Source organism: Lutra lutra, chromosome 8 (genome assembly GCF_902655055.1).
Source record: "Lutra lutra chromosome 8, mLutLut1.2, whole genome shotgun sequence".
In the NCBI taxonomy this organism is placed as follows: Eukaryota; Metazoa; Chordata; class Mammalia; order Carnivora; family Mustelidae; genus Lutra; species Lutra lutra.
In genome coordinates, this window is record NC_062285.1 from 105426245 (window position 1) to 105548140 (window position 121896).

General features: G+C 36.4%; 2 protein-coding genes and 1 pseudogene across 2 annotated transcripts; 2 read left to right on the forward strand and 1 right to left on the reverse strand.

Moving 5' to 3' along the window:
• Positions 1-1415: 1415 nt before the first annotated feature.
• Positions 1416-120372, reverse strand: PAWR (pro-apoptotic WT1 regulator). Its single transcript, XM_047741097.1, has 6 exons — positions 119538-120372; positions 44501-44632; positions 31151-31185; positions 9026-9170; positions 6904-7008; positions 1416-4365 (listed from the first exon to the last, which is right to left on the reverse strand). The coding sequence occupies exons 1-6, from the start codon at positions 120063-120065 to the stop codon at positions 4279-4281; spliced, it is 1032 nt and encodes a 343-aa protein (XP_047597053.1). The 5' UTR covers positions 120066-120372; the 3' UTR covers positions 1416-4278.
• LOC125106285 (60S ribosomal protein L15-like) lies at positions 37505-42202 on the forward strand (annotated as a pseudogene).
• LOC125106678 (60S ribosomal protein L23a-like) lies at positions 44890-45427 on the forward strand. The gene has a single exon (XM_047741098.1). The coding sequence runs from the start codon at positions 44924-44926 to the stop codon at positions 45392-45394; it is 471 nt and encodes a 156-aa protein (XP_047597054.1). The 5' UTR covers positions 44890-44923; the 3' UTR covers positions 45395-45427.
• Positions 120373-121896: the final 1524 nt, after the last annotated feature.

The window sequence follows — 121896 nt, forward strand, 5'->3', positions numbered from 1 at the left end:
TGTGAACTGCTTATTAAATGTAAATACTTAAAAACAAACTAATAATCAATAATGTACAGAGAGAATACCATTAATAGTTTGTTGTATCTGAAATATTATGAGTTCTTTTTATTTCATTACTGCTATATTCCTTAACAACATTCTCTTCATAAAGAATAATTACCTAAATGAAATATAATAAGATATTTCCCAACATGCATCAGGTCTTCCACTCCACCATTCAGTAAATGCTGCAGCAAATTAAATGGTACCTATTAACTAGACCTGAAAGACAATGGCTAGATAATACCAAAAACAAAAACCAAAAAACAAATTTTTGAATGAACTATTCAGATTAGACCAGCTAATGCTAATTAAGGTTATACTTTGTGCTACTGACACACACTACATAGACTACACACTGCTAAATGAAAGGGCTGATCCATGTCCATTTTTTAAAAACGTCTATAAAAACCATAATTAGATACCTATCAGATTAGTAAATACTTGTGAAAAGATATGAAAATTTAATATATTTATAGTCCTCATCCATATTCCTCTCATATACTGACACGTAATTACTTTTAGAATGGGGAGAGCATTTTAACATGCTGTGAGAGTCTAGCTAAGTAAAATAAAAAAACAATATGGGTTTAGGTTTTCTAGGATAATTTTTTAAGTCTTAATACTGAGAATGAAACAACCAACTTCTATACTTTAATGAGAAACTTAACAACATGGGGGAAGCACCTGAAGAGCAAAACATTTGTTGTCTATTAGTACTATGCTTTCAGCCTAATGGAACAACAAAAGTGGCACTAGTTCTCAGATAAGTAACATATAAATTATAATCCTAGTTGATGAAATGTCCTTTACTTATGAGAGTGAACATAGTTCCAAAGCAAAGGAAGTAAAGCTTACTGTTACATATTAGGAATGGTTCAGATACGGTAAGAGAATGTTTAGCACTGACTTTAACATGTTATTTTAAAGTTCTAACTCCTTGAATGCTAGATCTTTCTCAATTACTATTTTACCAATGAAAAACTGGTGTGTTTGGTTTCTTACATTACAAGACGAAAATCTTGTAACAGGCTATTAACTAAACCATGAACAGTTACTAAATAAGCGCCAATACTGCATGGAAATTACTAGGCACGGACTCAAGATTATAAAACTACAAAAAAGACAAAAGATGACTATCACTATACATATGAATATTGTCTAGGACATCAGATCAATGATAAATCAAAGGTCTTTCCTGTTTTATATTACAGTGTTGAACTTACAAAGTCATTATACTGACTTGTATTTTCAACAAAGTGTTAGTGGACTCAAAATGTTACATTTTAATTTGCAATTATAAAAATCCAGATTAATCCAGAAAACATAAACCCACATATAATTGAGGTAGGGTTTCCACCTTAAGAATACATTGCTTTAAACCACAATTAAAAAGTTAACTTAAACAAAAAAATCATTGCTACATGTGTCTGCCCTGATACTAATTTTTTGTTTTAAACTACTTGAGCCAGTGTGACTGTGCTAATCTTAATCTCTGTATTTAGTAAATTCCCTCAGAAATACATAACCACCAACCTCTTTCTTAAGGTAACTGTAGTACAATAAAATTAATAACAATTCTAGAAAAATGAAAAATGGAGGTTACTTTGTAATTCCAAGTTAATGCATGTCAGAAATCAGGGGAGACAAGTCATGTTCATGCTTCAAAATTAATAAACTTATTGTTTTGAAAGTAATATCATAAACACATTAAAACTTATATGAATATGCTTTATTATGCCATAAATTCCCAGGAAATAGAAGAAATATCATTTCTGAGTGGTACTAAAAATTTCACAAATACTAGCATTTTATCGACAACAGCCAAGTTTTCTAAGGTAGTGCACATGTCTTTACCTTTTTAAAATCTGAATGTTTTTTTTCCAACCTCAATGCTTTTTATACATTTTAAAGGGAAATTATAAAAGATCCTACTTAATTTTTCAATATTCAGTGTCAAAATCTGTAAGTGATATAAATATACATTTTAAGGCCAAGAGGAAGGAAGGACTGCTTGTGAACTGCTTTGCTTAAGTTGTCAGGCTCCTGTATTTGCACTAGGTATTATGTAAAAAATCATTGCTGGAAACTTTTCTAACAAATTGAAGAAAAGGAAAATTTAAAAACAGTCCCGTCTTTAAAAGCACTAATAACTGGCATAATTTTAAAAAGGGAAATGAAATATTCCTTTATTTACATATGGATTAAATAGAAGTTTCAAAAACTACTGAAAAACCAGCACACTAATATATTTTAAGGCTGGATACTGACAGCATCTTCACAACATGCAAACTAGGAAATACCGCTATTTCTGCCACATACTTAAGGGTAATTGAAGGGAAGATGAGTGCCTCAGAGCCAAGGCAGTAACTGAACCTGGCATACAACTCTGATATGTGGAGAGCAGGTCATTGTTCCCATGTTTGCTAACATTCTTCAAAAAGGATGCCCTTATGCAATAATTCTGTAACTATATCAAGTTTGGTAATCTAACATTGAACTTTTGGGTAAATATATTTAAACATATGAAAACTTCCCCAGAGACCAGATAAATTATTAAATAAACTAGAAGGGGGACAAAATGCTCATAGCTAACATATGTTAACTCTAGGGTCTGCAGTGGAAGATACAGAAAGGAAAGAGGCGACAGGAGCTATTTCCAAACCTAGGTTATGATCAGAATCCTCAGATGGTGAGATTTAAAAATTCTGTCCAGGGTCTCAACCTAAATCTATCTAGAAATTACAGCCAGGGAATTCTTTGTAGGCAAAAGTGATTCTGATGATCAACCAAGGCTGAAACTTCTGAATGAGAAGCCAATCTAGAATTATAAAATTATAGAATTCAACATGGGTGATATTTATCATTTACTCTACATTTTGTCCAACTGTCTCACTTCCCTATTTTTCTAATAGTAAATAATGAAGGGACTTGGCAAGCAAAGAAAAAGTTAGTAGTCTACCCAAAATGAATTTTACTATGTTTAACTGGACAAAACAGCATTAGTATACTGTTTGGGATTCAATTATCAGACAGACATTTCTTAATGTTTATATATTTTAAAAGAGGGTGTTTTCCTTACTCAACATGAAAATTTAATATACAACTCTAAACACTAAATGATATTTAATAGAAAATTTATATACTTCAAAAATTTTAAAAATTGTTTTTAAAAATCCAATGTTAGGAAGAAAATCCCTTAAATTTGAGGTAGGGGAATAATTCTCTCAAATGAGAATAACTGTATCACAGTATTATTCTCCAAGTTAGAAATAAGCAAAGTATTTTGATACTATTTCTGTTTATGTATTGTTTTTGTAAATGTAAGTATAAATGTTTAAAGTGTGGATAAATATTTTGGATTTGTTTTTAATGCAAATGATAATTAAAAATATAAATTTTTTTCTTTTACATTGAAATTGTACACACTCTCCTGGAATGATGAGTTAACAACTTTTTAAATATTCCATGTTCATTTATAAACCTTGGAATAATAAAAAACATAGTACCTACATAAGAAATTTTACAATGAAATTACAAGTTTATGTTTTTCAGAAGCTAAAGTGATTTTAAATTTTTTTTCAATATTCAAACATAAAAATTGTATATTTTAATTTACTGTAGCACAATTCAAGTATTCTCTAAAATTTTTTATATTTAGCCAACTGGTACATGATATTAAATGACTTTTCATAATAGCTTTCCTTTTTAAAGGTGACTGTTAGTACAAAATGGTATGACACTCTATTACTCTAAGCTGCTTAGAATAAGTTGAAAGAACAAATGACAATAGACAAAGCCTATATGAGTAAATCAACATCACATAAGTTTGCACACATCAGTAATAAGGCAATTGCAGGTAATTCCCCAAAAGTATTTGAATCCATGTAAACAAAGACTATGTATATTCCTTTAGGGAGAAAACACACTACCATAGATAAAATATATTCAAATGGTCGTGACTTTAAACCATATATTATTTGAATACCACACAAAACCAAAAGAGGCATAACCGATCATTTTAATAACTGAAAGATGTTACTTATTGGGGAAACAGAAGGTTGATACTGTTTTGAAATAATGAAAAAGAAGTATTTTGAAAATAAACACCCACTGTTTTCTCGAAATAAATACACATACTTAATGTATTGCAGCATAGGAATATTATCCTAGCATTAACCATAACATTCAATCAGTAGTTTTAAAATGTTTTTTCCACACTGGGTCTTGAATCTTCTACCTTGTTAGCTGACCAACAACTTTCAAAAGAGTTTTATTTTCCTGCTTTAGTTGTTCATTTTCATCTTCTATGTCATCTAGGTCCTTAAGCAAACAAAAAAGAAAATAACATAGGAGTTTTTTAAGTACTTAAAAATATTCTAAAGGTGATTAAAAAAAACATTTTAAAATAAATACATTCAAAGATAATTCATACATGCACTTAATTTGGAAACAAGGACAAGTTCCAAAAACAACTTTAGATGGAGTATGCCCCACACCTGAAGGGAGCACCCACTACTCAACTCCTTCTCATTATTATCATGGTTAAGATAGATCACGTCTTGCCAGATTTTTCATTTTTAAGAGAAATAAAAAATCAGAATTCTTTAATTGTGAATCTTCTAATTTTTAATCATTATAAACAGCTTAATTTTTTAGTTAAGAACAAACCCCCCCCACCCCAAATTGAGGGCTAAACAAAATAAATATATGGGCAGTATGAGGTTCAGGTCTCAGATAACAGCCTGTGTCAAATGTGACATCAGAAAGATCGAGGTACAAGTTCTGGATATACTCCTACCACCTTGTATGATCTTTAACAAGAGTGTATGTTGTGAGGTGAAAATCTGAGGAAGTGATAAAATGGAGGCATACAGTAAAGGAGATCTGGGGCACAGAGAGTTGATCTGGTTCAATTCATGTTAGGTTCCTCCATAACATTTTGTTTGAGGAAAAGGTTTTTAAAGCTCAAAAAAAAGAAAGCCACTAAACTAAGTAATCATCCTCCAGCTTTAAAGGTATATGATTCCAGGTCTATGTTCCCTATGTTAATCCCAGCACCATATATACAACAATTTGGTAAAGATGAAGATAATCCACTCTAAGTTAGAAGAAATTATTTCAAGGCAGAATGCTTACTGATAGTTGTAAAAGCACATGTTTTAGAATTATCCTTGTAATTCAAAATACTAAAACTTGGAGTAATCAATTTAAATTATAAGCATATTACCAGATGGCAGCATTCTGATAAATTCAGCATACTGCCTTTGGACAATTATGTAAATGTTTTTAAAATGTGCAAAAATAGAATCTGCATTTACTCACAAACCAAATGAATGATGCTAGGGAACTTACCTGTTGAAAACAAGAATAATATACAAGATTCTGAAAATTACTACAACTGAGACCTTTCCAAGATGTAGAATTAAGTAAGATATATTTCTGTATCATTACTAGATTATAAACTCTGTAAGAGCAGATGTTTTATTATTCTTTTTAATGCACAGTGCACAAGACAGTACTAATACTACTTCAAAACTATTTTCATATTTTATTAAATCATATTCCAAAACCAGTAGAGGAACACCTGTGTTCTAAACCAAGATGGAAGACTGTCTACAAAAATGAAGAGCTCAGAATTAGGATTTTGGAATACCTGCTGTCAAATACTGGCTCAGATAGTTACTCTGTGATTACCACCTATGACCTTGAGCAAGTTAAACTACGGTTTGCTGTCCTCATCTATTACCTATAGTTAATGCTTCAGAGCTTTATTTAGAATGGGTCTATATAATGAAGACTCTTTATTGCCTCTTCTTTCATTGTTAGGGTCAAGACTCGATTAGGAATCTGTTTCCCTCCCCTCACCCTCAAGCAAACTTTTTTTTTTTTAAAGATTTTATTTATTTATTTGACAGACAGAGATTACAAGTAGGCAGAGAGGCAGGCAGAGAGAGAGGAAAGGCAGTAGGCTCCCTGCCGAACAGACAGCCCGCCGCAGGGCTCAATCCCAGGACCCTGGGATCATGACCTGAGCCAAAGGCAGAGGCTTTAACCCATTGAGCCACCCTGGCACCCCAAACTTTTTCTTTTATCTAAATCATTCCAGTATGCAAAACTATGGGATCTCTTCTCATCAGCATTGCTTAAGAATGGCCCAGCACTAACACTTGCTTTTTTTTATTTATTTGACAGAGAGAGAGATCACAAGCAGAGAGAGAGAGAAAGAGAGAGGAGGAAGCAGGCTCCCTGCCCAACAGAGAGCCCGATGTGGGACTCGATCCCAGAACCCTGAGATCAGGACCTGAGCTGAAGGCAGAGGCTTAACCCACTGAGCCACCCAGGCAGCCCTAACACTTGCTTCTTAAGCAAAAAGTAAATTCTAGGGCTGAAAGCAAGAAAAAGAATTACAAAATAGTATAATAGAGACCTGGTATAATGCTAAACTTAAGGAGGACGGGCATTAAGTACAACTGGGGGGAAAAAGGTGGTAAAACACAAAGACATTTCAAATTTCTTATGGCAAGAAAGCAGCAAGTTTTGCTCTTCAATGAGGGAACTCTGTACCAATGTCCTTTTATGTGTGGTGGTGACCAAGCTGCCTCTCACCTCGACTCTAACAAAACACTAAACAAATCAATTCATCAGTCCATCCCCAAAAGAACAATAATAATTGAATACAACTGATAACTGGCCAGAGGAAATCAGTTTATAGAAAGAAATGATGATTCTTATTACTACAAATTACCATCCCTTTAACAAAATAATGAAATTGCATAACCTCTTCATATATACGTATTTTCATCCAACTGCCAGGAAAAAAAAAAAACAACTGTGAAACTGAAATGTGTGAATACTTACTCGATTTAACAAATCAATTTCTTCTTTGAGTTTTCCGATCATTTCCTCTTTATCTTGCATTAGTCTCACAAGTCTTAAGTTTTCTTGCCTTTCTCTTACTACTTCCTGGTAGATATAATTAATATCAAGTATTAATTGTGAAGTAACTGGTTGTTTTTAACCTTAAATGACATGTATCTGCCAAGTTTGGTGAAACACCTTAGATATATAAAGATTTCAATGGATTTCTTAAGTCACCTGGTGAGGGAAGGAAAAACCCAGCCTAGGAAAGACCCAAAGAATGAGAGGAATACAGGAGATGTAAGATATATTCCTTCTTCTTCTTCTTTTTTTTTTTTTTAAAGGATTTATATATTTTATTTGAGAGAGAGAGAGAGAGTGTGTGCCCCGGTAAAGGTGAGCATGGGCAAAAGGGGAGAGGGAAAGAATCCAAGCAAAATCACAAGGCGGGGCTTGATCTCACAATCTATTAGATCATGATACAAGGAGGACCCAAGAGTCAGATGCTTAACCAAATGAGCCATCCAGGTGCCCCATATTTTGATTAAACTGATGTTTACACAATTCTTTAACAAACAGTAATACCCAATGACTTACCCTCTTTAGTTCATTACCACCATTAGTAATGATATATCTTATTTTTTAAATGAATAATATCCTGTTTGAAGAAATTCAAATATGTTATTCAAAATACAAAGTTTAAAGTGCACCTAGGTGGTGCAGTTGGTTAAGCCTCCTACTCAGGTAGTGATCTCGGAGCCCCTTGTCAGCTCCAAGCTCAGCGGAGGGTGCTTGGGATTCTCTCTCCCTCACTGCCTGTCCCTCCCCAACTAAATAAGTAAATAAGTATATCTTAAAAACAAAACAAAACAAAACAAACCCACAAAGTCTAAGAAAAGGAGATGGCTCTGGAAAACTAAACAGAAAAACAATGGTTCTCAATGTTACCTGTGGCCCTACCAGTTAATGGATAAAATAAAGGAACTGAAATAGATTACTGGTTTTTAAACTTTTCTTTTTTTAAACAATGCAACACCTTTTTCAAAGAAATGATTTAGAATCCAGGGCCTTGGGCGGGGTTGACTACCATGGGGGCAAAAGGAAAGCAGAACTGAAAAATTTTGCTCAGAATTTGACCTCTTTTCTGCTAGCCCTCAGAAAAAGCAGCCAGCGGGCCTCATTAAACAGCTGCTGCCAAACTACTCAGGACTGGATCCAAACTCATGTGGAACTGTAAAAGCCTTTCTAAAGAAAGCTTTTAAACTGGTTAGACTATGTATTCCTTTAAGTTTTTAACTTAAACTCACAGAAACTGGTATCAAAGCTGAAATATGAACTAATAAACAATCATAATGCTATACAAATTTTTTAAAATTAAATTTCTACTTAAAGCAATCTTTGTATCACAGGGAATAATTTCAAGTCAGCAATACAAAACATTTTCAACAATCAGAAAGTAATCAGCACCATTACCAACTTTACGTATTAAATGTCGACAGAAAAAAAACCCAGAGACTGTATGGTTAATATATTTATGACAATATTCATTTGACTTGTTCTCAACTACACTCCTGAATAGGTCTATTCTGACAATTGTTTCAAACACCAAAGATGACTCTAAGCTCTAAATAAAACCCAGAAGAAAGTCTACAAATGATACACTATACAGATAATATAATAAACACACAGTAGGGCACACTGCCAGCATAGATTTAGAATCATTTAAAAACAACGACTGTCTTTTAAAATGTTAGTGGTAACATGCAGCAGAATGGGAGTATACATTAAATATTAAGGAATACAAGAACTGGCTCCATTCCTAAAAGTTTTAACAACAGAACTGGATAGGAAGGTGTTAATGGAGTCAGAAAATGTCTAGCCACAATGTATCTGGAAAATATATACTTAAGACAGTGATTTAAAGATGCAACTTGACTATATATGGAAATACCAATTAACCCTAATGGTATCTTCCACTAGCACCTCTCATTCTTTTCCTTTTGTTGGCACTATCTCTCCCATACAAATTTCAATTTATTTTCTCAGCTGCTCTGAAGGTAAAAAAAGGAATCCCTACGGTATACAAAATTTATCAATCTTAAAAATAGTTTGTAATTCATACCTTTTCAAGATCTTCAATTTTCTTTTCCAACATGCTACTTGAGACCAAATTACCTGAAGCATTTGCATCCCTGTTATATCTGCTGAACCCACTTCTATCTGTTCGGGGATATCTACTTGAAACATCTTCTTCAGAGGCAGTTGTGCTATGGAAATAAAAAGATGTATTTTATAAAAGTATCTAATACTCAGCAAGAAGAATGCCAAGAATATTTTCTATTCACCATAAATAATTACTATTCCCTGAGGACACATGGTTATAGTAGCCAACTCATTTATAACTAAAAAAGTTAATCATTATTCCAACACAACAAAAAAAAATTAGAAAACAAAAAGTTAATTCTTCTGACCAATAACTACTGAGTAGCCACTAAGTACCAGACACTGTTCTGTGCATGAAGATATAGCAGCAAAGAAAGACATGGACTCTGCCTTTCAAAGAGCTTTCGGTCTAACAGGGAATATAACCGATCATAATAAAGCAAGATGACCACCACAATAAGGTTAAATGTAGGGTACTATGACAACTGACAGGGAACTTAATGTAGATTACCTGTGGTGGAAAACCATTTTGTTTTCTTTTCCTATTTTTTTTTTTTTTAATTCTAATCCATCATGGACCAATAGATCAAATGAAAACAAACTAGTGGAAAAATAGGCCATATAAAATACAAGTTCACTGTTTTATTAGCTATGTCCATAAAATTGTATTTCAATAATTAGAATGAACAGAAAAAAGAACTACATAAAATTGTGTACTTTCATTGAACTGTGCATATAGGCAATCACAGAAAACAGCCATCACACTAATAACTTTTGCCATTTCATAATTATAAGTGAAAATGATGACTGAAATGGCAATTCTTCATATTAAACACCAATTCACATTCCCTGAACTAATAGCATATATGCTCATATTTAAAGTTTTTAACATAATAAGTGAGTTTGCTTCTTGTTTTTCATATTCAATGTATTACTACATTAAAAGTTACACCAAAACTTAGTGGCTTAAAACACCACACACTTATCTCACAATGTCTGTTGGTTAGGAATCTGGAAGCAGTTTAGCTGGGTGGTTATGTTTCAAGGTCTTTTATGAGGTTTTGGTCAGGACTACAGTCATCTGAAGGCCTGACTGGTCTAGAAAAATTTGTCTTTGAGCTCACTCATATGGCTGATGGCAGAAGGCTTCAGTTTCTAACTGGCTGTTGACCAAAAGCCTTAGTTCCTCAGTAGATAGGCCTCATGTAGGGTTGTTCACCACATGACAGCTGATTTCCGGAGACAGACAAGACAGACACTGCAGTATCTATGCCCTAATCTTATAAGTGACATACTATCACATCAACCCTATATATACTGCCATGTGGAAAGAGATTATGAAGATGTAAATACCAGGAGGTAGGGCATCCTGGGAGCTCTGTCAGAGGCTGGCTGCCATTTTTGTAAAGTGACCTATACTAGGTTAGACTGATGACAATGCCAGACACGAGGGATAAGGTATATCTAAACTACTTCTAGGTTTTCTTTCAATAGCACTCATAACAGAAAAACTAGTTTCATAGCTGTATGTTAACAGGAATAGAAGATATTTTAAAGCAATTTCAGCTCAGGATACTAATTTTTAACTTTTACCCAAAATCCAGAAAATGGTGCTTTTTAAAATTTGTCTTCAATCCTTTATTAGTAGCCAATATCAGTAATTTATCCATCAAAATTATAGTTCAATCCACAATAGTTTTTGATGAAAAAAGTGGATTCTTGAGCTATTGACTTTATATGCACTTTCTTTTAATAAAAAATAAAATTCAAAGTGTGTCTTACCAAATTTGTAAATCTGACAAACTTCTTACCAAGTTTGCCTTACCAATTTGATATTAACATTTTATAAATGTGCACTACAAAAATCACCATTTTACTGACAATTGTTACTGTGAAACCTATCAAAACAATCTGGAAATTTTTTCCCCAAATTTCTAAGTTTCATTTTTGTCCTTTGATATTATATTACATTAAAAACATCTGACTTTCTTTCCTTGCATGGAAAGCTAAAATCATTTTTAAAAAAGAATAAGGCTATCAGACAAATAAATCTAATTCACATATTTAAAAAGTTTGGGGACCAAACTGGTTCCCTGCAAAAACACTAAGCATTCATCCCGAAGTTCAAACACTTTTGTCTGAATATTTCCCTTTGAAAATTATTGTATTCCTTAGCATATGGTAACAGTTGACTGGCTCAGCTTCCAAACTATAGTTTATTTTTTTTAATCTCAAATTTAATGCATTAGTGTTTGAGCAATTCACACTTTTAGTGAACTACTGTTAATTTAGCTGATAAAGGAAGGATACCGTTTAGTTCAGCTGACAATAGCAAGGCTTTCTCAATGAAAGAAGCAGGACATTGATTCACATTATGGCACAGGTTCCAGAGTGTTTTTCTTGTCACCATCTCTCCATAATCAGAACATACTCCTACAAAAGCAAAAAAAACCCTCCAAACCATATCTGGTGATTTGTTAACCTTTTAAAGTTTTACATAAGTCCTAGTAAGTTGTGTTTGTCAACAAGGAAGCTGAAAAATAAATTCTGCCTTCCTATCACTGTCATATTAACAAAATCAAAGTGATCATCAAATTGTAACAAAAAATTCCTTTGCCATCCCTATCTGTCCAAGATTCAGTCTTCTCTATCACTAAACTATTCCTAAATACATCAAGCTATGGTGTTGTCAGAAAGTATTACATAAACTACCTTCTCTGCTACAGATTCATCCAACATTTCCAAAGAAACACTTTTGTCTTTTCATTTTTGTGTAGTTTTTAATGTTGGCAACATGAAAATGAGACTTTGAAAGAAGCTAAAAAAGCTCTAATGATTACTTAAGAAATTCTGCAGATCTGCTTCTGTCAGCTTAACTGTAATATTCCTTCTTTCAAATAATTCATTTGTGGTTGTGAATGTACTTATGTAATACATATAAATGCCACTTAAATTTTGATGTTGTTATTGTTGTAGCAGCCAGCACATCACTGCAAATAAACCACTGTGGTTTTAGCACTTCCCCATCAATTACGGGTAAAAACTGAACTCAACACAGGCATCCCTCAGTGATACTTTGGGTTTGGTTCCAAACCACTACAATGAAGCACGTATCGCATAGAGCCAAATGAATTTTTTGACTTCCCAGTGCATATAAAAGTTACATTTACACCATACTGTAGACTATTTTTAAAAATTTTATATAACTACAAAATATTTGTAATTTTTTTTTTTAAGGACTTCATTTATTTATTTAACAGAGAAAGAGAGAGAGATCACAAGTAAGCACAGAGGCAGGGGGAAGCACGCTCCCTGCTGAGCAAAGAGCCTGATGTGGGGCTCGATCCCAAGACCCTGAGATCATGACCTGAGCTGAAGGCAGAGGCTTAACCCACTGAGCCACCCAGGCACCTATGTAAGTTGTTTTTTGTTTGTTTATTATTTAAATTCTAGTTAGTTAAAATACAGTACAATATTGGTTTCAGGAGTAGAATTCAATGATTCATCATTTACATACAACATCCAGTCCTAATCATAACAAATGCCCTCCTTTATCCCCATCACCCACCTAGCCCACCTCTCCCTCTCTCAACTCTCCCTCTCTCTCTCTCCCTCTCAGTTTGTCCTCTATCATTGAGTCTCTTATGGCTTGGCTCCCTCTCCTTTTTTCTTTTTTCCCCTCCCATATGTTCATCTGTTTTGTTTCTTAAATTCCACATATGAATGAAATTATATGGTAAGTCTTTCTCTGACTTATTTTGCTTAACATAATACTCTCCAGCTCCATCCACATCATTGCAAAAGGCAAGATTTCATTCTTTTTGATGGCTAAGTAATAGTCCATTGTATATACTACTACATCTTCTTTATCCATTCATCAGTTGATGGACATTTGAGCTCTTTTCATAGTTTGGCTACTGTTGATAATGCTGCTTATAAACATCAGGGTAAATGTACCCCTTTGAATCAGTACTTTTGTATTCTTTGGGTAATTACCTAGTAGTGAAATTGCCAGCTGATATGGTAGTTCTATTTTTAACGTTTTGAGGACCTCCGTACTGTTTTCCAGAGTGGCTGTACCAGTTTGCATTCCCACCAATAGTGCAAAAGGGGTTTCCCTTCCTCCCCATCTTTGCCAACACCTGTACTATAGCCTATTAAGTATGCAATAACATTATGTTAAAAAAACAATGTACATGCTTAAATTTACAAATATTTTTTAAAATGCTAACCATCATCTGAACTTTCAATGAGTCATAAGCTTTTTGCTGGTATTGGGGGGCAGGGGTCCATACTACCCAAAGCAATGTCTATACTACCCCAGAGCAATCTACATCTACTTCTGTGTTAATGGCTGCTGCCTGATCAGGATGATGGTTTCTAAAAGCTGGGGTGGTTGTGGCGATTTCTCAAAATAAGACAACAATGAAGTCTGATGGATTGACTGAATCTTTCTTTCACAAACAATTTTTCTGTAGCATGCAATGCTGTTACATAGCATTTTACCCACAGCAGAGTTTCTTTCAAAACTGGGAGTCATTCTCTCAAATCCTGCCAATGCTTCATCAACTACATTTATGTATTATCTAAATCCTCTGTTGTCCTTTCAACAGCATCTTCACAGCATCTTCACCAGGAGTGAAGATGAAAACACCCATCTCAACAAACCACTTTTTCTGCCCATTCATAAGAGACAACTCCTCATCCATTAAGGTTCTATCACAAGACTTCAACAACTCAGTCACATCTTCAGGCTTCACTTCTAATTCTTCTTGTTTTTTTTTCTACCCCATGTGCAGTTACTTCCTCTACTGGTCTTGAACTTCAAACTGTAAAAAACACAGTAACTACAAAACAAAAAAGCAGAGTGCAATAAAAGACGGTATGCCTATATAGGAAAACCAATGCTTCCCAACAAAACTAGCACAAACTCTTTTGGTCTGTAACTCTTTGAAATTACTTCCATCATCATCATCATCATCATCATCATCATTTGGCTTTGCTAGTGTCCCATTCAGTAAAGGTATTCTCTTTTCCTATCAAAAGAAGTCTAGTAAAGCTTGTTTTATTATAATATAAATAGGATTAAAAATAAGGATTAAAGTTTTACTTCCTAGATTTAGATAACACTAACAAAAGCAGAAATGGAAAAGAATGAAAAAGATTTTCTATTTGTTTATTTTTATTATATACTCATCACTTTTTAATTATCTTCTTTATGAAATAAGAATAAATAATGCCAGATTTTTAAAGTAAATAAATCCTTGTTGTTTCCTTCAGCTCTTACACATTTTGGATTACAACTGACTAACATAAAAATATTCTAGACCATAAAACACACCTTCACAAATTTACAAGAACAGAAATCATACAAGGTCTGCTTTTAGACCAAAACAGAATTAAACTGGAAATTAATAACAGAAAGATAACTGGAAACTTGTAAAATGTGTAGAAATTAGTTATCGGAGTTCTAAATAATACATAAGTCAAAGAAGAAATCCCAAAGAATTTTTAAAATGTTTGAACTAAACAAAAATGAACCCACAACTTAAAATTTGTGCAATGAAAGCAGTATTTGCAGGGAACTTTATAGCACTGAATGCCTATGTTAGAAAAGAAAGAAATTCTGCCGTAGGAAACTGGAAAAGGCAAATTAATCCAAAACAAGCAGAAGAAATAAGAATCAGACCAGAAATCAATTATACTGAAAACAGGAAATCAATAAAGAAAATCAATGAAACCAAAAACTATCTCTTTGAAAAGATCAATAAATTCAATAGGCTAGGCTAACTAAGCAAATATGGGGACACAGATTATTAGTATCAGAAATGAAAGAAGGGACAGCACTAGAGAGTCCATGGCCATTAAAAGGAATACTGTGAACAACTCTTCTCACAAATTTAATAACCTAGGTGAAATGGAAAAATTCCTTAAAAGATACAGTCTGCCAAAACTCACACAAGAAGAAATAGAAAATCTGAATAGGCCTATATCTGTTAAAGAAATTGAATCGATAATTGATAACCTTCCAAAACAGAAACCACCAGGCCCAGACAGGTTCACTGGTGAATCCTATGAAACATTTAAGGAAGAACTATACCAATTCTCTACAATATCTTTCAGAAAGACAGAAGCAGAAGGAATGCTTCCTAACTTATTGTGTAAGGCCAGCATTACTCTAACACCAAAATCAGTTGAAGATATCATAAGAACACTACAGACTGTTATCGCTCATGAACATATAGATGCAAAAATCCTCAATAAAATATTTGCAAATAAAATTTAACACTGTATAAAAAAAACTACAGGGGAACCTGGGTGGCTCAGTTGGTTAAGTGTCTGCCTATGACTCAGGCATGATCCCAGGGTCCTGGGACCTGGCCCCATGTTGGGCTTCCTGCTCAGTGGGGAGTCTGCTCCTCCTTCTCCCTCTGCCTGCCGCTCTCCCTACCTTGTTCTCTCTAATACACACATAAAATCTTTTTTAAAAATTATATTAAGCAGAATTTCCCAGGTATTCAAGGTTGGTTCAACATTCCAAAATCAATTAATGTACCTGACAGCTTTCCCCTAAGGTCAGGAACAAGACAGGATGTTTACTCTCACCACCTTAATTCAACACAGTACCAGTGGTCTTAGCCAAAGCAATCAGACAGCATAAAGAAATAAAAGTCATCCAAATTGATATAGAAAAAGTAAAACTCTCACTATTTGCAGATGATAGGATACTATATACAGAAAACCCTAAAGAATCCACAAAAAGACTACTAGAACTAATAACTGAATTCAGTAAAGTAGCAGAATATTAAATCAATGTACAGAAATTTGTTGCATTCTTATACAATAATAAAACAGCAGAAAGCAAAATTAAGAAAATAATCCTATTTACAAAAACTGCAACAAAATCAGTAAAATACCAAGGAACAAATTTAACCAAAGAGGCGAAAGACCTATACTCTGAAAATTATAAAATACTGATGAAAGAAATTCAAGATGACACAAACAAATGGAAAGACATCCCAAGCTCATGCGTTGGAAAAACAAATATTGTTAAAATATCTATACTACCAAAAGCAATCTACACATTTAATGCAATCCCAATAAAAATACCAACAGCATCTTTCATAGATCCAGAACAAACAATTCTAAAATCTTTTTTTTTTAAATATTTTTAAAATTTATTTATTTGACAGAGATCACATGCAGGCAGAGAGGCAGGCAGAGAGAGGAGGGGAAGCAGGCTCCCTGCCAAGCAGAGAGCCTGATGTGGGACTTGATCCCAGGACCCTGGGACCATGACCTGAGCCTAAGGCAGAGGCTTTAGCCCACTGAGCCATCAGGCACCCCTAGAACAAACAATTCTAAAATTTTATGGAACTACAAAAGACCTTGAACAGCTAAAGCAATCTTGAAAAAGAAAAACTAAATTGCAAGTATCACAATGTCAGATCTCAAGTTATATTACAAAGCAGTGGTAATTAAACAGTATGGTACTGACATAAAAATAAATGCACAGATCAATGGAACAGAACACAAAAAACCTGGAAATAAACTCACAATTACATAGTGAATTAATCTTTGACAAAGGAGGAAAGAATATACAATGGAAAAAAGACAGTCTCTTCAACAAATGGTGTTGGGACAACTGGACAGCAACAGGCAAAAGAATGAAACTGGACTACTTTCACCATACACAAAAATAAACTCCAAATGGATTAAACATCTAAATGTGAGACCTGAAACCATAAAAATCCTTGAAGACAGCACCGGCAGTAATCTCTCAAGGTCATAACATCTTCTAGCTATGTCTTCTAAGGCAAAGGAAATAAAATGAAAAATAAACTACTGGGACTACATCAAAACAAAAAGTTCTGCACAGCAAAGGAAACAACAGAAATGAATGGGAGGTGATATTTGATATGGGAGGACATAGCTGACAAATGATTAGTATCCAAAACATATAAAGTACTGATACAATCCAATACTTCAAAACAAATAATCCAATTAAAAATGGGCAAAAGACATAAACAGACATTTCTCCACTGAAGACATACAGATGGCCACCAGACACACAAAAAATTCTCAACATCACTTATCATCGAGAAAATGCAAATCAAAACTACAATGAAATACCACCTTACACCTGGCAGACTGGCTAAAATAAAAAACACAAGAAACAGCAAGTGTTGACAAGGATATGGATAAAAAGGAATCATCTTGCAGTATGGATGGAAATGCAAATTGAAATGTAAATTGATACAGCCACTGTGGAAAACAGCATGGAGGTTCCTCAAAGAATTAAAAACAGAACTTATGACCCAAGAGTCACACTACTAAGTAACCAAGAAATATGAAGACTAATTCAAAGGGATACATGTACCCTTATGTTTACTGTAGCATTATTTACAATAGCCAAGATATGGAAGCAGCCCAAGTGTCCATCAATAGATGAATGGATAAAGAAGAGGTGATATATATATCATGTACATATACACATATATACAGGATATATATGTATATATTTATTTTATAGCTGAATAATATATACATTATTCAGCTATAAAAAAATTTTTCCATTTCCAACAACATGGACAGAGTTAGAGGGTATAATGTTAATCTAAGTCAGTCAGAAAAAGACAAACAGCACATGATTTCACTCATATGTGGAATTTAAGAAAAAAACAAATGAGCAAAGGAAAAAAGAGAGAGACAAACCAAGAAGCAGTCTCTTAATTATGGAGAACAAACAACGGTTACCAGAAGGGAGGTGGGTGGAGAGATGGGTGAAAAAGAGGATGGGATTTGGAGTATACTTACCATGATGAAAAAAAATAAAACAATTAAAAAAAATCAATATAGTCCATTATGTCAACAAGCTAAAGAAAAAAATCAAATGATCATACCAATAGATGTAGAAAAAAAATCACATGACAAAATCCAACAATTATTCATGAAGAAAATCTGAGACAAATTAAGCACAGAAGGGAATTTTCCTCAACTTGATAAAGAATATCTACAAAAACTCTACATCATACTAAATGGTGAGACACTTGAAGCTACCCTATTATAAGACCAGGAACAAGGCCAAAATGTCTCCTCTCAGCCCTCCTTTTCAACATCTTAGAGGAGTGAGTCCTAGCTAATGCAACAAAACAAGAAAAGGAGATAAAAGGTATACAGATTGGGAAGACAAAAATAAAACTGTATTTGTTCACTGATGACATCATTGTCTATGTAGAAAAACTGAAAGAATCAACAAAAAAATTCCTGGAACTAACAAACAATTATAGCAAGGTTGAAAGATACAAGTTAAATACACAAGTCAATCAATCACTGTACTAGCAAGTGGAATATGTAATTAAAAAACAATATATTTATATTAGCTCCCCCAAATGAAATACTTGGGTATAAATCTAATAAGAAAGTACTGTATCTATAGGAGGAAAACTACAAAACTCTTGATGAAAGATATCAAAGAAGAACTAAGTAACTGTAGAGATATTCTCAGCTAATGAATAGGAAGATTCAACATTGGTAAAATGTCAATTTTTCCCAACTTGGTCTGTAGTCAATACAAGTCCAATCACAATCCCAGCCATGTTATTTTATATTGACAAACTAATTCTGAAGTTCACACAGGCAATCAATCAATCAATCAATCAATCAATAAAATCCAGAATAGCTAACACAAGATTGAAAAACAAAGCTGGGGCGCCTGGGTGGCTCAGTGGGTTAAGCCGCTGCCTTCGGCTCAGGTCATGATCTCGGAGTCCTGGGATCGAGTCCCGCATCGGGCTCTCTGCTCAGCAGGGAGCCTGCTTCTTCCTGTCTCTCTGCCTGCCTCTCTGCCTACTTGTGTTCTCTCTCTCTCTCTCTCTCTCTGTCAAATAAATAAATAAATAATCTTTAAAAAAAAAAAAAAGAAAAACAAAGCTGGAAGACTGATTATACTCAACTCAATACTTACTATAAAGCTACTGTAACCAAGACAGTGTGGTACTATTGAATGAATAAACAAATAGAGCAATAGAACAGATAGGGAGCCCAGAAATAAACTAACATAAATAACCCACAACTGATGTTTGACAAAGGAGCAAAGGCAATACAATGGAGAAAAGACAGTCTCTTCAACAACTGGTGCTAGAACAGCTGAACATTCACATGAATTTTTCAAATTAAAAATTAAGACAAAGATCTTATACCCTTCACAAAAAAAAAACAACTCAAAATGGATAACAGACCTAAATGTAAAATGCAAAACTACGAACTCCTAGAACGTAACCAACATAGGACAAAACCTAGAAAACCCTGGTCATGGCAATGACTTTTTAGATTCAACACCAAAGGCATAATCTACAAAAGAAATAATCAACAGCAGGACTTCATTAAAATTAAAAATTTCTGCTCTATAAAGGACAATGTTAAGAAAAAGGGAAAGGGGACCTTGGGTGGCTCAGTTGGTTAAGCATATGCCTCCCATTCAGGTTATGATCTCAGGGTTCTGGGATCAAGCCCCATGTCTGACTTTCTGCTTAGCAGGGAGTCTGCTTTTCCCTCTCCTTCTGCCTGCCACTCCCCTTGCTTGTGCTCTCCCTGGAGCTACTCCCTCCATCAAATAAATAAATAAAATCTTAAAAAAAAAAAAATGGGAAGAGAAATCACACTGAGAAAAAATGCTTATAAAAGACACACGCGAAAAAGAACTACTACCCAAAATGTACAAAGAACTTTTAAAATTCAATAGTAAACAAACAACCCTATTAAAAAAAAGGCCAAAGACCTTAACAGACACCTTATCAAAGAAGATATACAGATAGCAAATTAGCATATGAAAAGATGTTCCATATTATGTCATCAGGGAAATGCAAATTAAAACAATAATGCACACCCATAAGGATGGCTAAAATCAGAAACAATGACAATCCCAAATGCTATTGAGGATTTAGAACTGCTAGTAGAAATGTAAAATGGCACAACTACAATGGAAGACAGTTTGGTAGCTTCTTATAAACTAAATATACTCTCAACCACATGATCCATCAGTCATGCTTCTTGGCATTTACCTGTAGAAACTTTTGTCTACACGAAAATCTGCACAGGGATGTTTACAGCAGCTTTATTCCCAATTGCCAAAATTTAGAAGCAATTATAATATCCTTTCATAGATCAATGGACAAATAAACTGCGGTATATGCAGACAATGGGATATTATTCGGTGCTAAAAAGAAGCTTAAATGCCTATTACTAAGGGACAGAAGCCAGTATGAGAAAACTATATACTGTATGATTTCAATTATATGACATCGTGGAAAAGGCAAAACTATGCTCAAAGTAAAGATAGGTAGTTTCCAAGGGGTACGGGGAGAGATAATACAGGGAAGGATAAACAGATGCAGTACAGAGGATTTTCAGAGCAGGGAAAATACTCTGTATGCCATAATGATGAATACATGTCATTCATTTGTCCAAACTCTTAGAATGTACAATACTAAGACTGACCCATAATGTAAACTATGAACTTTGGGTGATTATGATGTGATATGGAATATATCAGTTTTAACAACTGTGCCTCTCTGTTGGGGAATACTGATAATACAGGAGGCTATGAGTGAGGGGAGGCAGGGAATATACTGGAAACCTCTTTCCCTCAATTTTGCTGTTAATTTTAAACAGCTCTAAAAAAACCTTGAGTTAAGAAAGGAAATCACACAAGCATCATGGTACTTGAACTAGTTAATATCCTATTGAGTAAGGAGACCACTGATCATGCACTTAGATGTGATGATGACAGTATCAAAATGCAATTCAAGCTTTGAAATGTTTACTCTCAAGTTCTGTTCTGTTCTTGTCATGGGCTGGTAAGAGTTGAAGGACCATACTTTGAGTAGCACTATGCATGCTAGTGAATATTTAAGCTAAGACTTAAAAGGGGAATAAGAATGTACAAATATCTACAAACAAAGAGTATATGGCTCATTTAAGAAACAGAAAAGTCCAACATAGCTAAGGTATGAAATATAAATATAGGCATGGTAAGATATGATTCTTGAAAAGCAGACAGGAAGCCTGAAAGGTATTTTATAGAAAAATTTGAACTAATGATCTCCAAACTTTATTTACTACATAACCATGTTGGTATGTATCTTTGTCTACTATTCTTATAATGACTTATAAACATATTATATAAACAATACATTTACATATAGTACATTATTACACAAATATATGAAATATAATATATAATACATGTACATAATATATATATAATATTATTTACAATATAATCATACCATGAAAATGTTATCTGCATCACAAAAAATAGCACACAAAAGGATGAAAAGAATTTATGTTTTAATTATTTATGATACAAAATTTTTTTGTTTTCTTAAAAACAGACTATAGTATTTTTAGTGAAAGTATTGTTGAGTATGTTTCATTACTTCTTAGGGTCTTACTTTAACACATAGAGATTCAAAGAGCTAGTTCTAAGATCAGCTAGCAAATTTGATCTTAAGTGGCCATCATAACAAAAAGAGGTAACTGAAAATAAGAACTTAAATTTTTAAAACCTTTCACTTACAACTCCAAAATAAGGATATAAGAACAGATCTGATTTTGTATATTTTGCCTGCTGACTAACCATGAGATCATCTTTGTACTTTTTTTTTTTTTTTAAGATTTATTTACTTGAGAGAGAAAAAGTGTATTAGCACATGAGTGGAGAGGGAGAGGGGAAGCAGACTCCCCATTGAGTTGCAGAGGCCCACATGGGGCTCAATCCCACACCCTGAGGTCATGACCTAAAATTAAAAAAGATTTTCTTCTTGCATACTAGCATTATCTTGTGTATCACCCTACCTTGGAGACTAGTTTAGACTTAATTCAAAGGTCACAGGAAGCCATTAAAGCCAGGAAAGTGAAAAACTCATTTAACAAAAAGCATGAAAGACAAAACTGGAAGCCGGGAAGCCAGTTTGGAACCTATCCTAATAATCTATGTAAGAGATGATAATGTCCTAGACTGGTGTGTTGGCACTGAAGATATGCAGGAGATACAAACTCAGTCTTGATAAATGCCTGAATGTAGATGCGGTAGTGGGGCGGGGGGGAGAAGGTCATAAACAATGTCCAGATTTCTAGCTTGAGCAAAAGTAGATTATGATGTCAACTACTGAAATTTAGCAGGTTTAACAAGTTTACTTTTGAACATGCTGAGTTTTGAAATACTTCTGAGACACCTGTAAGTAGATATTTAACAGCTGTTGGTTAATACAGAAACAGAGTCAAGGACTTAGAAGCCACTGGTTTAAGTATAGGTAGTACTGTAAGTCTGAGAAGTAAAGAAAATTTCTGGCACAAAAACACAGAACAAAAAGAAAATAAAGTTGAAGACAGATAGCTGAGTAATACCAACACATAAAGAACAAGTACAGGAAAGGATGAACTACAAATAAGACTGGGAAATAGCAGCAAAATGGTAGAGAGGAAATCAAGAGAGTAAGGTACCACTGAAGCCATATCATATTATAGAAGGGCACTGGAATAACTCTTAAAAAGCTTTTCACTTAAAAAATCTAGTTATATGTATCAGCCACAACACCATTTATGTAGAAATTACAATGCTGGCAACCACAAACATAAAAACCTAGAAATATGGATATCCCTTAAGAGTTGGTATTTGCGGGGCACCTGGGTGGCTCAGTGGGTTAAAGCCTCTGCCTTCGGCTCAGGTCATGATCCCAGGGTCCTGGGATAGAGCGCCACATTGGGCTCCCTGCTCAGTGGGGAGCCTGCTTCCCTTCCTCTCTCTCTGCCTGTCTCTCTGCCTACTTGTGATCTCTGTCAAATAAATAAATTTTTAAAAAAAAGTTTGTATTTGCTTGATGCAGAAGCTTAGGACAGTATTTCAGAAAATTTAACCCATTAATTTCTGAAATCCTTCATATTAGGCTAGTAACTATATAAATGATACTATTATATAATTTTAAAACAAGGAATAATTATTACTAAAAAATCAGTGCTTTATGTGTTATGTATTAGGTTTATAAGGAATACTGTTAAAATTATGAATAGTAGTTACTTTATCTTTTGCCAAATTTAACTCTGTTTATTTTAAAAACAGAAATGTTTTCAATGTATTTTGAGGGACAGATATGTACAGTACAAAATATACAGAATAAAAGGTTGTTTCGTCAACTCCAAAGAGTTTGTAATATTCTGCTTGGGAATGTTAACATAAAGCTCTAATACAATTCCAAAAAGAATCCCCTCTGCCCTTAGCTATTAAAGATATTAACTATAAAGTTCAGAAGAGGGAAAAGAATAAAGTATCATAAAAGATAAATACTTCCATTCACTGGAAGTTTTTCCCCTCTGGGAATTTTCACATCTTCTGTGGAAAGACTAGGAGGTGTTACATTGGGGAATAAAAAACTGTTATTCTAAAACTATCATGAGAACAAGATTGGCACAGCATTATAAGATTACAGCTAGAGGAATTTTCCACTAAAAAAGGTATTTTAAGGCTTAGCAATTAGAAGAAATACAAGACTCATGAGTAAAATCCCACTTTTAGAATGGTATCAAATATTTAGCAGTATTGGATCAACTATGAAATCCCTAAATAACCAACCAGTACAGTATTGCCCTTCATATTTTTAACATGTTTTGCTATCTTACTCTCTCCCACCATTACTCACACTCCTCCCTCAAAACAGCCCCTTACTCTGTAAGTCTACACTTTCTTCCTTTACACACACACATACACATAGAGTAACACTAAAGATCAAAATCAAAAACTCCCAGACTCACAAATTTATATATATTAACTGCAGGAAACAAAACATATAAATCACTCATCTCAGTAATCCCACCAATGCAGAGATAACTACTGATATATTGTACAACATAGTAGTTCTTAATTTTTTTAGATCACAGCCCCCTTTTAAAATCTGATTAAACGATAATTATTTATTAATAAACATTACATTCTATTACATACAATTTTAGTAGATTTCAAGTTATGAAGACTTAATATATATTATGATACTTTGTTTTGTATCATTCTCTTTGTAACATGCCCACCCTCTCCCCATTTAACATATAGGAAATAATTATTCTACATAATTGTTTTCTACAGCATCAGATTAATGTCTGCATTATAACTATTTATAATATATTAATATATTATAGCTAATAACCTCCTCATTGTTAGAAATTTAAGTTTTTCCAGTTAGGGGCTATCATACATGCTCATTTCTGGTATATTACATATATTGAATTATCCTAATGAGATCAAATATGACAGTTATCTCATCATTTTACTCAAATACCTGGTTGCTAAATTTCACTACCTGAGGGATAGACAAACCCAGAAAACATTCTTCCAGAGGTAAGTCACTGCATTTGCTAAGAACAGCTAAGATTATACACTTTTCATTATTCTCTTAGCACGTGTCTCCCAAACACCAAGCATAGTACCTTGTACCTCAGAATTATTCAAAACATATTGACATAAAACATCTAATTTTTCAGAAAAATTTTCAACTAAGCAATATGGAAAATTTCTGTGTATTAGGAATAAATAAGAACCACAAAAATTTACACATGAATGTTCATAGCATACTATATACTACATATCCTAATAAAACTCCTATGAGCCAAAAGGTGGAAACACCCTAAATATCCATCAAATGATGAATGGTTAAACAAAATGTGGTTTTATCCAGGTAGGTTACAACACAGACAAATCTTGGCAGGCATTATGCTATATGAAAGAAGCCAGACCAAAAAGCCACATATTATATGATTTCACTTATATGCATTACCCAGCATATGAAAATCTATTAAAAAAAACAAAACAGAGTACTGGCTGCTAAAGCTAAGGGGAAGGGAATATGGGGACTGGCTGGTCATTTAACAGGCATGGGGTTTCCCCCTTTTTTTTGGTGTGGGGGTAGTTCTGGAACTAGATCGTGGTAATGGGTATACAACCCTGTGTAAGTACTGTCAACCACTGAATTGTATACTTTCAAAGGATGAACTTTACGATATCTGAAGTACATTTCAAAGCTCTTAAAAACAGAGATTAAATATGGAAGAGCAAATTCAGATTAGTGATTAATTCCTAAGGAAATATAGTACATAAAATGCACTTTAAAATAATGTACCAAATGTTATCACACAATTTATCTTTCATGATTATAAAGATAACTTTAGATCTTGTTGGATTTGAAGATTTTAAGAAAAAAACTTATTTTCCCATGCTGTAGCCAGAACAAAAGTAAAGATAGCTGAGTGAACTCTGTGAAATCCAAAGCCACATGAGTAGTAAACTATGTTAAACAAACAAAAAAAAATCTAGTTATGGGTACCTTCAGTTACTGGGGAGTCAAAATAAGCGAAAATCAAACTCTGAATCAAATACTCTACATTCTACCAACACTAAGCAAATTACTATTACCATGAGGTAAAGCAAACATATGTTGATAAGATCAACCAATTAATATGTCTGATCTCAAAAAGACATTAAATTTCACTGTGCCTCAGTTTGCTCATTTGTAAAATGGGAATAATAAAACATCTTCCTCATAAGGTTACCAGGAGATTTAACTGAATTAATGTATAAGGAAAGTACTCTGAATACTGTATATTACATAATAAATACTATCTAAATCCTAGCTACTAATATTTATAGCATAGATAAAAATTCACAGATCCACAAGGGAACCATGAGGTCCACAAAACATACCAGTATCTCAATTATTTTTAAATTATCATTTTTTTGACATTCACATTCATTTGTAATATCCATTCACCAGAAGAACCACAGCTAGAACATACAGCTACTGTATGCCTTATATCATTAGGTAAAATAAAGAATATATTAATAAAAAAATAAGACATTTTGAAAAGGAATATATTTCCTTAGAAAACACATACAGTCCAAGAAACCTTCTTCAGTTACTAGAAGATACATTTGGTCCTTAGTCTGTAATTCTCACCTTTAAACAATCAGGCTGATTGTTTTGGTTTGATCCCTAACCAACAAACCAAAGAAATTTCTTGTGACTCAGTGATTCTCAAAACACATGTGCAATCAAACAAGAACTACTGGTTTTAAAACAATGGTTATAGAGAAAGTGCCATTTAGAAAAAAAGTTGCAACATCTTAAAATCTTTGCATGAAAATTTTCTGAATAAATTACTTACCTTCCAAACTTAAATAGGTTCTCTTTAATTTCCTATGAAAGAGCCTCAGAATCAAGTGACAACTAAAGGTTTGAATTTCTCTGGTAGTTCAAAACAACAGATTTGAGATAATATCTGAGAAATAATCTGAAGATACAGTATCTTTTAAAAGTGATCCTTCTTTTTTTTTTCCACAAGAAGTGTAAGAAGGAGAGTTATCTGAAATCAAATGGGAAGTTGTGACACCATGTGTGAATGAATGGCTGTGACTCACACTCAAGTCAGCTGGTAGATGTCTGAGGTGTGTGTTTTTTGTGTCTTCCTACATGGTTCAGTTAAGCTGGGTACAGTTTTACGTGCTTACCTAGTGTTTCCGATGAACAAAATTGTGTCTTGGCAAACACAAAAATCTGTGTTATGGCCAAACTGTTCCCTAATATATCCACTGGGACAAATTTGAGTTTCCAAAAACATGTATTATAGCAGAACTGACAGGAAGATAATACTATTGTCATGTCTGTCCTAATAAAGAATTGAGGGACCCTGGCTGGCTTAGTCAGAATAGCATGCAACTTTTTGATCTCAGGCCCATGTTGGGTATAGAAGATTACTTAAGGGGTGCCTGGATGGCTCAGTGGGTCCCAGGGTGCTGGGATAAGCCCCACATCAGGCTCTCTGCTCAGCAGGGAGCCTGCTTCCCTTCCTCTCTCTCTGCCTGCCTCTCTGCCTACTTGTGATCTCTCTGTCACACAAATAAATAAAATCTTTAAAAGAAAAAAAAGATTACTTAAATAAACAAAAACTTAAAAATAAAAAATAAAGAAGTTAAAGGTCCCCAAAGGAGTTACAATGAGTGTCTCTGGTATATTTATGCTATACTTCATGAAAGGGAGAAAAGAAGAGACTGCTCTGTTGATATCAGCCATTCTACTGAAAACTTAAGAAGGAGCAAACCAGAATGCAAAATCATACATCCATTATGCCCATGGTCATTTAAATAAAAGTCTAAAAAATAAAGTGGAAGTAAAAAATTAAAATAATGTTAATAATGATTAACTTGGAGGGTAGTATTATGAGTGGGCTTTTCCAATTCAAATCTTCAATAGTGAGGACTGCCTTTAAAGAAAAGAAAACAATTTTTAAATCGTATAAAAATTCTACCCTGATCGCTTTTAGTAACAGCAAAAAATTATAAGGGAAGAAAAGTCCCAATGAAGGTACACACATTAGAGTTACAGAAAGAAGTAGAATAATAACATAAAACACTATAGATCTGAAATAGGATTTTGCACCTACGTTTTAGTTAAGACAATGTTTCTTCTAACATTCATATCCTGATGTGTCCATGCTCTTTGTAAAAGCAAAACCTTGTGGCGCCCTGGTGGTTCAGTCTGTTAAGCTTCAAGACTCCTATTTCAGCTCCTGCTCCTATCAAGATCATCATCTAAAGGACCTTGAGATTAGGCCCCTGGACAAGCTCAGTGGGGAGTCTGCTTCTCCCTTTGCACCACCCGCCCTGCACTCACTGGGGGGCAGGTACCATCTCTCACTCTCTCTAATCTTTACAATAAAAAAAATAAAGGAAAACCTTGTAATATTTCCTCTCTTGTAACTTAACTAATTTCTGCTCAGAGGGCATGTGGTAAAACAAAGGGTTCACTGAACTAAAGCCTTTTTCTTCACTTTGGAAAAGAAGATACCTGTCCCACTGCCTGATAGGATTACTGTTGGGTAATGTCTGGTGAAGGTGCTTTGCATACTATTAAAAACTACATAAATGTAACCTAATGTTAAGGTTACTAGATGGGGGGAGGACTTAGAAGCACTTATGACTCCATAATTACTTAATAAAACAATTAATACTGCATTAAATATATTTGTGAAAACAAAGAGACCAGTTAATTACTATGTGAGAATGATAAAACTTAGTATTTGTCTTAACTCGCTTCCCTATTTTTTAATCAGAGCCATTCCTGACGGCTGAATTACATACATAAATAAAAATGGTAAATTATACACCCTGGTTAATCCTGCCCTTTGCAAGTCATTTAGAACTGTCTTGTTTTTTTTTGTTTTGTTTTGTTTTGTTTTGGTGTATGACAGTTTTATTTAGATATCACAGTGAGTAGGGTATCTGCAAGCACACATCTAATAACCTGTCTTGCCTTTTTTTAAAAAAACCTTATTTTGACCAAGGCACTATAAACTTAACCAAGTAGGCTTATTAAGAAAAATCACACAATGAAAACAAAAACAAAAACCTACAAATATGTGATACTGATTCATTTTTCCTAAATTCTGAGTTGCAGAAATTTCATGATTCCCACCTCCAAATAATTTCTAAATATGTTTTTTTAAAAGATTTTATTTATTTGAGAGAGAGAGAGAGGGCACAGGCAGGGGGAGGAGCAGAAGAAGGGGGAGGAGCAGAAGAGGGAGAAGCAGACACCTCTTTGAGCAGGGAGCCCAATGTGGGACTTGATCTTGGGACTCCCCATGACCTGAGCCGAAGACAGCCACTTAACCGAGCCACCCAAGCGCCTCTAAATATGTTTTAAAAAGGAAATTAGCCATATATAAGAGATGCCCGAGATAAACAAGAGTTGATTTCAATAAAATACAGCCTAACTAGTATTTAACAGACTCAAATCTCAAAAAGTACATTCTTGCTACTTGTAAGAAAAATTAAATATTTAATTCATAATTTATAACAGCACACATACAAACTAGTTCTGTGAGTTCTTGTATCCTCCAATGACTTTTTAAGAATTTGTCTAGCTGTGTACAGTATCTCATAAATTATTTGGTACAGTGGAAACATTTTCTAACATATGAGGCCAAATTTCTATTTTTTAGGCAGTCTTCCTTTTTTTAAATGCCCATTAGTCAGCAGACACCCTCACCAAGATCATCCATTCTCTAGTCCCTGCTACACGTGCTGACAGATTAATGAAAGTAATGAACTGATGATTCACAATTTAACAAATTTCTTTAGATAAGGAATTAATAATTTCAAATTAGATTCTAGATTTTATGTTTGTTTTTATTTTTTAAGTCATTTTTCTCCTTTTTAAACAGTATTCAAACTACAAGTTGCTGTAAGTCAGGGAATAATGACTAGAAGCTTTAAAAAATGTTTGTTTTATAACAGAATTAAACAGGGCTAAACCTTTGAAAGCTGAAAATTAACAAAACATGCTCTAGGTCACGAAAACAAAAAAGTATCAGTATAGCAACAGGTTCCAAGTAAAATAATGGTCTGAAAAGCTTAAAAATAGAAACATACATGATGGAAAACCAATCTTCTTCCTGATTTAACACAATGAAATGTAAATGAAGTATTTGATGAGTATTCATAAGACAATTATTCCCTTGTTAATTCTACTTAGCACTAATCTGAAAAGTGTCAATTATAATTCAAGGTTTACTATTTAATAAGTAAATATTTATACATTTATTAAGTTACTGAAGTTTATCTTTATCCCCAAACCAAAAACTAATGATAAAAATGTTTCTGGTTTGAGAATGTGGCCTGGAAATAAGCCAAATCAAAGCTATTTGACTGGCAATAATTTCTAGCAAAAGAAATGAGATTCTTTCCAGTTTAAGCTACTCATGTTCAGTAAAAATTATTAAGCAATGTATAAATGTTAGACACTTAAAAAGAATCACAGATTTCATTATACCTAAATCAGAATTACTCAGAAATGAAAATTAAAACAGAAGCAGTAGCAAATATATTAAGTTCACCTGAGACCGTTTCACTTTCTTACACTCAACTGTTGCTTATTTTGGTCTTTTTACCTTTTTCTCCTACTAGTAGATATTATGGCCCATACTAAAAATTAAAAATTGAGTTTTATTTATATGTAATAGTATTAAAATTAGAGCTCCTCTTAATGTACTTCTCATATCTAATTCTGATTTTCCTCCTATACATGTACATACATACTCAAACACATTTTCTGGTAAAAGTATTACTCATAGTGTATAAGACTTGGTATTGTCTGAGTGTTCTGCAACCTCCCAAAAATTGTATGTTGAAATCCTCATGTTCAATGTGGTAATATTAGGAGATAGAGCTTCGAGGTGTTTCAGAGGTTCTTAGGTCACAAACATAGAGTCCTCATGGATGGAATTAGTGCTCTGATAAAGCAATCTGAGAGAACTCCTTGGCCCCTTCCTTACCACAGTAAGGACAGAGCAAGAAGTCTGCAACTGCAAAGATGGCCTTCACCAAAATCTGACCTTGGTGGCTCTCTGATCTCTAACTGCCAGCCTCCAGAACCGTGAGAAAAGTAATTTCTATTTAAACCCTCTCTTTCTTTTTTTTTTAAGATTTTATTTATTTATTTGACAGATAGAGATCCCAGGTAGGCAGAGAGGCAGGCAGAGAGAGAGAGGAGGAAGCAGGCTCCCTGCTGAGCAGAGAACCGGATGTGGGGCTCAATTCCAGGACCCTGAGACCATGACCTGAGCTGAAGGCAGAGGCTTTAACCCACTGAGCCACCCAGGTGCCCCTAAGCCCTCTCTTTCTATGGTGCTTTGTTATGGCAGCCCAAATTGACTAATAAAGGTAGTATACTTATATTTTCAATGTTCAAATACACAAGGGGATATGATTCTTAGTTTCTATTTTGCTTAATTTCATCAGTTCCATACAAATTCATGGTATGCACAGTTTTCAAGGACAGCAGGGTATAACAGAATAAGTCATGATCAAACAGACATTACTATACTCCTGCCTACAATGTAATTTCTTAACAGCACAATATTAAGGTTTCTTATTTTTCAACAAGCTGTTTGAAACAGTTCTCCTTAGTTAAGCTATGGTCAGACAGATATTACAGTCACATCTATAATATGTTGTAAGTTAAAATTTAAGGAGTCTTACCTTTTATATCTGCCTGAAACTGTTCTAGATGGGTCCTGTAAAGCAATAATAATGACATCAATTTCGGTGTATGTGTAAGAACACAATTCCACATTACATAAAACAGTTAATAAGTGATTTTGAAAGAAATTAATTTGGAACAAATATCACTGCTTTAAAAACTTGACAATGCTGATCATACAAAATAAGAGTCTACATCTGATTTCTTAGACAAAACCAACCACTTTTTAAAAATTGTATTTTTTTTCTTTTTTTTTTTAAGATTTTATTTATTTGACAGAGATCACAAGTGGGCAGAGAGGCAAGCAGAGAGAGAGGAGGAAGCAGGCTCCCTGCTGAGCAGAGAGCCTGATTCGGGACTCAATCCCAGAACCCTGAGATCATGACCTGAGCCAAAGGAAGAGGCTTAACCCACTGAGCCACCCAGGTGCCCCAAAATTGTATTTTTAATTTAGAAGATTTTTAAAACTCAGAAAATTGAAAAAGGAAACATTATTCATCAACCAATCAGCTTAAATCACTTTGGAAGTCACTGAGCATTTAAAAACACAATTAGAATACACACACACACACACACACACACACACACACACGATACATATACGTATATAATGTATCTCCCTCTTTTACTTTTTTATACCCTCAGTTAAAAAAAGACTCACCTCAAATACATATAATGATTAATGCTTATTTTAAAAGACAGCTAAAAATTAAAAGTAAGAAAGTATTCTTTATGCTGATTGTATACTATCCAAAAGAAAGGCTGCTGTAAATTAACATTAACCACTGGGATGGAGAAATTATTATCTTGCAATTAACCAGGGATTTTTCTGTTCAATCAATCAATCAATCAATCAAAAGTTGTTTTTTTTTTTTTTAAGATTTTATTTATTTATTTGAGAGAGAGTGAGTGCCTGCACCTGGGAGTACCGGGAGGAGCACCGGAGGAGGGGAAGGAAGGTGGAAGAATCTCAAACAGACAGTGCTGGGCTTGATCCCTCTACCCTGATCATGACCTGAGCTGAAACCAAGAGTCAGACACTTAACCAAGTGAGCAACTCAGGCACACCATTCAATCTTTGTTTTTTTAAGATTTGATTTATTCACTTGAGAGAGAGAGAGAGAGGGACATCAAGAGACAGCATAAGCTGGTAGGAGAGAGAGAAGCAGGCTCCCTGAACAGGGATCCTGATGCAGGGCTTAATCACAAGACCCTAGTATCATGACCCCTAAGCAACTGAGCCACCCAGGTGCCCCAACCCCTTTCAATCTTTTAATACCCTGGGCTCTCCAAATATTTTTTGCAGCTTCATTTTAATAAAACCTGTCAAAATGAAATGATGAGTCTTTTTAAAAATTGATCATTCTCTTCTTCTAGTTATCATTTAAAGTATTCAAGACTCTACAGTTAAAGAATGTCCTATGTTAAAATCAGAGAATCCACCCTTTTATAAATAAGATGACCAGATTCCAGACTAAAACAGCAAATACTGATTGCATGGTGCAATAAAGTACTCATCAATGTAGAGGAAACAGTATAGCAAACCACATGGTTTAGAGTAAGATTTAGATCCAAGTTCCAACCAGACAGGCTTCAGTAGCTATGAAGCAATGGTAAGTTGTTTAACTTCTATCAGTCTCAGTTTCCTCATCTCTAAAATAGGAGTAACAATGTCTATGTTATTGGATTATTGTGGGGATTAAAGGACATAAGTGAGTAAAAAAATTGCATAACTCCTTTACAATAGGCTTACAATTTAAATTTTGAAGCGAAGATTTTTTTTAAGATTTTATTTATTTATTTGACAGACAGAAATGACAAACAGGCAGAGAGGCAGGCAGAGAGAGGGGGGAAGCAGGCTCCCCGCTGAGCAGAAAGCCTGATGCGGGACTCGATCCCAGGATGCTGGGATCATGACCGGAGCTGAAGGCAGAGGCTTTAACCCACCTAGCTACCCAGGAGCCCCGAGATTTTTTTTTTTTTTTTAAACTGGGATACAGAATAATCTCTACCAATTTTTTATGTGGAATTTTAGTAAATCTGTTTCAATTGTCCCAAGTCAGTACATACCCATTACGACAGTCTAACCTACTTACTTAAATAAAAGTTTATCTCATTTTTTCATGTCTGATATATATCTTATTTTCTGGAAGATGGGGATTCCCACCTTAGATAACGTTTTTGTCCCAACCCCCAGCTCAAATAGTATGGAATAAATAATATGGGCAATGTATGAAAATAACCTCTCTAGTCACCTGCCACTACAGAAAAGTACCACTTTGGAATTAAGCAGTTGCAGAAAGTAACCAGGTTACAGATAGGATGCTAGAAGTGTCCGTATGATTGGGCTTGACCTTTGAGGAAGTTATGCTTTGACAGCTGGTTTAAAGACATTTTAACTCTCCTCACCCGGGCATCAGCTGTTCTTACAGAAGGGAGTAACAAAGCCTACCAAGTAAACTTGAAAGAATTTATCAGCCTGTATTAAAGTGGCAGTACCTAAAATTAAGGCAGGTGAATCTTTGTACTTTATACATCAAACATGTAAACAAATCGTTTGTTTACAAAAATATTTCTTATAATCAACAAAAAATAAACTTTGTAAAACCTAGCTTTTCAGTTATTTTTAAAACCACAATAACTAGATTAAAATGTCTAATCATTTGCTGAAAAAGCATTTGACAAAGTACAGCATCCTTTCCTGATCAAAACTCTTCAAAGTGTAGGGATAGAGGGCACATACCTCAATATCATTAAAGCCATCTATGAAAAACCCACCGCAAATATCATTCTTAATGGAGAAAAACTGAAAGCTTTTCCGCTAAGGTCAGGAACACGGCAGGCATGTCCATTATCACCACTGCTATTCAACATAGTACTAAAAGTCCTAGCCTCAGCAATCAGACAACAAAAGAAATAAAAGGCATCCAAATCAGAAAGAAGTCGGCAAACTATCACTCTTTGCAGATGATATGATACTTTATGTGGAAAACCCAAAAGACTCCACTCCAAATCTGCTAGAACAGGAATTCAGTAAAGTGTCAGGATATAAGATCAATGCACAGAAGTCAGTTCCATTTCTTTACACCAGCAAGACAGAAGAAAGAGAAATTAAGGAGTCAATCCCATTTACAATTGCACCCAAAACCATAAGATACCTAGGAATAAACCTAACCAAAGAGGCAAAGAATCTATACTCAGAAAACTATAAAGCACTCATGAGAGAAATTGAGGAAGACACAAAGAAATGGAAAAATGTTCCATGTTCATGGATTGGAAGAACAAATATTGTGAAAATGTCTATGTGTAGAGCAATCTACACATTTAATGCAATCCCTATCAAAGTCCCATCCATTTTTTTTCAAGGAAATGGAACAAATAATCCTAAAATTTATGTGGAACCAGAAAAGACTTCGAATAGCCTGAGGAATATTGAAAAAGAAAGCCAAAGTTGGTGGCATCACAAATCCAGACTTCGAGCTCTCTTACAAAGCTGTCATCATCAAGACAGTATGGTACTAGCACAAAAACAGACACATAGATGAATGGAACAGAAGAGACAGCCCAGAAATAGACCCTCAACTCTATGGTCAACTAACCTTCGATAAAGCAGGGAAGAATGTCCAATGGAAAAAAGACAGTGTCTTCAACAAATGGTGTTGGGAAAATTGGACAGCCACTTGCAGAAAAATGAAACTGGACCATTTCCTTACACCACACACGAAAACAGACTCAAAATGGATGAAGGACCTCAATGTGAGAAAGGAATCCATCAATATCCTTGAGGAGAACACAGGCAGCAACCTCTTTGACTTCAGCCATAGCAACTTCTTCCTAGGAACATCACCAAAAGCAAGGGAAGCAAGGGCAAAAATGAACTACTGGGACTTCATCAAGATCAAAAGCTTTTGCACAGCAAAGGAAACAGTTAACAAAACCAAAAGACAACTGAAAAAATGGAAGAAGATATTTGCAAATGACATTATCAGATAAAGGGCTGGTATCCAAAATCTATAAAGAGTTTATCAAACTCAACACCCAAAGAACAAATAATCCAATTAAGAAATGGGCAGAGAACATGAACAGACATTTCTACAAAGAAGACATCCAGATGGCAACAGACACATGAAAAAGTGCTCCACATCACTTAACATCAGGGAAATACAAATCAAAACCACAATGAGATACTACTACCTCACACCAGTCAGAATGGCTGAATTAACAGGTCAGGAAATGACAGATGCTGGCGAGGATGCAGAGAAAGGGGAACCCTCCTACACTGTTGGTGGGAATGCAAGCTGGTGCAGCCACTCTGGAAAACAGCATGGAGGTTCTTCAAAAAGTTGAAAATAGAGCTACCCTATAACCCAGCAATTGCACTACTGGGTATTTACCCTAAAGATACAAATGCAGTGATCTGAAGGGGCATGTGCGCCCGAATGTTTATAGCAACAATGTCCACAATAGCCAAACTATGGAAAGAACCTAGATGTCCATCGACAGATGAATGGATAAAGAAGATGTGGTGTATATATATGCAATGGAATACTATGCAGCCATCAAAAGAAATGAAATCTTGCCATTTGCGAGGACGTGGATGGAACTAGAGGGTATCATGCTTAGCGAAATAAGTCAATAGGAGAAAGACAACTGTCATATGATCTCCCTGATAAGAAAAGGGGAGATGCAACGTGGGGGGTTTGGGGGTAGGAAAAGAATAAATGAAACAAGATGGGATTGGGAGACAAACCATAAGAGACTCTTAAATCTCACAAAACAAACTGAGGGTTGCCGGGGAGAGGGAGTAGGGAGAGAGTGGTAGGGTTACTGACACTGGGGAGGGTATGTGCTATGGTAAGTGCTGTGAAGTGTGTAAACCTGGCGATTCACAGACTTATACCCCTGGGGCTAGTTAATACATTATATATTAATAAAAAAATAATTAATTTTAAAAAATGCCTAATCACTGATTATTTAGAAAAAGCAGAAATTCTAGGCTTATGTGTATCCAAAATACATTTTATTGAATGCAGATGATGATTTCATATGAAACTTTAACCTCTAAATTTTCACAAACAGTACTCAACTAACATTTTATAAAGGTTGTCATTTATAAATTTCCCTAATCTTATTCTACATGAACTATACAAAGACATAACATTAAATGATGTCCGTCTAAATATGCATTAGAAAAAATGTTAATTCCATAGATTCCAAAACAACACTGTCTCTCAGTTTGGTTATAACTGAAATATTTTAAAACATGACATCAGCTTGATTGCCCAGACTACCTTTTCCTGAAAGGAGTAACCAGAATTGCCGAATGAGAACAGCCTTTATTGGATTTACTGATTTGTGGGTTACCAATAACACTGATTGAAATGATATGAACATTGCAATAAATAATATTTATGAAGCTTAACACAGGAATTTTCCTGAATATGGTAAATTTTGATTAATACAGAGTTAGAGCAGAATTTATAAAAATACAGAAATATGAAATGAAGGATGCTTTCAGCAACACTAAACTATAGTGGCATTATACTAATTTTATACTTTGACCCAATTATAAATGACTTAAAGTCAATATCAGAGAAGTTTCTAGTTGAATGTACTAATAGGAAGTTATATAAGATCAGTTTTCATATTTCTTGCAACTTTTTTTTTAAACAATTAGTCACTTAGAACATATCTCAATCAAGTTTCTCACAGTATTTTCTATACAGCTAGTATAGAAATCGGTAAAATAAGAATTCTGATCAAATCATTCCATGTTTATATCCAAGATGTGTAAACAATTAGAATTTAAGCTTATTTCTATATAACCACTGTTTCAATCGTGAAGATTTTGAAGCGGACAGAAGACACTTAAGCTTATTCTTTATTGGTAGATTTAAATGGGGTATTTTATTAGATTATATATTTTGTAGCTAAATGTTATTTTACAGTAATTCTAGTAATCAAATTACATTCCTTAACAATGGAATGTTCCCCAAACTGGACAGACTATATTAGTATGAGAACTAGTACCAGAAGAAATTGGGAGGAGTGGTAGTAGTCTGCTTCTCATGTGCATTCAATATGGTCAATTACAGATGGAGTTTAAAGAGATTTCTAACCTCTATCCAAAGAGAAAAAACTGAGCATTTCTTGAATGAGAAATATTAGACAGAAAAAGCAAAATCAACCTCTCTACTGCAGCAAGAGTCTCCTACAATTTTAAGAAGGAAAATGCTTGATGTTTTTACACATTAATACACAAATATAAACTTCGCCTCAGATTTTTTAACAAGAAATCTCTGTATTCCTGTGGCAAAAAAGACTTACAAACAAAGGATGACAACTTAGTAATTATGATACCTGTTAAAGTTGGCAACTGCATTCGAAATGGGGGCGGGAGGTAAAAGAAATACCAGTATCACTGAAACCACTTATAAGAACTACAACTGCTAAGAGTGACAGTGGTCTTAAAAGTTTCAAAGACTATGTAATTAGACCTTCCAAATAACCCCAAAGCCTGTTATACAACTGATTTAAATATGCTTTGCCTGAAATAATCTCCCTCACAATGGGATGGTTTATATTACTAAAGGGAGGGGTAAAGACCTATACAGCACTTAGAAAATGTTGGCAAGACACAAACTGTTTTGTGTAAGTTTAAATAAAACATGCTGCTTTAGTCAAGCTTAGAATGGTCAATGAGGAAATACCATGAATTGTCTTTACAGGTGCAGTGGCAGATCAGAACTAAAGTATAAACAAATATAAAAGCATATGTGAAATAAGATCAGAGAAAATCCAGACCAGCTAAATATAGCAAAATAATACTGAAGTTATTCAAATAAACTAATTACTGACAAAGCCATAGCCCTCAATAAAATCACGGCATTACATGCTAACTGGCTCTCAGGACTAACTTACAGGACTTATACTGGTAGACATAATGCAGCAAGATATACCGTTGAAGATGAATGCAGAACAAAATCTGCAATGTGTAACTGATAAAAATAGCTAAGAAAATGAAAAACAAAACAAGAACTCTATCAAATTAACAAAGATTTTAAAAGGAAAAACTCATCATTCCCCTTCCTTTTTGAACGATTCAGTCCTAAAACCATTAGGTGGTACAGAGCTAGATGAAGAGGAAACATGGTGGCCCAAACCAGGGTATCAGAGTACTGGAGCCCTATATGAAGAAGAGCTGGCTGGCACAGAGAATCAGAGTCTAAGCAATCTGAAGCGAGTATCCATACAGCAGGGGGACTTTGCTTAGACTGAGAAATCAGACCCAGAGCAGAAATGAGGGTGTCTACAGAGCAGGAAGGGGAAGGCAGACTATCAGTCCTGGGACAATGTCAGAAGCGAGTCCCATATAGGGAACATCAAGAGGGTGTGAGGGTCATTCATTCAGGAGAATAGAGAACAGGTGGCAGAGAACAGAGTTTTAGAGCCCCAGAAGAGTACAAAAGCAGCATGGCATAGAAGTTCGCAGCCCTTGCAGAGAGCCTCTCTACAGAGAGATGAACAGGGATGATATGCCAGAGCCAAAACATGATGAAGAGAGTGTCCACACTGAATGGTATTCTGGTCTGAAGGTGTCAAAACCCAATCAGGTTGATGATGGGTCTCCATGCAGAAGCAAATCAGCATGAGGTCTCAGAATCTAAACATGAACAAAGACCCTAGGAAAGGCAGCCTATCATAAGGTGACAGAAGCTAAGCAGTATAAGGAGGGAATCCCAGGGCGGGGTGGGGAGGGGTTGTGATTCAGTGTGGGGAGTCACAATTCAAGCAGGGTATGGAGGGCATCCTACAGCCTTGCATAGGATGCCCAAGCCTGAAGAGGGTCAGCAAGTGTTCATGCACAAAGAAAGCCACCATGTAATGTCAGGACCCAGTTGTAGTGAGGAGGGTATAAATATGGGGAAGGGGTAGCAATGGGAGATAAGTTACATAAAAGGGGATTGAACAAATAAGAAAACATTAAGGATAACGGGAAACAAGTTTCTCAACGTCACAAAAGGGAGTTATAACTACTAGAATAAAACTGTATAGTATTAGATTAGATTGGAAGTTATCAGTATAAATTAGTTTCAGTATCTACATAGATGTAGGCAGGTGGGCAGACAGAAGACAGATATGTATATATACAGATAAACATATATTCGTAGGTCTATACACAGAGACGGACCAGGAATGGTGACATTTCAGTATCATAAACAAACCTACAGCCCAGATCGTGGCTTCAAAGTACTTTCTAGTGAAAGGAATAGGAGCTCCTTAGCTTCTCAAAGAAATGGCTGCTTCCAATGTCCATGTAGGAAAGTTAAAAATGAGCCTGTTAACATTATATTATGCCAAGAAGTATTCCAAGAATGATGGAGATGTGGCAAAGGATACAAAAGCTCTAAAGAGTTTCCACTGGCAAAATCTGGGATAATTTGAACATCAAAATAAATAATAATGGTGTGGTAGGCAGAATAATGACCCTCAAAAATGTCTATGTCCTAATTCCTGTAACCTTCAAACATATTAGATTATCCGACAAAGGGAAATAAAGGTTGCTAATCAACAACCCTAAATAGGGAAATTATCCTAGATTGTCTGACCGGCTCAATGTAATCACAAGATTCATTAAAAGCGGAAGACAGAGGGAGAAGAAGGTCAGAGGGAGATATGATTAAGAAGAAAGGTCAGAAGGACAAGCTGCAGAAGTACTCAACCTACTGTTGCAGGCTTTGATGGAAAAAGGAGGGCCATAATCCAAAGTGTGGGTAGTCACTGAGAAAGAGCTAAACAAGGTAAGAAAATGGATTCTCCCCTACAGCCTCCAAAAAGGAATGTAGTGCTATTTTTGCCTTTGAAGCCTTTGATTTTAGTCCTTGATTTTGGCCAATTAGAACTATGTTGGACTACCAAATTACAAAACTGTAAGATGATAAGTTTGTGCTGTTTTTAAGACAACAAATTTGTAGTAATTTGTTACAGGAGCAACAGTAAAACTATTAGATTGTAACAGCGTACACGACCCATCAGATAAAATAGGTAACAGTGAGTCAATACAGATATACAGATATAAAGGCAGGAAGACGATAAAGTTTGATGGAGATTAAGATATCTACATGGTTTAAAGCACTTACCAACAAAATACTTTTTTCTATTAAAGGACTCATTTGATCATCAGTTCCACAAAATACTTATTAAGAAAGGGAAAGTAAAGCCTTAAAAAAAAAAACCTACCTTAATCACATGACCAGAGTGATCAGCAGCCATGAGGGGATAAATTACAATTATGTATGAACTGACAGGATACATAATGAGAAGAATATAGCATCAATTCTGTGATATTCCTGACACAGATCTATAACCTGAATCTAGAAGTAAATATCAGGTAACCCAAACTGAAGGTACATCATAAAGTAACTGCCCTGTAGCCCTATAATCTTTTATTATTTTTAAAGATTTTATTCATTCATTTGAGAGAAAGAGAGAAAGCACAAGCAGGGGGAGAGGCAGGGAGAGAGGAAGAAGCAGACTCCCCGCTGAGCAGGGAACCTGATGAGGCAATCGGGATCCCAGGACCTTGGGATTATGACCTGAGCTGAAGACAGACACTTAACCATCTGGGCCACCCAGGCACCCACCCTATAATCTTTTAAAGTGGGAAGATTAAGAAATTTATTTTTTTAAAGATAGATAGATTGATTGATTGATTTGACAGAGAGAGAGAAAGAGCACAAGCAGGGAGAGTGGCAGGCAGAGGGAGAAGCAGGCTCCCCACCAAGCAGGGAGCCCAATGTGTAGTTCCATCCAGGGTCCTGGGATCATGACCTGAGCCAAAGGCAGACATTTAACCAACTGAGCCACCTAGGCCCCCCATGATAAGACATATAAAGAGAGACTGCTTTAGATTAAAGGAAACTAAAGGGATAACAGCAACTAAATGCAACACCTGATTTTGAATGAGATCCTTCTGCTATACTTTGGAATATCACTGGGATAACTGGTGAAACTTGAATAAGGTCTAAGGATGGGCACCTGGGTGGCTTAGTGGGTTGAGCCGCTGCCTTCGGCTCAGGTCATGATCTCAGGGTCCTGGGATCGAGTCCCGCATCGGGCTCTCTCCTCAGCAGGGAGCCTGTTTCCCTCTCTCTCTCTCTGCCTGCCTCTCTGCCTACTTGTGATCTCTCTCTGTCAAATAAATAAATAAAAATCTTTAAAAAAAAAAAAAATAAGATCTAAGTATTAGATGGTAAGAATGTGTTATTTTTAATTTTCTATTTTTAAGAGCCATGTTGTTTTTATGTAGGTGACTCTATTTGTAGAAAATACTCAGTAAAGAAAGGCTCTTTCCTTTCTCTGTGGCAGCCATCAGCTCAAAGGTAAGCCAAGATGGGCAAAATCGTTCCTACCAATTCAGGAGTTCATTCAGGAACTATGGAGGAAGAAGTAGTCCACTATGATGCACTTTATTCTCAGGGTACACTGCTGGCGGTACCACCAGTTCTCTGCACTCCATGGGGACCCCTGGTCAACCTGGCCCAAATAAAGCACACAGACTAGGGTACAACGCCAAGCAAAGTTACATCATATTTAGGATTCGTGCACAATGTGGTAGCCACAAATGCTTAGTCCCTACAGGTGCGACCTACGACAAGCTTGCCCACCATGGTGTTAACCAGCTAGAGTTTGCCTGAAGCCTTCAGTCTGTTGCAGAGGAGTGAGCTGGACACCACTGTGGGCATCTGAAAGTCCTAGAAATTCTTACTTGGTTGGCAAAGATTCCATATATAAATTGAGGTTATCCTCATTGATCCATTCTATAAAGCTAGCAAAAGAAATCCTGACACCCAGTGGATCACCACACCAGTCCACAAGCACAGGAAGACACAAAGGCTGACATCTGCAGGCCACAGAAATGTGGCCTTGGAAAGGGTCACAAGTTTCACCACACTAATGGTGGTTCTCGCTGTGCAGCATGGGGTAGCTCCACCATTACTGCTAATATAAGTAATGTTTGTAAAATCGAAAGTGTTCTTCGTCAAAATTAGTAGTCTGCAGAATGTTCCACCAATGCGCTGTCAAATTATGAAAGTTAAAGTGCAACAATGTTTGAAAACTAAAAGTGAGGGTGAGGGTATATCTTGTTTCTTATAAGAGAAACACTTTTATCTTTGCTCTACCTTATTAGGGTATTTATAGGTCAGTGTTTAAAATGCTATTTGGTATAACAGGTATAATACAAATTCTGTAAAAGTGGAATGCAGAAGTTAGCCACGTAGATTTGCTGGTGCGTGTAATGAAACCTACAGCTTCACTGTAGGCTGATGTTCACTGTACATCATCCGAGACGATATAATGCTCTGCTGGTTTATTCTCAAATGGCTGTTTTTTAAGGTTTTGGTAGGAACAATTTTTTTTTTTTTAAGATCTTATTTATTTGTTTGTTTGAGAGAGAGAGCATGGGGGGGGGGGTGGTCAGAGGGAGAAGCAGATTCCCCACAGAGGTGCCTGGTGCTATTTGAGTATACCAAAGTGGCATGACCAAAAATTAAAATTTTAATTCTTAATAAATTTTTTAAAAAGATTTTATTTATTTGACAGACAGAGATCACAAGTAGGCAGAGAGGCAGGCAGAGGGTGGGGAAGGAAGCAGGCTCCCCGCTGAGCAGAGAGCCCAATGACAGGCTCCATCTCCATCCCAGGACCCTAGGATCATGACCTGAGCCAAAGGTAGAGGGCTTAATCCACTGAGCCACCCAGGTGCCCCCTTAATAAACTTATTCTTAATAAAAATACTGTATTGTCTCTATTTCAATAAATTAAGCTTCTATCTTCACCTGGAATACACCCAGATTTAACTTCAATTTTGTTAAACAAAGGAAACAAAGATATTTTAGACTCTGAATAGTCACACAGATACTGAGAGAAACATGGCTTATTAGCTTACACCATGTCATAACAGGGTAGGTACTTCTAGTAACAGCAACTTAGATACAAAGAACAGATAAACTTGCATCACTTCATCATTCTTCCCATCAGTGTATCTGCCTCAAAGAGCAGATGACAAAGAAGTTTTGCACCTGCATTTCCAAACTACTTCAAAATATTTGCCTCGTTCAAATGCCTTTTTATCATAACCTTACAAAGTAATAGAGTTTATATTTAATTTTTTTCATTAATAAAATGGGGAGATATTCGATCTGCTCAGAAACGCCTTTTAAAGTGATATATAATAAAACGCATTTAAAAAGTCAAAACTGGGGACGCCTGGGTGGCTCAGTGGGTTAAGCCTCTGCTTTCGGCTCAGGTCATGATCCCAGGGTCCTGGGATCGAGTCCCGCGTTGGTCTCTCTGCTCACAGGGAGCCTGCTTTCCCCCTTCTCTCTCTGCCTGCCTCTCTGTCTACTTGTGATCTCTGTCTGTCAAATAAATAAATAAAATCTTAAAATAAATAAATAAATAAATAAAAAGTCAAAACTGGAGGCACCTGGCTGCCTCAGTCAGAAGAGTATGCAACTCTTGATCTCAGGGTCACATGTTTGAGCCCCATACTGGGTACAGAGGTTACTTAATTTTTTTTTAACATCAAAAATGAACTCTGAGAAGATGACAGAGTAGTTTATGATCTCAATCATCAAATTAATATAAGATTAGATTATATCACGATCATTCCCAAATTCCAATTTAAATTAAACGGTTCTGCAGAGTAGTTTGCTTTCTACTGAGGCATTCTAATACGATCAACTCCCAGTTTTCTTTGCCACAAAAACCCAAAATAACAGCTAATTTGAAATTGAGTTTAATTTTACTTGTATAATTATACAGAAGTGCAGATGTTTCTGGCAATTCACAATACTACATAGAGTTCATTCTTTAGTTGCTATATAATTCTAATGCAATATCAGCCTAGAGCATAACTGTCCACTCAAAAGCTTACTAATTCTAACTTTATTAAGAGCAAAGAGGAAATTACTTTTCCTAGCTATCACTGATCAGGAACCAAGAACCATATATACTTGTATTTGAACAGAAGGAAAGTCAATGGTTAAATCCATTGAAAATACTTAAATGGAGCAGATGTAACCAAGAGGAGAATGGAAAAATTATTAAAAGCTACTTAAAAATGATTGTTAAAATAGCAACTGACATCCTAGTATTTTTAGATATTCATTTGTAAAATAAAAAAATTTTAAAAATAGATTTTTAGGGGTGCCTGGCTGGCTTAGTTGGTTGAGCACGTCACTCTTGATCTTAGAGTTCACAATCAATCAACATATAGTAACTCATAAGAAAATGAATTTTTAAGGTAATTCTTTAAAATTAAATTTAAATAAATAAATACTCACTTGTAGCAGGTAGGAACTGCCTGGATCTAATAAGCTGACAGCTTCATTCTGCATCGTGTTCTGTTGTGTAATTGCATCCTCACGTTTCCGCTCTTTCTGCCCTGCTTCATCATCTTCATATTCATCTAAGCACTATAAGAAAAAATAGTTTCCCTTTTATTTCCACATAATACTAACAGATTGTATTGACAATATGTGAAGATACATTTGGATAGCATTAAAGAAGTATCTGTGCATTCAGAAACTAATTTATATGATAATGGTGTTCCTTTCAGTAATATGTACATTTAATTCCTGTAAATTAAATTATCTGCTTAAACCCCAAACTCCACATTCACACCCCTGACAACTTATCTTTCCTCTAGACTCTAAATAGCAGTGAGAAAGCTTGCTTAAAAGGTAAGGTTTACCCCTTTTACGAAGATGGCGCCGAAAGCTAAGAAGGAAGCCCCTGCCCCTCCCAAAGCCGAAGCCAAAGCAAAGGCTTTGAAGGCCAAGAAAGCGGTGCTGAAAGGCGTCCACAGTCACAAAAAAAAGAAGATCCGCACATCACCTACGTTCCGACGACCCAAGACTCTGCGTCTCCGAAGGCAGCCCAAATACCCTCGGAAGAGCGCCCCCAGGAGAAACAAGCTTGATCACTATGCCATCATCAAGTTCCCCCTGACTACTGAGTCAGCCAAGAAGAAAATAGAAGACAACAACACACTTGTGTTCATTGTGGATGTCAAGGCCAACAAGCACCAGATCAAACAGGCTGTGAAGAAGCTCTATGACATTGATGTAGCCAAGGTCAACACCTTAATCAGGCCTGATGGAGAGAAGAAGCCATACGTTCGGCTGGCCCCTGACTATGATGCTTTGGATGTTGCCAACAAAATTGGGATCATCTAAACTGAGTCCAGCTGGCTAAATCTAAATACAGCTTTTTCATGATAAAAAAAAAAAGGGCGGGGGGTAAGGTTTACTCATTCTTTCACATTCATCCAACAAGTAAATGAAAGGTGTCTACCTTAAAAAAGGCACTTTTCAGAGGGTAACAAATGATATACCCAAGACATGGAATTTATAGTCTAGTGGGAAGTTAACATAGAAGATGTAAGATATACAGAGATATAGATATAGATGCAAATAACTCAATGATAAAGGCCATTTTCCAGCTTAGTACTACCTAAAAATATACACAGAAAGAGTATTTTCACCTGGGGAATAGTCTTCTATAAAAACTCTGTAGAAGAGTTTATAATTTAAAAGATGGGTAAAATTTAGAACTGCGGATATAGAAAAAAGAAAATTTCAGATGGTGGGAAGAGCATATGGAAAGGTTGTTGCTAAAAAGCTGAATCAAAATCTGCATTATCAATTTCCATACCCTACATGAAAAAAAGTCATAAATAGAAACAAATTTCTATTCATTACAGCCATTGTGGAATGGGCTATCTGTTCCTTGCAAATGAACACATTCCTTTTTTTTTTTTTTTTTTAAGATTTTTTTTATTTATTTGAGAGAGAGAGAACAAGAGAGCACAAAAGCAGGGGGAACAGCTGAGGGAGAGGGAAAAGCAGGCAGCCCTAAGTGGGAGTCGATCCCAAGGACCTGAGATCATGACTTGAGCTAAAGGCAGATGCTTAACCGACTCAGACACCTAGGCACCCCTACAACTGAACACATTCTTAACCAATATCGCCCTAAAGGGTTCTGTGAGACATGAAAAATAATGTTTCAGCAGGCAGCTGAAGGCACTAACGAAAGAAACAGGACCTACAAATTATAAAAAGAGAAAAAAAGTTAAGTTAGATCACTGTGAAAACCAAGAAGGGACGCTGGAGTGTCTGGAATAGGAGGGACACAGTAGATAAGCAGCACATTCAAAGACACAAGGTTCACGATGAGGGGGGATATGGAAGAAAGCGCCTGAGATGGAGTCTTAAAAATTACAATGATATGGAAAGGAAGTGAGGGGAAAGAATGAAATTTCCTGCTCTCCCTATAATGGAACTGACTGTGTGTACAGGTGTCATCTGGCCCTAAATGGGACTTGGGTTATTGGTACAAAAAAAAATTATGATACTGAGGCTACTTGACTCTGAACCAGGAGACTAGTGTATTCGGTCATGATCCATGAAATTACAGCAGGCTAACATGGTTAGTTTGCAAGTAGGGTAAGATCTCAAACCCTTCACAGTTCTTGACAGAGGTGAAGATTGCAAAGGCAAGGCTCTGATCACAAAAAACATAACCTGAGAAGTGTGGACTTTTCACTACGTAACACACAAAGATGTTATGGTGCTACAATTCCCTGGAATATAAGTAAAACATAATAAAAACTGATGCAGGGGTGGGGGGCACGTGGGAGGCTCAGATGGTTAAGCATCTGCTTTTGGCTCAGATCATGATCTCCAAATCCTGGGATCCAGCCCCATGTCTGGCTCCTGGCTCAGCAGGGAGTCTGCTTCTCCCTCTCCCTCTGCTTCCCCCCACCCCCTGACTGTGGTCTCTCTCTCTTTCTCTAATGAATAAATAAAATCTTAAAAAAAAAAACAAACTCATTTTGGAAATAGAACCTACATAAAAAGCAGTTCAGAGTGGAAATTAACAGGGACCAAAAGTGGAGAGTAGACAACAAAGCAGAAAATTTGATCCTATGAAAAATACCATATCCCAGGTAGAAAACAGAATCAATTAAAAAAAATCTAGTAAAGGGTACTAAAGTTTAAGAAACTAGTCCCGATTAGAAAAAGAATCTCTCTTAGGACTCTTTAAAAACCTTTCTCAGACCAACAGATGGTATCATGTTTAACGGCAAAATATCAATAAAATTTAAAAGCAAAATCAGACTTAAGACACTGATATCCATTCTACTATAAACAGAGTTATTAACATCATTCTGGAGGTGCTATCTGATAAATCCAGGTAAGAAAAATAAAAGATTTCAGCAATAGGAAGAAGGCAAAATTCCATCACTTCAGATGATACAATTTTGTTGAAATAACATAAAAATCTTAGAATTATTAAAGTTCATTACAATGGTTTTTATAGATGTATGCAAAAATTGCTTCCCAAAGTAACATCAACAGCCAGTCAGATGGTATAATTTTAATAGTAACTATAAAAATAAACCAAAAAACTTTATGAAAAAAACTACACAATTTTACTGAAAAACACAATTAAAATCTATTCTTACGTGGAGAAAAACCTAATATTGTGAAGATGTCAATTATCTGTAAGCCAATTTATAAGCTGAATAAAAATTCCAATCAAAATCTTAAGGAAATTATTTGGAAAGTAGGGGTGACCATCTGGATAAATACATAAACATCCAGAAAACTTAACTTTTTAAAAAAGTTATGACAAAACAATCATTCTAACATTAAAATATATAAAACCACAATAATAAAAACTTTGTAATCCAGGTCCTAGAATAGAAAAGAGAATAAAGTAAAGGAATTTCTCAATACACATTACTGAGATAAAAGGTCAATCATTTAATGCAAAGTGGGGGCTGAGAAGCAAGTGTATAAGATCTGGAAAAAATAAAGAGTAGTCTCATCTCTAGGCTTCTACTCCGTGAAAAGAATCATCTCATTCTCCGGTACCTGGACTGCAAAAATCCCTGACCTTAGGATCAAATGTCAGTAGTATAATGCTAGAACTCTTAAATCCTAACGTAGTGTAGATAGAAAGTAAAGGCTGAAGCAGATAGCCATGAACTGCGTGAGCATTGGAATATTATTTTATTTATCTTTGTTTTCATTTTCTGAGATACAGTCCCTCAACACTAACCTCCCTTCCTTCCACTACCTCAATAAATGTATACTCCCTTACCAACACTTTAAAAAGAAGAAAAAAAAATTCAGTAAATGCTTGATAAATGAATGAATGAGTTACCAAGATGAAACAAATCAGGGAGATGGACTATAGCACCCCAAGATAAAATAGAATATGCTTTTCTGTGGCAACACTGTTACCCACTGACCTGGGAACCTATTCATCACATACACTATCTCTGAGAAGAATGTGTGCATCTTACATTCCAGGCAGCTTGGATTACTTGATGAATCACAACTTCCCTCCAAGGTTCTTCTAGCAACCTGTAGAATTCTTTTAGCAACAAGCATCCTACAAATTCTCTAAGCTATCTTATGTAACTGGGATAAATATACCTAGAGGAAACTTTGGTGGAAATGGTGAGAAGAAAGAATGAAAGCAAAAATGAACTGAGTAAGTGGACCAAAGTGGGTTAAGACATTTTCCACTTCTATTGCTTTTCCTTTTTTTTTTTTTTTAAGATTTTATTTATGTATTTGACAGAGAGATCACAAGCAGGCAGAGAAGCAGGCAGAGAGAGAGAGGAGGAAGCAGGCTCCCCGCTGAGCAGAGAGCCCGATTCGGGGCTCGATCCCAGGACCCTGGGATCATGACCTGAGCCGAAGGCAGAGGCTTTAACCCACTGAACCACCCAGGCGCCCCTCCACTTTTATTTCTTGCAAAGATTAAGAATTCTCTACATGCACAGCTGATGGTATCCTTAATGGAGACAGAGTTATTCCGGTTTTTTTTTTTTTAAACATTTATTCATTTTTAAGTAATTTTTAAGTAATCTTAAAAATTAAATTAATTTTTAAGTAATCTCTATACCCACCATAGGGCTTAAACTTACAACCCCGAGATCAAGAGTCACATGCTCTACTTAGACAGCCAGTCGTCCCAAGAGGGATTTTTTTTTTTAAGATTTTATTCCTTTATTTGACAGAAATCACAAGTAGGCAGAGAGGCAGGCAGAGAGTGAGGAAGGGAAGCAGGCTCCCTGCTGAGCAGAGAGCCCAATGCAGGGCTCGATCCCAAGACCCTGAGATCATGACCTGAGCTGAAGGCAGAGGCTTAACCCACTGAGCCACTCAGGCGCCCCCAAGAGTAATTTTTAAATAAGTACCAGCAAGAGAGAACCAAAAAGAACTCAAACATGTTTTAAAGTTTATTTCTGGGCACTTCGGTGGCTCAGTGGGTTAAGCCTCTGCCTTTGGCTCCAGTCATATCTCAGGATCCTGGGATCAAGCCCCATATCAGGCTCTCTGCTCATCAGGGAACCTGCTTCTCCTCCCCTTCTGCCTGCCTCTCTGCCTACCTGTGATTCTGTCAAATAAATAAATAAAATCTTTTTAAAAAATTAAGTTTCTTTCTACTAATCAAAAGCTTTTTATCTGAGAGAGAAAAAGATGAGATGAAAATAAATGCTGGTTCTATATTATAATTACACCAACAACGTGGAACTTAATGCACTCTCTTCCCAGCTCTTATTTCTAGATAAATGTAATCACGTCAAAGTTACTGTATCCTTTTACATAGAATAGAGAGAACTGCATGAGAACAGGGTTAACAATTATTTTAAACTGAAACCAAAAAGTTTTATGAAATGACATTTTTTAAACAAAATGAGAGTATCACTGATTGTCACCAAGCTCTTTACTATTCCCAAAACTGCATTTTGGAGCACCAGTATTTTGGCAAATAAAACTCCTGAATAAAACAAAAGTATGATTTTTCTTTTTTGTGTGTGGCCATATAATATACCTTGTCTTTATTTCTTTCTTTTCAGTGTTCCAGAATTCATTGCTTATGCACCACACCCACTGCTCCATGCAACATGTGCCCTCCATAACACCCACCACCAGGCTCACCCAACCCTCCACCCTCCTCCCCTCCAAAACCCTCAGTTTGTTTCTCAGAGTCCACAGCCTCTCATGGTTCGTCTCCCACTCCAATTTCCCCCAACTCACTTCTCCTCTCCATCTCCCAATGTCCTCCGTGTTATTCATTATGCTCCACAAGCAAAACCATATAATTGACTCTCTCTCTGCTTGACTTATTTCACTCAGCATAATCTCCTCCAGTCCCGTCCATGTTGATAGAAAAGTTGGGTATTCATCCTTTTTGAGGGAGGCATAATACTCCATTAGTATATATAGACCTTATCTTCTTTAGTCACTCGTCCGTTAAAGGGCATCTTGGTTTTTTCCACAGTTTGGTGACTGTGGCCATTGCTGCTATGAACACTGGGGTACAGATGGCCCTTCTTTTCACTACATCTGTATCTTTGGGGTAAATACCCAATAGTGCAATTGCAGGGTCATAGGGAAGCTCTATTTTTAACTTCTTAAAGAATCTCCACACTGTTTTCCAAAGTGGCTGCACCAACTTGCATTCCCACCAACAGTGTAAGATGGTTCCCCTTTCTCCATACCCTCTCCAACACATGTTGTTTACTGTCCTAATTTTGGTCATTCTATTGTAAGTATGTTGTAAGGTGGTATCTCAATGTGGTTTTAATTTGAATCTCCCTGATGGCTAATGATGATGAACATTTTTTCATGTGTCTGTTAGCCATCTGTATGTCTTTCTTTGGAGAAGTGTCTGTTCATGTCTTCTGACCATTTTTTGACATGATTACATGTGTCTTTTGCAAATATCTTCTCCCGTTCCGTGGGTTGCTTTTTTTTCCATGGGTCTTCTTTTTTTTTGTTGACTGTTTCCTTTGCTGTGCAGAAGCTTTTGATCTTGAGGAAGTCCCAAAAGTTCATTTTCGCTTTTCTTTCCTTTGCCTTTGGAGACATATCTTGAAAGAGGTTGCTGTGGCCCATGTCAAAGAGGTTACTGCCTATGTTCTCCTTTAGGATTCTGATGGATTCCTGCCTCCCGCTGAGGTCTTTTATCCATTCCGAGTTTATCTTTGTGTATGGTGTAAGAGAATGGTCGAGTTTCAGTCTTCTATACATACAGCTGTCCAATTTTCCCAGCACCATTTATTGAAGAGACTGTCTTTTTTCCACTGCATATTTTTTCCTAGTTTGTCGAAGATTATTTGGCCATAGAGTTGCGGGTCCATATCTAGGCTCTCTACTCTGTTCCAGTCCCCAGTTTTGTTTTTCTTTTTCAACATTTCCTTAGCAATCTGGGGTCTCTTCTGGTTCATACAAATTTTAGGATTGTTTGTTCCAGCTCTTTGAAAAATGCTCTTTGAAAATGGTATTGAAAGTATAGACTGCTCTAGGCAGTATACACATTTTAACAATGTTTATTCTTCCGCTCCATGAGCATGGAATGGCCTTCCATCTTTTTGTGTCTTCAATTTCTTTCATAAGTTTTCTGTAGTTCCTTGAGTACAGATCCTTTACCTCTTTGGTTAGCTTTATTCCCAGGTATCTTATGGTTCTTGGTGCTATAGTAAATGGAATCCATCCTCTAATTTCCCTTTCTGTATTTTCATTGTTAGTGTATAACAAAGTAACTGATTTCTGTACATTGACTTTGTATCCTGCCACATTACTGAATTGCTGTATGAGTTCTAGTAGTTTGGGGCTGGAGTCTTTTGGGTTTTCCATATAAAGTACCATGTCATCTGTAGAGAGAGAGAGTTTGACTTCTTCGTTACCAACTGGAATACCTTTTATTTCTTTTTGTTGTCTGACAGCTGTTGCTAGGACTAGTACTGTGTTGAACAAGACTGGCAAGAGTGGGCATCCTTGTCATGTTCCTGATCTCAAAGCGAAGGCTGTCAGCTTTTCCCCATTGAGGATGATATTCGCTGTGGGGTTTTTCATAGATTTCATGAAGTTGAGGAACGTTCCCTCTATCCCTATACTTTGAAGCGTTTTAATCAGGAACAGATGCTGTGTCTTGTCAAATGCTTTTTCTATATCAATTGAGAGGACCATGAGGTTCTTCTCTCTTATTGATTTGTTCTATCACACTGATTGATTTGTGAATGTTGAACCACCCCTGCATCCCATGGATAAATCCCACCTGGTTATGGTGGATAATCTTTTTAATGTATTGTTGGATCCTATTAGCTAGGATCTTGTTGAGAATCTTAGCATCCACATTCATCAGGGATATGGGTCTGAAATTCTCCTTTCTGGTGAGGTCTTTGCCTGGTTTGGGGATCAGGGTAATGCTGGCTTCATAAAAAGAGTCCAGAAGTTTTCCTTCTGCTTCTATTTTTTGAAACAGCTTCAGGAGAATAGGTATTATTTCTTCTTTGAATGTTTGGTAGAATTCCCCAGGGAATTCATCAGGTCCTGGGCTCTTGTTTTTTGGGAGGTTTTTGATCACTGCTTCGATCTCCTTACTAGATACTGGTCTATTCAGGTTGTCAATTTCTTCCTGATTCAGTTTTGGAAGTTTATAGGTTTCCAGAAATGCATCCATTTCGTCTAGGTTGCTTAACTTATTGGCATATAACTGTTGATAATAATTTCTGAAGATTATTTCTATTTCCTTGGTGTTAGTTGTGATCTCTCCCTTTTCATTCATAATTTTATTAATTTGGGTACTCTCTCTTTTCTTTTGGATTAGTTTGGCCAATGGTTTATCGATCTTATTCTTTCAAAAAACCAGCTTCTAGTTTCGTTGATGTGTTCTACTGTATTTCTAGTTTCTATCTCATTGATCTCTGCTCTAATCTTGATTATTTCCCTTCTTGTGTGGGAGTTGGCTTAATTTGTTGTTGATGTCCAGTTGTTGTTGTTGTCCAGTTCTTTAAGGTGTAAAGAGAATTGGTGTATTCTGGATTTTTTCAATTTTTTTGAGGGAGGCTTGGATGGCTATGTATTTCCCCCTTAGGACCGCCTTTGCTGTATCCCATAGGTTTTAGACTGAAGTGTCTTCATTCTCATTGTTTACCATGAATTGTTTAAGTTCTTCTTTGATTTCCTGGTTGAACCAAACATTCTTAAGCAAGGTGGTCTTTAGCTTCCAGGTGTTTGAATTCCTTTCAAACTCTTTCTTGTGGTTGAGTTCCAGTTTCAAAGCACTGTGGTCTGAGAATATGCAAGGAATAATCTCCATCTTTTGGGATAAGTTGAGTCCTGATTTGTGACCAGTGGTCTATTCTGGAGAAAGTTCCAGAGAACTTTTTTTAACCTATTTACTTTTTTTAACCTATTTAACCTTTTTTAACCTCATCACGAGAGGTTCAATATAACAAATTCCATAATAATAACAACCTTTTAACTTGGAACTTTTTTTTGATACATATACCTGTGTTTTTCTTTTTGCTTTTCTATTTTTTTTAATATTCATATAGAGATAAGCTTCAAACTAATCCTCTTTCCCCAATCAATACTATCCCTATAAATAAACCAGTTTTAATCCCCCTTTATCTCTGGAAAGTTGAGCCCTTTAACAAAGAAATCAAGATATACCCAGGAAGAATCAAAATAACCTTCCTTGCCCACACTGAGGATTTATAACCACCCTCCCATCTTTTCTTCTGTGTTTCTGTATATCTGTTTGTCTGGTAATATATAAATGTTCTGGTAATATGTAAATCTTATACTTGGGGTTCATTTTGGCAGGATTCTTTGTTCCTTGTCATTTACTTTTGTCCGTCTTTTTGTCTGTTTTTGTTTGTATACCTTATAAATCTTACCTTTGGGGCCCATTCTGGCTGGGTCTTCTTTTTCTCTCTCTCTCTCTCTCTCTCTCTCTTTTTTTTTTTTCCTGTCTCTCTCTTCCTCTCTCTTTTTTTTCTTTTTTCTTTCTTTTTGGTGGGGAGTCCCAATAGCTCAGAAGTGTGCCAGGGTGCACCTTGCCCAGATCACGGTTGATACATTCAGCTACACATCCCCTCAGCCATCTCTCACCAAAATGATTAGGAGGAGAAATGCCCAACAGAGGAAAATTCAGAGACTGTGCCTACTCCATCAGAGCTATTGGATATGGATATAAACAGTATGTTAGAAAGGGAATTCAGGGTAACAATTATACAGGCAATGGCTAGGTTGGAGAAAACCATTAATGACAACATGGAATCGATTAGGGCAGAAATGAAAGCCACCAGGGAAGAAGTTAAAAATGCTATCAATGAGTTCCAATCTAATCTAAATTCTCTAATAGCTAGGGTAAATGAGGCAGAAGATAGAATTAGTGATCTAGAGGAGGAACTGAGAGAAAAAGAGGAGGAGGCCTGGAACAAACAGCTTAGAAGCCATGAAAACAGAATTAGGGAAATAAATGACTCCATGAAATGTTCCAGTGTCAGAATTATGGGAATCTCTGAGGGGGAGGAGAAAGAAAGAAGACTAGAAGATATAGCTGAACAAATTCTCCATGAAAATCTTCCCAATCTGGGGAACAGAGCCAGCATTCCTGTCCTAGGGCAGAAAGGTCTCCCCACCAAGATCACAGAATCTAGAAAGACCTCAAGACACCTGATTGTGAAACTGATGAAATCATAATTTTAGACAGGAGCCCTTGAGAGCAGCTAGGGGGAAGAGATTCCTTATGTACAGAGGAAGGCCCATCAGAATAACGTCAGACCTATATTGAAATACCTAAGATACTGAGGATAAACACTGAGCTAATATGTCATTTGAGATCTGCTTCAAAATAACACAAGAAATAAAATGGGTAGTGTGTGGTGCGTATAGATAAAACTTGCCAGAAGTTGATAACTGTTGAAGCTGAAGGAGGCATACATGGAGAACATTACAACATTTTCCTTAATTTTGTACATGATTAAAAGTCCCATAAGGTTTTTAAAAAAGCAGTAAAATTTAACTGACCATTTACTGAACAACTAAAACTAGATAAATATTTATTCTAAGGGCGTTTGGGTGGTTCAGTTATTAGGCGGCTGCTTTAGGCTCAGGTCATGAACCCAGACTCCTGTGATGGAGCCCCGCATCAGGCTCCCTGCTTGGTGGGAAGCCTGCTTCTCCCTCTCCCTCTTCCTCTGCTTGTGTTCCCTCTCTATCAAGTAAATAAATAAAATCTTTAAAATATACATATATTTTATTCTAAGTAACACAACTCTTCTGCTTCTAGAGAATAAAATGATGGAGTATTATTTACTTTTCCAAGAAATGGGAAATGTTTGCAATTTCATGCAGAGTGAAAAAAAGATATGAAATTCACTCAGCACATCAGAACCCAGAATTTTTATGAAGAAAAAGAAAACAGAACAGAAAATATCAAAGAACACTTTTTTGTACAACTTTTGTTTTAGATTGTGAATGTACTGCCTCACTTAGTACAAGACAGAATTAGTAGGAGTTGCAGGGAAAAGAGTGGCTATGAGTTGACAATGGCTATAGCTAGATGACAGCTGGATAAGCATTTATCTACCCTGCAGTTCTATATATGTGTATTTTTATTTTTTATTTTTTAACTTTAAAGAGACTCTCTGGAGGGATTCTATCAGATCTCATTTCCACATCCACTTTGGACACTGACAGCAGGCCAAGCTTCCCCAGGTCTCATCCATCACTGTACAGACCCTCATTTCCATCTTATTCTGTACATTCTATAACCTGCTTCAATCCTATATCCCCCTCCTCTCCCTTCCAAATCATCCCATTGTATCCTCTGAATTCCTGTAGATTAATATTTTGCTCTCCTCAACTGCAGAATGAAGTCTAGCTGGCTCCCTGAAAAATCCCTTTCCCCTATGGCTGTCTCAATTGAAAGCTATTTGTGTTTTAATTTCTCTAGTGTCAAAAAAAAAATGTCTCTAGTGTCTTCTCTGACTACCAATCTAGAACAAGTCTCTCCTTTGGTCACAAAGCTCTAGCCCAGTGATTCTCATTCAGTCAATACCACTCCCTACAAGGCACGGAATTTTTTGAAGGCATTTTTAGCCATATTGATGACTAAGCCATGCTACTGGTTTATGGATCAGAGGCATGGAATGAATATCTTGCAATTTGAAAAACTAGTCCCTCTAAGAAAGAACTGACCCATATTCCATTCAACCACAGAATATAATACTGAACAGTCATGCAGGTGAAAAACCCATTATTATAATTATCTGAGCCTAAACATATTCTACCTCTAAAACACAGTATGTTTTGGGGGTGGTTTATAGCATTTTAAAATATATAGAGATCTTTCCAGGAAGACAACTATATCCTGTGAATGATATTTTGTTAGTAATCTTATGAAAAAATTTGCTTGACATTTCAGAAAATGTCACTAATAGCAAAACTATTCATGGTATTTGAGTCATTAATAAAGCACACTTTTATCAGTCCAAAACAAAGTTTGAAAGCCACTGCATTATGTTTTTATAGCTCTAAGACTTTGCTTAAGGCAACAGATTCTACCATCACAATAGCAACATCACCACAGTGTATCACACTTATTACAAAACATGGCATATATAGTACATATTCAATGTTTGCCGACTAAATAAATACTGGGTTGCATAGTGAAAAGACAAGACTAGACTGAACCAGGTTAAAAAGGACACTGAAACTAAGGAGAAGTTGGGGCTTAAAGTCCTAAATACAAAGTAACCAGACAATCATCACTTAATTTCTTGAACAAATGAGAGACATAACTGGTTTTCAAAGACTAACCACAGAGTGATATATATGAATACGCAAATAAACTTGGCTTAGAAATCTTAAGGTTGTAGTTTCCCACTACTACTAAAATTTTTATGACTATACCTCGAAGGTTGTGGGGTTTTTTACTTCTTTTCAGTTCAAACTCATTTCCCTTTTATTAAAGTCCAAGTTACCATTACATCGTTTGGTATTTAATAAAGGAAAACTTGTTCAAATAAGGTAAAATGTCATCCAGGATGATATCCTGGATGACGAGCCATCACCCAGGTCCATGATGACCATGGAGTATTTCCAAATACTGGAAATCAATATTTCCAGGTGGTTGTTTACAGCCAAGTAGCATCATGCATAAATCTTTAAGAAGCCCATCTATGAAGTTTATACTTTGTCAAGGCCCAATTCCTCTGGAGTGGAGATTCTCAGTTTATTTAAAGTTGATCTAAGCTCCTGAATGACTTAGGGGTAGATTTCCTTATGAGGTCCTACTTTGTTCTTAACAACCTCTAGGATGAAAACTACACTAGCAAAATCATTTCACCACCTACATGCCAGCAAAGCAGCATCATTGATTTTGGATTCTGGAACCAGATCATAGCCAACAAGCATGTTCATCCTTTCACAATTTCCAGGCATCAATATCTGGCTTGTAGAAGTATGTCACCCAATGAGCATCAAATTCCTCATGTGTTTCCTCTGACCCACAAGAGTAGCAGCAAACTGGACAGTGGCAGTGGGGCAGGGGGCTTGGGACCAGGTACAGGAGGCCTCAAGGGCTGGTAACAGCTACAGTACAAAAGAGAACAACGCCAAGCCTAATGGTGAAGTCAGCATGTACTCTATCTATGTCAAGGTTTTTAATATATCAAAAATGTAGTAGGTTCAGAGAATAAAATAACTAAAAAGGATCCAATTCATAGCCACTTTTCCTTATCAATTTTATAAGGCAGAATTCCATGAAATTCAGGAGTTCAGAAAAAGCAATCAACATACCATTTGCCAACTTTATTATTTTTTTAAATATGTACATATTTGAGAGAGGGAGTGCGTGTGTGCGAGGGGTGGGGTGGGGGATGGGTACAGAGAGAGAGGGAAGAGCAGACTTCCCTGCTGAGCACAGAGCCCCATATGAAGCTCAATCTTAGGACTCTGAGATCATGACCTGAGCTGAAATTGAGAGTTAGATGCTTAACTGACTTACCTACCCAGACGTCCATCCCCATTTGCCAACTTTAAACACAATTTTATTAAAGTATTTTTAAATGTTTGTAATATATGGAAAACAGCACACTTCATAGGACTTTTTACTTACATTAGTAAGAATTCTTGGACAGTAGGGGTATACGTAACCATAACAGATAACCATCATTCACAACTATTATTTATCTAAAACTATGCATACAAAACAAAATACAATTTAAAAAAATTCTCATTCGAACACACTGAGAATTGTTAAAATTAATTTTTGTTAAATATAAATGCTTAAGCCTAGCTTTGAGACTTTGATATTTTGACAGTATAAATTGTGTGGTATACTATCTAGTTCTTGGAGGAGTTCAGCTAGATACTACTTCACATTCCTCTCTTTTTTCACAGCTATTCTTTTTCATAAGCAATGAGTCTTACAAAGAATGAAATAATCCATTCATCTCCAAACAATACTGAAGAGTTCATAAAATTCATTAAAAAAATGCTACTTCCTTTAATTTTCAGAATTCCCCCAATTTTAATAGTCTCTTCTATCCAAATGCTGAAGTCTGTATAACATACGCATATCTGATCTTAAAATAAAGAATCCCCATAAATTCCTTAAGTGTTCTCATTTTTCAATAAATTTTTGCAAAGTATAAGTACTTCTTCAGGGAATAGGACATTTTCCTCATATGAATTAGAATGAGGACAAAAATTAAAACAGAACTAAAATGAAATGCATATTTCAAACAGTCAGGTAAATTTAACTGTATCTATTATAATAAATCATATGAATGTGGCTCTAAAAGCATTCTCACTGTCCTTTGCATTTAAAAGAAAATCAAGTAAGCAATCCTAGCAAAGCTTTTAGGGAAAAGAAAGAAAAGCTATATAGCTCCAAGAGAATGAAAAAAGTTTCTATTCAGGATCAAACAATTACAAACCATAAATGTGGGTAAGTAGCTATGCTTTTTCAAAATGAAAGTTACTATATCCATGAAAGGCATTAGGAAAGTTGAGATTTTGTTCAGTAAGACTATGTCAATCCCTATCAGTACTGCTGCTGTTTTATCTGCCCCCCCGTCTCTGGTAATACCCTTTTAACATCCTCCATTAGTTCTTTATCTAGCATATAGCAGTCTGTCATCACTCAACCTCTGCCTAGCTTCTCCTCACCTTCCTCCCCCTAAGTCAAGAGGTTTATTTTGAATGGTTAAACAAAAGAAACTTTTCAATAACAAAAAGAAAACTGAAATAAGATCAAAATAATAAGTATCTGTACATGAAAAGAACTGAACAAAATGAACAAATGACCCCTCTCCACTCATCAGGTGGCTGAAAAAGCGATGTATATCTGTACCACAATGATTAAAAACTACTACTACTATTACCACAACAAACAGCCCTAAGCCAGAAAGTTTGGAAAATAAATGGAGTAAATTAAAATGTATGAAATTTCCAAAACTAATTATTAAATAAGAATTCAATAACTGAATTAGTTGTGCTTTCTAACAACTCTGTAATATCTAGCAGAAGTACTCTGATTTCATGGATTTAAAAGCTAAATTTACAATAAAAGCTAGCATTTTCAATAAAAAAGAAATCTTAGTTGTAAAGAATCTCAAAATGTAACCCTCCAAAAACAGGAAATGAAATCAGAATTTCATTCTTACAGTTTTAAAGCACCTTTCTCACCATTAAAATCTACACCAATACCATCAGATATGACGACTCAGCCATGGTCAGACCCAACCACACAATCTTGTGCTGGGATCCTACTGGACCTCGGGGCTAAGCAAGTGTTAAATTCTCTAAATAGCAATATTCATGATTAGACAGGCAGCACTCTCATTTTCAGCCATTTCAACTAATATTAGTAATCATAATTCTTTAAAAATAATTTTTAAAACTGCAGTTGGGTACTTTTATTTAAACAAAATGACATTTTTCCTAATTACAAAATTAATTAATGTACATTACCAAAACACTTCCGAAATAAAAAAGGAGAAGCACCTCTGTGGTTCAGCTGGTAAAGCATCACTCTTGATTTCAGCTCAGGTCATGATCTCAGGATCCTCAGATTGAGCCCTGGGATGGGTTCTGTGCTCAGTGGGGAGCACTTCCTCTCCCTGTCACACACACCCCCATGCCCCCACTCACTCACTCTCTCTAAAATAAATAAATATTTTTAAAAATAATAGACAACTGTTATCACTTTGGTACAAATCCGTCCTTCCACTAGAACTTTCTTCTTAAACTCAGGTAATTATAGGCATCCTGTTGAGACCTACTTGTACATCTCTGTTTTCAACAAAAATTTTAGTAGCTGCGTAGTATGATTTCACATTATGAATATACATCATGATTTATTTAATCATATCTGGTTGTAGGTCATACAATCTAAACAGTCTTTCATATAAATTCTAGTATACATCTCTAATTTTCATGGCTCTTTAAGAATGCTGCCAAAGGGGCGTCTGGGTGGCTCAGTGGGTTAAAGCTTCTGCCTTCAGCTCAGGTCATGATCCTGGGGTCCTAGGATGGAGCCCAGCATCGGGCTCTCTGCTCAGCAGGGAGCCTGCTTCCCCCTCTCTCTGCCTGCTACTCTGCCTACCTGTGATCTCTGTCAAATAAATAAATAAAATCTTTAAGAAAAAAGAATGCTGCCAAATCTTCTGCCAAGAAAGTTGTTTCATCCTTCTTATTTTTTTAACTATCTCCAAACATATTAGGCAAATAATGGTTTGACTGAATCCTAGTTAGCAAAATGAACTTGGGTTATCTTTATTAACCTTATGTATCTCTTTATGTATCTTTACTTTCCTCACTATGACCTCTCTCAATTTTTATATTAGTTTCATTTCCCTAATATTTCTGAAAGCTCTTAATACAATAAGATGGCAACTTCTATCATATAGCCAATCTTTTCCTAGCTCACCTTTTAATTCTGTTTCCTTTTGAAATTTTCTCTCTGTGGTTTTATGTTAAGAAAATGTTTTCCCATTTTGAGATCTAACAAACACACTTTCTAATTTTTACTATCTCATTATTAATTTCTTAACTCATCTCCTATTTAATTTGTTATATAATCAGGCTGGAAACAAATCTGTTTCCTTTTTTTATAATAAGCAGTTGTTCTACCATATATATGGAATAATCAGAACTGCAACACTGGTAGTGGGTTGTATGAGTAATGGCTCCTGGAGCACCCCCTCCAAGTTTCATACCCAGGGGCTCTGAACAACCCATCTCCCTACCATGGATACAAAATCCTACCTTTATTACATATTTATGGGTAGGTTTTTAGCTTTCTATTATGTTCCACTGATCTACCTATACTGATACTCAAATCATATTAATTTTATCACTGTAAGTTAATAGTATCTAGTAATATCTAGCGTTTCAATTATTATTCATTTTTAAAACTCTCTTGACCATTCCCAGCCAATGTATTCTCCTAGAAGATTATTTTAATACATTTGAAGTAACGTATAAATTACTTGGAAAAAACTACTGACAACACTTATTAGCTATGTGACCTTGTAAAATGGGGACAAGAGCAATGCCACACACTACGGTTGTTGCTAAACAGGTTAGCAATAAGTTAGAACTAAGGAAATGAAAGTAGATATGGACAATGGATAGACATGGCAAACAGAAGTAGAACCTGACTAGACCTTTGGGAGAGCCAAAAGCAATCAAGTAGCAGTAATAAGATGACTCCTAGCTATCTAGCTCATGGTGTCATTCATGTACATAGAAAATTTAAAAAGGGAAATGATGAGGAGCTTGGTGTTGAGCATTTGAAATATTTGTAGGCTATACAAGAGGAAAAGAAAGACCAAGGTACAGATCAAAGGCTAACAAGCCTCTTCTAAAACTGCAGGGAAGGCTCTCAATATGGATCTAGACAATACAGGTTAAAAAAATAAATAAATAAAACAAAAAATTGAGAGAGTTCTGACTGAGAGCTCTCTAGTTTCTTCTCTGAGAGGTTAACTGCTCGTCTGCTGACAGTCAAGGGTAGAAGTTTAGGATAAGGTAATGGGTATGAGGTGGGTTAAAAGTTTAAAATACCTCTAGTAGGAAACATAAAAGTGAGAAGGGCTTTCAGACTAGTTCTGAGGGTCTAGCTCAGAATGAACAACCTGAGACTTCAAAATGGCACCAATCTATGAAACCAGGTGTTACTAATTTAAAACTCATTAGTGCTATGAGTCTAATTCTATTTTGAAAGCTTATTTATCAGTATTTTCGGCAAGTTGTCTATTTCTGGAATAAATATGAAAGAGGGTCTTCCCATATCCCTCAATTGTAGAAACCAGTAATTCAGAAGCAAGTCTTGACTAGCAGGATATTAACTGTGTAATTATACTTGAATATATTAACTGGGCTAGTATCATTTCCCATCAAAACTGACTCCCCTGTGGAATTTTTTTAAGTTATTAAACTTAGTGAATCCAGGATTTTACTAGTTTTTGGCAGATTTTCTTTCCATAGCCTTATATTATATACTTTCTTCTATTATCCACAACCCAGGTCTCAACCTAGCTAGACTTGTTCTAATGCTTAGCAGTTGGGAGTAATAGGCCTTGGTATTTATAACATACGAATTCCTTAACATGAGTCACAAAAACAATGCTAGGAAAACAAACTAGGCACTAGTATAAGTAAAGAGACTATCTTCAGAAGAAACTATTAAAAAAAGACAAATATGCAAAACATATTCTATCTTAAATGTATCAATGCATAGTGTTAAGATCAGAAAAATAAACATCATACTCTTCAGCTCAAGAGTTCACACATTACGGATTACAGCCCTAGAGAGCAATACGAATAATCAAAGAAAATGAACAATCCAAGTTATCTATAGTTTTCAACTATTATCAGATTTAAACAATCCAGTATCCACAGGCTTTCTTGAGCTACATCCAATGATGCAATCTAATCCCATGATAGTTATTCTTCAGCTTCCAAAATATTTGGACAATATACTCAACCACTCTATGCTTGTTCCGATCATCTACAAAATGTAGATAACACCAATAGATAGTCCCATAGAACTGTAAGGAAAAACTAAAACAGTAACACACAGCGCTTAGTAAATACTGGATCATAATGCTCATCAAAGAACACTCAGACATACATTTAAGCATGGTAATGACAGTAACAGCTAACTTTTACTGCATACTTACTATGTACCAGGTATTTTTCTAATACTTTACTTGGATTATTTCAGTTAATCCTCACAGGTAGGTACTACTATAGATTTATTTGGTCAATGCTGCTTCAACTGGAATCTCCTTCTCCTTACTTCTCTGCTTCCAATTCCCAGTATCCAATTCTTCCACATAGTAGGAATATAGGTATTTATTGAATGAAACCTTGTCTGATTATTTCAAATGTAAAAATCAGACTATAAATCCTTAAATTCTTAATATTTAACTCATTCTAGTTCCTGATTACCTACCACTACATTGCTCCTTTCTTTCATGTTACCTACTTAATTAGATTTTAAGGTTCCCAAAAGCAGGTATCTCATCCAGTATTGTTTCTGGATCCTTCAGTCTCTTGTCAGTAATAACTACAGAATGGGAAGTTAATAAATACAAATGCATATTTCTTAATTTAATATTTCCTAAGGACTTCCAATAATATTTTAAAATAATTTTAACAGCAAATTTATTAACTTATTCAAGGACATTCCTTTTTCTTAAAACTACAATTGGAAAAATACTCAGGAGAACTCTCATACATAACATGCTCTAAGAAACACTATACAAATGCAGTAAAGTCTTATTTCTTCTGCATTGAACAAGCCAAACCTCCCTATGTTCTAAATAATTAATATGGGTCACTCAACCTCAAACCCCTCTCCCTAAATAATGAAAAGCAGTGATTACTAAATTCAGAGGATTGAAAATTAAGTCTAAAAAGACTGCAGACAGAAGTTCTGAAACTTTTAGAGTAAGTTATGTCTTTCTAGTTTTTGTGGGAATGTTTACTATAAAATCATTCAGAATTTCCTTTAAACTACCTATTGAGATTTTGGGAGGCAGGAAGAGAGAAGACTATGGAACAGAAAGCAATCTACCACATGTCAAGATTTCTCCAATGTAATGTGCTTTTTCGGAGAATTTAGAAATATTTGGATAAACACAATGACAGAATAATTTGTATACATACTTCAACAAAAGGAATGATAGCACTGAATCCTTTGGAACTGAGCAATTATCCTGGAATCTCTTTTATGCCTGGTGTAACAAAACCACCAAAGAGCTCTTCTCTATTTTAGCCAGAATTTTCAATAGAAAACATTACCATTTGGTCAATACTACTAAAAAGAAATTACTAAATAAGGGAAAGTTATAGGAAAAGGAATCCTAAAGAAAAGATGGAGAGTCACAGTTTTGCTAAGGTTTCCACTTTCACAGCATAAAGTTTTGTAAAGGTTCTACAGAAAACCTACCTTTTCAGTTTAATGTCTCTTAAGTGCATCTTCTTTTTTCCGTTAGGAACATTCATCTAGCCCTTCTTATGAAGTTATATTTCTATTTAAATTTTCTTGTTCCCTATATACATCCTCTCCCATCCTCAATATAGTTCCATGAAAATAATTCAACTTAAACTTAACATATAAATCATTCATACTAACATGTAATTTCATTAAGAATGGGTTCTCTCAAAAATAAATAAATTAATTAATTAATTAAAAGTGTACGTCTACATAAAACAAACTAAACTGATCTTGAATGTAAGCACTTAGCACAAAGACTGGCACACTGCGGGTATTTAAAAATTAAGTAGATGAACAACTTAACAAGTGAACCAATGAATCTACTCTTGCCTAGCATGCTCCCACCCACCAAGGGTCTTTCCTCAGCACTCTCTTCATCCTAGATCCTCCATTTTTCTCCCATCCGTTGGCCCTAAGACTCAAGGACCCAAGTCCTACGTGCTGTACTTTATTCTTCTATCCCAGGTGTACAACCACAGAGTGACCCAAACAGGCAATCCAACTTGTATAACCAAGAGAGATTTGCCTTCTCAAACTCTTTAATCCTTTGGATACACATATTTCAGGCATTAAAAGAGAAAGAACCGGGGCGCCTGGGTGGCTCAGTGGGTTAAGCTGCTGCCTTCGGCTCAGGTCATGATCTCAGGGTCCTGGGATCGAGTCCCGCATCGGGCTCTCTGCTCAGCAGGGAGCCTGCTTCCCTCTCTCTCTCTCTCTCTGCCTGCCTCTCCGTCTACTTGTGATCTCTCTGTCAAATAAATAAATAAAATCTTTAAAAAAAAAAAAAAAAAAAGAGAAAGAACCTAGGAGAAAAACTACTTTGGGAGCACAGGGGTATAGCTTAAAGGAAGTCAATCCTAGAATAGTTTGACAGGTAGGGATCTTGGAAGACAGCTTATGCGTATATGTATCTGAGAGTCTGAGGTCAAGAGGAGTAACTAAAAACTGTAGTAGCAGGTTTTAGCAGATAGTAAAGATAGTAAAGGAAATATAAAGAGAACTAAAAATTTAATCTCAATTTTGTCTAATTACCATATAACACCCACCACTGAATGGTGAATTCATTTTACTTTAAATTTTATTAGATAACATTAAACTCTATTTGTGCCCTTAATTCTCAGGTTTTATTGATTATACAAATGTAGTTAAACTGATTTTTTTAAATTTTCTATATAGTACATGATCATGCTAATTCAAATGTAGTAACAACAGTAATAGTTAACAATCATAGAACACTTCTAGGTGGTCAGGCACTGGCCTAAGTATTTTTCAGAGAATAACTCTTTTAATCTGCACAACCCTGTAAAATAGAGGTATCATCAAACCCACTTTATAAATTCCGAAGCAGTTAAGCAACTTACCTAAAGTCATACAGCTAACAAGTTGATGGAACTGTGATTTGAACTCAGATAATGTACCTGCAGGGCCTATTTTATTTTTTTATTTTTTAGGGCCTATGTTCTTAATCAGTAACCAGTACTTACTATTCTGTAGTGACTAGCTTATTCTCTACTCTTAGAAAAAATTTTTTTAAAAAGTCTCAAATACAACAGATATTTTACAAAATGTTTGCTAACAGGATTAAGAAAATCTAATGACTTACAAAGGGAAACCGCGTATCTCCTTTCCTGAGCATTCTGAAAAATCATAAATATTTACCTGCTATGCTACAAGATGAAGATGGGGGAAGGTGCATAACAGGAATACTATTCTGTGGTGACTAGCTTATTCTCTACTTTAGAAAAAATTTTTAAAAAAGGTCCCAAATACAGCAGCTATTTTGTGTTTACTAATAGGATTAAGAAAGTCTAATGATTTACCAAGGGAAACTGCATTGCTCCTTTCCTGAGCATTCTGAAAAATCAAATATTTACCTGATATGCTGTAAGATGAAGGTAGGGGAGGGTACATAACAGGAAAAATATATTTTATTAAATCAAAGATGCCAGTGATTGAAAACATACCATTATTTTACATTCCACTGACCAAAAAAAACAAAAACAAAAACAAAAATACACCTGCCAAAAGATAATGCAGTGTTATTTTAAAACATATCTTAAATGAAAAGGGAACAAAGGTATAACTATGTCAACAAACTACAGTCATTTAATCAAGGAAACTTCAATATATAGTTGCTTAATAGATGAGACCATGTAAAGGAAAATTAGTATTTCCTGAAATCTGCTTTATTATTCTGGGAATCTACATATGTAGAAGAAATTAAAGACTGGAAAACAACCTAAGACTAGCATTTAAACTGTGGTTGTAGAGAATTTTAAAACTACATGAGAAACTGGTTTACCAACCATATGCCTAGATTAGTTAGCTGGGGCTACCATTAACAAAACACGATACAATGGGGGCTTAAAGAAGAGAACTTTAATTTTCTCACAGTTCTGGAGGCTGAAAGTCCAAGACCAAGGTATCAGCAGGTTTTGTTTCTACTGACACCTCTCTCCTTGGTTTGCAGACAGCTATCTTCTCACAGTACCTTCATATGGCCTTTTGCTGTGTGGGTGTGTTTCTCTGCTGTCTCTCTCTCTTCTTATGGACACAAGTCATATTGGATTAGTGTCTCCCTCTCACAATCTCATTTAACCTTAAGTATCTCCTTAAGGGCCCTATCTCCAAGTACAGTCATATCGGAGGTTAGGGCTTAGGTGGATGGAAGGAGATAAAATTCAGTCTGTAATAAAATACAAGAGCAGATCTTATTGGAACCCATTCCTAGAATGCAAAACATCATTTCTGTATAGGCAACTACTGTTGATGTGATAGTCCTCAGTACAAAATCATTTCTACATTAGGATCGACAACTAAAATAATAATAATAATAATAATAATAATAGCTCTTCATTTGAGACTAAATAAATTATTCTGGGATTTTTAAAAATTGTTTAAGGCTCAAGAAATTACCCTTATTTCTGGTTCTTGCTCTATTCTCATATGAGAATCAATTTACATTTTATATGACAAATATTGCTTTCAGGCAATTTTTGCACATTATTCTATATATTACTTAAGAATAAGAATCCTACAGCCACCTGGGTGGCTCAGTGGGTTAAAGCCTCTGCCTTCGGCTCAGGTCATGATCCCCAGGTCCTGGGATCGAGCCCCACATCGGGCTCTCTGCTTAGTGGGGAGCCTGCTTCCCCCTCTCTCTCTCTGCCTGCCTCTCTGCCTACTTGTGATCTCTGTCAAATAAATAAATAAAATCTTAAAAAAAAAAAAAAGAATAAGAATCCTATTTACCTTTGATTCCTTAGCACCTCACAAAGTGCCTCGCGTGTAGTGGCTGCTTAGTAAGTATTGGGGGGGAGGAAATTGAAAGAAAAGAAAGAAGAAATAAGTTAATTCAGATACAGCACTCTTAACTCTCCCCAGTTTCTTCTAGTAGGTACTCTGTAGATTACTTGAACAAAGTACTTAACACTCAAAAAAGGTATAAAGAAACACCCAGCAAATTTAAGGTCTAACAGACTCGCTTCATGTCACAAATCATAAAAGTAGAAAGCAAGAAAATCTCATGAACAAAATGTCAGCTCCCCCTGAGTAAGCATTTAAATGCTATTTGAAAGAAGAAAACAGACACAGTTTAAAAGACTTTTCAAAGCTTAGAGGGTCTGTTTAAAAGTCTACTAGTTCAAAAGCTGGTTTTTGAAGCCTGCTGGATTCTACTGTTTCAACAAGAAACTTCTACGAAATTTTATCGGCTTTGTCCCCCCAAAAAGCCTTCATAAAACACAGCATTTACTTACAATGCCTACTCTAAACCCTAGATATTCAGAAACCATCCATGCAATAAGTCATCAGCTCATTCAAGGTTTATCATCTGTATGGCTCTACTGCACATGGAGAAAAGTGGAAGCATAGAGTAGGCTAGAGATAGGTGAAAAGAAACATTCTGAAGGTGGTTACCCACTATTTTTCAACTGTCAAAGAGTATCAGAATGTATGTACAAAACAAAAATAAAGCAGTATCTAAATATTCAGTTGGGGGTGCCTGGGTGGGTTAGTTGGTTGAGCATCCAACTCTTGGTTTAGGCTCAGGTCATGATCTCATGGGTGGTGAAATGAGTCCTGCATCAGGTTCTGCAATCAGAGCGGAGTCTACTTAAAGATTCTCTCCCCCTGACCCCCACCACTGGTGCACTTGTACTTGTGCATGTGTGCATATGTGCTCTCTCTCAAATAAACATATAAATTTTTAAATGTTTGGTTGGGATCTTAACCATAACAGATACATGAACGAAGGTGGACCATTTTTAGATTATTATTTGTGTCCATGCTTCTCCATAAATTTAGACAATTAAGTATGAAAGCAAACAGTAATAACACTACTTTGACTTGACACATCTGAATCAATGAACATTAACACACAAAAGTTATTTAGAAAGGAAAACATTCCTTCAGTACAAATGTGCTTATTACAAGGTTTCTTGTCTTTGTAACTGAAATTTAAGATTTGTTTAAATTGCCAAAATCCCATATCATTGAGTTTTAGTTTATTTGAAAAGGATCCAAAAAAGTTCTTGGTCTCATGTCAGAAGAACTGAATAAGACTTTTATTATGAGAGAGAAAACAAAATGCCTACAGAAAATGATACAATTCATTTTGTTTAAATCTGAGATTTACTGAAACATGTTCTTGTGTAGCATACTTTTCAAAGCCTTTCAAAGAATGATAATAATATGCTTTTCCTTTTACATAGTTCAGATCAAATTACATGCCTAACAATTACAAACATGAAGTACTCATTTACATACCTTTTTTCAGTGTTCAGAACACATTTCCTATTGACCAAATTGCTTATGTGAAAGATTTAAATAAGACACTGGTAACAAAAGTCCATTTCTCCTTATTTATTTTCCTATTCCTTTTATTAAATATTTTCTGAGCCATATCCTTAAATATTGATATCCAACTATATCCAAAATATATATATTTTATGTGTGTGTGTGTGTGTATATATACATATATATGTATATATATATATGCAACTATATCCAAAATATATTATTCTATAGCACTGCTTTGTATAATCTGGAGCCCCATGGAGCCAGCTCAATATTGATCTGGTTATAGCAATTCAAACAGCTCCTTTCAGTAGTAAGCCCAGTATCTCAATTGGGAACATGACGGCTGCAGTCAGGTTCTACTACCATGTACCTACCCTTAAAGCCGCATCTCTACTTTTTTATATAACCACATTTAGTGTTGTTCAAATGAAATTATGCTTATTAAAATACCTCATAAAATGTTACTTGTTACACAATCTAATAGATACACCGTTCCTTCAAATTTTTACATGCAAGGCACTGTGTTAGCAAATGGGGAATGAGAAAACAGAATCCCTCTCCTCACGGAACTCAGGTTCTAGCTGTGGAAATAATTAATAAACTTAATCTCAGTTTCCTTCCACTAAAGACGACAATGAAGAAATGTAAAAAAGACTTTAGTACATAATGACAAAAAAAAAATGAGGCAACAGAAGGAGAGATGATGGCTAAGTCTTGGACTACAAAAAGCAGATGGACAACTGCTGATTTAGCAAAGTAGATAAAGCTGAAATCTACATATCAATCAAAAAAGAAAAAGTATACCAAGGAATTGAAGAAAAGGCTTAGGAACTAGAAGTATCAGAAGTCCCCTAAAGACAAGGAGGGGGGTTGGGCAAAAAGAGGAGGAATAGTAAAATCCCTATGTCAAAGGAAATTAGGACAACCTGCTCGTACCCTCCTCAAGTCAACTATTTTCTCCCCACAGACAAGGTTTAACTCTTTACAAATACTGAACCAAAGAGGTGCCTGACTCTGAGACTTCAGTAACAGCGACATCACTAACAGTTAAGGGTAGAAGTGAGGAATGAATCACCCTGAAACAAGGAGGGAACATACGTACATATAAAATAGTTACATTTTTTAAAAAGTGTCATTTTTTTTTTAAGTGTCCTTTTCAGGGGCAACTGGGTGGCTCAGTGGGTTAAAGCCTCTGCCTTCAGCTCAGGTCATGAATTCAGGGTCCTGGGATCCCCATCAGGCCCTCTGCTCAGCAGGGAGCCTGCTCCGTCCCCTCCCCACCCGCCACCTCTCTCTGCCTGCCTCTCTACTTGTGATCTCTGTCAAATAAATAAATAAAATCTTTAAAAAAAAAAACTATTTAAAAAAAAGTGTCCTTTTCAGTCTTCTTCCATGACAAGGATATCAAAACATCCAATGAAAAAAGTGCACCAAGTATTCTCCATAATTTCAGACTTATCCATTAAGTCACATATTAAATACAATAAGTATTTATAATACTTCATCAAAAAGCTATATTTCTCTATCAAAATAATTTATTTATTATGTTCAGAGAAAAAGGACATAAGGAATTATTTTTGGAGGTTAGATGATGATTGATCATCCTGTCAGGGACTGCTTTAGGCAATGAGTAAAAAGGTAATCCACACAATTTTAAATAGCATACAAATGGTTACTATTTTAACATACATTAGAAAAAATACTGCTAGTATACTGAATCTGTAATTTCAGATATTATTGCTTAGCCAAGGCTAAATTTAAAAAATATTACTGTAAGTACTAGCAAAGCACTTTGCAGAAGTAACAGCAATATGTAAACATCTGCACTTCTAAGCACACTACTGCAGAGGCAATGACTAAGTTGGCTAATAACATTAAGACCAGATAAAATTCCTTCAAACTCCAAGGATTACTTCAAATCTGATTCTAAAAACATTTTCAATAGGGGTGTCTGGCTGGCTTAGGCCATAGAATATGCAATTCTTTGAGCTACAGTAATTTAAAATTTGAAAACAGAATAATAAATTAATGAAGAAATAAGGAAGCACTTAGAAAAAAATGAGATTTAGAAGTTATATTAATAAAAACTACCATTTACTGAAGTTCTACTCTGTACTGAGTCAGACAATAGAAATAGGCAGTCTTCACAAAATTGTCATTTACAGATTAAAAATCTAAGACTCAAAGACTAAGTAATGTAGCAGTGGTCCCAACTGGGGGAAAAATGGGGGGAAAAATTGAGACATAAGGGAAAAAATTATCTGAATATCAACTAAGTATCACAATCAAATTCTTCATATAGTTTTCTAACTTCCTAACATCTAAAAATCCTTATAAAAATCCATAAAGTAAATGACTAAAGACTATGAGGCAAACAAAATGGTCAATAAATTAGATTTACTTTAATTAGCATTCCAAGGAGATATTATCCCCAGAAAAACCTTCAATTTGATAGAATAGATTCATCATGTTCATCTTATTCTGAGGATTTAATTACATTGCTGGTTCAGCCAATGAAGAGTCATAGCAAAACAAATGTCCAAAACTTAAATGGTCACATACCACTTTTCAATAACACAAAGTCACTGAGCTGATAACACGAACTTAGTGAGCAGCCCAACGAAACAACAACAAAACTTGGCCACATGCTTTGTATTTCTCTGACCTGTGTCCTTAAAATGTCAAAGGACCGCGTTAGCAGTTAAACGTAAATTCTCTAAGTTTTCAGAAATCCTCCCATATTTGTTATCATAAAAAGTAGTAATTTTGTGAAACTGAAGGGAGATTCTGCTATTCATCTTTTAAAATGTGCTTTTAATTTTTCTGACTACTAAAGGCTATAATAATGTCACTTGGAAAACAGAAGGCTGAGTGAGCATCTGAGGGTAAAAAGGAATGTTTTCACAGGCGCAGTTGGTAAATACCACTGGCTCTAGATGAACATTCTTCCCTAACTGGAAGCCAATCACAATTCAACTTAAAAAATCTCCTTGTTTCACAGAGCAATGGGAGATCGTATTATCTCAATTATCCCTTCACTTAAACGCAGGGGTTCAACTAATACTTTAAACATTATCAACATCCGTTCCTTTTTACGGTTTCTAAGTCCATAACCAGAGTTAAGATTTAGCTAAACCAGTAAACAGGCCTACATGTTAGTTCTCTAGTTTGGGTACAACAAAAAGCTGCCTTTTATACTCCATACTTTGCAAACATTCAATTTGCAAGTTATAATACAAGTGCTCTAAGGGAAGAACTTGAGACCCCCAGTTCAAAATTTTAATGTCATAGCAATCATTCCTTGTATTATATGCAGCAATTTTCAGCACAGCTGAATAAGGACAATATTATGGGAAGATGTAATTCTATACAATTTCTATAGTTAATAAATCTGCAATCAGTATATCTATTTGGATACTAGAGTACACGATCTTGAACAGAAAGAACTAGATGTCCAGGAGATACATGAAGTATAATCATATGAAGTAAGTAAAAATTTTTAAATTAAGCAAAATATTACATTTCTGAAAGTTAAAGTATTTTTCTTTCCTCTGACATAAATTTTTACTCTATGTGCCTGAATATTGAATACATCATAAACATGAACAGGCAACTCAGAAAACACCAAACCAACACCCAGTTAAGTAAGTGTAAACATGTACTATCTCAAAGAAAAGCAAATTACGATAAAAAAAGAAAGAACTGATTAAAAACATTATGGCACACAATTCGAATTTGAAGCTTTCCTTTATAAGCCTGAATCCTCAATTCCAGATCACAGTCCTCCATATCTTGACTCAATCTCTCAATATAGATGCCCCATGTGATATCTCAGCTTCCATCTGGACAGAGGATCAGGTTATGCTCACGTCTAGGCTGTACTAGCAAAACCAACAACACTCAAGTAACAATAAGAAAATCGAGGAGGAAAGGGAGAGTACCCTTGGTCCCTTCTACAGTGGATTTCTGAAACACTGTTCATAGTTGTAAAACACTTGGAACGACTGATATGATCTGTATTTAAAATTTATGCTATAAAAGGAAAGAAAAGGAAGCAACCCATGTCACTCAGCTGATGAATGAACAAACACAAACAAAAGTGGTATATATGTGTGTGTGTGTGTACACACACACACAGCCTTAAGAGGGAAATTCTGACACACACGACAACATGGATGAGACATATGCTAAATGAAATAAATTAGTAACAGAAGGACAAATAACAGCATGATTCCACTTCTATGAGGTACCTAAAGCAGTCAAATTCATAGACAAAAAGTAGAATGATGGTTACTGGGGGTGGGGTGGGAAGGAAGGGGAACTAGGGATTTACCGTCCAATGGAATTTTAGTTTGGGAAGATGATTCAGTGGCTGCACAACAATGTGAATGTATTTAATTTAATGTATACTTTAAGACAGAATGGTAAATTTTATGTTATGTATATTCTACCACAATAAAAAAGGAAAAGATAAAAACAATGAAGCTCACAAGTGAAAAGATCCTTTAAGACTCTCAAAAGCACTAGTAGAATTTAAATACTTAATTGACTAATACAAGGATATTCTTTGGCTAATCATACCTTGTAATACAGACTACAACCTGATGAATGTGAGGATTTGAGCTGATAAAGGAAAGGCTTTCAATACAAGTCCATTTAAATCTTTCATATGGAAAAATTCTCCGATTTGTGATTCAATGGAGAATGTCATTTCAAAAGCTCTTTGGAAAGAGTTCAATGATAAAATAAGATAAAAATACGGACCTTGATGCACTTACTTCATTTTCCAAACTCTATATTAACCTTTTCCTGAAAGGAATGCATATTCTGCAGCAAATCTTTTCATCAATCACCATGTGAAAACCTTTGGCAGGGACACTGTGCATTCCTGGGAGGATTTAAATGAGTTTGTGAGAGACTAAAACCTGGCTTAAAAGCAAAGAATTGGATTCAGAATTTGACAAAGAGTTTCTTTTCTGAAGAACTAAAAATGTTCTATCATGAGTTTCATATTTATTTTCTCCATCATTAGCAAAGAAGCAAAATAAAATTATCTTTTGGTAGTTTTCTACACATTACTGCCCTAGCTCTATCTGTCTACACTACAGTCCTATATTTGAAATCATATTCCTATTTTTAGCAAAAAAGGAATAAATTAAAAATTCCAATTACAGGAAATCCTATTTCAAATCCATCATTTAAAAACTCTTAACTCATTATGGACATTGGGGAGGGTATGTGATATGGTGAGTGCTGTGAAGTGTGTAAACCTTGTGATTCACAGACCTGTACCCCTGGGGATAAAAATACATTATGTTTATAAAAAATTTTTTTAAAAAATTAAAAAAAAAAACCTCTTAACTCATCTACTTTTGAACTCATTCTCTACTAGAAAACAGGATAATTTTTTTAAATGATGCAATTTCAATCTCTGTAAACATTTCACATGAATTGATACCAGTGCTTATTAAAAATAAATCCACCCTTTATTTCAAATTCTTGGGGTTTTTCTTAATGTTCATTTGTCATGACAAATTATTTTAATTATAAAAAACAGACACTCATTTAATTCTGCAACATTTAGTTTACACCTAAAAACTGAAATTGCTCTAAAGAATCCTTATTTGTAGGGGTGCCTGGTGGCTCAGTGGGTTAAGCCTCTGCCTTTAGCTCAGGTCATGATCTTAGGGTCCTGGGATGGTGCCCCTCCCCCATCGCATGGGGCTCTCTGCTCGGCGGGGAGCCTGCTTCCCTCTCTCTCTCTGCCTGCCTCTCTGCCTACTTGTGATCTCTCTCTCCTACTTGTGATCAAATAAATAAATAAAATCTTTTTTAAAAAATCCTCATTTGTAGTGGAACAAATTACAGAAAATAAAGTACTCATACAGGTGCTATCTGAATGATACAAAATCTTCCTAGAAGAGCCAAATTGTCAGATCAGCTTAATTTAAGTACTCAAACATGTTAAAACAGCTGCTGTAAGCCCAGGAGAACAAGATTAAAAAATTAAGAAAAACGAATTGACAGTCCTCGAAGAATAGAAGGGGGAAAACCAAAAGGTCCTTGTGAAGAATATTCCAGTCCTATGACTCAGGGAAATAGCATCCTATTGGCACAACAATGGTAAAAAAAAAAAAAAAAAAAAAAAAAACAGAGAAAAGTCTACCCATAATGGCATCACCCACCATTTCCATAGGTAATATTTGCTTAAATACAACTGCATTTAAAATTTACCATAATTACAAATAATATTCTCTTAATTAAAGCAACAAAGTGAGGGGGGTGGGGAAGAAGACATGAACTAGTCAATCCACTGGTTATAATATAACCTAATATAATAACAATAATAATAAGGTAGTCTCTGTGATCAATTTATTAAAAAGAGGGAAAACACTCCCATGTAACAAACAAAGCTCTGCATCAATTATAAGACAATGATTCAAATGACAGCTCTCTTATCCCTCTATACAAAAGCATGTGTTTCTCCTTCCCATAAATCAACTGAACAAGAAAGGCTCTGGAGAGTTTGCTTTCCTTCTTAATATAGAAAACTGCTCAAAAAAGTCTAATTTTAATGGCGTTTTAAGACCCCATGCAAGGGGGGCGCCTGGGTGGCTCAGTGGGTTGAGCCGCTGCCCAGGTCCTGGGTTCAAGCCCCGCATTGGGCTTTCTGCTCAGCGGGGAGCCTGCTTCCTCCTCTCTCTCTGCCTGCCTCTCTGCCTACTTGTGATTTCTCTCTGTCAAATAAATAAATTTAAAAATCTTTAAAAAAAAAAAAAAACACCCCATGCAAGGGGCAATTATCACTTGGGTACTGGGGACTGCAGGCACTTCAATGCCCTTTCTTTTTTTCAGTAACAATCAAGGAATACTTTCACCTTGTGAAGTATTGCTACTGTACTATGAGGAAAAAGCTAAGGTAGTAGAAGAAAGTTCACTTGTTTTTATTAAAGCCGCTTAACATCTCTATTATTTTTCTAATGCATTTCAGTGTGCTAAAAATGCAGAATCTCAGGCCTCTCCCCAGATTCTTTCAACAAAATCTGCATTTTACAAAAGCCTCAGGTAATCTGCAGGCACATTAAAGTCTGAGGTGTATTCGTCTAAAATGGCCACACCTGCCAACCTCTGAATCAGCCGAGACCTAATTACATATCAGCAGTCTCCAAACATTTTTAAGCTTTAAAATGCAAGTGTGAAAGGAGCTCAAAATCTGAATATGAACTAACATTTCCTCCAGTATCAAACTAAAATGAGAGAGGACTTCAATGAAAGTATAGGATCCCCTTGGGAGTGTTAAGAAAATATTCATGTCCAGGACGCACACCACAGGATTAAATACCAAGCATCAGTCCTACAGACGACTTTAACATACAGCTAAAAAAGATAACCAATAAACTAGAGCCTGGCTTCTCACTTTAGTGCACCTATCACCTGTGGATTTGTAAAAGTGCAGATTCTAATTCATTCTCTGAATTGAGGCCTGAAATACAACATTTCCAAAAAGATTCTCAGAAGCAAGAGCCTCTGTCCATGTGGTCTTAACAACTCAGGAACAGGATGTCAAAAATAGAGATTTTGAGTTATTGTGCACCTTATTCTCAATAGTCAAGTCTGAGTATGGATGATCTCCAAATTCAGAATATTCATATTATGTGTCAGACACTGTTTTAGACAAACCACTACAAAAATTAACGAGATACATAAAATTCCTACCCTCATGGAGTGGATCATCTAATACACGAAAGAGACAAGCAATTAAAATAGTGCTGATGGAGATACCTAATGCAGACCTGGAATGGAGAGAGATTTTTTTAAGTACCATATGACAGAGATGAGCACATTTGGGATAGAATTCCTTCAGGGGCAGAGGACAGTGCATGTGAAGGTATCAAGGTGAGGAAGACATCACATTGAGGAATCCAATATTCACTATGTCTAAAGTTCAAAACATGAAGGAGAGAATCTGGGAGATGAGACTGAAGGGCAGACTGAGCGAAGGCCAAAACATGAAGAGTCGGGTAAACTAAGAGTCTAGACATTTCCTAACTCCTTTTTGAATAGGAGAATTACATGACCAGATTTGTGTTTTGAAATCTAGCTCTCATTATAGGACGGAGAACAGACTGGAGGCAGATAAATTAATTCAAAGCTACCACAGGGACCCAAATTAAGTGATACTGGTGGCTTGAATTATTGCAGTAATAATGAGGATGGGAAAAAAGTAGATGAATCTGAGTGATATTCAGGAACTAAAGTTGACAAGATGCAGTGAATGAATGGATGTGATATGGAAGTGGAGCAAGAAAATATGGAAGATAATGTTAATTCAGAGCATTCATAACAGTAACTTAGAGAAACTAGATTCTCATACTACTCACAAGTTAAGAAACACAAGAACAATAAAGTTCAGCAGGAAAAGGTTATAAATTTTTAGGGAAAAAAGCAGAAATATTTAGTAGGCAGACTGCACACAAGTCTCAAGCTCAAGAAGAAAAAAGACACTGGAAATACAGTCATAAATTAACAGTGATGACATCAATTTCTGGCCAAGTTGGAGTAACAGGGACCAGACTTACCTTCCTGTCTGGGGTGGAAAAACAAACAAACAAAAAAACAGTTGAAATATATGAAATAATGATTTCAGACAATGAATATAAGGCAGCATACACTAATGACCCCTGAGAGAAAGAAAACTAAGAAGTAAACTCCAAAGTTACTGCTTAGTTTCCAGACTGCAACACAGTGAAGAAGAACCTGGGCAGAGCCCAGCAATCTCTAGGAATTGAAGAAATAGATGTGGGAGTCTTGGAGTGGCTAGAATTTGCAGGGCAGAATTCTGAAGAGGACAGAGGCACAGAAATCTCCAAGATGGAACCCCCTCAAGATTTAAGCTAAGTATTGATCAATGTGTGCAGATGAGAAAGTACCCCAAAGCTGGGGAGAAAACCATCCATGAGGATTAGTGGGAACAAATCTAAACAAAGCTAAATAGGCAACACCACTATGCTGAAGGAAACCAAATTTAAGAGTACATACTGTATGATTACAGGTATATAAAATTCTAGAAAATGCCAAGTAATCTATTGTGACAGAAAACAGATCACTGGTTGCCTTGGATGGGGGAAAAATTACAAAGGGGTAATGGGTAAACTACTGAGAGCAATGGATGTGTTCAGTATCTTAATTCTAGTGGTAGTTTCAGGGGTGTATACAAAAGTCAAAACTTGTATACTGTACACTTCAAATATGTATGGTTTACACAGTGTTTATCTCTCAAAATTTTTTTAAAAAACCATCAGCATATACATACAAACTGAGGCTATGGAGTAGCTGAGATTGCTGAGCAATCACATATAGATTCAGAAGATGATCTAGGTAGGACCATAAAGAATACCAATATTTAAAGAAGTAATAAAGCAAAGAGATTGTGAAGGAGTGTCCAAAGAATTAAAGGAGAAATCTGGAGAGTGTGGCATCACTGAAGCAAAAAAGTAAGTTTTCTCTCAGGAAGTCTGTTAAGGAAAGAGCAGTCTATGATGTCAAATAAAAGGCCTACGAAAAGTTCAATGTGCAAAAGAGATGAAGACTATGAGGCAGGCAACACAGCTTAGTGGAAAGAGCACCGAGACAAACATTCTTTATTCAATAATTTGTCATATTTAACAAGAAAGACTAAGAAATAGGGTGAAATTTTTATTTTAGGTTTGACAGCTAAGAAAAACCATGAATCCTAGATGCCGACAGACTGTTACATCTGGCACTAGCACCCTCTTAACTGATATACTATATACAACATAAACAACAGTAATTAAGTATCCTTAATTGAGTCTTTAAAGGAAATTAAATCAGAATCATATTCTCATTAAGTATGAAAAAATCCAACTTGGAAGTCTATCTTCCCATCTAAATTTAATAGGAAACTAAATACTTGAAATTCTTCGTTTTTCTTTTTTGATGAGTAATAGGGTTATTTATGTTCTTCCTATCAACCAACCATAGCAGAACAAGATTTTTTTGCTCATGCTAAAATAAAAATTTATGTTTACATACAGATGCACACCATCAGAACACATAAGAATTTAATTCAGTAAATTAAAGTTAGTGAAAAATCTTTAAAACAAATGCAGATTTATCTGTTATATAACACTAAAATTCCAAGAGAATAAATTAGTCATCCTTCAAATACCAGAAAGTAGTTGTTTTATTGCTCCTTTTAAATGTTTATACAGATTCGGGAGGCCTGGGTGGCTCAGTTGGTTAAGCTGCTGCCTTCGGCTCAGGTCATGATCCCAGCATCCTGGGATCGAGTCCCACATCAGGTCCCTTGTTCTGTGGGGAGCCTGCTTCTCCCTCTGCCTCTGCCTACCACTCTGTCTGCCTGTGCTCGCTCTCTCTCTCTCTCTCTCTCTCTGACAAATAAATAAATAAAATCTTAAAAAAAAAAGCTTTAAAAAAAAATAAATGTTTATACAGATTCAACTTACTAAATATCTCAAAATGAAAAAGTTACAGATTCTATCTATATGTTAGTCTCTTGATTCTCTCTATATATTTTAATCCAAATTCAAGCTACAAATATCGGTAATATTTTGTAGCAGGAGCACTTTATTTTTAATTTTACTTTTTTCAGTGTTCCAAGATTCATTGTTTATGCAACACACCCAGTGTTCCATGCAATATGTGCCCTCCTTAATACCCACCACCAGGCTCACCCAAACCCCAACCCCCCTCCCCTCCAAAACCCTCAGTTTGTTTCTCAGAGTTCAGTCTCTCAATGCTTCGTCTCTCCCTCCGATTTCCCCCAATTCACTTTTCCTTTCCTTCCATGTTATTCCTTATGCTCCACAAATAAGTGAAACCATATGATAATTGACTCTGTCTGCTTGACTTATTTCACTCAGCATAATCTCTCCAGTCCCATCCATGTTGATACAAAAGTTGGGTATTCATCCTTTCTGATGGAGGCATAATATTCCATTGTATATATGGACCATATCTTCTTTATCCATTCATTTGTTGAAGGGCATCTTGGCTCTTTCCACAGTTTGGCAATTGTGTCCACTGTTCCTCTGAACATTGGGGTACATATGGCCCTTCTTTACACTACACCTGTATCTTTGGGGTAAATACCCAGTAGTGTAATTGCAGGGTCATAGGAAAGCTCTATTTTTCATTTCTTAAGGAATCTCCACACTGTTTTCCAAAGTGGCTGCACCAACTTGCATTCCCACCAAGAGTATAAGAGGGCTTTCCTTTCTCCACATCCTCTCCAACACTTGTTGTCTACTGTCTTGTTAATTTTGGCCATTCTAAATGGTGTAGGGTGGTATCTCAATGTGGTTTTGATTTGAATCTCCCTGATGGCTAATGATGATGAACATTATTTCACGTGTCTGTTAGCCATTTGTATATGTCTTCTTTGGAGAAGTGTCTGTTCATGTGTTCTGCCCATTTTTTGACATGATTATATGTTCTGTGTGTGCTGAGTCTGAGGAGTTCTTTATACATCTTGGATATCAGCCCTTTGTACTGTCATTTGCGAAGATCTTCTCCCATTCCATGGGTTACCTCTTTGTTTTACTGACTGTTTCCTTTGCGGTGCAGAAGCTTTTGATCTTGAAGAAGTCCCAAAAATTCATTTTCGCTTTTCTTTCCTTTGCCTTTGGAGACGTGTCTTGAAAGAAGTTGCTGTGGCCCATGTGGAAGAGGTTACTTCTTATGTTCTCCTTGAGGATTTTGATAGACTCCTGCCTCACATTGAGGTCTTTTATCCATTTCAAGTTTATCTTTGTGTATGGTGTAAGAGACTGGTCCAGTTTCATTCTTCTATACATAGCTGTCCAATTTTCCCAGCACCATTTATTGAAGAGACCATCTTTTTTCCACTGGATATTTTTTCATAGTTTGTCGAAGATTATTTGGCCATAGAGTTGCAGGTCCATATCTGGGCTCCCTACTCTGTTCCACTGGTCTATGTGTCTGTGACAGTACCATGCTGTCTTGGTGATCACAGCTTTGTAGTTAAGGCTTGAAATCAGGCAACATGAGGTCCCCAGTTTTGTTTTTCTTTTTCAACATTTCCTTAGCAATTTGGGGTCTTTTCTGGTTCCATACAAATTTTAGGGTTGTTTGTTCCAGCACTTTGAAAAGTGCAGGAGCATTTTAGATACTGGATAAAATAAGCCAATAGAGAAGGCCAAATACAACCACAGGCATTCACAATCATAGAAAGGCTTTATTTGATCTTGTCATGAAAAACATTGCCCCACATTCTCCCTCGTTTTACTAGCATCATCTCCACCTGTACAGTAGTAATACATGACTTGAGAAAACCCACTAGTTCTCATATAGTCCAGACCAACTGATCCCTAAATAAGATTAAAGTATTAAATTTTTTTTTCACAGTAAATTCCATTTTATAACAATGCATATTTCTATCAGTGGTCACTCAGAATATTTACTGCATTCTCATGTAACTATAAGAGAAAAATAAGCTATAGCAGCTTAAGACTACACATTAATTATCATTTATCAATGATAAAGAAGATTAAGGTTTTTAAAAATAATTTACAGTGATATTTAAAAAGGATTTTGTCTCTGGTCTGTCCGGTTTCCCTTTTTTTCTTTTATGATATTTAACAGAAGAAAATATTTGGGTTTAAAAGACTACATACTCCCCAAACACAGTGATACAAACTGTTCAAAAGTAGAAAGGATAAAGAGAGGTGGGAGAGAGAGACATGGAATGAAAAGAGTAACTCAGACTAACCAACAATTTTATTAGACGAGGCTGCAAGAAATAACAGTAAAAAGAAAACAGTGAAAACAATATATTCCTCGTGTTTAGTGTACGGCCCATGTTGAAAGTCTGGGAGACATAACTAGCCTTTAAAAGGCATTAAAAGCAAATTTACCATAGACATATGAATTATAAATACAAGTATCTGGGAGCTCTACAATCACCTACAGTGAGCAGCCCGAAGTCTCTGATGAATTTACCCTGGTCAGGAGTAGCAAGGGAAATGAAGCAAGGGAAACAGGAAACAGCATGGGTAAAATGTGTTTTCCTAAGGTAAACTTCAAAGTGCCACTGACAGGAATCTGGTCCTTTCCTGATCAACTGAACATGTTAAGAGGCAGAGAATGAAAGTACATAGTTATTAGGTACCACAATACAATTCATGATGACAGAAAGAAACATGCAGCAGCAGTGCAAAGAGAAGGAACTGGTAAAAGAGAGGAGAATGAAGGGAAAGTAAAGATTAAAAAACATCTTATGGGAATAATCTTAAACACACACTACAACCACCACTATCACCTCACAAGACAAGGATACTTTCCTGTCATATAGACTTTCATAACAGCCTATACCAAAAGTTCTTTTTTTTTTTTTTTAAGATTTTATTTATTTATTTGACAGAGATCACAAGTAGGCAGAGCAGCAGGCAGAGAGAGAGAGGAGGAAGCAGGCTCACTGCTGAGCAGGGAGCCTGACGCCAAGCTTGATCCCAGGACCCTGAGATCACAACCTGAGCCAAAGGCAGAGGCTTTAACCCACTGAGCCACACAGGCGCCCCTATACCAAAAGTTCTTAAGCTCTAGCATCCATCAGTAAAATACCCAGGGAGCTTGCTAAAATACTAGGTCCGGAGTGAAATACAAGAATTTGAATTTCTAACAAGGCTGGTTTTAAACTCTCACATTTGATGAGGCTGCCAGACCCAGAACCACACTTTAAGAAGCACTGCTCTATATTTACCTTTTTATAACACTTATCCTACTCATGACCACTTATTTAATATCTGTCATCTGGGAGGGGAGAGACTCTGCTAAATCCATCACTATATGCCTATCTCCCAGCACAATAGGTGATACATCATAGTCTCCAAATATTATACAATGAATAAAGACCACCATGAAAAACCTGGAATGCACACAAAACAGAAGCAAATTCGGCGGGAGGGGGGAAATGCACTAAAAAGAGAAATAAAAGTACAAAGCTGTAGAAAACAAAAGCACAATATAAATTTACAAGCATTTACCAACAAGAACTGCCCAAGTCTTTTTTTATGTTTGTTTTTTAAAGATTTTATTTATTTATTTGATGGAGAGAGAGAGATCACAAGTAGGCAGAGAGAGGGGGAAGCAGGCTCCCCACCGAGCAGAAAGCCTGATGCGGGGCTTGATCCCAGGACCCTGAGATCATGACCTGAGCTGAAGGCAGAGGCTCAACCCACTGAGCCACCCAGGTGCCCCAAGAACTGCCCAAGTGTTAATGAGAACAGCACCAACTGTACATGGATCTAATTTCACATAGAGGTAGTAAGCAGAGAAATGTGTGTGACAATGAGCCAGAAAAAGCAAAAAAAGTTAGAAGTAAAGGAAGAAAAGTCAAAGAGTATTTGATATCATTAAAAAGATGGTATTTGAGATGGAAAGAGTGGTAAATTACATACAAGTGGAGAAAATTTGTTATGGACATACTGCTGTTAGACAGCTATGATCCTAATCTTCAACATCACTACTAAAATTCATTAAGTACCTATGAGTCAGACACTACATTAAGCAGTTACATTTGACTAACCACTCCAGATAGTTGTTCTCTACATTTTACAGATAAGGAAACTAGACTAAGTGATAAAATCATTGGCCTTTAGAGTCAGACGGACCTAGACTTGAATCCCTAGAATAGCCTTTAGCAAATATTTTAGCCTTTTAACCTCTTGCTTAACTGTTATTCCTCCCATTAAATCAGTTTTTTCTTAAGGTTGTTTATTTTGTTTTTAACTTAGCATTTAATGAGTCCACTGTGTGCTAAATAACATGGTGGCCAAGAGCACCAAGGTGTAAACTCAATGCCTAGGTTGATTTCACAATAAAATGGATATAATAATAAGACCACTAGCCACACAGGCTTAGAAAAGTGTCTAGCAATAAAACCTAACATCTATTATCATTACACATCATTGCCATTATTACTATTAATCCATATACCAACACAGATATTAGTCCAAGCCAAAAGAGAATAGGACCTAGTAATTAACTGTTACCTATTTAAGTATTTGTTGGATTTAGTTGTTTTATCTATACTCAAAATGCTACTAATTAATTTTTTACAAAGTTTAGAGAATTGAGTCTTCTCATTTACAGGAAATGATTTTTCTGTATGCGATGGGGGGCAGGGGAGCAAAATTGTCAGGGGAGCTGTGTAACAAAACTAACATCTAAGTAAGAATAGAGAGTAAAAGAGAAAAGAAAGCAGAAGGCGACACCTCTTGTTACGTCCAGAACTCATAAAAGGGGCCCTCAAGGTATACTTGATCTTATATATTTCTACTTTCTTGGAAGGTGTATCTCTCATTTCCGGATACAATCACCCTTCCTGGAAATACACCATGATACCCTGGTATGCAGAGGCACAAAACATATATGATCTATTCTTACAGCACCAAATATATTCAAAGATGCAGGAGGGGGTGGTACATAGAGGAGAGGAGACTTCAAAGAACTATGCAACCATACCAGTACAACTTGGGCCACTTGTGATACACAGAACTGTATGCTCTCCTGCCCAGGAGTTATTTGGTGGCAGTTTGAGAAGTACTGGTTTCTATAAGAAACCTATCAGTGGTATAATACTAAATCTTTTTCTACAGTTACTAAAAATGAGGTCAGTATGATCAAATCAGATAACACATGTACATTTTCTTCAAACTGTCAAGACCTACCACATAAATTTGTATTAATGTCCTCTTCAGTTTTAAAACACTATGACTTGGGGCACCTGGGTGGCTCAATGGGTTAAAGCCTCTGCCTTCGGCTCAGGTCATGATCCCAGGGTCCTGGGATCAAGCCCCACATCAGGCTCTCTGCTCAGCAGGGAGCCTGCTTCCCTTCCTCTCTCTCTGCCTGCCTCTCTGCCTACTTGTGATCTCTGTCCAATAAATAAAAATGAAAAAATCTTAAAAAAAAAGAAAATACTGCGACTCCCCTCCTTGAGGAAAGGGCTCATGTAACAAATAGTTATTTTTCTCTCCAAAGTCATTTTTATAACTAACATTTATAGAAGATTCCCTACCACTATATTTTTAGAATACCTATGCAAATTGCTAATGTCAAGCCATTTAAAGATAACAGATCTTTGTTAATCTTTTTTTTTTTAAGGATTTATTTGTTTGAGAGGTACCTGTGTGCCTGAGTGGGAGGGACAAAGGGAGAGGGAGAGAGAATCTCAAGCAGACTCCATGCTGAGCATGGAGCCCAATACAGGGTTCAATCTCAGGACCCTAAGATCATGATCCAAGCCAAAATCAAGAGTCAGGTGCTTAACCAACTATGCCATCCAGGTGCCCCTGTATTAATCTTTTCCTAAAATTATATGATTCACTATCTAGGTTCACCTCTTTACTTACATCCAAAGTTTTTTCAACTGCTGACAAATACCAGAATATTAAAAGTCAGATGTTTCTATTATGATTTTCCCTATCCCCAGATCCATGCTGTCCAATAGAAATAAATTATAAGCCAGAGAGATTATTATAAATGTTCTAGTAACCACATTAAAAACAAGTCAAAAGAAGCAGGTAAAATTAATTTTGATAATATACTTTATTTCATCCAATAGACCAAAAGTATAATTTTATTTTATTTAAAGATTTTATTTATTTGACAGACAGAGATCACAAGTAGGCAGAGAGGCAGGCAGAGAGAGAGGAGGAAGCGGGTTCCCTGCTGAGCAGAGAGCCTGATTCCGGGCTTGATCCCAGGACCCTGGGATCATGACCCGAGCCGAAGGCAGTGGCTTTAACCCACTGAGCCACCCAGGTGCCCCAAAAGTATAATTTTAATATGTAATTCATATAAAGTTTAACATTTTAATATTCTTGTAATTTTATATTAATATTTTTTCAAACAAAGTCTTCAAAACCTAGTTTATATTTTATTTGGTTCCCCCCCCCCCCCAGTGTGTATTTTATACTTAACAGCACATCTCAACTCAGACGAGTCACATTTCAGGTGCTCAGTACCCACCTGTAACGGTGGCTATCATATAAGATACAGAAACCCTATTTGGTGACACAAACAAGTTTCACTAACCTAAACGCTACAAATTCCTGATCTTATGCCTACCTAATCTACTAAAGGAATTAAGAGAGAAAACTTTTACTCCCTCTCCCTTCATTGTATATCAGATTAAAACTGAAATTGAATGCAAAAAAGATCTAATTCAACAAAATAAATACAAGAAGTATGAACCTCTGCACTAGCAAAATTAAAAAGATTCAGTAGTACATCAACAAACCAGAAACCAAAAAACCCATGAAAGTGAAAATTCATTAACTGAGTACCTACTGTGTCTAATATTAATCTATAAAAAATACAGCTCTAAGTATCAGTTAGTGATTCTCAAACATGGCTGGAATTCAAACACAGGCAAACTAACTTCAGAATTAGAAAACTCCACTAGGATTTTTTTAGCTGGGTACCACGTTCTTTCTGTCATAAATCCAAATGACTTCCCTCTTGGTAACTGCCAATTACCCACTTCCCCTGGCCAGCCTAGATATGCAAGAGTCCCCACTGTAATCCCTTCCTTCCCTCCTGAAGGTAGGTATACAGACCTTTTCTTTAAAACACACAAATTCTTTCCTCAAGAATTTCTTAAATCCTTTACCATGTTTGTGTGTATTCTGAAACATCCAAGAAACAGTAATGGGACACAAAAAATATTTCAAATTTATTTAACTATTAGAACTCTTCACCTCCTCCTGGACAAGACTTCACCCCCACCTTACTCCATCCCTTGACTCCATTAACTAAATAAAGATGCTCAGTGCTCAGCTCTCAAAATTCTGCTCTTGTATATCTAAGCTACCTCCCTATATCTACTCTTACATGGTTTAAACAATACATATCATTAATTCCCAAAGTGTGGTCCGCAGAGTAAAAGCAGCAACACTTGGGGACATGTGCAAAATGTAAATTCTTGGACATCACTCCAGACCTACTGAAGAAGAAACTATATGGGTGGACCCCAGCAATGTATGTTAGAACAAGTCTTCTAAGTGATGTTAATGAGTGCTGAAGTTTGAGAACCACTGCTCATGACAGACCTTCTAGCTCCAAATTACTATCTCTAAGCCAGACCTCTTCCTTGAAATACAGGCTTAGCCTATGTAGTAAGATAGCCAAAAAGCATCTTATTGTATTTTTTTAAAGATGGGATTTACATAAACTAGAGAATAATATAAATAGTAAATATTTACCTATAGCTAGAGAAAAAATATCTGCCCTTAAGAACTTCTATTTCAATTTTTTTTTAAGATTTTATTTACTTATTTGACAGAGAGGAGACAGCAAGAGAGGGAATACAAGCAGGGGGAGGGGGGAGAGGGAGAAGCAGGCTTCCTGCTAAGCAGGGAGCCTAATGCGGGGCTTGATTCCAGGACCCTAGGATTATGACGGGAGCTGAAGGCAGACACTTAACGACTGAGCCACCAGGCGACCCTATTTCAACTCTTAACCATAAGATTTCTAACTAAAAAACTTAATAACAAAAGATTTCAAACTGAGTATGGTATTCATTATCAGCCTTGAAAGAATCTCTGGGGATATTCTTATATATTTGCTGGTAAAAAAATCTCTGGAAGGCACACAAGTCAAGTTAACAGTGGTTATCTATATATACCATTTGATTTTGTCGTGGGCATGTTAAGTTTTAAAAATTAATATATTATATTTAAGGTACTATTTCACTTTTAGTTGTAAGACGATAGTTTTCTTACTTTCTTAAAAAACTGTTATTAGTAGCTCTATCTCTCTGTCAAATAAATTTTTTTTAAAAAGCCCCTATAGATAGGCTGTGATATTAGAATAACTAGGTTATGATGCCTTTAATAAAGAAATCAAAGATCAGAGAAGTTAGGTAACCGCTCAGAGTCATACAGTCAAAGAAAAGTAAAAAATATTTTAGTCCTTAATTTGTGACCTTCTACTGTATCTAGGGGAAATCTAGATCATCTGGAATTATTAATCTCTTGCTTCCACTCACATCCTCATTCTGGCCCATTCACCAACAGACTCTACTGCCAAAATGAACTAGAATTCAGTTCAGCTTGCTTCCCTCTAGCAAAGCAAAAGGAATCATTCACACATAGAGGCCCAGCTCTTCTGGATTCCAGAGTAAGAAATCTATACGAAGGCTTAAACCAAATCACATAAAGTCCTTTTAAGTATCTGTAAACTGTAATAAAATGGCATCCATTCCAATCAGGCCTATTCTAGAAAACAGAGGACAGAAATAAACAGAAATAACTCTAAATAAATATTCTTTGTATGAATCAACACTTAAAACCATAAGCGAGATAGGAAAAATGGGCAGGACACCAACAAGAATCTCAGGAGATCTCCACACACCTGATAAAATACAGAGTAAGTGACTGGGGTTCATTCCACCGCAACACTGATCCTCACTTTATCAAACACTTACCCATTCATCAGATTTATTAATTCTTAATATTTATCCTTCATATTCATTCTTAATAATTATTGAATACTGTTAACTATTAGAGATGTTAATTAAGAAGGGTGGATGTCCAAGTGCGATAAACCTGAATTTCAATCTTAACACCATCAGTTAGTAGCTATGTAAAACTGGGTAGGGGCACAGGTGGCCCTTTAGAAAAATGGAGAGTCACTCAACTATCTTTAGATTAAATTAAATACCCCTGGGGATAAAAATATATGTTTATAAAGCTGTAAAAAAAAAAAAAGAAAAAGAAAAAAGAAAGGATGAATACCCAAGTTTTGTAGCAACATGGACGGGACTGGAAGAGATGATGCTGAGTGAAATAAGTCAAGCAGAGAGAGTCAATTATCATATGGTTTCACTTATTTGTGGAGCATAACAAATAGCATGGAGGACAAGGGGAGATACAGAGGAGAAGGGAGTTGAGGGAAATTGGAAGGGGAGGTGAACCATGAGAGACTATGGACTCTGAAAAACGATCTGAGAATTTTGAAGGGATGGGGAGTGGGAGGTTGGGGGCACCAGGTGGTGGGTATGGTAGAGGGCACGGATTGCATGGAGCACTGGGTGTGGTGCAAAAATAATGAATACTGTTATGCTGAAAAAATAAAAAATTAGAAACCTTCTAAAAAAAAATAAAAAATTAAATTTAATTTTAATTTTTAAATAAATTTACTTATTTATTAAATAAACTAAATAAATTTATTATTTAGGATTAAATACATTTATTTCTCACAGTTCTGGAGGCTGGAAATTCCAAAATCAAGGTGCTGGCAGATTGGTTGTCTGGTGAGAGCCCACTTCTTCATTCACAGACAAGGTCTCTTTTGCTCTCCTCTCAAGGTGCAAGGGAGCTCACTGGAACCTTTTATAAGGGCACTTATCCCACTCATGAAGGCTCTGCCTTCCCAACCTAATCACTTCCCAAAACCCCTCACCTCCAAATACCATCATCACATATGAATTTGGGGGAAAACACTTAGTCTATAGCAGCTTATAATGAAGTTGTCCTTTACACTCTAAACAAAAAATTGCCCATCAAAAATAAACAGACCTAGTGAGAAATTTACTATCTACTTTTCATAAGTGATTATTTTCTTAAAGAGCTGTACAAAACAAATCTCCTGAAAATAGTCACCAAAGGCCACCACTTCAAAGGCTGAATAGCAACTAGCCGCTAATATTTCTTTAAAGACTTTATCTATTTATTTATTTATTTTATTTTATTTATTTGAGAGAGGGAGAGCGTGCACAAATGCGGGTGTGGTAGGGGGGCAGGGAGAGGGAGAAGCAGACTCTCCACTAAGCAGAGAACCTGATGCAGGGCTCAATCCCAGGACAGTGAGATCATGACCTGAACCTAAGGCAGATGCTTAACCGACTTAAGCCACTCAGGCACCCTGCCCCTAATTTTTTTAAGTGAGTTTTCTTTAGCCAAAATGATTTGGAGATTGAAAAAAAGGATCCGAATAATCCTCTTCATTGACTACAACTCAGCAAAACCCTCCCCTCAATTAAAAAAGAAATCACATAATAAATTAAGCACTCAAAAAGGAAGTCTCTTTACTGTCTTAAGAGTCTTCTCTAAATTTTGGCCCAGTAGGATAATGTAGTGTTTTAAAATTATTAATTATCATGAACTATCATTACTAAGTTTTTACACTGAATCGTATTGACAGGAACATGCCCTGGAAATATATTTTTATTCTGTTTTTAAACCCACGATATTATCTTGTTTTGGGTCATATTATTGTTTCTTAGTAAGTTTTTTTTTTTTTTTTTAAGTAATTACACCCAGGGGCGCCTGGGTGGCTCAGTGGATTAAGCCACTGCCTTCGGCTCAGGTCATGATCTCGGGGTCCTGAGATCGAGCCCCGCGTCAGGCTCTGTGCTCAGCAGGGAGCCTGCTTCCTCCTCTCTCTCTGCCTGACTCTCTGCCTACTTGTGATCTCTCTTTCTCTGTCAAATAAATAAATAAAATCTTTTAATTTAAAAAAAAAAAGTAATTACACCCAACGTGGAACTGGAACTCACAACCCCAAGATTAAGAGTCACATGCTTCAATGACTGAGCCAGCCAGGTGCCCCAGAAAGCCAGTGTTTTTAAACATTAAAAAGGAAGCCCTAAATGTGATAGCAAATGATTTCTCCTTTTTTGTTGATACGAAATTATTCCAAAGTAAGAGTAAACTTTTTTTTCTTAAAGCTCCGAATTTTATACTTTAGAAAAAAGAATGGGAACAGAAAACATACTAATAATTATGTAAGTATAATCAATATGCATCTATTTATATTAATAAACCAATAAATTTTTTAACTTTGTAATGAACATTCAGTCACTGCATTCATCATTTACAACTAAACAACTCCTCTTTAATTTCTAGGAAGGAGAGGCAGTTCACATATTTTTCCAAAAATCATTATTGATATTTTACGGTTCAACTTTGATATATAATTCCAATAAATATTCTTTGAAAAACAAATTAAAACAATGAAAGAAAAGATTTAATTTCTTTTCCAAACTGAGATGTTTCCATGGAATGATGGTGGTTATTCATAAGATTCTCAAAAAAATGGGCGCCTGGGTGGCTCAGTGGGTTAAGCCACTGCCTTCGGCTCAGGTCATGATCTCAGGGTCCTGGGATCGAGTCCCACATTGGGCTCTCAGCTCAGCAGGGAGCCTGCTTCCCTCTCCCTCTCTCTCTGCCTGCCTCTCTAACTACTTGTGATCTCTGTCAAATAAATAAATAAAACCTTTAAAAAAAAAGATTCTCAAAAAAAGGGCAAAAATTTTATAAATGCTAAAATTAATTTTTTAAGTTCTTCTTATAGTCTACAAATACAAAACTAAAATAGATACCTTCAAACCATAGCTATGCTATTAAATTCTAATCTCTAAAATAGTTTTCAACAGCTCCAAAAACAACAAGAGTCTAACTAGAGATTTATTTTGCTGACAGATTATTCTTTGTGGTTCAGCTTCCTTCCAGCCTTCAACTCATATCCTTCTTACTTCTAACCCACATTAAATAACCACTTAAACTGCCAAATATTTTAAGATCTATAGATAGCTGGCTTAATAAACTTGTCTCAACATATTCCTATTGTATTGTAAAAATTCCAAAAGTCAATTAAAATAAAAATTGTTAAGTACAAGAAAACTCATTCCAAGTTTCATCTCAAATATACATAAGTAAGGAATTAAGATGACCTCCCCTCTTTCATTTATGAAATTTTATTATGACTAATTAATCTATTGCTTACACTACTCTGACACACATCTTCTCTCTCCAGACTTCATTCCATTCCAAGTTTTAGTCTCTGGGCTTTATCATTTTTGACAGCTTACAACTCCCAGTCTTGCTCAAATTTTGGAAGCAATTCTGGAACTGGATTACACAGTTCAGTTTTCTAAAATCAAACTGTGGTAAAGCCTAACATCCCATAACAGAATCTGTATTTTTCCTTCTATGGAGTTAACAATAATATATCTCACAATACCCAAGAGCTTTAAACTATTCACAGACATTATCTTGTTAATCTTCATAACATTTCTATAAGGAAGTGATAGGTAAAAGCATCAGATAGCTTGGAAGCTTTCAATCCTTTTTAAACTCAAGTAGTTTCTTAGAGATTATGTTATTTGACATACTACTAAAATAAGCAACCTCTAAGATACAAACTGCATCCTAAATAAGGCGGCAACTCAAATGGATTAGCAAAGGGCTTCCTTTCTCTTGTAGGAGTCTCAATGAAAGTCGTTTCAGTTAGTATAAAGGGGGTTTTGTGGTCCTCTTTCTCACAGAGTAAAACAAATGCAATAAAGCTTTTATCTCCCTAAAGAGAAAAGAATTAATAATTTAACTCACCTTATTTGTACAAACCATATCTCAGGGTAACTAAATAGTTGATAGATAAAAGAAAAGTTGTTTTTATAAAATACTCCAGCATTTAAGTCTTTTTTTTAAGATTTATTTATTTGACAGAGAGAAAACACATCTGCACATGAGTGAGGGGGGCAGAGGGAGAGAGAGAGAATTTCCAGCAGACTCCCCAGTGAGCACAGAACAGACGCAGGGCTCATCTGAGCCAAAACCAAGAGTCTGCTGCTTAACCATCTAAGCCACCCAAGCACCCCTAGCTAATAAATTTTAAGGGTATGCCAGAATTAGAATATCACCATTTTGCAACCTCTAATAAAATGGATCCTGACCAAGAGTCCCCAAAATATGGTCTGGGCATCGCTATGGGTCCCTAAAACCCTTTCAGAGAATCTGTAAAGTCAAAACTATTTACATTACTAAAATGTTAGGGCATCTGGGTGGCTCAGTCAGTTAAGCGGCTGCCTTTGGCTCAGGTCATGATCCCAGGGTCCTGGAATTGAGTCTCCTGTCAGGTTCCCTGCTCAGCAGAGAGCCTGCCTTTCCCTCTGTCTCTGCTGCTCTGCCTACTTGTGCGCTCTCTCTCTCAAGTAAATAAAATCTTAAAAAAAAACTAAAATGTTACTTATGTCCCCCCCCAGCCATGCTCTCATTTATGTATATGAAGTTTCCAGAAGCTACAGGATACATATATCACAAAAAACTAAATGATAAAGTAGATATGAGAATCCAGCAGTCTTTTTTTTTTTTTTAATTTTATTTTTTATAAACATATAATTTTATCCCCAGGGGTACAGGTCTGCGAATCGCCAGGTTTACACACTTCACAGCACTCACCATAGCACATACCCTCCCCAATATCCATAACCCCACCCCCCCTCTCCCAACCCCACTCCCCCCATCAACCCTCAGTTTGTTTTGTGAGATTAAGAGTCACTTATGGTTTCTCTCCCTCCCAATCCCATCTTGTTTCATTTACTCTTCTCCTACCCCCTTAACACCCCGTGTTGCATCTCCTCTCCCTCATATCAGGGAGATCATATGATAGTTGTCTTTCTCCGATTGACTTATTTCGCTAAGCATGATACCCTCTAGTTCCATCCACGTCGTCGCAAATGGCAAGATTTCATTTCTTTTGATGGCTGCATAGTATTCCATTGTGTATATATACCACCTCTTCTTTATCCATTCGTCTGTTGATGGACATCTAGGTTCTTTCCATAGTTTGGCTATTGTAGACATTGCTGCTATAAACATTCGGGTGCACGTGCCCCTTCGGATCACTACGTTTGTATCTTTAGGGTAAATACCCAGCAGTGCAATTGCTGGGTCATAGGGTAGTTCTATTTTCAACATTTTGAGGAACCTCCATGCTGTTTTCCAGAGTGGTTGCACCAGCTTGCATTCCCACCAACAGTGTAGGAGGGTTCCTCTTTCTCTGAATCCTCGCCAGCATCTGTCATTTCCTGACTTGTTTATTTTAGCCATTCTGACTGGTGTGAGGTGATATCTCATTGTGGTTTTGATTTGTATTTCCCTGATGCCGAGTGATATGGAGCACTTTTTCATGTGTCTGTTGGCCATCTGGATGTCTTCTTTGCAGAAATGTCTGTTCATGTCCTCTGCCCATTTCTTGATTGGATTATTTGTTCTTTGGGTGTTGAGTTTGCTAAGTTCTTTATAGATTTTGGACCCTAGCCCTTTATCTGATATGTCATTTGCAAATATCTTCTCCCATTCTGTCAGTTGTCTTTTGGTTTTGTTCACTGTTTCCTTTGCTGTGCAAAAGCTTTTGATCTTGATAAAATCCCAATAGTTCATTTTTGCCCTTGCTTCCCTTGCCTTTGGCGATGTTCCTAGGAAGATGTTGCTGCGGCTGAGGTCGAAGAGGTTGCTGCCTGTGTTCTCCTCAAGGATTTTGATGGATTCCTTTCTCACATTGAGATCCTTCATCCATTTTGAGTCTATTTTCGTGTGTGGTGTAAGGAAATGATCCAATTTCATTTTTCTGCATGTGGCTGTCCAATTTTCCCAACACCATTTATTGAAGAGGCTGTCTTTTTTCCATTGGACATTCTTTCCTGCTTTGTCGAAGATGAGTTGACCATAGAGTTGAGGGTCTATTTCTGGGCTCTCTATTCTGTTCCATTGATCTATGTGTCTGTTTTTGTGCCAGTACCATGCTGTCTTGATGATGACAGCTTTGTAATAGAGCTTGAAGTCCGGAATTGTGATGCCACCAACTTTGGCTTTCTTTTTCAATATTCCTTTGGCTATTTGAGGTCTTTTCTGGTTCCATATAAATTTTAGGATTATTTGTTCCATTTCTTTGAAAAAAAAATGGATGGTACTTTGATAGGAATTGCATTAAATGTGTAGATTGCTTTAGGTAGCATAGACATTTTCACAATATTTATTCTTCCAATCCAGGAGCATGGAACATTTTTCCATTTCTTTGTGTCTTCCTCAATTTCTTTCATGAGTACTTTATAGTTTTCTGTGTATAGATTCTTAGTCTCTTTGGTTAGGTTTATTCCTAGGTATCTTATAGTTTCGGGTGCAATTGTAAATGGGATGGACTCCTTAATTTCTCTTTCTTCTGTCTTGTTGTTGGTGTAGAGAAATGCAACTGATTTCTGTGCATTGATTTTATATCCTGACACTTTACTGAATGCCTGTACAAGTTCTAGCAGTTTTGGAGTGGAGTCTTTTGGGTTTTCCACATAGAGTATCATATCATCTGCAAAGAGTGATAGTTTGACTTCTTCTCTGCCGATTTGGATGCCTTTAATTTCCTTTTGTTGTCTGATTGCTGAGGCTAGGACTTCTAGTACTATGTTGAATAGCAGTGGTGATAACGGACATCCCTGCCGTGTTCCTGACCTTAGCGGAAAAGCTCTCAGTTTTTCTCCATTGAGAATGATATTTGCGGTGGGTTTTTCATAGATGGCTTTGATAATATTGAGGTATGTGCCGTCTATCCCTACACTTTGAAGAGTTTTGATCAGGAAGGGATGCTGTACTTTGTCAAATGCTTTTTCAGCATCTATAGAGAGTATCATACGGTTCTTGTTCTTTCTTTTATTAATGTGTTGTATCACACTGATTGATTTGCGGATGTTGAACCAACCTTGCAGCCCTGGAATAAATCCCACTTGGTCGTGGTGAATAATCCTTTTAATGTACTGTTGAATCCTATTGGCTAGTATTTTGGCGAGAATTTTTGCATCTGTGTTCATCAAGGATATTGGTCTGTAGTTCTCTTTTTTGATGGGATCCTTGTCTGGTTTTGGGATCAAGGTAATGCTGGCCTCATAAAATGAGTTTGGAAGTTTTCCTTCTATTTCTATTTTTTGGAACAGTTTCAGGAGAATAGGAATTAGTTCTTCTTTAAATGTTTGGTAGAATTCCCCCGGGAAGCCGTCTGGCCCTGGGCTTTTGTTTGTTTGGAGATTTTTGATGACTGTTTCAATCTCCTTACTGGTTATGGGTCTGTTCAGGCTGTCCATTTCTTCCTGGTTCAGTTGTGGTAGTTTATATGTCTCTAGGAATGCATCCATTTCTTCCAGATTGTCAAATTTGTTGGCGTAGAGTTGCTCATAGTATGTTCTTATAATTGTCTGTATTTCTTTGGTGTTCGTTGTGATCTCTCCTCTTTCATTCATGATTTATTTGGGTCCTTTCTCTTTTCTTTTTGATAAGTCTGGCCAGGGGTTTATCAATCTTATTCATTCTTTCAAAGAACCAGCTCCTAGTTTCGTTGATTTGTTCTATTGTTTTTTTGGTTTCTATTTCATTGATTTCTGCTCTGATCTTTATGATTTCTCTTCTCCTGCTGGGTTTAGGGTTTCTTTCTTGTTCTTTCTCCAGCTCCTTTAGGTGTAGGGTTAGGTTGTGTACCTGAGACCTTTCTTGTTTCTTGAGAAAGGCTTGTACCGCTATATATTTTCCTCTCAGGACTGCCTTTGTTGTGTCCCACAGATTCTGAACCGTTGTGTTTTCATTATCATTTGTTTCCATAAATTTTTTCAATTCTTCTTTAATTTCCTGGTTGACCCATTCATTCTTTAGAAGGATGCTGTTTAGTCTCCATGTATTTGGGTTCTTTCCAAATTTCCTCTTGTTATTGAGTTCTAGCTTTAGAGCATTGTGGTCTGAAAATATGCAGGGAATGATCCCAATCTTTTGATACCGGTTGGGACTTGATTTAGGACCAAGAATGTGATCTATTCTGGAGAATGTTCCATGTGCACTAGAGAAGAATGTGTATTCTGTTGCTTTGGGATGAAATGTTCTGAATATATCTGTGATGTCCATCTGGTCCAGTGTGGCATTTAAGGCCTTGATTTCCTTGTTGATCTTTTGCTTGGATGATCTGTCCATTTCAGTGAGGGGAGTGTTAAAATCCCCTACTATTATTGTATTATTGTGGATGTGTTTCTTTGATTTTGTTATTTATTGGTTTATATAGTTGGCTGCTCCCACGTTAGGGACATAGATATTTAAAATTGTTAGATCTTCTTGTTGGACAGTTCCTTTGAGTATGATATAGTGTCCTTCCTCATCTCTTATTATAGTCTTTGGCTTAAAATCTAATTGATCTGATATACGAATCAGCAGTCTTTTTTTAAGCCAGATAGTAGAGATTTACAAAAATGTAAAACAATGCCACTTTTCTAAGTTTATGTTCTTGAAATAGTTTTCACAAAAATGTTATTCATATAAACATGCAGTTTTTATTATTTTTAAATAAATGATTATTTCTAAAATTTGTTTTAATTTCTATTAAAATAAATACCAATAGATATGATATTTATACATAAATAAACTCTTTAGGGTCCCTAATAATTTTTAGGAATATAAAGGGGTCCTGGGACTAAAAAGTTTTGGGACAACTGATCTAAAGCAATTCATTAGTAACTGCTAACATCATAAAAACCATAAAAAGAGAGATAACCAAACAATTTATCCCTCCTGACATAAGTACCAAATATCAACTATGAATTATTCTTAACCCACAAAAAAAAACAAAAACAAAACAAAAAAAACACAACACATCTGAACATGACTCTGATCAGCTTCTAGTTTAAATAAAATCTACCAACTTACTGGAAATACAGGGTGCAGAGGTTTACAATAAATACCACCATGGGGATGCATTCAGCAAAATCCAGACTACAGTAAATACTACACATCAGCTTTATTCAATAAATAAACTGCCAAAGAATATAGGAGAAAGAATGTAAAGATTAAAAAAAGAGGGCGCCTGGGTGGCTCAGTGGGTTAAGCCGCTGCCTTCGGCTCAGGTCATGATCTCAGGGTCCTGGGATTGAGTCCCACATCGGGCTCTCTGCTCAGCAAGAAGCCTGCTTCCCTCTCTCTCTCTCTCTGCCTGCCTCTCCGTCTACTTGTGATCTCTCTCTGTCAAATAAATAAATAAAGTCTTTAAAAAAAATAAAAAAATAAAAAAATAAAAAAAGTAAGAGACATAGTAACCAACTGCAGCATATAAACCTTATTTAGGTATAATATAAAAAAACATATATGAGACAATTACACAAATGTGAACAATGGATATTTGATATTAAGGAATTATTATCTACCTGTAATCATATTATAAAAGTAATATTGTGGTTATCATTAAAAGAGTCTTTATCTTTTATAAACCTTTTCTATTTACAAATGAAATGACAGGATTCAAGGATGTCTCAAAATAATGAGGACTGACGGAAAATAAAATTACTGAATCCAGACAGTTATGGTTGTACACAGGGTTCACTATACTATTTTGTTTACCTTTGTTCTTTTGGTTTTTCTATAAGTTGCTGTTGCTTTTTAATGTTTGAAGTTAGGACAAAAAGTATTTCCATATGTTAAGGTCATTCACTCACTCTGAAACCAAAGAGAGCTATAACCAGTATTTCCTCCCATTAAGCTACCTGATAATGTGTTGTTTCAGCTTCACAAGGCAGCCCTACACAGTTTGTCATTGGTTATCCAGCATCCTACTTCTGAACTTTTCACCACCAATATTATTATAAAACAAAAACAAAAAACAAAAAACAAAAAAACCTGAGAGAGGACAAATACAAAGAGAGGAATCCGGACAAGTTGGGGACTTCGCACTAGAAGGAAACAGTCTCTTCCCAATAGAACAAACATAGGCATGCTTACACAGAGGCACATATTGTCTATTATAGCCCAGAAATGGGAAAGTTCAAAACAGAGCCAGGGAAAGGAAGGAATGAGTGCATTGCTTTTTAAAGATGTATTTATTTGAGAGAGAGAGAGAGAGAAAGTGAGTGAGCATGGGCCAGGGGGGCCCATGGGAGAGAGGGAGAATCCCAAGAAGGCTCCCCTCTGAGTGCAGAGCCAGATATGGGTCTCAATCTCATGATGCTGAGACTACCACCCAAGCCAAAATCAAGAGTTGAATGCTCAACTAAGCCACCCAGGTACCCCTGTAATGAGTGCTTTTTTTTTTTTTTTAACTTAAGCTCAATTAGCCAACCTGTAGTAGTACATCATTAGTTTTTGATGTAGTACTCAATGAGTGCATTTTAAAATAATTTCACTCCTATCTTTTCTATTGCAGACACATCAAAGATTGATTAGTTTTCACATTTTGATTTGAAGTCTTCAGTCCTAGAGTTGTTGAAAGGCAAGCCCTAAAAGTTACTGCCTTTAGTTATCTATAGGATACCCCACCAACTGGAGACTATGTAAAGATTAAAGATATAAAATCAATAATCTTAAATTTAGAGTTTCTTGCACATTATATTACTTGTTTTTTAAAAGTAATCTGCATGACAAACTTATGAATCACAAAGGCTTCAATCTTTCCCTGCATGGAAGGAAAGGGTAAGCCATATTCTCAAATAGGACCATGTCCACTTATCTAAGATGATCCACATTTCAAATTTCCTATCTTGTCATCAGGTCTTACATTCTGATTATTGGATTGGGGAAAAAAAGTCATCAGACTCACAGAACTTAAGTAACTAAGAAATATATTTAAATAACATCTAAACAAACAAACAAACAAAAAACAGCATCTATCATCTTTCCCAATATAAAGTTGCACTTCCAAGACCTCCAAAAGAAGCAACTCTATCAATAATCTATCCGGAGTTGAATAACTCTGAATAAAGTTTAAATAACTTTAAAAAACAAATCATATAATAAATGGAAAGATTAACTGAAAATTAACTGAAAAATTAAGATAAATTATTCTATATCGATGGTAGTTAGTCTTTGTTTTTAATGATCACTTTTCAAGAAAAAACTCTGTATTTTTAACCTATACATGGACAAAAAGCAGAATAATCTGTCTTCAAAATAGGGAAGAAAGCTGTTAATCACACTTTCATTCCTTGAACCAGAGCACATTTTTAATAATTTCCATTTTAGCAATGTAAACAATTTATACAAAACAACAAAAAGTTTTAAAGAACTAATTGATAGGGTCCCTGGGTGGCTCAGTTGGTTAAGCGACTGCCTTCAGCTCATGTCATGATCCTGGAGTCTTGGGATCAAGTCCCACATCAGGCTCCCAGCTCCAAGGGAAGTCTGCTTCTCCCTCTGACCTCCCCCTCATACTCTCTCAGTCTGTCTCTCTCTCTCAAATAAATAAATAAAATCTTTTAAAAAGAAAAAAAAAAAAGAAAGAATAGATAGTATGTAACCAAAGCCAAGAGAAAAATACAAGGGAAAATTACAAAAGGGTTTTTCTGTTTGTTTTCAAAACTATATTCTCAAAGACTACCATGGAATCACATAATTTAAACCTAAAAAATGAACTATCATCCTAGTTAATACAGTAAGAAAAGAAAATGTATACAGATTGGAAAGGAAGAAATAAAACTGTCTTTGTTCACAGATGACATGATGGTCTATATAGAAACCTCAAAGAATCAACAACAAAAAAAAATGCTGGAAATAGGGCACCAGAAATGGGGTGGTTCAGTGGGTTGAGTATCTGCCTATGGTTCAGGTCATGATCCCAGGGTTCTGGAATTGAGCCTAGCATTGGGCTGGCTCTCTGCTCAGCAGGTGAGTGTGCTTTTCCCTCTCCTCCCACCTTCCCCCCTCATGCTCACTCTCTCACTCTCAAATAAGTAAGTAAAATCTTTTTTAAAAATTCCAAAAATGATAAACAATTATAGAAAAGTTGCAGAATACATAATTAATACAAAAAAATCATTTTCCCATACATCAGCAATAAACAAGTAGAATTTGAAACAAAAACACATTTCCATTAGCACCCCCAAAAATAAGAAACCTAGATGTAAATCTAACAAAAATATATGCAAAATCTATATGAAGAAAACCACAAAACTCTGATGAGAGTTGTCAAAGAAAAGCTAAATAAATGGAGAGATATTCCCTATTTATGGTTAGGAAGACTCATCACTGTCAAGATGTCAGTTCTTTCCAACTAATCTATAAAGTCAATGAAAGCCCAATCAAAATTCCAGCGGTAAATATTTTGTGGATATAGACAAACTGATTTCTGGAGAGGCAAAAGTCCCAGAACAGCCAACAAAATACTGAAAGAGAAGAACAAAGCTGGAGGACCAACACTACCCAACTTCAAGATTTACTATAAAGCTTCAATAATCAAGACAGTATGGCACTGCTGAAAGAATAGACAAATAGGAGCAATGGAATAGACAGAGAGCCCAGAAATAGATCCATGTAAATACAGTCCACCTGACAAAGGAGCAAAGGCAATACAATAGAGCAAAGACAATCTTTTCAACAAATGGTGCTAGAACTACTGGACATCCATATGCAAAAATTCTATCTAGACACAGACCTTACAACTTTCCAAAAAAAATTAATTCAAAGTGGATTACCAGACTTAAGTACAAAACATTAAACTATAAAACTCCTGGAAAATAACTAACATAGGGTGCCTGGGTGACTCAGTGGTTGGGCGTCTGCCTTTGGTACGAGTCACGAGGGTAGGGTCCTGGGATCAAGTCCCACATCAGGCTCCCGGCTTAGTGGGAAGCCTGCTTCTCCCTCTCCCACTCCCCCTGCTTGTAACTCCCGTGCTCGCTCTCTGTCAAATAAGTAAATAAAATCTTAAAAGAAAAAAAAAGAAAGAAAGAAAATTACTAATATAGGAGAAAACCTATATGATCTTAGGTTTTACAATGACTTTTTAGATCTAACGCCAAAGACACAATTCATGAAAGAAATAAGTGATGAGCTAAGACTTCATTAAAATTAAAAATTTCTACTCTGAAAAAGACACTGTCAAGAAAATGAGGAATGGAAAAGAACATTTACAAAAAAAATAAATAAATAAATAAAAGACTGTTATCCAAAATACACAAAGAACTCATAAAATGCAGCAAGAAAACAACCCAAAAAATGGTCCAAAGACCTTAAAAGACAATTCACCAAAGACATTCAGATCGCAAATAAGCATATGAAAAGATGCTTCATATCACATGTCAGAGGGAAATGCAAATTAAAATTACATAGGCATGATACCTATCAATCAGAATGGCCAAAATCAAAAACACTGACAACCCCAAACGATGTCAAGGATATGGAGCAACTGGAACTCTCACTGTTCATAGGAATACAAAATAGTACAACCACTACGGAAGATAGTTTCTTACAAAACTATACACTTGGATGCCTAGGTGGCTCAGCTGGTCAAGTATAGGACTTTTGGTTTTGGCTCTGGTCATGATCTCAGGGTTCTGGGATGGAGCCCCATCTCAGGCTCCCTGCTCCGCAGGGAGTATGCTTGAGATCCTCTCTCTCCCTCTGTCCCTCTCCCTGCGCTCATGCACACATTTTCTGTCTCTCTAAAACAAATAAATAAATAAAAATGGATAAATAAATAAATAAAACTAAACATACTCTTACCATTCAATCAATCCATCAATCACACTCCTTGGTATTTACCTAAAGAAACTGAAAATTTAGAAGAAAAAGGAACTGAAACGGAAACTTATGTCCACAGAAAAAACTGCACATGGATGGTTATAATAGCTTTAATTATAATTGCCACAACTTGGAACTAATCTTCTTTAGTAGGTGAATGGATAGAGTGGTACATCCAGACAATGGAATATTATTCAACACTAAAACGAGCTAATGAAAAAATGGAGGAAACTTAAATGCATATTACTAAGTGAAAGAAGCCAGTATGAAAAGACTACATACTGCATGATTCCTACTATATGACATTCTGGTAAAGACGAAGCTATGGAGATAGTAAAAAGATCTGTGATTGCCAAGGGTGGGGAGGGGAGGCTGAAGAGATCCAACACAAAAGATTCTTAAGGGTGTGAAACTACTCTGTATGATACTATAACAATGGATACATAACATTATACATTTGTCCAAACTCACAGAACGTACAAAAACAAGAATGAATCATAACATAAAATACAGACTTGGTAATAATGATGTGTCAGTGCGATTCATCAATTCTAAACAAATATACCACTCTTGTTAGGTGATACTGATAATGGGGGAACCTATGCATAGGTGGGGGCAGAAGATACATCAGATATCTCTGTATCTTCTGTTCAATTTTGCTCTAAGTATAAAATTGCTCTAAAATATAAAGTCTAGGGACACCTACGTGGCTCAACTGGTTAAGCTCAGTTGATTAAGCTGGTTAATAAGCTCCGTTGGTTCGGAGTCCTGCGATCAAGCCCTGTGTCAGGCTCCTGGCTCAGCCAGGAATCAGTTTGTCCCTCTACCTCTGCCCTGCTCATGCTCTCTCTAATAATAAATAAATTAAAAACCTTATTTAAAAAAATCTAAAAATAAAATATAGAGCCTATTAAAAAAAGCTATCAAATCTGGTCCTGGAACCAAATTAAATGGATGAAACATCTTAACATTAAAATACCCATTTTATGTGTTATTATTATAATTTTTTTTTCTTGAACAAAAAATTCCAATTAGTTAAGAGTAAAAATTCTTCATAGAAAAATCAATTGGCTTCAAAAACACTAAAAATAACTCATTCAGAGTACCTGGCTGGCTCAGTCCATAGGATTCTCAAAGCATACTCTTATCTTAGGATTGGGAATTCAAGCCACATGTTGGGTATATAGCTTACTTTCAAAATAAATAGGGACACCTGGATGGCTCAGTTGGTTAAGTGTCTGCCTTTTGCTCAGGTCATGGTCCCAGGGTTCTGGGATGGAGTCCCGCATCGGACTCCTTGCTTGGTAGGGAGCCTGCTATGGGGATTCTCTACTTTCTACTCAATTTCCCTATAAACCTAAAACTGCTCCAACATGTTACTATAATCTAATATAAGTGGTTCAGATCATCCAGGGTAGAGCTCTGAAAGTAACATTAGGGGTACCTGGATGGCTCAGTCAGTTGATCATCTAACTCTTGGTTTAGGTTTGGGTCATGATCTCAGGGTAGTGGGAGTAGGCCCCAGGCTGGGTTCCTCACTTGGTACAGAATCTGCTTCAGATTCTCTCCCTCTCCCTTTGACCCTCCCCCTGCTCGTGCTCTCTCCCTAAATAAATAGATTCTTTAAAGAAAAGAAACATCAAACCAAACTACCAATTTTAATAACTGTATCCCTCTACTACGTGTTTGAAAACTGAGATTTTATAGTTATGTATTTTTTCCATTAACCTTCTGCTTATAAAATGTAATTCTGTCAAAGTTCAAGGAGAAATTGACAAGCCAACAGCAATTAACATCAGTATATCATCTAAGAAACAACAGATCAAACAAGACAGAAATAAGTAAGGTTAAATGATGTGGAACATAATTTGGGAGATTGGCTTAACAGAAAATACTCAGAATTCTATACTTAGAAAATACACACCTTTTCAAATACCCCTGGAGTATCTACAGAAACTTCCCATGCCTTAGGTCACAGAGAAAATCTCTACAAAGAAAGATTACACAAAGAACATTCCAACAACAAAAATCTCCTCAATTCAACCATCCAGAGATAATCACTATTAATCAGTCCATGGATATCTTTCCAAATCGTTTGCTATGCCTCTCTCACATGCAGCTTTTACCTCAAAATAAGCAGGAAAGAGAAAAAAAATCTCTTAAAACAAACTACTTAATTAAAAACCTGAAAGATGGAACACCTGGGTGGCTCAATCAGTTAAGCATCTACCTTCGGCTCAGGTTATGATCCCAGAGTCCTGGGATCCAGTCCCTCATCAGGCTCCTCACTCAGCAGGGAGCCTGCTTCTCCCTCTCTTTCTGCCTGCCGCTCCCACTGCTTGTGCTTTCTCTGACAAACAAATAAAAAAAAAATCTTTAATAAAATAAAAACCTGAAAGCAAGTTAAATATAAGGATGTCAACTTTGCTCAGGCAAATGCTGAAAGGTGATACTGCTCCTACTGTAAACTTGAAAGCATGGGGGTGAAGAGGCAAAGTTGGCATCTAATTCTTCAAATCAGAAATTCAATATGGCTTATCATCTCTATACTTCACTTTCCTCATCAGTAAAACATATAGCAGTTACCTTCCTGGAGTTTTTCTAAAAATTTAGTGAGTTCAGGGCACCTGGGTGGCTCAGCTGGTTAGGCATCTGCCTTTGACTCAGATCACGATCCCACAGTCCTGGGATCAATCCCCGTGTCTGGCTCTCTGCTCAGAACCCACTTCTCCCTCTCTGCCCGCCTGCTGCTCCCCCTGGCTCCCCGTGCTTGTGCTGTCAAATAAATAAATAAAACCTTCAAAATAAATAAATAAAATAAAAATAAGAATAAAAATTTAGTGAGTTCATACCCATAAAGGGCTTAGAATAGTGCCAGGCCCAGTAAGCATGCAAATGCTACCTATTTATTAACATGGCTTGCTTATCCTAAGAGACAAATGCCTTTCTCTCCACCTACAATCTAAATAATAAAATATTCTAAAAGCCAGTTTGTAGTATAAGTGATTTCTGGTTTATTATCTTTGAAATATTCATGTGACTCATAATAAGCCCCCCTAAGCACTCCAACTGAAGACAGTAATAGCCAATTAAACAAGACATAAAACTAAGAATGTTAATGAACTATATTCTACTACAATGTTCTAATGGTTTTACATACAATGTCTCCCCACTGTGTATGACAACCTCCCAATTCATTTCCTTACTTACATTCTCCCCTTCCTCTAACCTATTCTACACATCACTACCAAGCTGATCCTGTTAAATTCCTGGTGTCACAAATATGAACACATCCTACTCAAGGTTCTCCTTAGGCTGACACATCAGCCTAAAATTTTCAGCCCAGTTTTTAAGATCCTTCACAATTCTGCTCCCTAACTATTATTATTTCCTAATATAAACCACTTATTCCAATCAAGTTGCTAACTCCGACCTTTGTAACTTTACCCACCCTGCTCTCTCAGTCTGAAATAATGACTCCCTTCTTTATGCGTCCACTTCTTATAGTCCCTCAAGATCAGCTCAAATCTCACACTCACTCCATGAAACTTCCTGGCTCTCTGTACTAACAGCATGGCATAACATTTAACACTTTATTATATTATACATTTCTCTTTAATGTTTCAAAATTATCCTACATAATACATATTTCTCCAAATTAGATAACTTGCTCAAGGACAAAATGATGAACTATATAGCACATTCAAATCCTGAGTGCAGGTAACAGAACAGATACAGCAATTCATATGCCCAAAAGGCCTACATCAGTGTCTAACATGTATTACGTACTGAGACTGAAAAATCAAATAAAATATGTACTAAGACTGCAGCAAATGTATGGTAGCTTTATCAGAACATCATATTATGAAATATTCTATATTAAGAGTAACAACAACACAGTAGGGCACCTGGCTGGCTCAATCAGAACACATGACTCTTGATCTCCAGGCTGTGAGTTCAAGCCCCATGCTAGGTGTAGAGATTACTAAAAAATAAAAATAAATTAAAAAAAAAAATAACAACAACACAGGTATATATTTGCTGGCATACAAAGATGCTCATGAGATACTGAAAACAAAAAGGTTTAATTGTATTTGTAGAATGATTAAATTTCTGGATATATATTTTTTATACTCAAGAATTATATGCCAAAACTATAAAGTAAGAGTTACCACTGGACAGTGGGAAGTTATGATTATGAAGCAAAAAATATTCAGCAATTAACATCTCTTCCAAAAAGTTTAAAAGGAAATAATAATATTGTTATTGGCCACGTTCAATGATAGGTCATGTTTAAGTTTCTAAAAATGTACACAGAATATAATCCCACTGTGTAAAAATAAAAATGGAAAAACATGTCTAATCCCACTGTGTAAAAATAAAAATGGAAAAACATGTCAAATTGATATAGTAATCTATAGCTGATCTTTGCACAATCCTGTTTTTGCTAATTTTACTTCTAATTTTCTACAAAGAAGCAGGCATTACCTTTGCATCACCAAAAATAAATACTATTCCTAAAACATCATTTGGAGAAGCACTTGACTTCCACTAAGATAACAGAGGCAGAAGGGATAAGGGGGCAGGCGGGGAGCATCTGTGGGATAAGGGGGCAGGCAGGGAGCATCTGTGGAAGTTGAGCAAATAGTATGTGAGAAACGATTCAAAGGCAATGCTCACCCTTTAACACCTGTATCCCAAGAATCTATATCACAAGATCAATCTTAAGAAAGTGGAAATGGAAAAAAACATAACCTTTCACATCAAGTACCAGGCCACATCTAAACCCAGGGACAATATAAAACTATAAACTTCTTCATGATAACACTCAGTACAGAATCTGGCAATTTAATACCATCAGAGTCCCCATCTCCTCCATCCTACTCCACTAAAAACGCCACTCCCAAATCTACCTACAGTACAGAATTATTTTTGTAATAAAAAGAATTACTTGGGCACAACTCTGCTTAGAGGTTATCCTCTCATTTCTTTTTAACCCATATGGAAATTCAGAATTATTTATTCTATTATATGCATATAATTTTTACCTGATTTTATATTGTTTATCATTTTTGAACAGATACCTGCCTCTGAACAAGAAGATCCTCTTAATGACTTCAAATTAGGCAGGCTAAAGTTTTCCATTCCAGAAGCAGTCAGCATTACTAGATATACAGGTATGGAAAGAGGAAGGAAATACCCAGCCAACAACACTAACAGAAGAAGAGCAGAATAAAGTCTGAATTCCTTGGCATGACATTCAGTTCCTCTTCAGCCATTCTCCATTCACTCCCCACCAAGAATTCTCTGAACATCAAAGTTTCCTCTGTTAGAACATATCCCTCCCTCTTTCCAACAGTGACAACCCATGTGTATGCACTGGCACCCAAACAAATCTGGAGTCAAATCCAAGTTCTGCCAGTATGGCCTCTGGGCAAGTCACAACTTCTTCAAGGCATCTTGTAAAACGAGGAATATATTTTTAAAATCTACCTTGTGAATCAATGTGAAGATTAGAATTAACACATGGAAATCCCCCAATACAATGGAGGGCACAGAGGAGATATATTTGTAATAGAATGTTATTATTTCCTGGCTTTGTGCCTTCACAAATGCTAGTTCCTCCACACAAAATGTTACCGAGTCTCCCCTCTCAATTGGGAAATCCTTTTTATCAGTCAAGACACAGGGCTCAATACTACTTTATCTTATGTAAAGCCCTCCTTGACTCCCTCCTGTAACTAATTGCTCCCTTTTCAGAGCTAGTTCAGTATTCTATTCTTTTCTCTATCAGAGCTCTCATTATACCAAATTCCATTTATTTGGAATGTGTCTCCCCAAAATTTCTATGTCAAGACCCTAACCCCCAATATTACAATATTAGAAGGTGGGTCCCTTGAGATTAGCTCATAAGGATGGGGCCCCTCATGAGTGGGATTAGTGCCCTGATAAAAGCTAACTCTCTGACCCCTTCCACCATGTGAGTGAACCAGGAACCAGGCTCTCACCAGACACCAATTCTGCTGCTGCCTGACACTTCGCAGCCTCCAGAACTGTGAGAATAAAGTTCTGTTGTTCGTAAGCCACCCAGACTATGGTATGGTTATGGCAGCCTGAACTAAAAATTATTTTTTTCTCTGAGAGATGACAGAAAGTTCCTTAAAGACTGGTGAGTATGTAATTCATCTATGTATCATCTAGCACTGAGCTTGGGGCAAATGGCAGGCACTCAAATGTTTCTGAGTAAACCAAGTAAAAAAGAATCTAACAAAAATACTGTAGCACCCAAGGGAGAGAAATGACAAGGGCAAATACTACAGGGAAGTCAAATAGGCTGAAAGGAGAAAAAAAGCTATCTCATTTGGCCATTAGGAGGTCACAAGCAACCTTGTAGAGATCAACTTCAATGAGGTAACAAGAAATGAGCAATGAAATGGAAGTTAACAGGTGAAAACAATACTGCAACTTGAGCAATTAAGTTGAAAGTGAAGCAGAATTAAGGTAACAGTTCTTCATGGCAAGATGAACAAACCAAGAGGGAAAGTCGATGTATTTAAGAAAGAAGGAAAACAATAAGCAAGATTTAGTAGGAGTCCGGGTACAGGTAGCCCTGGAGGGTGGGAAGGTAGGTGTGTGCTACCCTCAGCTAGAGGCAGGAAGGTTGAGGAGGAATTTTCCAGCTCAAAACACTGTTACATAATTTTCTAACACCAATGAAATACCTCTTCATCCATCCATCCCTTTCCTTTTCTAACTGCCATTGCCCTAGCAATCAGTATTATTATACTCTTAAATAAGTATTCTTATCTCTAGTCACACCTGCTCCCTAGCCCTTTCTCCATCTCATTACTTAGATTGAATTTCTCAAGCCACTGTTTCACATATTTTGGATGAACGAGGATGTGCACATAAATGTATAAATAAACGTATACATACAGATATTTACATATACATTATAATATTTATTTAGAAAACTGATTTATTTGTTCCAACACAACCGATATATTAGGGAGCAAGTCGAGCATAATACAAATACCACATCTGCTTACATGCAACTGAAAGAAACACTAGGTGAGCACAGAAAATGCAACCCAGTCACACAGAATGACACAGAACACACACATCTGAAATATCTGCCAGCTCACTCCTGGTGTAGGAACCCATCCACATCTGGAGTTAACAGTTTCAGTCCAATTCAGATAACCCTTCTTCCAACATTTCACAAATTGTCACCCTTTTGACACCCACTTCTATAAGAAAACTCGGGTTTTTTTCAAGGTCTAGTTTCCTATCTATTGTAGTATTTACATATTTCTTAACCATTCAACATGTGTAAAATTGTGCTGCTCTTTATTATATTTCTATCTTTTTACATGTTACTGACAAAATTTCTGAGTATTATGACCCTAAACTCCATTTTTTCCTTATGTCCTATAGTTTTCATTGTGTGATTTTGCATGTATAATTAGGAGCTTTTAGGTTGAATTACAACTTACACACACTTATAATTACTGCAACTGTGATCACCAATTTCCCACTGAAATCAAAGGCCACAGAGGAGGTTAAAAAAAAAAAAAATGGGCATGGGGCATCTTAGTCAAGTGTCCAACTCTTGATTTCAGCTCAGGTCATCATCTCAGGGTCCTGGGATCCAGCCCCATGCTGGGCTCCATGCTCAGCTGGGAGTTCACTTGAGTATCCTTTCTCTCCCCGTCCCTCTGCCCTCTCTCTCTCTCCTTCTCAAATAAATAAATCAATCTTGAAAAAATTGGGCATCCCTCACAAAAATCTGAAGGTCCTAGTATCTATGAGGTGCTTTGAAAGACCCAAACACTTGTCTTGAAGAACGCTTCAGGAAACAAATACATGAAAACAAAAAATATATATCTGTTTATCTTAAGACAACTTACTTATCTGCCAATCAGACAGCTACATAATAGAGCAAAGAAGCAACAGAGTCCTTTACCAATGAAGTAATGCTCAAGTATTATAATACCAAATAACACAACCATATCCATCCTTAAAGACAGAAAGTATAATGGTAGTTGCCAGGGACTAAGTAGGCAGAATGAGGAGTTATTGTTTAATAGGTATAGAGTTTCAATGTTACAACACGAAAAAAGTAATGTGATGGGCTGTGATGATAACTGTACGGTAATATGAATATATTTAATACCACTGAATGTACACTCAAAACAGTCAGAATTTTCTCATTAGTATTTCACCACAAAGAAAATAATCCCTATATTGCACACCTGAAACTCATTTTTTTTTAAAAATCCATCCTTATTTTTGAAGAACACCATCATAAAAAACTCACAATGAATGACTACTAAGTGCACATAAAATCTGTATAGTGTGGTTCCATTTTTTATGCAGATAGAGAGAAAAAGGATCTGAAACAAATATTTATATAAATAAGATAACAGGTGATGTTTATCTTTTCCTGTATTTCTACAAGGGAACTAAAATGAAGACATTCAATTTTTTTTTTAAATGTTACTTTTACCAGCAGAAAAAATTAAGATTATGTAAGTTTAGTGTGGATCAATTTTTGCCTGCACTACAGGATATCAAGTCCTGCCAAGAATTTGAAACCCAAAGTAACCTCTTTGACTACTGCAGCTAATACAATCTTACTTTTTATTCCTCAAGTACCATATTCTGAATGTTAATACTGTTTTTCAAACTGATTTCCATTCTTTTTTAAAGTACTACTAAAAATATTCTGGGGGTGCCTGGGTGGCTCAGTCGTTAAGCATCTGCCTTCGACTCAGGTCATGATCCTGGGGTCCTGGGATCAAGCCCCCCATCAGGCTCCATGCTGAGCAGGAAGCCTGCCTTTCCCTCTTTCACTCCCCCTGCTTGTGTTCCCTCTCTTGCTGTATCTCTGTCAAATACACAAAATCTTTAAAAATAAAACAAAATAAATAAATAATAAAAATTAAAATGTTCTGCACGAAATTCCAAAAGCAATACAAAGTCATTACATACTTTGTGTAACTTGTGAATTTCACTTTATGTCCATAAGCTTAATATTAAATAGCATCTTTTAAAGTTAATTTTATTATAAAACATGTTTTCACCCTGTATTTCAAACTGTATTATTTTTATTTCTTATTCAGCTAGTCCTCTAGAGTTTATATAAAGAAACTGCAAACACAAATTTAAGTATTACAGAAATGTAATCTGTAAATTCTCTCCTTTCCATTCATTTCAGCAAAACCCTAAAATACCTTCAGAATACAACAGACTGTTTTAAAAAAATTCAGCCCTATAAAACAAAATGAAACTATTACTGAAAACTACCTTATGACCCACAGAATTTGGTGAAGGAATTTTCTAGACTATCTCAGAATATATATTTATTATCCAATTTTCACATGCTAGGTTTTGAACTCACTGGAGCAGTTTCTACCTTTTGAGATATGTAATTTTGCCACGTGTAGAAACTACATGTTCCTACAATTTCATTCAGACATGGTGCCTAGTGTATTTTTAAGTAACCCAAAAAGAATATGAAAGATGGCTAAGGCTTGATTCTATACAGTATGTCTATGGCTATAAACACAAATGCCTAAGATTTAAACTGAAAAGTTCCCTCAGCAAAACCAGATATTTTAAGAATCAACTGGCTAGCTAAGAATGCCTATAGATTTAATATGTAATAGTGAACAAGAGAAAAAATCATGCAGTTGGGAATATTTTGTGATAAGATGGACAAAACCTGATTTAAGAGTTTGAACCACTAAGTATTAAATACACTTACAAACATGATTATACACCTTCCCTTAAAGATATGTAAAAATGAAAAATGAATAATGAATGAAAGTTCAAATTACATATTAAGGTAGAGTTTTGGTTTTTTTTTTCCTATAGTCTATACTTCTAACAAATTCAAAATAAGCAAGGCAGATGCAACATTTTTCATAAATGTTTAAGGTGCTTTGAATTTCCAAGTAGTTCAAGTTATCTTCGTTAAAATGTTTAAGAAGTTTTTAATTAGAGGCACGTGGGTAGCTCAGTGGGTTAAAGCCTCCGCCTTCAGCTCTGGTCATGATCCCAGGGTCCTGGGATCAAGCCCCTCATCATGTTCTCTGCTCAGCAGGGAGCCTGCTTCTCCCTCTCTCTCTCTCTGCCCACCTCTCTGCCTACTTGTGATCTCTCTCTGTTAAACAGATAAATAAAATCTCAAAAAAAATTTTTTTTAAGTTTTTAATTAGAAGGAACAAAAAAAAGAATTTAACATCCCAATAAGAAAATTTCCATTAGACATCAACAGTTATCGATATAACCACACAGTAACTATAATTTATCACTTTATCATTTTTAGAACACATATACCAACATTATTTTATTTGATTCCTGTAACAATCCTGTTAGATAATCAGTATCAATTTCATTTGACAGATCAGTAAACCATTACAGGGCATTTAAGTCAGTTCTTCCCAAACTTTAGGGTGTACAAGAATCACTCAGGAACATGTTAAGACTCTGCAGTCTCAGTAACCTCTCCCTCTCCCCAGACTGAGCTGGATCCCAGAAATTTCCATTCCAAATAAACAACAAAGGTGATACTGGTACAGGTGGTCCTAATCCCCACATCCCCAAGCCACTAAGATACTGACTTAAGTAACATCACTAAGACTTCAGGTGGTTTAAAATTCTTTTTTTTTTTTTAAACTTTGAATCAAAGTTCCCAAATGTTTAGATAGCAGAGCTTTGCAGAGCTCCTTGAAAGATATGTAAAATTTTAATTTTTAAAAAATTTTATATTTATTTAAAATTTTAATTTTTTTAAAAGATTTTATTTATTTGAGAGAGAGAGAGAGAGAGAGCATGAGAGGGTGCAGGGTCAGAGGGAGGCGAAGACTCCCTGCTAAGCAGGGAGCCAGATGCAGGACTCCTTCTGGGACTCCAGGATCATGACTTGAGCAGAAGGCAGTCACTTAACCAACTGAGCCACCCAGGCACCCTAAAAATTTAATTTTTAAAAAATTTTACATTCAGTTTAATTAAATACCTCTTATACAAACTCCTATATGAACAAATGGTAGATGTTTAAAGAAATATAAAATGGAGAAAATTCTACCATAATATCATTTTCTCTGTGAGATGCAAGAAAAGCTGAGATTGAATTATTTGAATACTGCTGCATTTTATAGAGTGGGAAGCTAAAACTTAGGTACCACATGTTCTAAAAACATAATGAAAAAATTAAGATGAAAATATAAAAGCACTTAGAGCACAACTTCGTGAATACATTAAAAACCACTGAACTGAATAATTTAAAGGATTAATTTTATAATCAATGAATTATATCTCACTTTTTAAAAAGAAAAAAGCACTCAAAAAATTTGAAACTCTAATCTGTCAATCATTTTAAACTTCTAAAACATATATTAGCCTTGCTACTAAACAGCATAATTTTCTGGCCTACATCACAGGTGCTAAGAACCAATGCACAAATAATAAAGAGCATAAATAAAGCCACTAGCTTGATAGTGATTTTTTTTTTAAGATTTTTTCTTTATTCATTTGAGAGAGACAGAGACAGATAGCAACAGCAGGGAGAAGAGGAAAAAGCAGGCTCTCACTGAGCAGGGAGCCCCGATGCAGGGCTCCATCCCAGGACCCTGGGATCATGACCTGAGCCAAAGGCAGATGCTTAACTGACTGAGCCACCCATGCAACCCTTGACAGTGATTTTAAATAAGAATTTTAATGTTACTGTTTATTTGCTCTCAAGTTTTTCTAATAAAGTTCAACTTTATCTGCCTTTTATTACAGGGCTATTTTCAAATTCTATAGTCACATGTTAGCATCTTCTAGTTTACTGCTAAAATTATCTTTGTCTTTCTTAAACTAGGTATAAAGTATCAATTCACTGAAATACAGTAAGATGGTTTAAAGGCAGACTATCTCTACTCTGCTCCATACCACATTTGTGACTCGAAGCAAGTATACTTACTTGCTCTCCTCCATCTTCCCATAGGGTCGCAGTGAGAATTAAATGCACCAATACATGTGAAGTGCTTAGAACAGTGCCTAGCACTTAATAAGCACACCATAAATGTTATCTATTTTAATTACATAATTATTTTTATAGAAAAAGGCATCTCAGCTTAGATGACTCTTTACAAATCCTAATAATATTAAAATTTTAATTTACATCATCAATGAGTTCAAACATTTAGGGAAGTTGGGCTTCATATCTTATTAAGCAGTCTTAATGTTTTTGCTATATCTACCCTATTCACAAGTTCAATTTTCCCCAACCTGAGTCACTATTAGTTCCTCTTCTGACTCATCACATAGAAAGGTAGACAGTCTGGAACATACTGGGCATACCGAAAGGCATTTCTTAATCTACCTGGATTTACATGGTTTACTAAGTAGAACTTGTCCTACATAATGCTCAATAAATACATTAAATAATTGTAACTTAAAACTGTGCTCACTTAAAAGTGCTTTCTATATATCACATGCTCCTTCAAACTACAGGGCAAGTGTTTAGCCCCATCTTGACAGAAAAACAACGTATCACTTAAGTAAAAACAAAGACACATTTTCTGACTTCTAGCCAAAACAGACTTTGCTGGTGACCTGGTGTTCAAAATCTTGCCAAGCCAACTATAAATTAGAGTCAGAAGCAATGTCTGAGTCTACAAACTTGACCTTTATTTCTATTCAGTTCCATTTACTGTTTTCCCCAATCAGTTTTTTAAATTATTTAGGAGAACCTCTAATAAAGAGAGAAAAAAAAAGCTACAGGGAAATAAACTAAATAATGCAAAATAGGTTCTTTTTTTATTTTTATTTTTTTTTTAATTTTAAGTAGGCTTCACACTCAATATAGGGCTTGAAATCATGACTCCGAGATTAAGAATTACACACTCTACCAACTGAGTCAGCCAGGTGGCCCCGGAGTAGGTTAATTCCTAAAAACACTTTCCCAAAATGCACACACACACACAAACATTTAAATATTGCTCTACCACTTATTCACCTTCCATGTGATCCCGAGTCATTTAAATTCTCTAAGTCTCCATTTTGTCTTCTGGAAATGAGGATAAAAAGAGAAACTATAACTACCACCTGGGATTGCTGTGAGCATGAATTAAAACTACACATAAAGCACTCTAGCCAATCACTATGAAAATAGTAAGTTTTGATATATATTAACTTTATATTTAAATCAAAACTTCAGTGCCAGTTGACCTCGACCTACTGAATTATTATATCTTCATAAGCACTCTGAAAACTGGAGTGGTATTGTCCAGCAATCCTTCCTCAACTATCCCCTCCACAAGTTAGATACCCTGCTCAGGAAACAGGCTGTACTTAACGCTGTACTTTACCACAGTTCCCTATATTACTTGAGAGGCCCTATGGACAAGGCCTGTGTCCTATTCACTTCTCTATCCCCAGACTGCAGCCCAATAGTTCTGAATCCTGACTCACAGCAGAATCACATGTGAAGTTTATCAAAATATTAATGCCTAGTATCCATCCCAGACCCATTAAATCAAAACGGAGTCAGGGAGGGAGAGGGCAAGTATTCTCCATGGGGAGCATTTTTTTTAAGATCCTCACATGATTTTAATTTGCTCCAATTAAGAACCACTGCACTCTGATATTTAAAATACTATACAAACAGGTATATACATGTATGTGTGAATATATGTTTAAATATATAACTACAGAAATATAAGTCTCAGCTCAAGACCCTCATCCTCAGTAGCTTCTCACAGCCCAATCATCACTTTCCTCTAAACACAAAATATATAGAGATTTTTTTTAAGTAACCTCCACACCCAATGAGGGCTTGAACTCACAACTGTGAGATTAAGGGTTGCACGCTCCACCAAGTCAGTCAGGCGCCCCTAAACATAAAATATTTCTAATAAACAATTTGCTGTGTTAAGATGGCTTTTCAATTGTTAACTCAGTACTTAAGTTTTTTCATATAATTATGCCTTATCCTTCCTCCTGGATTATAGTTCAGCTTCTTGAGAATATACACTGCCTTACTCTTCTTTTTCTACAGCACTTTCAATAGTGCCTTGAAAACAGACATGTAATAAACATCTGACTGTTCTAATAAACATATACCAAAATGAATGGCAGGAGGTATGTCACATCCAAATTATCCAATTTGGGCTACTGCCCCCAAAAATAAAGTAAAAATTTAGAAAAAAACATTTTTAAAATAATCTTTACCTCAGTAAATGAGAACTAAAGTTTGTCCAACAACTGAATATTTGCACTTTTTATTAAAATTATTACAAGCAGTATCTCCCCCCTCCAGTTTCCCATCCCCATATACACTTTAAGTTTTTGACTTGCTTCCTCACTGAAACTATCTTCTAGCTATTTGTGGTGTCTTCAGCTGTTGTCAGGTATCTTTACAACAATTTTATAATACTCTGTAATTACTAAAATAAGTTAATGAAAGTCACAATGTGTCACACAGATGTTTAATAAATACTTCTTGAAGGAGCTTAATGTTTATCAACCACTAAAATAGGCTTTTGCATACAAGTTACATGCTCCTCTTCTAATATAAACTTGGCTGAGAATATTGCCTGAAAATAAAAGTCTTTCTCAACGTTATATAAGAGGACAAGTCCACACCTAAATGACACATTGGTGATTTTGTTTTTATTATATTTGCAAACCTGAAAATTTTTAAAAATATTATGACTTCTTAAACCAGGATTGCAAAGTTGTATTACACAAGAAACTCCACAGCCACTGACATTCTCAATGTTGGAACTACTACGAGAAATGAATAGCGCACAATTCTAAAAAAACAATCACCTACAACAACCTAAAGATATAAAGATGGCCCACCTTTAAAGTTTTGTGTCATGTATTTACCACTATTAAAATAATCTGAATGACTTAAGTTGTTTTAAATGAAAATGAAAAGGCCCTTAAGAAGTATGCCTGCTAATTAGATATTGCAGTAAAACATTACCATGTTTTGTTGCGTCCTACACCAGCAACAGATAGAACCATAGTTACCACAAAAAGAAAGCAGTCTTCAATTCCCTATTCAATAAAAAAGGTTCAAATTCCACAGACAAAAAATGGTACCCTGAGCTGTTTGTTTTTAAGGAAGATTAAATTTAGGAGTTGCCAACACCCAAACGAAAAACATTCCAGAGTATTAGACTCAATTGTAGTGGGGAGTCATCTACATTCTCAGCACTATGTTCTCTAACCCAAAGCAGCAGTATTAACAAAGGATGTTTCTTAGGATCTCATAAGATACACCACACTGATTTCCCCCAGTAAACATTACCCTTGTTAAAAAGAAAAACAAAAAAGGTACTTGAGAAGTAACAATTCTAGCATAAGCAGCCAGACAAAAATGAAGTTTAACATCTGCCAAAATATTTCGCAAAATAAGACCCCTGTCAGATGAACAATGAGGAAAAGATTGAAATGACTAATTCTTTTATTTGGACCATCAGCTACTTTTAAAAATAAAGTTGAGGAATGTAACTTTTCCAAGGCCTTGTCTTTAGTTTCCCCTTAATCTTCATATTTTTAACTAAAAACAACAACAACAAAAAAAAAACCTAGAAATTTGATTACCACTCTCATGAAATTCCTTTTAAAGCAATTTAATGAATAACAGATCTTTTGTGCAAGTAGCAAACCACAGAGGACAGTTCTGCTGGCTGATAAAAATCTGTCTGAAACATGCATATAAAAATATATCCTTCAAAGACAAACCGTAATTTTCCAGGTATGGAAAACATATTAACACTTAAAAAGCTGGGTATGCTTGACACACACCCTAACTTACTGCGAATGCTTTTACTTAAATCGCAATTAAAGGTAGTATATTCTTATTTACTGGTCATCAAAGTTGAATAAATTAGAAAACCACGAGTAAAAAAATGTAAAAAATTAAAAAATAAAAAAACTAAAGAGCCAATGAGAAAAAGATGCAACTACTTTGGGTGAAACAAAGTTGTGTAATCACTTCCCAAAACCAGTGCGCTTCTATTAAAGTAACCAAAATTGTTTAGGACTTTTTTTTTTTTTTTTTTTTTGAGGGCAGAGATAGGTGCGGTTACACATTAAGTAAAAATGTTTCACCACTCACTCTAATAGGAAGATGCTGCTGCCTGCAGGAATGTTGAGACAGCTCAAAAATACAAAACAAAAACAAACCCCCTACCACAACTCTTTTCCGCAATATACAGAGCCAAATATTTAAATACAAGGAAAGATCATCGTAGCAAAAAGAATTATGGATTACTACAACTTTCCTCCTATTGTCCTATCACTCAGAATTAACTGCGGGGTGGGAGGAAGATGGGGGTGGGGGGCTGAGGAGCGCTTTTCCCCAAAGCTGGTTTATAGATAAAATAGTATTATCTTTATTTGGATATTCTCATCTGGATACACTGAAAAAGTTGTGCTGGATAGTGCTAAGGACACGTTTTTTTACAGGTGCTATTAAACACTGTCAAGAGAAAAGAGATAAACAATCTGATAACTTCAGATAGACACGTGGGAAACCAAACTTAGTATGTCGTAATCGCCATTAATCAATTTTTTTAACTGATTAAGTGAAAACAAACAACCCTAGGTGGGAAAGTTTTGGAGTTTTGTCTTTCCACCGCTAAACAGAAGGATCCCGAATCTTGAGACTTCAGCCAGGAAGCCTGAAAAGCACGTGTCCCACTTGGGGTTTGGGGAACTTCCCAGGAAGCACCGAGTAAAACTCCATCACCCGCTGCCTGCCTAACCCGGTGAAAGGATAAGTAATACCGGACGGGCTAGAGCCGGGAAACTCGGCGGCCCGGGAGCCGGGGAGCTCCCCCCGCCGCCCCCGCCCGCTCACCTCTGCCGCGGGGATGTTGACCACGCCGGTGGAGCGACGCTTCTCCCGCAGCTTTCTCTTCTCGATCTGCCCCTTGCCTTTCCTGGCACTGGGGCCCGAGCTCTTGCCTTTCTCCGGGGCGCCGTCCCGCTCCTCCTCGTCGCCCCGGGCCGGCGGTGCCCCTGAGGCGGAGACCGCGACGGTGGCCGTGGGGGGCGGCTCGTCCTCCGGCCGTCGGGAGCCGGGGGTGGACCGGGGCAGCGCCGCGGGGCCCACGGCGCAGTTCACGCCCCCAGAGCCGGGGGCGGCAGGTGCGGCCGCGCCGCCGGGGAGGTTGTTGTTGAGCTCGTTGGCTGCGGCTGCCGCCGAGGTGCCGGGAGCCCCCGCCGCGGGCTTCCCGGTCGCGTCACTGCCGCCCCCGCTCGGAGCAGCCGGGCCCGGGGGGTTCTGCTTGGCGCGCATCTTCTCGCGCTTCGCCTTCCACTCCTCCAGGAAGTCTGTGGTGCTGCCGCTGCTGCCGCTGCTGGTCCGGTAGCCACCGGTCGCCATATTCCCAGCGGGGCCGGCCGGGCTCTCACCTCAGGCCACCCAGCCCCGCTCCGGCCGCCGCCGCCGCCTTTGCCTTCCCGAGGCCGGGAGGATGCGAGGGAACGACCCCCGGGCGTGGGGGCGGCCGAGGCTCCCCCGGTGGCCGCTGAGTCTGAGGGGAAACACAAAAGGGGGCGGGGAAGAGAAGCGTTTAGGTCCCTCGCCCGGCCGGAGGGTCTGCCCGCCGGCCCGCCTCGGAGCCCCCCGCCCCCCCGCAAAGCGCTCTGCCCAGTCCCCGCCGCAAGTGGCTGCCGAGTCCCCACCCTGCAAAGTTTCTCCGACGCACCTACACAGCGGGCCCGGACGATCGCCGCCCCTCGAGGGGAGGAGAAAAGGGCCTGTCCCCACCCCCGGCCCGCCTGCCCCATCCCCACCGGGGTCTGCGCCTGCGGCGGTCGGGGGACCAGGGCCAGACCCCTCCACCTGTCGGCCCGTCGGACCTCCTGCCCCTCGCTCCGGCCACCGTGGGCCAAGGTCCCCACCACCATCACCTTCGTTCCTGGGCGAGGCGCGAAGCCCCTAGGCGGCTCGCTGAGGAGGCGGGACGGGTACACACACCAGCTGTCCAGCCGCCTCGAGGGTCGAGCTCGGGCGGCCCAAGCAGCCCCTTACCTGAGAGAGTTTTGGTGGAGGGCGAGGCGTGGGGTCTGGGAGTAGGCGTCCAGGTAAGCCCGGCCGGCGGCGCGGAAGGAGCTGCTGCAAACTCGCGGCCAGATCTCACGGCTCCTCCGGGCCAGAGGGAGGGAGAGAGGGAGGGTGCGAGGGGCGGGAGGGGAACCGAGCGGCGCCGAAGCGCGGGCGGAAAGGGCCGAGACGGCGCGCGAGGGGCGCGGCGCGCAGTGCGGGGGGTCGTGCCCGCCGACGCCCCGCCCCCGGCGCTCAGGTGCGCGCCGCCTGGTCCAGCCCGCCGCTGCAGCCCGCCCCGCGCCCGCCTGTCCCACCGCACATTCCTGGGCTCGCGGCCCTGCAGCGGCGGGCCCCGCGGCAAAGCTGACTCGGAGCGGGACAGCCCTCCACGCCCTGCACCCCGCTCCTGTTCTCCGCCTCTCCGTCTCCCACCACTCTTCCTTTTAAGTACAAGATATATTCTTCGAGGGAAAATCAAGAATGGGGCTGGCCGAGGGGGAAAATGCAATGAAGTTGGGATGATTCAGCCCTGACTGGCTGGGATGGGAAAACAGTCGCGCGTCCCTTTTCCTGGTCGCTGCCCCCTCTTCAGAGGTACTAGAGTGGCAGGCAGAAGAGTTGGAAAAAACAACAACAACAAAACCGAAACAAACCCAGACCCTTCTCTCTGAGCAAAGCCTGAGGTTTCTGGGTGAAAGGGTGGGCTGAAAGAAGGAGGGGCTTAAATTATCAGTGAACTATCAAGGGTTTACTATTTTAGGCTTGCAAGAGAAAAGGAAAAACTCGTTTTTACAGTGTATTGCATTGGCATCCGAATCCTATTTGGAATTGTCCTTTTAATCCTTCTCTACACCTCTTCTTTACAGAGAGAGAATTTAAGATACCAAGATACCAAAACTGCGTTGATGCTGATCTAATGTGACCTCGGGCGGTGATTGACTCTATTTTTCTACCTTAAACGTGTCATAGGGTATATCTTATCCTCAGATGCAAGTCATCTAACATTTCTGAATCAGGGCTGGGTGGACTGCCACCATCATACACCTCAAGAGACAGATCTCACTATATTACAAGTGGAGCCAGGGCACATCATTGTCACAGCCTACAATTGCCAGATCACCACTTTGAAAAAAAAAAAAAAAAAAAAAAAAAAAGTAGGCGAGCC

What these genes read in the sequence shown, in the direction of transcription:
- LOC125106678 (XM_047741098.1), top strand. Translation starts at nt 44,924, where the DNA reads ATGGCGCCGAAAGCTAAGAAGGAAGCCCCTGCCCCTCCCAAAGCCGAA.
- PAWR (XM_047741097.1), bottom strand. Translation starts at nt 120,065, where the DNA reads ATGGCGACCGGTGGCTACCGGACCAGCAGCGGCAGCAGCGGCAGCACC. An exon ending in GTTTCAGGCAGATATAAAAG is followed by an intron (nt 9,171 to 31,150) that starts GTAAGACTCCTT and finishes TTATTTCCATAG; the next exon opens with CACAACTGCCTCTGAAGAAG. An exon ending in AAATTGATTTGTTAAATCGA is followed by an intron (nt 4,366 to 6,903) that starts GTAAGTATTCAC and finishes TGTTTGCTTAAG; the next exon opens with GACCTAGATGACATAGAAGA.